The 144,179-nt window shown below is 41.0% G+C and overlaps 1 protein-coding gene across 6 annotated transcripts; it reads right to left on the reverse strand.

The window, feature by feature from the left end:
* Positions 1–44,270: 44,270 nt before the first annotated feature.
* On the reverse strand, positions 44,271–118,319 carry PRELID2 (PRELI domain containing 2). 6 transcript variants are annotated; one of them, XM_027607010.2, is made up of 8 exons: positions 118,125–118,271; positions 107,177–107,263; positions 106,787–106,844; positions 104,377–104,450; positions 95,616–95,776; positions 77,770–77,875; positions 52,012–52,081; positions 44,271–48,338 (listed from the first exon to the last, which is right to left on the reverse strand). In XM_027607010.2, exons 1-7 carry the CDS (start codon positions 118,197–118,199, stop codon positions 52,022–52,024), a joined length of 621 nt encoding a protein of 206 aa, XP_027462811.1. In that variant the 5' UTR covers positions 118,200–118,271; the 3' UTR covers positions 44,271–48,338; positions 52,012–52,021. The 6 variants fall into 6 exon arrangements, with proteins under 6 accessions (XP_027462811.1, XP_027462813.1, XP_027462812.1 ...); XM_027607012.2 differs by having other exon boundaries at positions 118,173–118,270; XM_027607011.2 differs by lacking the exon at positions 118,125–118,271 and adding an exon at positions 117,551–117,744.
* Positions 118,320–144,179: the final 25,860 nt, after the last annotated feature.

Consider the following 144,179-nt stretch of genomic DNA (forward strand, 5'->3'; position numbering starts at 1 on the left):
GGACAACAAAATGTGAATTTCATAAAAGTTTTACAGGCCACAAAATTGTATTCTTCTGATTTTTTTTCAGTCATTAAGAGATATGAAAATATATTCTTAGCTGTGAGCTCTACACACATACTAATGCACACAGCTTTGAAAATATTACTTTCCCAGAGCACCTAGGAGGCTCAGTCAGTAAGTGTCTGACTCTTGATTTCAGCTCAGGACATGGTCTCAGGGTTGTGAAATCAAGCCCCCATCAGGCTCTGCACTGGGTGTGGAGACTGCTTGAGATTCTCTCTCTCTCTCTCTCTCTCTCTCTCTCTCTCTCCCTCCCCCTTTGCCCCTCACCTGTGCACATACTCACTCACTTGTTCTTTAAAAAAGAAAAAAAAATTACTTCACAGTATTAGTATACATGAAAGTGCTGGGTTTCAGGGGCACCTGGGTGTCTCAGTCTTTAAGCATCTGCCTTCGGCTCGGGTCATGATCCCAGGGTCCTGGGATCGAGCCCCGCATTGGTCTCCCTGCTCAGAGGCAAGCCTGCTTCTTCCTCTCCCAGTCTCCCTGCTTGTGTTCCCTCTCTTGCTAGGTCTCTGTCAAAATAAATAAATAAAATCTTTAAAAAAAAATAATAAAATAAAGGTGCTGGGTTTCAGGGATACTTATTTTCTTTTTGATCACATGTATTTTCTATTTTCCTAGCATAGGCATGTATTAAATTAGTTTTAGTTACATTTAAAAAAAAAAAAAGGAAAGCAAGGTCATGAAAGGTCATTCAAAGACAAGGAGAAGGAAGAAAAATGTCAGGGTTGGAATGTGCAAGCCTTCCTGTGCCCCCGAATGCTAACATTTTCCTGGCGGCTAGGCCAGACTTAAGTCTCACTGAAAACCAGGATTACACCATGTGGGAACGCAGGAAATCCTGTCTGAAATGAGCTTCCCACATCAACACAGAGACACCTTACCAAGTATACAGCCTCAACTATTCTAGCCTCCAGTTCCAGAAGTTATATTAAAAACCCACAGCCTAGAATCATACTGTTTCCAATTGTGGTGGATCCAGATGATCAGCGAGTAGTTGCTTTTCCTTTTAGAAGGTTGCTCAAGGGAGCATCCACCCAAACTAACCAAGACCCACATAGCAGCCTTTCCCGACTCTCCCTCAGCCAGGGCCAGAAGGAACTTATGTGTGCTGTGAGTCGCCATCCAGGGATTACCTCCTGCATGCCAGGCACGATGCTAGGGGCTAGGGACTACTCAAAAGATGCACTCCCTCCACCAATAGCAGCACAGCATGTTCTCCACATCTTCTTGTTAGGGCTCAGTTTAATATAAGGGGGTTAAAAATCGCACTAACAATAATGGTGCAATATTCCTGGAACCCAGGGTCTCATTTTAAAACTTCACTTGACCTTTGATATATAATGACCCCAGTTGGAACGAAGAGGCTCAGAAAGGCAAAGTGATTCACCCCAGCCAGCAAGTGGTCAAGTCAGGATTCAAACACAGATCTTCAAGTCACTAGGCATCCATGGTCAAGGGCTGAGCACAAATGCAGAATTTCAGGCCCCACAGACCTGATGGTGAATCTGCATTTTCACAATCCCCAGGTGTCATGTGCCCAATAAAGCCACTGCCCTAGGAAACTACTTCTTCAGATTTCACGGAGAGGAAAGAAACAGGCTGTTCTGAGTGCCTATGGGCCAGGCATTGTGCCACTTGAATAGATTTTTCTTTTAAACACAGAATGACCCCCATTTCATACCTATTCATGTTAATACATAGGTGATGAACCAGAGGCTCAAAGAAGTACCTTGTCCACAATCACAGCCTGTGAGAAGCAGGGCCAGGATTTGACCCCCAGGACCCAACACCTCTCCATCTGCCCTTCCTGCTTTCATGTCAGGGGCTCAAGGGAGGTGGAGGACCACACAGCCGACTTGGAAGATGGTTCAGGTGACCTTTGGGAATGGAGTTTACAACTCCTGTTGGAAATAGAGTCATTTCTATTTTATACATTTAAATTTTTAAGAGGCTACATTAGGGCAAAAGAAGTATAGGGTACTTAATTTTGTCCATCAGAAATTTTTTTAACCTCTTCTAATTAAGGAAGTATAGTATCCTTATGAGGTTTGTCCAAAAGATGCTGAAATGGCAGCCTTTGGAATGGTCAAATTCCTCATCTGTAATAAAAGTGGAAACAGAAATTAGTCTCAGGGCAACTATTAAACTTTGGGTCAGCTAAAGAGAAATGGCTCTGAATGAATCCCGAGAAATGTTGGATCTTTTCAAAACAAGGAAAGACTGAATTATTTTCTAATCAAGTCTGGGGGGTGGGGAAGAAAAAGGACTTGCAGGATGGTTTATATCGGGTGTTGTCCTAACTCAAATCTTAACGGGTATCGCAAACTACCTGGAAGGAATGGGGAAAACTATCACAGGCAAGCAGAAGAGAGAACTCGTGTACCCTGCACATCTTTGTTCTGTTCAAGGTTTGACTCCTTTCACCTCAAAATATGCCTGGCCCATCATAAACATTCAGTCAATTGTTGACAATTAAATGAGTAAGTGGTATCAGGCAATGATTACTAAATACATCCAACATTGCCCCAGGAAATCCAAGGCATTTCATAGGGGTGTCTCTAGAGAATGCTGGGGGACCCTGGGGTGGATACAACAGGCATGCAGGAGCTCCTCCCCACATCTAACTACAACAACACCTCTTTTTAGGTACCTGGCTTTTAATTAAGATTTACCTTGAAGAGTCTCCTCGCTACAAAGTCACTAAAATGCTGGAAATCCGGGTACAAGAAAACAAGATGAATGAAGAAAGAAAAGGATTCTAACTCTTGACTATTAGTTATGGAACCCTGAGCAAGTGGCTTCACTTCCCTGGGCCCCAGGTTCATCCTTCATAAAATAGTTGGAGTCTGGTTACATTATTTTTAAGGTCCTTCTAGTTCTAATGTAGTTTTATTTCATCATTTTAATTACCATCCAATTTCATTTTTTCTTTTTTCTTTTGCTTTATTTTCTTTACAACAAGGCTTTATTTTTTGTAGGTAGACTTATTTTCAAAGACATATAAATTAAATTAAACTAAAATATCCCTCCCAACTATTCCGTGAATTTGCATTGCTTTTAACAAAAGCTAGCAAAGATGTTTTCCTGGGGAGAAGAGAATTTAAAGTCAAGCTGTAGGGAGAGCTGGAGCCTTCAAAAGCAAGTAATGCTTAATCTGTTCTATTTCTGAAGCACAAAATAAAACCAAACAAAAAAGAGAAATAAGCTACCGCTTCACCAGTGCCAAGTTTCCTCATGCATAAATAGAGATCCATCCAGAAAAACAGCCTTCTCAGTCGGGTGGGACAAATCCTTGCATACTTTTGTGCAAAATTCCCCAAACTGGAATCAAGGACACGGTTTACAGCTGCCACCATGTATGGCCAGAAAACCACACAGAAGTTATGACTTGCCAGGAGTTCTGCTGGGACAAGTGAAAGAAAAAGCTGCTCCATCTCTTGACCCCATGGAATAAACTTGGGTGACAGTTCTTGAGCTGATTCCAAGACCATACGGAGCAAAACTTGTGTAAGAGAGGTCTGATATTAGACCCCCAGTCACCATTTTTGTGTGTATGTGTCTTTTCTTGGCCCACCAATGCTCTTCCCACCCCATCCCATCTACCATGAATGTGAGTGGTTAGTGCTACTTCCCCATGGACCTACCCCTAGTCCTGACCACCAATCTCAAGTAGATACCAAGTCAGGTACCAGCACCAAGTCCGGCCATACATTCTTGTACTTTAATTATCTCCGTAGCACTTGTCCTTGATTCTTTTCTTCTTTGTTGTTCCTTTAAGTTGCACAATGATGTTAAAACGCAAAACCCAAGAACTTCCCCATTGTCCACTATAGTTTACGTCAAACACTGCTTCACACACAGTGAGCTCTCAATACATATGCATGAATGAATGGATGGTCTTGACTCACCCCTTGCAGAGCCACATTGACTTGGGTGGGGGCCCCACCTCAGAGTGCTTGGGAACCTCCTTCTCATCTTCAAGGGCAAGTCAAGACTTCACCTCTCTCTACATTTCTTTTTAATATTACACTGCTAAAACATTAAAGATATTTTGAAAACATGAAAAGGCAATCCATAATACCATTATCACAGCAAAGCACTTCTGTTCACACATATATTATTTCCTTTCAGTTTTTATTCATAAGCAGATACAGTTTTTACAAAATTACAGCCAAAGAATATACACTATTTTACTGGGTTGCTTTTTATACTTACTATTATAAACATTTTCTGGGCTACTGAGTATTTTTATAATATTAACGACCGCTAACATTTCAGAGTTTATTTGCCAGGCATTGTTCAAAGCCCTAGTATTATCTTGTTTTACCTGCACAATAACTTAAAGGTGGGTAGTATTATTTCCACTTTGTAGATTCCCCTTCTAGACAAGGCCCTTACACATACACACTGTAGTTATCAACCAATTTCAGTAGGAGATTCTTTTTAAGAACGACTGGCTATGACTTCTATCCATCAATGGAATGTGTCAGTCAACAATGATGCATCTCATCTGTAGAGATTATACCTCTTTTAAAAATAATTACTCAGAAATACATAAGATAGGTTTAAAGTACCTAAGCCAAGTAGAAAAAAATGCAGATATATAAATAAAAGCATGTAAGAGGAATAAAGGATCCCATTAAGACTTATTTTGTCATGTACAGCTAAGGAAGACCACATGCTGTTTTATTCCGTTCACACAAAACCACAATGGCAGAAACGTTATTAGTGGTTGCCAGAGGTAGGGAGAAGAGGAGAAATGAAGAGTGATGACTAGCAGCTGTGGGGTTTCTTTTGAGAGTGATAAACATGTTCTGGAAGTGGACACTTGTGAGGATTGTATAATTTGTGAACACACCTACAAAGCACCAAATCGTACATTTGGAAATGGTGGGGATTTCTTGCTATAGGAGAAATATTACAATGAAGAACCTATTTAAGAAGTAACTGAATAAAAAAATGGTATAATATATAAATACATAATTAAAAATCAAGAAAATGGATAAAAGGATACACAGAGATGGTTCACGGCGGAGGAAGGAACCTCAGGCAATGACAAAGTAGAAATTTCTTCCCCTCTCGTTCTACGTCATTCGAATCATCAGATGGGAAAAACCCACACTTAAAATAATTACTCCTTTAATTTAAAATAATCCATTGTGTAACGAAAACTAACAAGATTTTCAAAATTCAAATCAAGTACCTAAAACAAACATTGTTTGATTTTTGTTAGTTAGCTCACCTAGGTATTAAGATCAACAGAAATTAAACAGGTAGGAGGAATTCAGGTTCATGTGTCTCCTCCTTATATCATTCGGCTGCGGAGGCTGAGCATTTCCCCCGTAGCTTTAACATAATACTATATTAAAATACTACCATAGGTGGTGCCAATAATCACACTGAAGAGTAAGGGTAAGAAATACTGAAGTTCATGGACAGTCAAGAACAAATCTAACACTGGTATAATTTCCTACTTTCATCTCACCCAAAAATACAAAATAAAAAGGACAAAATCCATGAGAGAGAAAGTGGACAAACTGGAGGCTTTCTGTGTCAATTATCTATCATCATCTACTTCGAAAAACCAACATAAGCTAGAGACAAACTATTAGAATAAAAGAGTTCAGGTGTGCTGCTAATTATGATTGACCTACAAAGATCAATCAAATTACTCAACATCGGTAATAACCAGTTAGAAAATATAGTAAGAGAACAAAAATAGAAGATATTTAGGAATTAAATTGGGCAGTAAATCACAATACCTCTTTAGAAAATAATTTTAAAATCTAATGAAGGACAAAGATGGTCAGAATGCATGGAAATTTCAATAGTTTACATGTAAATTTTGCCATCACTCATCTGTAAATCCCCAAATTTCAAATTCAACATTTGAGAAATAGTATTTACCTTAAAATTCACATGGAAAAAGGTGCATAGGTCCACGTATAGCTCAATCAACTTTAAAATAAAAAATTGAAAAGCTGGCAAGCAGATGCTAAAACACACTATAAAGCCATAATAATAAAATAAACCAATGGAGCAGAATAAATATCTTAGAAACCTTTATGTGTATATGAAAACCTCATATGTGACAAAAGGCAAGTAAGTAAGAGAAGGGTTATTTACAAGAAGGTGTTGGGAAAATTTGTTCACTACATGGGGAAAAAGAAAAAAGAATCAAACCATAAAAACATTCTAACGCTATATAAATAGGGAGACTGGATAGGCTTGAGATATAAAAGCAACAGAACTATAGTGTTAACTGAAAAAAACTTTCATGAGCTTCATAGACAAAACAAATAAAATTAAAACACATACAGGGAGCCTGGCTGGCTCAGTCGATGGAGCATGTGACTCTTGGTCTCGTGGTCAGGAGTTTTTTTTTTATTTTTATTATTATTTTTATTCTTATGTTAATCACCATACATTACATCATTAGTTTTTGATGTAGTGCTCCATGATTCATTGTTTGTGCATAACACCCAGTGCTACACGCAGAACGTGCCCTCTTTAATACTCATCACCAGGATAACCCATCCCCCACTCCCATCCCCTCTAGAACCCTCAGTTTGTTGTTCAGACTCTATCATCTATCACAGTTCGTCTCTCCCTCCAATTTACTCCCCTTCATTCTTCCTCTCCTGCTATCTTTTTCTTTTTGTAACATATATTGCATTATTTGTTTCAGAGGTACAGATCTGTGATTCAGCAGTCTCGCACAATTCACAGCGCTCACCATAGCACATACCCTCCCCAATGTCTTTCACCCAGCCACCCCATCCCTCCCACCACCCCCACCACTCCAGCAACACTCAGTTTGTTTCCTGAGATTAAGAATTCCTCATATAAGTGAGGTCATATGATACATCTTCTTTCTCTGATTGACTTATTTCACTCAGCATAACACCCTCCAGTTCCATCCACATCATTACAAATGGCAAGATCCCATTCCTATTGATGGATGCATAATATTCCATTGTGTATATATACCACCCCTTCTTTATCCATTCATCTGTCGATGGACATCTTGGCTCTTTCCACACTTGGCTATTGTGGACATTGCTGCTATAAATATAAACATAAATATAAATATAAATATAAATATAAATATAAATATAAATATAAATATATAAAAAAACCCTTCGGATCCCTACATTTGTATCTTTCTGGAAAATACCCAGTAGTCCAATTGCTGGACCGTATGATGGCTCTATTTTCAAATTTTTGAGGAACCTCCATAAATTTTTCCAGAGTAGCTGCACCAGCTTGCATTCCCACCAACAGTGTAGGAGGGTACCCCTTTCTCCACATCCCCGCCAACATCTATCGTTTCCTGACTTGTTAATTTTAGCCATTCTGACTGGTGTGAGGTGGTATCTCATTGAGGTTTTCTATTGGATTTCCCTGATGCCGAGCGATGTTGAGCACTTTTTCATGGGTCTGTTGGCCATTTGGATGTCTTCTTTGGAAAAATGTCTGTTCATGTCTTCTGCCCATTTCTTGATTGGATTATTTGTTCTTTGGGTGTTGAGTTTGATAAGTTCTTTATAGATTTTGGATACTAGCCCTTTATCTGATATGTCATTGGCAAGCATTTTCTCCCATTCTGTCGGTTGTCTTTTGGTTTTGTGGACTGTTTCTTTTGCTGTGCAAAAGCTTTTTATCTTGATGAAATGCCAATAGCTCATTTTTACCCTTACTTCCCTTGCCTTTGGCGATGTTTCTAGGAAGAAGTTGCTGCGGCTGAGGTCGAAGAGGTTGCTGCCTGTGTTCTCCTTTAGGATGTTGATGGACTCCTGTCTCACATTGAGGTCTTTCAACCATTTGGAGTCTATTTTTGTGTGTGGTGTAAGGAAGTGGTCCAGTTTTATTCTTCTGCATGTGGCTGTCCAATTTTCCGAACACCATTTGTTGAAGAGACTGTCTTTTTGCCATGGGACATTCTTTCTTGCTTTGTCAAAGATGAGTTGACCATAGAGTTGAGGGTCCATTTCTGGGCTCTCAATTCTGTTCCATTGATTGATATGTCTGTTTTTGTGCCAGTACCATACTGTCTCGATGATGACAGCTTTGTAATAGAGCTGCAAGTCCGGAATTGTGATGCCGCCAGCTTTGCTTTTCTTTTTCAACATTCCTCTGGCTATGCGGGGTCTCTTCTGGTTCCATACAAATTTGGGGATTATTTGTTCCATTTCTTTGGAAAAAGTGGATGGTATTTTGATGGGGATTGCTTTGAATGTGTAGATTACTCTAGGTAGCAGTGACATCTTCACAATGTTTGTTCTTCCAATCCATGAGCATGGAACGTTTTTCCATTTCTTTATGTCTTCCTCAATTTCTTTCATGAGTATTTTCTAGTTTTCTGAGCACAGATCCTTTGCCTCTTTGGTTAGATTTATTGCTAGGTATCTTATGGTTTTGGGTGCAATTGTAAATGGGATCGACTCCTTCATTTGTCTCTCTTCCGTCTTGCTGTTGGTGTATAGGAATGCCACTGATTTCTGTGCATTGATTTTATATCCTGCTACTTTACTGAATTCCTGTATGAGTTCTAGCAGTTTTGGGGTGGAGTCTTTTGGGTTTTCCACATACATTATCATATCATCTGCAAAGAGTGAGAGTTTGACTTCCTCTTTGCTCATTTGGATGCCTTTGTTTTCTTTTTGTTGTCTGATTGCTGTGGCTAGGACTTCTAATACTATGTTGAATAGCAGTGGTGATAGTGGATATCCCTGCCGCGTTCCTGACCTTAGGGGGAAAGCTCTCAGCTTTTCCACATTGAGAATGATATTCGTTGTAGGTTTTTCATAGATGGCTTTTATGATATTGAGGTATGTACCCTCTATCCCTATACTCTGTAGAGTTTTGATCAAGAAAGGAAGCTGTACTTTGTCAAATACTTTTCCTTCATCTATTGAGAGGATCATATGATTCTTGTTCTTTCTTTTGTTCATATATTGTATCACGTTGATTGATTTGCGGATGTTGAACCAACCTTGCAGCCCAGGGATAAATCTCACTTGGTCGTGGTGAATAATCCTTTGAATGTACTGTTGGATCCTATTGGCTTGTATTTTGGTGAGAAATTTTGCATCCATGTTCATCAAGGATATTGGTCGGTTATTCTTTTTGATGGGGTCTTTGTCTGGTTTGGGGATCAAGGTAATGGTGGCCTCATAAAATGAGTCTGGAAGTTTTCCTTCCAATTCTATTTTTTGGAACAGTTTCAGGAAAATGGGTATTAATTCTTCTTGAAGTGTTTGGAGGAATTCCCCTGGGAAGCCATCTGGCCCTGAGCTTTTGTTTGTTGGGAGATTTTGGATGACTGCTTCAATTTCCTTAATGGTTATAGGTCTGTTCAGGTTTTCTATTTCTTCCTGATTCAGTTTTGGTTGTTGATACATCTCTAGGAATGCATCCATTTCTTCCAGGTTATCTAATTTGCGGGCATAGAGTTGCTCATAATATGTTCTTAGAATTGTTTGTATTTCCTTGGTGTTGGTTGTGATCTCTCCTCTTTCATTCATGATTTTGTTGATTTGGGTTATTTTTCTTTTTGATCAGTCTGGCCAGGGGTTTATCAATCTTGTTAATTCTTTCAAGGAACCAGCTCCTAGGTTCGTTGGTCTGTTCTACTGTTCTTTTGGTTTCTAGTTCATTGATTTCTGCTCTGATCTTTATTATTTCTCTTCTCCTGCTGGGTTTAGGCTTTATTTGCTGTTTTTTCTCTAGCTCCTTTAGGTGTAAGGTTAGGTTGTGTATTTGAGACCTTTCTTGTTTCTTGAGAAAGGCTTGTATTGCTATATACTTTCCTCTCAGGACTGCTTTGCTGTATCCCAAAGATTCTGAACAGTTGTGTTTTCATTTTCATTGGTTTCCATGAATTTTTTTAATTCTTCTTTAATTTCCTGGTTGACCCATTCATTCTTTAGTAGGATGCTCTTTAGCCTCCATGTATGTGAGTTCTTTCCAACTTTCCTCTTGTGATTGAGTTCTAGTTTCAAAGCATTGTGGTCTGAAAATATGCAGGGAATAATCCCAATCTTTTGGTACCAGTTGAGACCTGATTTGTGACCTAGGATGTGATCAATTCTGGAGAATGTTCCATGGGCACTAGAGAAGAATGTGTATTCCGTTGTTTTGGGATAGAATGTTCTGAATACGTCTGTGAAGTCCATTTGGTCCAGTGTGTCATTTAAAGTCTTTATTTCCTTGTTGATCTTTTGCTTAGATGATCTGTCCATTACAGTCAGGGGGGTGTTAAAGTCCCCCACTATTAGTGTATTGTTGTCAATGTGTTTCTTTGCTTTTCTTATTAATTGCCTTATATAATTGGCTGCTCCCATGTTAGGGGCATAGATATTTACAATTGTTCGATCTTCTTGTTGGATAGACCCTTTAAGTAGGATATAGTGTCCTTCCTCATCTCTTATTACAGTCTTTGTTTTAAAATCTAATTTGTCTGAGATAAGGATTGCCACCCCAGCTTTCTTTTGGTGTCCATTAGCATGGTAAATGGTTTTCCACCCCCTCACTTTCAATATGGGGGTGTCTTTGGGTCTAAAATGAGTCTCTTGCAGACAGCATATGGATGGGTCTTATTTTTTAATCCAGTCTGATAGCCTGTGTCTTTTGATTGGGGCACACAGCCTATTTACATTCAGGGTAGCTATTGAAAGATATGAATTTAGTGCCATTGTATCGCCTGTAAGGTGACTGTGACTGTATATTGTCTGTGTTCCTTTCTGATCTATGCTGCTTTTAGGCTCTCTCTTTGCTTAGAGGACCCCTTTCAATATTTCTTGGAGGGCTGGTTTCATGTTTGCAAATTCCTTTAGTTTTTGTTTGTCCTGGAAGCTTTTTATCTCTCCTTCTATTTTCAATGACAGCCTAGCTGGATATAGTATTCCTGGCTGCATATTTTTCTCATTTATTGCTCTGAAGATATCATGCCAATCCTTTCTGGCCTGCCAGGTCTCTGTGGATAGGTCTGTTGCCCGTCTAATGTTTCTACCATTATAGGTTACATATCTCTTCTCCCAAGCTGCTTTCTGGATTTTCTCTTTGTCTCTGAGACTCATATGTTTTACTATTAGATGTTGGGTTGTTGACTTATTTTTATTGATTTTGAGAGGGGTTCTCTGTGCCTCCTCTATTTTGATGCCTGTTTCCTTCCCCACATTAGGGAAGTTCTCTGCTATAATTTGCTCCAATATACCTTCTGCCCCTCTCTTTCTTCTTCTCTGGAATCCCAATTATTCTAATAATTCATCTTATGGCATCGCTTATATCTCAAATTCTGCCCTCCTGATCCAGTAGTTTACCCCTTTTCTCAGCTTCTTTATTTTCCATCATTTGGTCTTCTATATCGCTGATTCTCTCTTCTGCCTCATTTATCCTAGCAGCTAGTGCCCCCATTTTTTATTGCACCTCATTAATAGCCTTTTTGACTTCGACTTGGTTAAATTTTAGTTCTTTTAGTTCTCCAGGGAGGCTTTCTCTAATAACTTCCATGCATTTTTTCAAACCCAGCTAGTATCTAAAAATAATGATTCTGAACTCTAGGTCCGACATCATACTAATATCTCTATTGAGTAGGTCCCTGGCAGACGGTAGTACCTCTTGCTCTTTTTGTTGAGGTGATTTTATTGTCTTGTCATTTTGTCCAGAGGAGAACAGATGAATGAGAGAACAAAATGCTAACAGGTTAAAAACATCCCCGGAAAATATACTCTAAACAAATCAGAAAAGACCTGAAACCAGGGGAAAAGAAAGGGAAACAAAAGAGAAAAAAAAAAGGGAAAAGAAAAAGATAAAACCAAAAACAGAACAAAACAAAACAAAACAAAAAACAGTATGATCCAATATGACAAGGCTAGTGCATAGCTTAGTGCCACACACTAGATTTTGGGTGTTTTTTGGTCTGTTAGAAGAAAGCGCTTCCTAAAATTTTAAAGAAAGACATATATGTACAAAATAAGGGTTGATACAATGAAGGGATGGAATATGACTGTAAAGATGAAAATTATAAAATTTTAAAAAGGAATTGATAAGGTGCTTGAAAAAAGAAAAAAGATGATTAAAAAAGAGAAAGAAAGAAAAAGGGGAGAGAATGTGATCAGGCAGGAGACTAGAACAAAGCCATACACTAGAGATTTAGGGTATATTTTGATATGTTAGAAGAAACTATCTCAAAATTTTAAAAGAGAATTTATATATATATATATATATATATATATATATATATATATATATATATGCCAAAAATAGGGGTAACTACTATGAAGGGATAGAATGACTCTAAAAATGAAAAATAAAAAAATTTTTTAAAAAGGGATTGATAAGATGTTGGGTGAAAAAGGGAAAAAAATTAAAAAAAAAAAACCAGTTAAAAAAATTAACTTTGAAAGACTAAAGAATCATGGGAAAAAGCCATGAATTCTATGTGCAGTATTCCCCTAGCGCTGGAGTTCTGTGGTTCTCATTGATGGGTAAACTTGGTCTTGGCTGGCTGTTCGTGCTGATCTTCTGGGGGAGGGGCCTGTTGCCGTGGTTCCCAAATGTCTTTGCCGGAGGCGGAATTGCCCCGCCCTTGGCGGGTCCGGGCTAAGTCATCTGTTCGGGTTTGCTCTCAGGAGCTTTTCTTCCCTGCAAGCTCTTGGTACAGATTTGGAGGACGAGAGTGAAAATGGTGGCCTCCCAATCTCTGCCCGGAGGAGCTGAGAACTCGGGGCCCCACTCCTCAGTGAGCCCCCAGAGAAAAGCAGTCACTCCCGTCTCCCTGCTCTCCGGCCTCACTCCGTGCTCACTGGCCTGTGACCATTTCTATCTCTGGCACCCGACCCCGTGTGGAGTCTCCAAACCCCGCAGATCCCTGAGGTGCACACTCCCACTGCTCCTCCCAGGGGAGGAAGGGGAGTCTCCCCGGCTCTGCCGCTTGTTGGGTCCCTGCTGGAGGAGCAGTGGCCCGACTGGGTCGCGGATCATGGTTTATGGCAACCCCGAGCTGAGAGCCCGCGCCTTGGCTGGTCTCTGCAGCCGGCTTTCCTGCTCCGATACCTGGGAGCTCTGCCGCACTCAAGCAGCCCCGGTCTTTCTGTGATCCCAAGGGTCCTGAGACCACACTGTCCCGCGAGGGTTCCACCCCCCGCTTAGCCACTGCAGCGACGTCCCTCAGGGGGACTCCGCTGATGGGACTCTGCAGATGTAGACTCCAAGACAGTCTACATCTATACAAGTTTGGAAGTATAAAACTGAAACTTGAAACATTTAAACTGGTGAAAATTCTCCCACACCACCCCCAAAACAACAGCAAAGCAGAAGAAACTATATAGCACAATACTCCACACCAAATCCAGTATTTTCAAGCAAGCATATGGGACTATGAAAAACACCTGAATTAGATTATCAAAATCTAAGGAACCAGAATGGACATAAAACAGGAAGAAATAAAGTAAAAGTGGATGAGATGAAATGGAAGAAAAAGGAAAAAGTCATCTCAGGAACGAAATTAAAATTTTTAATTTAAAAAATTAAATTGAAGTTGCCCTATGAAATTTAGAATCGAATGAACATTTAATAAGTGGAAAGGAAACAGACAACCAACCAAGATAATAAGTATAAAATAAAAACATAAGAAAAAGTCAAAAAGAAAGTAGTTTAAATGGAAGATGAGCAAAGGAGATCCAATTACATATAAAAACAAAACAATGCAGGGTCACCTGGCCAGCTCAGTCGGTGAAGCCAGCAAGTCTTGATTTCGGGATTGTGATTTGGAGCCCTACATTTGGTTTTGAGATTACTTAAAAATAATATCTTAAAAACAACAACAACAATATGGGCACCTGGGTGGCTCAATAAGTTAAGCATCTGACTCTTGATTTCAGCTCAGGGTTATGAGATCGAGCCCCCCTATTGGGTTCCATGCAGCAGGGAGTCTGCTAAAGATTCCATCCCTCTGCCCCTCTGCTCCTTTCCCCCAACCACTTGCACACATACTCTCTCTCTCTCTTAAAAAAATAATAAATTTAAAAAAGTTTTTAAAAACACAATGCAATAGAACTAATATTTTAAAATATACCCATGAAAAGATTCAGGAAATTATAGAAACTCTAAATCCACATACTAAACAGGACCACCAGGTACCTGGGAAAATTAGCCCAGAATAATCAACCCGCAGATATATCCTAACAAAACTATTAGACTTGAGAGATGAAGAAAATGCCCTGAAGCCTCCACTCAGGCAAAAAGAACTAGAAATTTTAAAAGAGCAAGAAAATTCACCTGGGATCACACTTCCCAAGAGCAACATACAAACTAAGGCAGGAAGCAAGCAACATTTGCAAGAACTCAAGGGGGAAACACGCAAAACAAGGATTTTATATCCAGCTAAGCTGTTCTTCAATAACAAGGCCATAAATACACAGTAACTTAAAAAACATTTTTCCACACCCAAGAACTTGGGGAACACTGGATTCATGAGTCCTTGAAGAATATGCTAAGGGATGAATTTCATCCAACCAAGTTATGACTAAGGAAGTTTAGGAAAAAGCAATGACAGGAAGGATTTAATACTTCTAATTTTAGATTTAAGGCTAAAACAAAAATGGAGACAAGAGTAGAATAATATAAAATGCCATATATTTCGACAAAGGAAATATAAGGTGAAGAAAAAGTGACAGAGAAGAAAGAAGGAAAGTAGAAAAGCAAATGAATTCACTGAGGTTGCATGGAAGTACTTCTCAAACTTCTTGTCCTCTGAAATCCTTTACACTTCTCAAAGTTTTGAGAACTTCAGAATGTTTTTGCTTATTAAATTTTTTTAAATTTAAATTCAATCAGCCAATGTATAGTACATCATTAGTTTTTTATATAATGTTCAATTATTCATTAGTTGAATATAATATATGTAGCAATATTTTCCATATTAGCAGTTAAACCTGCAAAGTAATTTATTTACTTAAAAATAACAATAATAGGGGAGTCTCCGTTTCGTAGCCCCCAGTTCCATTTTAGATAGAAATCCTTTCACACTACTTATTAGATTTTTTTAAATGAAGGTTGAGCCCTAATTAAAAAAATAAATAAATAAAAACAGGAACCACGGAGTTGGTCAGCATAGTGGCGGCATAAATCGTCCCACCTTTTTTGTCCGTCGTTACACCAACTAAAATTCGGCATCCACCGGTGAACAAAAGTGCCTCTGGGCAAGCTGTGAGATTTAGAGCCCAGCAGCAAGGGCCCTGGCGGGTGGGTGGGCGGGATCCTCTCGCCGGCCTGTGCACTGGATTAGAGGCACTGGGGCCTGGCCATCCCCCCTTTTCTCCCCACAGGACCAGCAAGAGCCTGTGAAGAGCTGGGCGTGCTGACTTGGGACACAGCCATGGAGGACTAAGCCCTTGTGCAAGTCCTGGTCTCCTGAGGACCTGAGGAGAGATGCCCCACTCCACTGGAGCACAACAAGAACGACTTTGGACACAGTGAAAGAGGGCTTCCACGACCACATGGCAGAAGGATGGTGAGCCAGTGATCTCCTGGAATAAACTTAGCCAAGTTCAACAGGGGGCGAAGCAAGATGGCGGAGGAGTAGGAGACCCAGATTTCATCTGGTCTCAGGAATTCAGCTGAATAGGGATCAAACCATTCTGAACACCTACAAACTCAACAGGAGATCGAAGAGAAGAATAGCAACAACTCTCTGAACAGAGAAGCGACCACTTTCTGGAAGGTAGGACGTGCAGAGAAGGTGAATCCAAGGTGATATTCGGGAGGATAGACGGCGGGGGAGGGGGGCCTCCGTCGGCCACTTCTGGCAAGTGATAGAGCCGCGGAGCACAAAATCGGACCTTTTAGAAGTCGGCTCCGCTGAGGGACGTCGCTCCAGTGGCTAAGCGGGGGGTGGAATCCTCCCGGGACAGTGTGGTCTCAGGACCCTCGGGGTCACAGAAAGACCGGGGGTGCCTGAGTGCGCCAGAGCTCCCAGGTACCGGAGCGGGGGAGCCGGCTGCAGAGACGGAGCCGAGGAGCGGGCTCTCAGCTCGGGGTTGCCATAAACTGTGATCCGCGGCCCAGTCGGGCCACTGCTCCTCCAGCAAGGACCCAACAAGCGGCAAAGCCGGGGAGACTCCCCTTCCTCCCCCAGGAGGAGCGGCGCGGGAGTGCACCGCAGGGATCTGCTGGGTTTGGAGACTCCACATGGGGTCAGGTGCCAGAGATACAAACGGTCGGTCACATGCCAGGTGAGCACGGAGTGCGGCCGGAGACCGGGGACACGGGAGTGACTGCTTTTCTCTGGGTGCGCACTGAGGAGCGGGGCCCCGAGTTCTCAGCTCCTCCGGGTGGAGATTGGGAGGCCGCCATTTTTGCCCTGGTCCTCCAAAGCTGTACTGAGAGCTTGCAGGGAACAAAAGCTCCTGAGAGCAAACCCGAGCAGCTTGCTTAGACTGGACCGACAAGGGCGGGGCAATTCCACCTCAGGCAAAGACGTTTGGGAACCACGGCAACAGGCCCCTCCCCCAGAAGATCAGCACGAACAGCCAGCAAGCCAAGACCAAGTTTATCGATCAAGGAGAATGGGAGAACTCCAGCGCTAGGGGAATACTGCACATAGAATTCATGGCTTTTTTTACCATGATTCATTAGTTCATCAAAGTTAATTTTTTTAACTGTTTTTTTTTTTAATTTTTCTTTTTCCCTTTTTCAACCAACATCTTATCAATCCCTTTTTTAAAAAAAACATTTTTTATTTTTCATTTTTAGAGTGATATTTTATCCCTCCATAGTAGTTACCCCTATTTTTGGCATATATATATATATAAGTTGTTCTCTCTTTATAATTTTGAGATACAGTTTCTTCTAACATATCAAAATATACCCTAAATCACTAGTGTATGGCTTTGTTCTAGTCTCCTGCCTGACCACATTCTCTCCCTTTTTTCTTTTTTTTTAAATATTCTTCTTTCTTTTTTCAAACAACTTATTTTATCAATTCCTTTTATAAAATCTTTTATAATTTTCAACTTTACACTCATCTTCCATCCCTTCATTGTATCGACCCTTATTTTGTACATATATGTCTTTCTTCCTTTAAAATTTTAGGAGGCACTTTTTTCTAACAGACCAAAATACGCCCAAAATCTAGTGTGTAGCACTGATCTATGCACTAGCCTGATCATATTTGATCATATTCTGCTTTTTTTCTATTGTTCTGTTTTTGTTTTTATCTTTTTTTGTCTTTTTTTTTCTCTTTCTTTTTTCTTTCTTTCCCTTTCTTTTCCCCTGGTTTCAGGTCTTTTCTGATTTGTATACAGTATATTTGCTGGGGACGTTGTTAACCTGTTAGCATTTTGTTCTTTCATTCATCTATTCTCCTCTGGACAAAATGACAAGATGAAAAAAATCACCTCAGCAAAAAGAACAAGAGGTAGTACCGTCAGCCAGGGACCTACTCAATACGGACATTAGTACGATGTCTGACCTAGAGTTCAGAATCATGACTTTAAAGATACTAGCTGGGCTTCAAAAAAGCGTGGAAGTTGTTAGAGAAACCCTTTCTGGAGAAATAAAAGAACTAAAATCTAACCAAGTAGAAATCAAAAAGGCTATTGATGAGGTGCGATCAAAAATGGGGGCACTAACTGCTAGGATAAATGAGGCAGAAGAGAGAATCAGCCGTATAGAAGACCAAATGATGGACAATAAAGAGGCTGAGAAAAAGAGAGAAACAACTACAGGATCACGAGGGCAGAATTCGAGAGATAAGTGATACGATAAGACAAAACAACATTAGAATAATTGGGATCCCAGAAGAAGAAGAAAGAGAGAGGGGGGCAGAAGGTATACTGGAGCAAATAATAGCAGAGAACTTCTCTAATGTGAGGAAGGAAACAGGCATCAAAATCCAGGAGGCACAGAGAACCCCTCTCAAAATCAATATTAATAGGTCAACACTCTGACATCTAATAGTAAAACTTACGAGTCTCAGAGACAAAGAGAAAATCCTGAAAGCAGCTCGGGAGAAGAGATATGTAACCTACAATGGTAGAAATATTCGACTGGCAACAGACCTATCCACAGAGACGTGGCAGGCCAGAAAGGACTGGCAAGATATCTTCAGAGCACTAAACGAGAAAAATATGCAGCCAAGAATACTATATCCAGCTAGGCTGTCATTGAAAATTGAAGGAGAGATCAAAAGCTTCCAGGACAAACAAAAACTAAAGGAATTTGCAAACCCGAAACCAGCCCTCCAAGAAATATTGAAAGGGGTCCTCTAAGCAAAGAGGAGCCTAAAAGCAGCATAGATCAGAAAGGAACAGAGACTATACAGTAAGAGTCACCTTACAGGCAATACAATGGCACTAAATTCATACCTTTCAATAGTTACCCTGAATGTAAATGGGCTAAATGCCCCAATCAAAAGACACAGGCTATCAGATTGGATTAAAAAACAAGACCCATCCATATGCTGACTGCAAGAGATTCATTTTAGACCCAGAGACACCCCCATATTGAAAGTGAGGGGGTGGAAAACAATTTACCATGCTAATGGACACCAAAAGAAAGCTGGGGTGGCAATCCTTATTTCAGACAAACTAGATTTTAAAACAAAGACTGCAATAAGAGATGAGGAAGGACACTATATCCTACTTTAAAGGGTCTATCCAACAGAAGATCGAACAATTGTAAATATCTATGCCCCTAACATGGGAGAGCCATTATATAAGCCAATTAATAACAAAAGCAAGGAAACACATTGACAACAATACAATAGTAGTGGGGCACTTTAACACCCCCCTGACTGAAATGGACAGATCATCTACGCAAAAGATCAACAGGGAAATGAAGACTTTAAATGACACACTGGACCAAATGGACTTCACAGACATATTCAGAACATTCCATCCCAAAGCAACGGAATACACATTCTTCTCTAGTGCCCATGGAACATTCTCCAGAATTGATCACATCCTAGGTCACAAATCAGGTCTCAACCGGTACCAAAAGATTGGGATCATTCCCTGCATATTTTCAGAACAGAATGCTTTGAAACTAGAACTCAATCACAAGAGGAAAGTTGGAAAGAACTCAAATACATGGAGGCTAAAGAGCATCCTACTAAAGAATGAATGGGTCAACCAGGAAATTAAAGAAGAATTTAAAAAATTCATGGAAACCAATGAAAATGAAAACACAACTGTTCAGAATCTTTGGGATACAGCAAAGCAGTCCTGAGAGGAAAGTATATAGCAATACAAGCCTTTCTCAAGAAACAAGAAAGGTCTCAAATACACAACCTAACCCTACACCTAAAGGAGCTGGAGAAAGAACAAGAAATAAAGCCTAAACCCAGTAGGAGAAGAGAAATAATAAAGATCAGAGCAGAAATCAATGAACTAGAAACCAAAAGAACAGTAGAACAAATCAACGTAACTAGGAGCTGGTTCTTTGAAAGAATTAACAAGATTGATAAACCCCTGGCCACACTTATCAAAAAGAAAAGAGAAATGACCCAAATCAACAAAATCATGAATGAGAGAGATCACAACCAACACCAAAGAAATACAAACAATTCTAAGAACATATTATGAGCAACTCTATGCCAGCAAATTAGATAACCTGGAAGAAATGGGTGCATTCCTAGAGATGTATCAACTACCAAAATTGAACCAGGAAGAAATAGAAACCTAAACAGACATATAGCCACTAAGGAAATTGAAGCAGTCATCAAAAATCTCCCAACAAACAAAAGCCCGGGGCCAGATGGCTTCCCAGGGGAATTCTATCAGACATTTAAAGAAGAATTAATACCTATTCTCCTGAAACTGTTCCAAAAAATAGAAATGGAAGGAAAACTTCCAAATTCATTTTATGAGGCCACCATTACCTTGATCCCAAAACCAGACAAAGACCCCATCAAAAAGGAGAATTACAGACCAATATCCTTGATGAACATGGATTAAAAATTCTCACCAAAATACTAGCCAATAGAATCCAACAGTACATTAAAAGGATTATTCACCACGACCAAGTGGGATTTATCCCTGGGCTGCAAGGATGGTTCAACATTCGCAAATCAATCAACGTGATACAATACATTAACAAAAGAAAGAACAAGAATCATATGATCCTCTCGATAGATGCAGAAAAAGCATTTGACAAAGTACAGCATCCTTTCTTGATCAAAACTCTACAGAGTATAGGGATAGAGGGTACATACCTCAATATCATAAAAGCCATCTATGAAAAACCTACAGCGAATATCATTCTCAATGAGGAAAAGCTGAGAGCTTTCCCCCTAAGTTCAGGAACGCGGCAGGGATGTCCACTATCACCACTGCTATTCAACATAGTATTAGAAGTCCTAGCCGCAGCAATCAGACAACAAAAAGAAATCAAAGGCATCCAAATCGGCAAAGAGGAAGTCAAACTCTCACTCTTTGCAGATGATAGGATACTGTATGTGGACAATCCAAAAGACTCCACCCCAAAACTGCTAGAACTGATACAGGAATTCAGTAAAGTGGCAGGATATAAAATCAATGCACAGGAATCAGTGGCATTCCTATACACCAACAACAAGACAGAAGAGAGACAAATGAAGGAGTCAATCCTATTTACAATTGCACCCAAAACCATAAGATACCTAGCAATAAATCTAAACAAAGAGGCAAAGGATCGGTGCTCAGAAAACTATATAATACTCATGAAAGAAATCGAAGAAGACACAAAGAAATGGAAAAATGTTCCATGCTCATGGATTGGGAGAACTAATATTGTGAAGATGTCAATGCTACTTAGAGCAATCTACACATTCAGTGCAATCCCCAACAAAATACCATCCACCTTTCTCAAAGAAATGGAACAAATAATCCTAAAATTGGTATGGAACCAGAAGAGACCCCGCATAGCCAGAGGAATGTTGAAAAAGAAAAGCAAAGCTGGCGGCATCACAATTCCGGACTTGCAGCTCTATTACAAAGCTGTCATCATCAAGACAGTATGGTACTGGCACAAAAACAGACACATAGATCAATGGAACAGAATCGAGAGCCCAGAAATGGACCCTCAACTCTATGGTCAACTCATCTTTGACAAAGCAAGAAAGAATGTCCAATGGCAAAAAGACTGTCTCTTCAACAAATGATGTTGGGAAAATTGGACAGCCACATGCAGAAGAATGAAACTGGACCATTTCCTTACACCACACACAAAAATAGACTCCAAATGGTTGAAAGACTTAAACGTAAGACAGGAGTCCATCAAAATCCTAGAGGAGAACACAGGTAGCAACCTCTTCGACCTCAGCCGCAGCAACTTCTTCCTAGAAACATTGCCAAAGGCAAGGGAAGCAAGGGCAAAAATGAGCTATTGTGATTTCATCAAGATAAAAAGCTTTTGCACAGCAAAAGAAACAGTCCACAAAACCAAAAGACAACCGACAGAATGGGAGAAAATGCTTGCCAATGACATATCAGATAAAGGGCTAGTATCCAAAATCTATAAAGAACTTATCAAACTCAACACCCAAAGAACAAATAATCCAATCAAGAAATTGGCAGATGACATGAAGAGACATTTTTCCAAAGAAGACATCCAAATGGCCAACAGACACATGAAAAAGTGCTCAACATCGCTCGGCATCAGGGAAATCCAAATCAAAACCTCAATGAGATACCACCTCATACCAGTCAGAATGGCTAAAATTAACAAGTCAGGAAACGATAGATGTTGGCGGGGATGTGGAGAAAGGGGAACCCTCCTACACTGTTGGTGGGAATGCAAGCTGGTGCAGCCACTGTGGAAAACAGTATGGAGGTTCCTCAAAAAGTTGAAAATAGAGCTGCCCTAGGACCTAGCAATTGCACTACTGGGTATTTACCCCAAAGATACAAATGTAGGGATCCGAAGGGGTACATGCACCCCAATGTTTATAGCAGCAATGTCCACAATAGCCAAACTGTGGAAAGAGCCAAGATGTCCATTGACAGATGAATGGATCAAGAAGATGTGGTATATATACACAATGGAATATTAGGCAGCCATCAAAAGGAATGAGATCTTGCCATTTGCAACGATGTGGATGGAACCGGAGGGTGTTATGCTGAGTGAAATAAGTCAATCAGAGGAAGACATGTATCATATGACCTCACTGATATGAGGAATTCTTAATCTCAGGAAACAAACTGAGGGTTGCTGGAGTGGTGGGGGGTGGGAGGGATGGGGTGGTTGGGTGATAGACATTGGGGAGGGTATGTGCTATGGTGAGCGCTGTGAATTTTGCAAGACTGTTGAATCACAGATTTGTACTTCTGCAACAAATAATGCAACATATGTTAAGAAAAAAGGACAAGAAGATAGCAGGAGGGGAAGAATGATGGGGAGTATGTCAGAGGGGGAGACGAACCATGGGAGACGATGGGCTCCAAAAAAAACTGAGGGTTCTAGAGGGGTGGAGGGTGGGGGGATGGGTTAGCCTAGTGATGGGTATTCAAGAGGGCACGTTCTGCGTGGAGCACTGGGTGTTATGCACAAACAATGAATCATGGAACACTACATCGAAAACTAATGATGTAATATATGGTGATTAACATAACAATAAAAAATTTTTTTAAAAAGTAAAAACAAAACAAAACAAAACAAAAAACTATAATAAACCTGTCACATGGTAATATCAATAACATTTTATGAAAAATTATACTTTTCCCCCAAAATACAGTGAGAACAGTGGCATCATCTATATTTTTGCAAATCCCTTTAAGGTCTGGCTTATTAGAAGATAACTGGATTTCCATAGAGCTTCACACATTTCATTAGCCTTCAGGGTGATAACATCATCACGTATCATGTAGCCTCTGGAAAGCGTTCATGTGAACTCATGAGAAAATGTGAGCAGGAAAGCAAAATGATGTCTTAGTATTATTATGAAAATGGTTGGACTCACAGACTTCCTGAAAAGGTTTCAGAGGCCTCAGGGGACAACAGTTTGAGAACATTCATTGGGCACATAAAAGGAGGAGTCAGAGGATATATTAGAACAGACAAATTAGGGGCGCCTCACTGGCTCAGTAAGTAAAACACGTGACTCTTGATCTCAGGGTTGTGATTCCCATCCCCACTTTCGGTGTAGAAGTTACTTAAAAATTAAAATGTTAAAAAAAAAAAAGAAAGAAGGAAACTGACAAATCAGGTAATGAAGGTTAAGGAAACAGTGGAGAAAGGCATTTAAAAAGGTGTAAATACAAGGTTATCACTGAAACACCTAATCCTAATCCCAAAAGAAAATTTAAAAATTAAAAAGCAAAGCAAATGTTTCAGGTAGAGAAACAAAATATAATAAAATCATAAGGTAATTATAATTGAAATAAAATGAGAGAGTAGAGAATGTAACAAGCATATCAGTAAATGTGAATTGGCTTAACTCATCTTTCCAAATAAAAATATTTCCAAAACGACTCACAGAAAAATATCACATCTGTGATATATACAAGAGTTACACCTGAAAAGCAGTGAATCAAAAAAACTAACCGCAAATGGATAAAGACAGAACAGGCAAAGGAAATCAGCAAGAAAACAGTGTTTGCAATGCTGACATCAAAGTAGAATGCAAGCCAAAGACTAATTAGTGAAACAAAAAGACCACCATTAATACTACAAGCTGCAATTCAAAACAGAGATATAACATTTAGAAATACTGATACACCAAATAACACAGCAACCATCTTTATAAAGCAGAAATTACAGGAGAAGCAAATACAAATACAAAAAGCACACTGATTATGTACTTGAAACCACTCTCATTATAACATAGAACAAGGGGACAAAAAATTAGTAGGGCTATCGAAAGCCTAAATAAAAAACAGATCTTATAGGGCACCTAGGTGGCTCAGTCGGGGTTAAGCTTCTGCCTTCAACTCGGGTCATATCCTGGGGTCCTGGGATCGAGCCCCACATCAGGCCCCCTACGCCATGGGAAGCCTTCTTCTCCCTCTCCCACTCCCCTTGCTTTTGTTCCCTCTCTCGCTGTGTCTCTCTCTGTCAAATAAATAAATAAAATCTTTTTTTTAAAGTGAAAATTAATATAGTAGAAAAGAGAAATACATGAAATCTAATTAATAAATCAAAATCCTGGTTCTTTGAAGAGCATTAATGAAGTGGGCATATCACTAGCTAGCCTAATCAAGAGAAAAAGGAAAGAAAGCACAAATACATAAAGAAATAATAAGAAATGGCCACTGAGATAAAACTTTAAAATCATGAGATTACTTTGCATATCTCTATGCAAATAAATTTAAAACCCATATCAAATGAATAATTGTTAAAGAAATACAGTTTACTGAAATTCTTTAAGTACAGTTAGAAAGCTTAAATGTGCTAATTTTCATAGAAAAAAAATACAGAAATGTATCAAATCTATATAACCCAAAAAGTGCACCAGGTTTAGAAGGTTTCACAATGAAATTTTACCAAACTATCAATAACTAGATAGTCCCAATGTAACAAAACTTGTCCCTAAGCAGAACATAAAGGACAACTTTTGAAATCATTTTATGAAGCAAATAAAATATTGATAGCCAAATATGACCATCCAAATTCTTTTAAGATTTGTCTATTTGAGAGAGAGGGAGAGAGCAAAGGCAGGGGCAGTAACAGGCAGAGGGAGAGAGAGAAGCAGACTCCCCACTGAGCAGGGAGCCCAACTCGGAGCCTCGATCCCAGGACCCTGGGACTATGACCTGAGCAGAAGGCAGACGCTTAACTGACTGAGCCACCCAGCCGCTCTGACATAGTCCAAATTCTTAAAAATAAAATTACCAACTAATATAATCCGTGACTATTGATTCAAAAATATTCAATATTTATTGTCAAATAGAATTGATCACCATACTCTGAAAATAATATGCAATAACCAAGCAGGATTTGTTCTAGGCACTCAAAGTACACTCAATATGGGAATTCTATTAGCAGAAAATACCATAAATCCAAAGAGAAAAATCATGTTATGATCTTTATAAATGATGAAAACTTCTTTTTAAAAATTCAACACGTGGGGCGCCTGGGTGGCTCAGTCGTTAAGTGTCTGCCTTCAGCTCAGGTCGTGATCCCAGGGTCCTGGGATCGAGCCTCACATCGGGCTCCCTGCTCTGCAGGGAAGCCTGCTTCTCCCTCTCCCACTCCCCCTGCTTGTGTTCCCTCTCTCGCTATGTCTCTCTCTCTCTGTCAAATAAATAAATAAAATCTTTTTAAAAAATAAATAAATAAATAAATAAATAAATAAAAATTCAACATGCATATCCAAACACACACACACACACACACACACACACACACACACACACACACACACACACACACACACCATGATTCCAAAACTACATCTTCCTTAGTGTAAAAACACTACAGATATGTGCAAGATGTGTACTTCCAAGAGGGCCTTAATGGTCACCATAACCATGAATTCACCTCTTTGTATAGACCTCTCCCACGCTGAATAGTGCTCATCTGTGGACCCAATACACAAACCACAGAAATGATGTTGCATGACATCCAAGGCTTAGTTATGAAAAACAATTGTAGTGTCCACCTTGTTCTCGCTCTTGGATCATTTGTCCAGTGAAAGCCAGCTGCCGTGTTTTGAGGACGTTCAAACAGCCCTGCAGAGAGGACCACACAATGAAAAACTGTGGCCTTCCAACAGCCAGCACTGACTTGCCAGCCACATGAGTGAGCCATCATAGAAGCAACAGCTTAGCCTCAGCTATCCGCAGCCCCAGCCACCATCCTGACAACCCCTTCATGAGACACCCGAAAGCCAGAATCACTCAGCTAGGTCACCCCTGAATTCCTGACCCACAGAAAATGTGTGAGCTACTACCTGGTTACTATCGCATTCAGCCACCAAGTGTAGAGGTAATTTGTTATGCAGCAAGAGTTAACTCGTACAACCCGTATAAGAAAAGCTTAAAAACACCACTGAAAGACACAGAATCAGATGTGAAAAAGACAGTTCAGCATCATAAAAAGATGACTCCTCCCTTACACTAATCTATAAACTTAAGGCAATAACAATAAAAATACCAATAAGGTATTCTTTATGAAGCTAGGTAAGTTGCAACAAAAGTTCATAAGGAAAATAAACAGGCATGAAGAGCTAGCTCTTGCACAGCTATGAAAAGAGACTAACCCCATCAGATATTCAAACAGTCTATAAAGGGGGGCGCCCGGTGGCTCAGTCGTTAAGTGTCTGCCTTCGGCTCAGGTCATGATCCCAGGGTCCTGGGATCGAGCCCCACATCAGGCTTCTTGCTCAGTAGGAGTCTGCTTCTCCCTGTCCTCCCCCTTGTACTCTCTCGCTCTCTCTCTCTCAAATAAATAAATAAAATCTTTTTAAAAAAGCCTATAAAGGTTCTATCATTAAAATGGTGTAGTCGTACCAGCACATGAACAAGCAGGCAGACCGGTGCAAAAGCATCGAGCAGAATGCCCACAGATGGACCCAAGCACCTGTGGAAATGTTACATATGATAAAGGTGACTCGCAACCTCTTTAAAAAAGATGAACTTTTTTAAAAAATGGGACTGACACAACCAGAGAATCTTTTGGAAAAGATGCAATTAAATGCATTCCTCACATCACACGTAAAAATAAACTCCACATGGATCCAGAGATATAAAATGTAAAATTTACTTATGCAGATATACAGGTAAAAAATAAAGCCATACAAGTCCTAGAAGACAACACGGTTGAATTTATCTATAACATGAACATAAGAAAAGTTTCTAATGAAGACTTAAAATCCAGTTGAAAAACTTAAAAGATAAATGTGACTATATAAAAATCAAAAAAAATTTTTTCATGGAAGAAAACCATAGCCAAAGTAACATGACAAATGACAAGCTGGGGAAGAATATTTGCATCACAATAGATCACAGATAAAACAGTATTATCCTGAATATACTTGAAAACTCATAAAGGGGGAAAATGACCAAAACCTCAATAGAACGATGAATTAAAGGCACGAACAAGTCATTAAAAAAAATGTACAATGGCCCTTAGTCACATGAAACTATTTTGATTTTACTCATAATAAGAGAAAAGCAAATAAAATTACACTGAGATACCATTGCTCTTCTCTCAGGTTAGCAAAAACTTTAGAAGCTTGGCACCACATTGTGCTTGGAAAGGCTGTGAGGCACTCTTCCATTGCTGGTGGGAAGGCGGATGATAGAACCCTTGCAGTGGGGAATTTGGCAATCTCTAACAAAATTACATATGCATTTCCTTTTCATTTAGCAATCCCAGTTCTTGGAATTTACCCTGAAGATACACCTCTAACAGTAAGAAAATGCATGTGCGTTAGGTTTTCCAATGTAACATTATTTGTAAATGCAAACTATTGGTAATGACCTAAATCTCTCTACATGGGGGATTGGTAAAATCAATTATGATGCATATACACAATGGGGTGCTTTATAATAAAGAATAAAAAAAGATCTCTAGGGCGCCTGGGTGGCTCAGATGGTTAAGCATCTGCCTTCGGCTCAGGTCATGATCCCAGGGTGCTGGGATCGAGTCCCGCATTGGGCTCCCTGCTAGGCGGGGAGCCTGCTTCTCCCTCTGCCTCTCCCTCTCTCTCTCTCTCTCTCTCTCTGACTCTCATGAATAAATAAATAAAAATAAAAACATTTAAAAAAGATCTCTATGAGCTAATATGAAGTGAGTTCAGCACATATTGATGTGACAAATGCAAAATGCAGATATATTTATATTCCCTTATTTTCCCATAGACACGAAGTGTCAATATAAAAGCAGCTAGTTACAAAGGAAAAAATGGTCATTGGCAGACTCAGCTTAATTAAGTGACCAAAGTTAACACCGTCAGTAATGTTATAAACTGATATCATGTGCCTCCTGACATGATGCCCTGAGAACACAACAACGGCTTTGAAGTATTTCTGGGAAAAAAAAAATCATAATCATGAAAAAAAATCACACCAACACATACTTCAGAACAATGTACAGAATAAAATGATAAGGGTATGAAAAATAAAGAATCCTGAGAGACAGACAGAAAGAAAGAAAGAAAGATTCAAGAAAGAAAGAAAGAAAGAAAAAGAAAATAAGACGTAACAGGTAGAATCCTGGATTGGAGGAGGAAAATAACTATAAAACTCAATATCAAGACAATTGGCAAAATTTGAACTTGCATAGTGGATAAGATAGTAATATTGAATCTATGTTAAATTCCCAGATTCCATGCTTGTACTCTGGTTATAGCTTGTTCCTGTTCTTAGAAAACGCACACTGAAATAACTAGGAGCAAAGAAATACAATGTTGGCAATTTATTCCCAAACAGTTCTTTAAAAAATATAAATTACAGGCATGTGTGTGTGGAGGGGGGGAGAAAGAGAGAATGGTAAGTAAATGGAATAAAATATTAAAATTAGTGAGCCTGAATAAATAATATACTGGAATTCTTATGTATTAGTTTTGCAGCTTTTCTGCAAGTTTGAAGTTCAAAGTAGTTTTTTAAATGTGCATTTCTGTTTAACAAGTCATAACATGGACAAGGTTCACCAGTGGTTGAAAGTATGGGAAAAGAAATTTGGAATGTCTAAAATTTGCAAGGATTTGACTGATTGTAAAAGGAATTCCTGCAAAGGAACAAGAAAAAACAGTGATCCCAATAGAATAAAAGACAAAGCCTATGAACAATTTACAGAAGAGAAAACCCCCAAATCTACCAAACATATAAAAAAAAAAGTGCTCAGAGTCACTGGTAGTTTGAGAAATGCAAATTTAAAAAAACAATGAAAAAAATTAAAAAAACAATGAAATATCACTTAACTCTATTTCATAAACATTAGAACTCCAAATAAGTCTAAGGGTTGGTAGAAATATGGGGATGTAGGAATCCTTATGCCTTGCTAACAGATATATATATATATTTCCATATAGATATGTATATATACACATTTCCGTATATATATGTGTGTGTGTATATATATATATATATATATATATTTATATGGAAATATAAACCAGTATAGCCATTCCATATAACAATCTGGCACTACTTAATCAAATTAAATATATGTACACTGTTAAAGAAAAACTTCACTGGACACTCATTAAAAATGTCAAGGAAGACTTTAAAACTATTGCAATAAGGGAGAGAGACTGAACTCAACTCTGCTGAAACCAAAGGCAGGAGAATGTTTAAATGCTGGGATGAGCTAATGGAAAACTAATGGAGGACATTCACAGTAAGGTCGGCCCATGTGATCAGAACATCTACGTCCGATAATTGTCACTTTTCAGAGTTAGGCTCCTGCCCTCCCACAGAGACTGGGATATGGAGACTATCTCCTTCTTTGATTACATTTCATAGTTCCTTAAGAAATACATTTCTGGGGTGTAGAATATTTATAATACAACGGCAAGCTTTCTGAAGTAAATCTACTGAGAAAAGAAAAGTCAGGGGCCTATAATCAGGAAGAAACTTTTCTAAAGTTTAGTAAAGCTGAGGGGGATGTTAAGGCAGTCTTAGTCAACATCCACCAGCATCTCCACTCCTGGTGATGGAGGCATGGAAAGATGAGAGAGATAGAAAGAGGGAGAGAGAGAGGGACAGGCAAGTAGATATGTAATAGTATGTCTACTACAGGATGTATTTAGGACCAGGGAGTTGGAGCCCCTGGGTAGGTCAAATAGGGTGGGTACACATTATGCAGATGACACGTCAGTAATTCCTCACCATATCCCTTCAGCCTGATTTTTGCATCAGCTGTAGATTTTCACCCTGACAGCTTCCTACCCTACTACATGTCTATCAGCTTTTCCAAATTTAGGCTTTCTCCCAGACAGTGGGAGCTTGGTCCACCCATACACATTGTACACTGATTCTTAAGGCTTCTGTCTGCAAGTGACTCATGTCTCTGCCAGTAGCATTCCACTGGCCAAACTAATTCACTCGGTCATGTCCAGCTGCAATGAATGAAAGAAAAGTTCAATCCCACCATATATATGCACAAAAGGGAGAGAGCAGGCAATATTTAATGAGCTGCACTAACACCAGCACTCTGTCATAATGCCAAACTTAAAAATGGTTTTCACTATTCGTGAGAGACATAAAGATCCATGGCAAGGAATCATTGGTGATTTTACTGACGCATGAATTTGAATCATGCATGTTAATGAGGATGAAGACAGTTGGAGAAAGCACCAAAGCAAGTTTCTTCTCTAAGAATGAACCAACTTAACTGCCCAACATCCACATCATATCCTATCACATTGCAACTTCGCTGTTCTCTGTTGTTGCAAATGCACTCACGCTTATAAAGTAAACTTAAGTTCCATAAGGGAAATTATCTGCTATAAATTTGAGGACTATCAGAGTTCTTGGGACATTTAGTTTTGAACATCAGGGTCCATTCACTGATTCATCAATCGCATCTCTTGATCATGGCAAATGTTCATATCAACTACTTTCTCAGTCACAGTGCCTCTCAATTCATAAGACTCACAGGGACTAAAGATATATACTGACTGGAATTCAATGAGTCCTATGTATCAGACACAGTCATACAACAAAGTGGTTTGGGAACTCTGGACTTCTTTACCCCAAGCTGTTAGTGTGACAATAGGAAAGAGCAACAGATGTGTGGAGCAGAGACTCACTAGCTGAATAATCTTAGGCATGACATTGACCCATTCTCAGCCTCAGTGTCTTTATCAGAAAATGAGGCTATATTCCAACGGATCATTTCCCTCTTCCTTGCCTCATTTTGTTCCTTGTACTCCTCACTCCTATTAAAATTATGCTATGAGAAACTCAAATTAGGAAAGAGAAGAGTTTATTTGTCTCAATTCTGAAGAATCTAAACACCCAAGTGTCCTTCTGTAAAAGGAGATGAGGTCAAAAGGATCTACTTTTCACCTTTCAGCAGGGACCACAATAGAGCACTCCATGCCCTAATTCCAGAAGGCAACCAGAACCCTGAGGAACAGCAAGGATAGACAGAGATCAAAGACTAGAAGCCTCTGAATGATCTCTTAATGTAGACTGAAAGGGGGTTCAATGAGGAAAGTAAAAACCTCTCGTACATCACCTCCTGTATTTTCATACCTGAATGCCAATCTGGACATTTCATGAACAACCAATGGTTATAATAATAACTCTATGACCAAAGGCAGCTGAAATCAATAGGTTTTCAAATTATAAAATGTTATATACAGATTGAGGGATTAGATTTATGACCTCAAGGATTATAGTGTATGTCAGAGTAGAATTCCTCAGAGATCATCTGGGTAGGGACAGATTTGAAGTCCTTTAATTTTGCGGGATCGAGAACCATTACTTAGAGTTTTTATGCCCTGACCCTCTTCCCATCTGCTTTATCAGGGACTCTCTAACTCAGTTTTGAGGAATGAGTTATTCCACACAAGCACAAAGGCATGCCAGTGAGAGAAAATGTTTCCAACTAAAATAATCCTTAGAGCTGGGAGAGTTCTTCTGGATCACTTGGGGAAGTGCTGTCCAGTAGAACTTTCTGGGATGATGGGCATGATCTGTATTTCTGCTGTGCTATACAGTAAAGCAGCCAATAGCCACAGATGGCTATTGAGCACTTGAAATGCAGTTAGTGTGACTGGGAAATCTACCTTTCAATTTTATATAATCTTAATTTAAATTTGAATTTAAATAGTCACATGAGGCTAGTGGCTACTGTAGTGAATAGCACAGATTAAAGAGAAGGTTCTGGACCCACAGACCTCCTAGTGTCCAAGAATAGCCTTCAAAAGACACACAAATTGACCTAAGCTGTATATGAAATATCGAGTATGCAAAACAATACTATTTATCTTCCAATAACACAGAGTTACTCAAGATTAAGTATTAAAGAAATTAGGGTGGGTATCTACAGGGGTGGGGATAAGAGGTGAAGGTGAAAGTAAAATAATATAACATAACATAATAAAAATAAAAGCATGGATCTGCACAGACTAAAAAATGATAATGGACCAAGAACTGAAGAGTATAATAACTCTTTGTGCCCAAGATACAAAAAAGAAAGAAAAAATTGTCGGTACGGGTATTTTTCAAGGTCAGACTCAGCTTTCATCAAATTCTCAAAGACGTGTAAGATTCCACCAAAACGTCAAAAATCCTTGAGCTAGGGGTGAAAAACCTCAGAACAGAGGATGGAAATAGAATGTGGGTTGGTTTAATAACATAATAGACAATTTTTATCTGACACAGTTGAGATTGGCAGCTGACTAGTTAACCAAGAAAGTGAGAAATTTTATCTTAAAGTGAGAAGACATAAAAAAAATAGTGCTCACACATTTACAATCTTTTATTTCAATTTATAATAAATGAAAATACATGTATTTGCCTTTCCCAGTCTCCTGGTGGGGAGCCAAGGACTCTTCTTTGTGAATGAGTGCACTGACTAGATTTCTACACTCTATTTCTTCCATAAATCAAAACCATAAAGCGTTTTCTGGTTTCCAGTGAGTTTCTCTAAGTGGAGCAAGAACATAAAGACACTTCTGAAGCAATCTAAGTGTGGAATCCTTCTAGACTTTCACAATTTTGCCAAAATGTTAGCGCTAACCCACATGTAATTCAAAACCAATTATTTTCACTGTAACTTAATGACTCTTTCCAAAGCAAAAAACTGGATTTCATAAAAATATCCTCTCCCTCTTCTCTCAAATGTCAACAGATGCGGTAGGCAAAATAATTGCCACCCAAAGATGTCCATGCTCTAATCCTCAGACTCTGAATATCTTACTTTGCAGGACAAAAGGGACTTTGGAAATGTGATTAAATTAGTGATCTTGAAATGGGAAGATTATGCTGGATTATTTGGTGAGCCCAATATAAGCATAAAGGTCCTTGTGAAAGAGAGAGATGGAGAGCCAGACAGAAATTTGAAAATACTATACTACTGACTGAAGATGGAGAAAGGAGCCAGCCACAAGTCAAGGAATGTAGGTGGCATCTAGAAGCTAGATGAAAAGAAAGGGAACAGATTCTCCCTTAGAGCCTCGGGAAGAAATGCAGCATCTTGACTCTAGTCCAGTGAAACCCATTTCAGACTGACCCCCAGTAAGATAATAAATTTGTATTGTTTTAAGCCACCAGGTTTGTCCTTATTTATTAAAGCAGCAATAGGAGACCAATACACAGTTTACATAACAGTTAAATGATTATAAATGAGCATAAAGTGATTTAGGATGCAAACAACCCTTGCAAAATGTAATTCAATGAGTGAGACCAGGAGCGTACAAACATGAGTGAGGTACACCAGCAATGATTATTCAAGATGATGTGGGCATCAATTAGCACGGTCTATGGGAAAATGGTGATCATTCAGCAATCCAGCCAACCAAGCTCTTAATCCTCAGAGAGAATATCTATTTTACTGGCTCTTTTTGAAGTGGTCATTATATGTCAGGCAGTGTGCTAATCACTTTACAACAATTCCAAAAATATACTAATTTCAATTATTTTTCACCAATGAGGAAGCTTAAATTCAGACTTTAAACGACTTGCCTCAGACTTCATAGCTAGTAAATGGCAGACTTACTAGCCAACACTTGCTCTGTGATCCATCTGATTCAAAAGTGTAGGCTCTTAAGGCCCCTTCCAAACCTGAGTTTCTAGAATTCCCAGATGCTAACTCAAACACCTCATTTAATAGATGAAAAAATTGTAATTAGTCTAACCAATTCTAGCTCTATCACCATAGTAAAGATCACAGTGAGAAACAGAATAACCAAACACAATAATTTGAAAAGAGGTGTATAAAGGACTTTTCACAAAACATGTTTTACACATACTCAGAAACATCAAGTGAGGGGCACCTGGGTGGCTGAGTCAGTTAAGCGTTGGACTCCTGGTTTTGGCTCAGGTCATGATCTCAGGGTTGTGGCATCAAGCCCGGTGTTGGGCTGTGCACTCAGCACGGAGTCTGCCTGAGATTCCCTTTCCCTCTGCCCCTTCCACCCCCCCACCTCCCCCACCCCCGCTCTCTCAAGAAAGGAAGGAAGGAAGAGTTTACTCCATCTCAAGGAAAGACGGCAAATAAGATCACATGACAAGAACTTGACATGGTATAAGTAATATAGTTTGTAATCAGGAAATATACATCAAGAGCTATATAGACATTTTCTTCAGTGTATCTAGCATTACACAGCATTACTATGAAATTACATTTGAGGTTTGATAAATATGTGGCCACACAAGGACTACAGTTCAGCCACTTACTCCCTGTGTCACTTAACCCACAGTGAGCCTTTGATTTCTCATCTGTAAATCGTCTCCTACCATCTTCACAGGGTTGCCTCAAAAATTAAATGAGATAATGGATATGGAAGTGCTTAGTAAATAAACCAAAATGTCCCCTACAGATAAGAGAGATAAAGATCAGCATAACCAACTATGTCATGAAATGAAAGCAGTCTACTAAGGGCTCCCTCTGAAGTGAGTAGAATTTTAGCTCATCAGAAAAATGCTGGATTTTGTTTAAAACCTTGCTGATGTTACAGGCTTGTCACCCAGGACCTCTCATCACCGCCTCTGATATCTGGGAAATGCAAATTAAGTATCATTTTAAAATAAAACAAGATGACAAATTAAAGTCCAGACAGGTTCCTCTGCAATTACAACCTAACACTGAAACTGGTTCTTGTTAAAATGGTTTCATTAAATCCAACTGTTCAATTCCCTTTTGTGATGTATGATATTTAACTGTTGCTATATAGTCAGGCCACACATGCATTATAAAATTAATATGCCAAAATCATAGGCACTTTGGCCTTTCTTTTTTTTTTTAAGTTTTATTCAAGTTCTTTCAGGTATAAACAATACAGTGATGACTGGGGCTGCCCAGACCTCTTTTTTGAGGAAAGTGTTTTTGTTTGAATGTATCAACTGATGAGTCAGAATAGATGCCAAGTGAATTGTGAAAAGGATTATCTTAATTTTATATTCTAATACTCCTGAGCAAAATATTTGTTAAATAAGCACAGAAAGGAGAGTGTGGAAGGTGGATGAGCAACCGACGCAAAGAGGCAATTCACAAAATATATGTAAATGTTCGATAATAATATGAAAAAAATTTCAACTATAAGCTCCATGAGAACGTGGGCTTTGTTTGGTGAACTGTTCTATCTCCACAGCCTCCCACAGAGGTTGGAATATAGTAGATACTCAATATTTATTGACAGGATAAATGAACTTTCCTGGTATTCAAATAAGTACAAAATAAAACTGTAAATTGTCATTATTTATCTAACAGATAACCAAAATTTATTTTGTGTTTCATGATGAAACATGATGTTGACAGAGCACAGAAAGAGAAAATTTCAGTATGATTCTATTTTGGAAATTATTTGGGAGGTGGAGAGAGAGAGAAAAGAGAATGAATGAGGGAGAAAGAAGGAAAAAAGGCAGAGATTGAGGGTCTTTAAATTCATCCATTCCAGCTGCCTCATTTTGCAAATGACAATGTCACTCACGCATTTGTTCAAGATTGGACCCAACTCCTGCCCTCAAGAAGTTTACAATCAAATGGAGGAGATAGACACTGAACAAAGTTATTGCAAAGAGAAATGCAAAGTGCTATGGAGGAGTGTAATGGGACACCCAGCCTAGTGTGCAGAGTGAGGAGAGTTTCCTGTAAGTGACACTTCAGTGAAGACTTAAAAGAAAGATGGAAGTAAGTAGAGAAAGGAGACCAAAGACTTTGGACTTTAAAAAGTCAGTTGTGGTACAACTAAAACTCCTAGACAGTATATTTGAAACAAAACAAGATAACTAAGAAAAGTGAAGCCAAGAAGGCAGCCCATCTAAGGAACTTGAGATCCAAAGAACAAAACTGCAATGAGTTTGCTGGCTTTTCGTTTTGCTTCACATATGTGAGACTGAGTGCTGGAGAAACCAGCAACCTAGAACTAATGCCTCTTTTTTGAGAAAAATACAACATCCTGCTCTCTCTAGGCAAAGGACCAGGAAAGGGGCCACCCAGCGAGATAGAAAACATTTAAAAGACAGTCACTGTACTCCATGCCATAAAAAATACTACAGCTGCTACCCCAACCCATGCCAGCAAAGACCAACTGAGGAGCCCAGACTTCCACTCTCACTTGACTTTAACAGAGGTTCCCAATTCCCCTGCCAGGGTGATGTGAGAGAAGACTGAGTAGGGAGCTAGGACTTTCATCCCCACCAAGTGGTAATGAATACCCCCCATCCCCTCAGTGGAGACTATGTGAGGGGCCTGAACTTCTACCTCTACCTGTCAGGAAGGAGTTACTCCCCTCCCTCTCTGCGGAGGTGGTGTCAGCAGAGACCCAGTGGAGAGTTAGGGTATTCATCAATACCACAGTATCAGTGGAGACCAGGTGGGGAGCAGTCATGAAGTACTCTTACCCTTCCTAGCCAGGAAGATATCAGTGGGGATTAGTAGAGCCAGAATCCCCAAACCCACCACAGTGTAACAGGGAAAGTCTCCCCTCCCTCAGATGTCTATGGAGACTAGGCAGGGAACTTTTACCCCATGTGTCATTTAATAAGGCAGTACCCACCCTTTCCCCTGCTGGAGTGGTATCACAATAAGCCAGCTAAATAGACTGTCTAAACCAGATCCAGCATTTCATAACATAATACCCCAAATGCCCAGAATTCAATAAAAAATCATTCATCATATCACAAACCAGAAAGATCTCCAAACAAAAACAAAAGATAATCAGAAGATGCCAACACCAAGATGAAAGAGACATTAGAATTATCTGGCAAATATTTTTAAGTAATCATAAAAGTGCTTCAGTGAACAACTACAAACATGTATGACACAAATAACAAAAAGTCTATGAAAAGACTAGAAATAAGAACCAATTAGAAATTTTAGAACTGTAAAACATAATAATCAAAGTAAAAAGCTTCATGGATTAGGTCAAAAGGAGAATGGAGGAGACAGAAGAAGAAAGAAGAAAGAAGAAAGAAGAAGAAGAACTTGTAAACTGAAAGACACAGTAATAGAAATTACTCTATCTGAACAACAGAGAAAAAATAAAGTGAAGAACAAAAATAAACAGAGCTTCAGGGACCTAAGTGGCAATAACAAAACTTCTAACATTCATGTCATTATAGTTCCAGAGGAGAGGAGAAAGAGACTGGGAAGTACTAAAAAGAGTACTTGAAGAAATGACTGAAAACTTTACAAATTTTGCAAAAGACATAAATTGACAGGTTGAAGAAATTGAGCAAACACCAAACAGGTCAACCCAAAGAAATCCACATTAAAACACAATGCAGCCAAACTTTAGAAAATTAAAGGCAAAAAGAAAAAAATTCTTGAAAACAGTAGGAGGGACATGACAATCTACCTGTAGGGGAAAAATAGTGGTATTCTCCAAGCAAAAGCCATGGAGGCCACAGGAAGTGGTACAAACATTTTTCAAGTGCTAGAAGAAAAGAACTGTCAACCCTGAATCTTATCTATCTGATGAAAATATCCTTAAGGAATTAAGTAAGTGGAAATCAAGACATTTTCAGATGATGAAAACCTGAAAAACTTCGTTTCCAGCAATTCTATCCTAAAAGAATGGCTAAAGTAGTTCTCTAAACAGAAAAACAATGATAAAAGAAGAAAATTCAGGATATCAGGAAGGAAAAAAGAACACAGTAAATAAAATATGGGTAAATGCAGTAAATTTTCCTTCTCCTATTGAGTCTTTTAAATTACATTTGATGGTTAAGCAAAAAACTATAACACTGTCTGATATGGTTCTCACCCCATGTAGAAGAAATATTTCAGGCAATTAATTATAAACATGAAGAGGCAGGAATGTAAAGGGAGGTAAGGTTTCTACACTTCACTCAAACTGGTAAAATGATGACACCAGTAGACTATGATAAGATATATATAAATACACACACACACACACACGGAAGGAAAAAAAAAAAAACAGAACAAAGGAAGAAAAAAACAGAACAAACAGAAATCAAAAAAATAAAATGGAAGACTTAAGCCCTAACATATCAATAATTATATTAAATGTAAATGGTCTAAATCACTAATTAAAAGTCAGAGATTGGCATAGTGCTTTAAAAAACATGACCAAACTGTATGCAAGAAACTCACTTCAAATGTAACCATACAGGCAAATTAAAAGAAAAATAATTGAAAAATATATATCATACTAAATATTAATAAAAAGAAATATAGGAATTCCTATTAAAGGCACACCAGCTAAAGGAGACTTTAAAATTACCAGTGATGAAGAGTGATATATATATAAAATGACAAAAGGGTTAAGCTAAAATGAAAATATCTCAAACCTAAATTTGTACATACTAAACAAAAGAGCTACAAAATATGTGAAGCAAAAATCAAAAGAAATAAAAGGAGATGTAGACAAATCTACAATTGTAGATGGAAACCTCAACATCTTTCTCTCAACAATTTATAACACAAGACAGAATATATGTATACAGAAGAATTTGACACTACCATCAACAGGATCCGACCAACATTTGTAGAATGCTACACCCAAGAGCAGAATATCCATTCTTTTTCAAGTGCCCATGAAACATATACCAAGATAGATTATACATCCTGGGCCAGAAAACAAGACTCACCATATTTAAAGAAATGAAATTATACAGGTGTGTTCTCCAACCAGAATGGAATCAAACTGAAATCAATAGCAGAAAGCTGGAAAATCTCCAAACAATTGGAAACTAAACAACACATTCCTAAATAATCCATGGGTAAAAGATAAAATCCCAAGGGATATTTTAAAAATACATTGAATGGAATTAAAATGAAAATACACCATATCAAATTTTATGGAACACAGTTAAAGCAGTGCTAGGAGGGAAATTTATAGCACTAAATATATACATTAGAAAAGTGAAAAAGTCTCAGAACAATAATCTAACCCCCCACCTGAAGACCTAGAAAAAGAACAAAAAAATTAATCCAGAGTGCCTGGGTGGCTCAGTCGTTAAGCGTCTGCCTTCAGCTCAGGTCATGGTCCTGATGCTGATCCTCAGGTCAGGATCCCAGGATCCTGACATCGAGTGCCCCATCAGGCTCCTTGTTCAGTGAGAAGCCTGCTTCTCCCTCTCCCACTCCCCCTGCTTGTGTTCCCTCTCTTGCTGTGTCTCTCTCTGTCAAATAAATAAATAAAATCTCTTAAAAAAATTAATCCAAATCAAGCAGAAGACAGAAATAAAAAGCAGAAATCCATAAAACACACCAGTAAAGCAACAGAGAAAAATCAATGAATTGGAAATCTGGTTCTTTGAAAAGATCAATAAAACTGACAAACATCTAGCAACTGGCAAAGAAAAAAGAGAAGACACAAATTCTAGTATCAGGAATAAAACAGAACCTATCATTAAAGACCAAGCAGACATCAAAAGGTTAATATGAAAATACTATGAACAATCCTACACATGTAAATTTGACAATTTAGATAAAACAGACCAATTCCTCAAAAACACAAACTACCACAACTCACCCAAAATGAAATGGGACATTTGACTGCCCCCCAACTATTAAAGAAATACCACAATTTGTGATTTAAAATCTCCCTCGAACAGAAACCTTAAGCTCTAGATGGTTTCACTGGAGAATTCTACCAAACATTTAAAGAACACCAACTCAACACAATCTCTGGTTCCAGAGACTGTGGAGTGTTTACTATGTGCCAGGCACCGTTCCAACAGTTTTTACATGTCTTGAGCTCATTTAATCCTTTCAACAACCCTAAAAAAGAGGCCCTATTATTACTCCCTCCCATATGAACAAAACAAAGCCCTGAGCATTTAGGTACACACCTAGGGTATGACATAACCAGGACTCCAATTTACATTTCTGGGATAAATCTGAACAAATCAATGCTCAGATTTCTTGTATATTAATCCTAATCTATCACCTAATATATAGTCAAATTTCACTTTTTCGAAGGGAAACTCAGATCTGACCAGGACACATTCTTTCAACAAAGAATTTGGGGTACTACTATAGTTGGCATTCTCAATAGAAATGTGTTTTGTAAATAAAAGTAAAGGTTATTCCTGCTGGCAACTGCCATACAATTTCCATCTAGATGATAGTTAAAACATATCTGAGAGAATACAACCAGAAAAGAGGTTTATTATTGGTAATGGTAAAAGCTTCGCTATAGGAGAACCAGCCGCACCACTCTAATTACAAGAATCAAGAATCAAAACACCGCTTCATTAATTTTTTCCTTGTGTTTGTTATTTTACTCCATCAAGACTAATTATACCCCTTCCCATGGATTTTAACAAGCACTGTAGACAGAGTGCTTAGAAAAGCTGCGGTCTATAGGTGTATCTGCTGTCTCCATTTAGGAAAAAACGTATGTCAAAAACATATACTGACAAACAAAATTTTCCCAACTAGTGTTTTCTCTTAACAAAAGAGGAAACATGACTACCTCCCAAAAAATGAGAGAAAAATAACTTAAACTTTAATATTTAATAAATACTCTTCATACTTACGTACCTCCTTCTCAACAACGAAGAGTTGTGCATTAACTCAGCCCTCAAAATAACCCATGATGTCCCTGATGGCAAGGCTTGCCCAAGTTTATAGGATATTTGCCCTATTTTGTATCACAAGATATTGGCAGAAGGCCATGCTGCTGGGATGCAAGGCCATCTCTGAGGAACATGGGAATTCTGGGGGTTCCGGGGGACTGGGGTGTCCTATATCAGGGCTTCCCAGACTTTTCTGGAGAGGAATCTGACTCCCACTAGCAGAAGACAGCCCTGGAGCATTTGGGATGTGCTAATTGCCAAGTGCTTGCAGCAGGCTGAAGCACATGTAATGGCCACTCTTTGGTATTTCCAGTAGATTCAACCTCATATAACACCTGCCATGTTCTAGGCAGCACACTAAGCAGCGCTCCAAGCAAAAGGACTTTATGGCTTCTGTTTTTTTCTAAATTAAGGTTCCATTCCAGTTTTACAACCTACAAAGTTATATGTTTAATAGAAAAACAATGTGTCCCACAAATCCTGGAGAAAAAGAAATGCTTTAAGAGAAGCATTCTGCCCATCTCCCTTCATGATAGATGGCTTCATACATCCCTCACAGAGATGACTATATATTCCCAAGGGTACAAATACCCTATTTCAAAAATTGCAGGTGACACTCCCCAGGAAGAGTTTTCCGAGGCAAATGGGGGGGGGGCCAAAATAAATGCCTGGCTGACACTCTACTCCTCCCCAACTCTCCTCTGCAAAATCCTTGCCTTACTAAGGCCCCAAAACATTGTTAGCACTTAATTTTTTCCAGAAGAAATAGTTCTCATAGCACTTGATAGAACAATTAACACCTAAGGAAACAAGTTATAAAGCTAGCTTCTGACTTCGCACATACAAAAAGACTACTTTACATACTGGAATACTTCCAATTGTAATCTGATGCTTCGTGTAATCCAATTTAAAACTGTAATTAAAAATTGTAGCCATGTAGTGCCTCAAATGTGACTCCAACTTTTCCAGTCTCTAGATCCAATCACGAAGATCCAGGAGAAAGCTGCATTAGACTTTTTTTTTTCTTCTATGTCTATGAATACATACAGAGAAAGGAAGACATGAACTGAGCCTCTAAACCTCCATGGTATATCCTGCAATTCTCTGAAATGTCATTTGTGCAAGAAAGTACCAGACAACCAAGATTTCCTCATGGTCACCCTAACCTACTCAGTGACAGGTATAACCTTGATAGGTTTTCTCCCTTTCTCTCTCCCTCTTCTGGCCCCTGTTTCCAGTTTCCAGTTTCCTGTTTCCAGTTACAAAGACTAGACTCTGGGCTAATTCATTCATTAAATTCTTTCTGGGTGCTTTATGTAAGCCTCCTGTCCTAGAGACCAGGGAAATTTTTTTTTTTTTTTGACAGATTGACAAGAATGACTTTGGTTTTGATGAGATTAATGACTACATCTCTAAACACAAAAAACAGAGGAGGTTCAGTCCGGAAAGTTATTTGCCCTAAACCTCTAAAGAAAATTGACAATGTGGTCACTTCCAAGTCGGCACAATTGATGGACTTTTGAATTTAGGGGGACATCTAAACTCACAATAAGAAAACAAAACATACAAGTGAACAGTTCACATTTTCTCCTTCGTTGTCAGATCTAAAAGTTCAGCCTGGCACCAACACAAAGAAGGAATGATTCCATCAGCAGCTTAACAGATGGCAGGCACGAAATGGCTGCAACCTTCTCCAAGAATGCTGGCAAATAGCTCCATGGAGTTTAATTTACCAGGATGGGGGCTGCTATTTTCTGCCTGGCACCTCCTGCACAGCAGGCCTGGCCACAGCTTGGGGAGCTGCATCTTAGGGTCCAGCAGTGCAAGGTCTCAGGTTAACCCTTCGAGACAAGCAAGGGTCTTGAGTTATTATGGCATCCTTCTTCTGCACTGGATTCTGTTCCAACAAATGCAACTCAAACTTTTGATCATTAACAAAGCCAACTGCACTGGTGGAGTGTTTTTAGGATCACTTTTCTTCTACTAGCATTTAAGAGACACCACAGCACTTTTTTCTTGGACAGTAAATTACATTTTTCTGAAGGCCTAGAGGCAAAATTCACCAAAAGGGAGAGGTCTCATATTGCCAACTCCCTCCTCCAGCTAGCTATGTAAGGGATCCCACTTATGGAATAAGAGACATTATTTCTGAAGGTGGTAGGAATTTCCACGCATGGCTTCAGGATCAGCTGGGGAGCTTTACACAATCCAGATGCCAGGGCTGTGACCTAGAATCTCTGGAAATGGGACACAAGCATCAGTGTGTTTTAAAGCTACCCGGGGGTTCCGATCAGCCATCAGGGTATGCAAGAAATACTGCATTTAAAGTTTTAAAGGTTGCATTTTACATTTCTAGAAATTGTTGCGATAAGTTAATAAAATTTCTATTCTGAGCCCCCATCACACTGAGCTTGTCATTGTTAGGATTCCACCTCTCTACCTGCCCCAGTCTCTCCAATGCTTGTGTGAAAGTTCTCTGGAGTTTGCAGGATTACTCCACACTAGTTAGCATGCCTCACCCAGACATCAGGGAAACACTACCCTGCAGCCATGAATTCAGGAATGCCCTTGGACCAGGCTGTGATAGTCAGAACAGTCTGAAAGTAAAAGATGTTTATGCTTGAATATCCTGTACCCAGCAAACATTATGTGATGCAAAGTTCCTTTGTGGCTCAGAGGAGGAGGTGGTCTCCTGCAGGGCAGCTCCGCCCTTGTACATATAAGGCTGATCCTAGAGAAAACTGGTTATCTTCCAAAAGGTATGATGTGCCCCCTCACTAATTCAGACAGGATCATCCACAACCGTGCAATCTGCTGGTGAGGCTTCAGGGCCACCAAGCTATCCGTTTATATGTTGGTGTCTCCACTGCGTGTCCTTGGCTGATTTTTTTCGCCCTTAAATAAGCAACCATTGTTTGATTTACTCAGGAGGTACATGCGTCTGGTCTTACCATCAACTGGTGCCCACCGCTGCCATCTGTCCATAGAATGTCAGTGCAGGCCTCCTAGAAACCCCTGGATCAAGTCAAAACTTGAAGGGTTTGCCTGCCTTTTGCTTGAACACAATAGATGCTCCGTAAATGCTGGTTGAACTAAGGACCCGGGCTCTAATAAAAGCAAAGCATTGACAGGGCGTGGACAGGGCATTTTGGAAAAAAGGCACAGAAAGCCACGCCAATTCATCCAAGTGCAAAGCAGACAAGTGAAAGGATCTCATGGAACTCCCATGGAAACAAAGTACAGAAAGCAGAGCTGAGCCTCACAACTCAAGCAGCGGCTGTGTGTCCCTCCCTCTGGGGGATCACGTGACTCCACGCTGCAGTGTCTGTGTCGCGCTTCATTTCTTCTCTCTTGGCCCACCCAGGACCTTTGCCCCATTAGCCCATGGCCCCTTCAGGTCGCCCAAAGAGGAGCCTCTGCTTATTTCTGGGAGAAAGGTTAACGGCTCACCTTGAGGGAAGCAGGGAGCGAACATCCTATGGTGGGTGTTAACACCCGCATGGGGGGGCTGCTGTACAGGACGAGGATCATCCCTACCGACGATAAACACAAACTCTGCTGGGTGACATGATACCCCCAAGAAACTAAAGATCATGCATAAGTACTAATCGTAACACCTTTATTTCAGAATGTCTACAGGATTGAATTTCACACCTATACAACTAATTGATAGGGTACACGGTGAACCAGAAATACTTTTATCCTGCACAAAAACGTGGCCTGAGAAATGTTCATTTGAATTTACTTACATTGCACATTATACAACTGTACATATAAAAACACGAACACATTTGGGGGAGACAACGGCTTCTAGATCAAAAGACATCATCTGTAGCAACATCTCACTTACCTTGAGGTCAAAGATTTGACAAGTGTAGTCGAGAAATCAGGAAGCTATAGGAAAATAGAAAAATCCCATCACCAGATCAATGCAGCAACATAAATTCGTTTTACTTATTCTCAGGAAAGCCCCTCAAAGCCTCACTCAGATCCTGTTTAGTGTTGAGACCTACAGTAGGCAGTGACATGAGTTCCCAACCCTGGACAGAACGAGAGGAAGTTTCCTAGAGGCAGGCGAAGGTATCCACGGCAGAGCTCAAAGAGCAGAGCCATTCGGTGGAGGGGCTTTAACAAACCCAAAGGGGGCCTGAAGCAATGAAAAACATAAAGGATGACCTTCAAATTTTTTCATTATTTTTAGTAGATTGTTCACAAAAGCAGGGACATGTACACTAAGAGTTACAATGTAAATGGCTCAAATAAAGCAAAAAAGACGTGTAACTGAAAAGAACAACCTTGACTTGTCGACACCGTGTACCCTACAATGTCTGACAAATGGGATATCATTACCACACATATACTGCTTATAAAATACACAATTTATATAAAAAGAATACAGCACCCTTTTTGTCCACATATGATTGAACCCATAAAAGCCCCTTCATGGTAAAAGCACCTCAATCATGTAGGGATAGCCTCAGTCAGCTTATCTCTGCATTAAGAACTTTATATCGTGTCCTGAGCAGTCAATTCTATTGATCAGTGAGCCCAAATGACTGCAAAATCTTTTTACATGATAGGAGACACAGAGGGCAACGACACGGTCCCTTGAAATCAGTGTTTCTCAAAATACGATCTGTGGAGCAGCACAACTGAATCTCCTGGTGAATTCGCTTTAAAATGTAGATCCCCCAGTCCCAAGTGAAGTTCCTTGAATCATAATCTCTGGGGGAAGGTCTGAGAGCCTACAGTTTAGCACTCTTCCCCGAGGATTTCTGGTACAAGTAGAAGTGTGGGAATCACTCTACAAAATCATCGCCTTGAAGTGTAGGCTCAGGGGTGCCCGGCTGGCTCAGTTGGTTAAGGGTCTGACTCTTGATTTCAGCTCAGGTCTTGATCTCAGGGCTGTGAGTTCAAACCCCATGCTGGGCTCCACGCTATGTGTGGAGCCTACTAAAAAAAAAAAAAAAAAAAAAAAATGAAGTGTAGGCTCAGCCACCCAGTCAGGAGGTAACTGGCCAGGCCTATGAATTAACCCCTTCCCACACTTGTTCCTAATATGCCTGGTAAGGCGGTACTACTACCGGTTTTGACATTTCTAATTAGTCTTATCACAGGAAAAGGATTCTGACATATAATAAAAATAAACTCTAACAAGCTCTAATTAATTTTAAAAAGAGCATAAGATTTCTAAGCCATATATGTGGAGTTCAAAGCAATGGATGCCTGCAGAGTGTTTAAAAAAAATACTGAGTATCCAGAGGATTTCTTGGGAATGAGAAGAAAATACATCTCAAAGCAGTCTTGTAGGAGAGGCAGAATGCAGCTTACATCCAGAATGGGGAAATGCAAATCTATTAAAAATTGGCTGGGGTGTTTAAGCTAGGCCTTAACACTCTTGAGGGAGAGACTGAAAACTACTGACAAACACATTTTGTATGGCCGGCAAAATGTTTTAAACAATTCTGAATTATTGCCAACCTATAAAAACTGGGAGAATTCTTTTCTTTAAAAAAATCTGTCTTTTTCTACCAAACTGGTGGAATCACTAGAAAGGCCAGCCACACGGCCACAGTGTGGAGGACCTGGGCAGCAGCTACCCACCTTTACAAAGGTGTGCATCCTGTCTCCCAGCGGCCACCTGCCCGGTGCCCAAAGCCATTTGCACTGGCCACCCCGGCTCCAGGCAATTAGGGCAAAAATTCAGCCTCTCCGTGCTTCACTCTTTCTAGTTCTAACAAAAATGCTTGCTACAAAGATCCTTTCCTACTTTAGAAGTGTTGAGAAAGAAATCAGATAATGTCTGAAAATCACCTAGAATTCACTATAGCGTTCTCATCCCTAGCTGCCTATTGGAACCACCTAGGGAGCTTTAGAAAATATGGACACCGGGTTCCACCCCCAGAGATTCTGCTGTATTGCTCTGGGAAGTAACCCCGGGCAGCAGCGGATGGTGCATAAAGCTCCCCAGGTGGTTCTAATGAACACCCAAGGCTGAGAACTTCTGCCTTCAGAGGATGCACGGTGTTGAGTGTGAAGCAGTAAGTTCATTCCAATGTCAACCTCCAAATATGGATTTCTAACCCCTCACCTTTGTGATACTTTACATCACCTTTTATTTTGTGAAATGGGACATTATTCCGAAAGCCTACCAAATGCCATTTACAAACTGGGAAAGGAAGTCAAAGCGTGTTCTGGTTTCTACCATTCCTTTTCCCTCCAACACACCTGAAGGATGAAACTCTAAAAAAATGAGAATTATCCTAAAGGGACAAAACTCAAGCAGCTCAAACAGCTCAAACACAGTAAGAAGCAGCTCACACTGGCAGGCTTGAATGAACAAATAAAATTGTTTTGAAATTCATCACTGCACTAAGTGGAAAAATATTCAAATATTTTAAAAAAAAGAACGATTTCCCCAAGTCTTTCCAGTAATGGCCCAATTTTTATCTTAAGCAGATAAATTCCAAATTATTGCCTCTCTTCAAGCTTTCTGTTAGGTAGTGTGCATTTATATTTTGGCTTCTAATCATGGGAAATGCAAACTACTGTCACCTAATTTTCAAACAGTAATACTACCCTACAATGCATCTGAAAAGTACATTTTCAAAATGGGTTCACATAATAACGACTTCTACTCTGCAAGAGGTCACATACTGCACTTGATAGACATGATCTCAAATCGGTCCAACAACCTCACGAAGTTAATCCCATAACCCCATTGGACAATTAAAAAGAAAGAGCTTCAGAAAGATTAAAAATTATGTACACGATCGATCACTGAGCTAGTGGGCGGCAACACTTGCACTCAAACACAGGTCTGTCAAATTCCCACACCTGTGCTTTTCGCACTAAACTCCCCCCCTTGCCCTTCCATGTTTAATCATCATGAGACAGAGGCATGTGCGCCCAGTTCTCCCGCCTTGCCAGTGAAAAACAGAGAGGCTAACGATCTGCTCCCCATCTCACGATGCCAGAGTTACACGCTGCCTCCCCGCTCCCCACGCCATGTTCTTTCAGAAGACCAGATGAGCCAGCTGACATGTTACATTACAGAATCTATACCAATGGCCCTTAGGTAGTACTTATGGGCAGCAGAATCTATACCGATGGCCCTTAGGTAGTACTTATGGGCAGATATCAAATGCTCCCGATTTCTGAGAATCAAACATTGATCTAAACATGTCTTAGCTTCAACCCAGGCCTGGTACATTCCTTTCTGTTGTAGGCCACCCATGCATCAGGCATCAGGTTCAGCTCCTTTATCTGTCCCAGAATCTTCTCATGAATCCTATGAGCAATGATGCTGATGACATAGGCACAAGTACCACTCGCCAGGGCTCTAGCCTGCCCTTGGCTTCCCTGACACCGTCACCAGGCAATCAGCAAGACATCCTGAAGAAGGGCAGACGTCACCTTCTGTGGGTTTTTTCCTTTATTTGTAAATCATAAAGACACTGTGCCATAAAAATCCATCTGGAAGGTCTCATATCCAAGAGGGCCGCTATCTGAGGCAGGCTCCCAGGGGAGGATATCGTTTCACGTCCTGGCAGGAAGCCCTCCTCTTCTTTAAGCTGCCGACACTGTATCCTGAAGCTTGTATTTGGAAAACTGTACGCATCGGTGATGTGTTACGGCCAAGAAGTGATTCTCGAGCAAAAGTAGCACAACACAGCCCCCCTGCAACAGAAAGCAAACAGGCTTTATCACCGAATAAACATGTCTCGCCAATCAGTACTTATTTGCCTCTTTTCTGAAGCAACTCTTAAAAGTCACTTGAATGCTATCACTATGGATAATTCTTGAAGAAACTGCATTTCTGCCTCCTAATGATCTTTGAACAAAGCTGGCATCTTATTTTATTAAGTCCAGTGACCCAGAGGAGCTGGTTCAAAGGGGAGTTATGACAGAGCCAAAGCTGAGGGCTTCATCACTCCAGTGTGAAAGAACTCTGCCGAGTTATCAAACCTCACCAAGCCCAGTCTCGCAACTGCCAGTGGCAAGAACAAACAGATGTCAGGGCTATTTGTTTTATTCAAAAATGACAGGAAATCAAAAATTATCAAATGGATGTGTCAGCTGCAACACCACAAGCATATTGGTTGGTGAGATTTATGTACCTCTATTCTGGCTCATGACAAAATCACCTTCTAAGCTTTCTAATATTCAAATGCCCACATAGATACACAGGCCAGAGAGAGTTCTGGGGAGTATCTTGAGGACTGCGCACCATATACAAGGTGGTCACAATCTATGTGAATTTAAATTATGCACATCTGAAATGGAGTATGATATAAAAATAGTAAATGTCTCCCTATGCAAATTCATCCAAATCCCACAGAATTTTTTTTTAATTAAGAACTGCAAAATTCTCAAACTGGCGAATTGACTCCACTGTACACAGCACCTAGACCTCCACCACATCACAGAGCTGCTTTATCCGCTAAACAAAAACACCTACTTTTCTAGTCCCTTGTGCACGTGCACTGGAACTTCATGAACAATGGTAATGACGACGGTTGCTGCTATTTTAACTTCATTGTTGTGATAATTTCAATGCTTTTTTAGCCCTTAAAATAGAATCATCCGGGTGGTGAGGTTAGAGCTAATACAGAGAAAATAAACTGTCACACTATTAACCTTGAAATACATACCCAATGCCATCTCAAAAAGGCTAAACACCCACCATAAGGCTCCTTGATCATAACTTAGGACGGGGCATATGCTCAAACCTAGGGGACAGAAAGCTTTTCCTTAAAAGACCAGACAGGAAATATTTTAAGCCTTGCAGGAGAGGAGCACTCTATCACAGCCATTCACTCCGGTGTTGCAGCCGTAAGAAAGCCAGAGACATAGCTGTGTTCCAATAAAACTTTATTTACAAAAGCAGATAGCAGGTTGGATTTGGCCTGAGGGCAACAACTGACTGACCCTTCCTCTACAGCCTTAGACCTGATATCTACCCCCTTCCTTTAAATGTGACATTTTATTGCTCAAAAAAACATTCTCCCATTTTCCGTAGAGCCAATTTTGAGAAAAGAAGTTCCATTAAAACAGGCATATTTCAAGCTTGCCAAAACTCTAATAATAGTGAGGGAAAAAAAAAAGGGAAGCAATATCTGGCAAAAACACGGCAGCAACATCAAAGCCTTAAAATGTCCTATATCACCTTTTTTACGAAGCTTACATATCTATGTATTTGTCAAAACTCACCAAACTGTACACTTAAAATTGGTCAATTTAATTGTACATAAATAATACTTCAATAAAGTGGATATTGAAAAAGTGCTTAAAGCCTCGGCAACAGGCTCTCCTTTGGATTAGATTTATGTGGTAGAAGTATATATCCGTTACTTCACATTTGCCCCCCTGGGTCATGAATTAAGAGAGCTTGAATTATGTAAATCCTTCAAAACCTTTGTTGCATTAAATGCCCTGAATACAACTGTCCCACACTAAACTCCTGGTAGTACCCAGACCTCAACCACTTCACTTGAAAGAGGAGAATAAGTAGCTTTTAGAAACAATGCAAAGCCGCGAGTTCATGGCTTAGCTTTCAACCACAGTAAAAACAAAACAAATAAACAAACAAAAAGAGCATGGGTAATTTATGACAATAGGTGAGGCCTGTTGAATTTCCTCATTTCACTTAAAATCAAAGACACAAGTTGGTGTGAGTGTCATCTCTGTTCTTTTCAGTTGTCTTTCCTCCAGTGTGGAGCATGTCAGCATTTAAGCAGAAAAAAAAAAAAAAAGTTAAACAGGACGTGGGTGAGATGCTAAAATCAGGGAAAAGCAATACAAGAAAATCATTCCTCTGATTAATCTAAAGACAACAAAATATACGACAACAATTTGAGAACTCCAGTTATAAGCTTCCTCAGTGCCCTTGTATTTCATCATCTGTCTCCACTCAGAGACAAGACATTGTTTAAAGCAACTGTTCTCAGTGTGGGCCCTGGACCAGCAGCATCAGCATCACCTGGGACCCTGCTAGAAATACAAATCCTCGGACGGCACCGCAGACCTACTGACTCAGAAACTCTGAGAGTGGGACCCACCCATCTATGTTTAACAAATCCTCCAGACGATTCTGATATTCAAGGACGTTCCAAATCATCAATTTGAAGTTTGAAAACCAATGTCTACTTATAAGTGGAGTCCTGTCACATTCTCTCATTTAACCTGGAGCTGACCTTAGGAATAAGATGGGATCCGCACTCAAGTGTGTGAGGTCTAGAGCTACTTGGTGAGCCTCACAAAAATGCCTCAAGAATTTTGTTCAAAGAACAGAGTAGATGCAGGAACACAGCATATTTAGATTTCATTTCAACATTTTTGAGCACCTGCCATGTGCTGTGCTTGTGCTAAATGAAATTATCTTATTTAGCCTCCCCAGTCATGAATAAACGTACTCACAGGCCTGGCTAGTGTGTGTTCAATGCCGAAGAACTTGTACATAAATGTTCATTTTGCTTCTTCTTTGGTTAATCGTTCTCAAACTGTATTGTATATCACAATTAGAGTCCAAAGTTGCTTCTCAGATGTTAAAAATCCAAGTCCAATAAATTTGGTAAGAGGCAAATCCATTACACTCATTTATTTTAGGCTCTGGTTCTCTCTTAAATAACTTTGTTCTGTCCTTTCTACTATAGAGACCATTGTCCTTCGTGTAGACAGTAAAAACTTAAGGAAAAAAAAAATTAATGCTAAAACCCCCCTGCTACCTGTGACCCCGACAGCATTTGTCCTCAACTAGAGGTGGTGAGTGCCTTTCTGCCATGCTCTACGGACCACACACAGTGCTTGTCACGCACGGCACCCTCACCCAGAGCCCACGAGTATTCTCAAGATGTCAGAACCCTTCTCTATAGCGTTTCAGGTATAGCCACTCCCAACCAGTGGAAGTATTGATAACCAATAAAATATATTTATTTCACTGGCCAATCAAAACATGCCCCTTTCTTGTTTCTCTTTCTGCTTCAAATACAGCTTTTAAACCCTTCCTTTTATTGTTCCCAGAATAAAACTAAGTTTCTGTTAATCCTGAACCACACTCTACAAATCTGTGGCACCTTGAGGGTTGCAATCATGCTGGATTGTGCTAAGCAGTTTAAACAATTTGAATGCAGTTGTAACCCAGCACGTGGTACCAAAATGCTCTGAAAATCAAAGAAACAAAGTAAATGAAGGTGCTAAAGAGATAACAAAACACCTGTGAGACAGTATCCTCTGCCTGTAACTGGGAAATGTACAGCATGAGTAGCCCAGGGAGGCTAATGCATAATACAGGACTTAAAAGCATGAAAACATGGCTGGAGTAAATAATTCTGATTTTGCTTTTGGTACTCACTGATGATTCTTTATTCGGCTGAGGGGGCACCACACTGTTCCTTCAGCAGCATCTCCATTATTCTAATTCCCTAGAGAGAGAAGAAAGAACCCATCAGAACGCCACAGTTCGTGGACAAACACTTTTACATTCATCACGACCCTTTCCCTTCAAGAAATCCAAGTCGCGGCACTATACTTATTTCAGAAAAGTAAGCTCATAGTCATACCTTACATTTTTATAGTATTTTCCTCACCAATTTCACATCTATTTTCTCTATGTGGGCTCAGAATTAGTCAAGGGAAGCAGGCACAGGAGAGTTTAGAATCTCCATTTTTAACAACAGAAAACAGGCCAAGAGAAGGTAAGTCACTTCTTGAAAGTGGCCCAGCTGCTAAGGGGCATTGCCAGAGCTGGAATAATAATGGCAATAATGAGTACTTACTGAGCACTTACAAATGCGCTACACTGGCTACCCAGGTTTGCGTGAGCGTGGTCCTGGGTAGTGGGTGCAGGGTGCACCACGGAGACCCCTCCAGCACCTGGGCACCCCTTCCCCACCTGCCAGCACTGGGGGCACAGCCACCCTCAGCCAAAGGTAGCTGCCTTACCTGAGGTCATGTCCCCTCTCCAGGGGCCGCCCACATCCAAGGACCAGTGGATATGGGGGCTTAAAGGCCCAGCCTCCTTCCCCCCCCCAGACAACTGAAGGACACCCCAGGTCTAGAGGTCCCCATGGGATCAGCTGAGACCTTCACTGCTCCATCACCACAGTTCAAAGTCCCCTCCTGCCTGATTCTGTTTCCCCCACTCCCTTGCAAGGGCAGTCACCCTCTGCACAAAAGTCTTTGTCTCTGAGTCTGTGTCCCAAGAGCCAGCCTGGGACACCTAGTTTAATACACACCAAACCCCTGAACAAGTACGATTCTTACTCCCATTTTACAGATGAGGAAACTGTAACTCCAAGAGGTTCAAGCAATTTTTCCAAAATCATACATCTGTTGAGTAACAATGCAGGGAAAGAACAGAGCCACTCTATTCTGGCTTCAAAGGGTCCCCTGCCCCTTCTCACGTGCTCAACTCCATGACTGCACATCCCCACCTGTCCATGCACCCACCTTGCCAATCAAAATCTGCCCCGGAGGAAGGAGGACAGCAGATATTTCCTCTTTCCTCCTTCAAGAACAAGTTCTGCAGACCAGGGGATAAACCTTCACATAGAAAGACAGGATGATGATGTAATTATGAGCTAGAGTTTTAAGGAAGTCAGAGCTGGATCTGGGACTGGGGTTGGCGGTGGGGGGGGGGGGGGAGAATGGGAGACACTGTGTTCAGGGACTAGAAAGTAGTTTACAGGGAATAGGAATGATCTAAGCTAACTTAAAACATAGGTCCCCAGACTGCTCACAGAAACTCTGAATATACAGGATGACCTCAAGCAGGCCCCAGAACTGCGCACTTTAGCAAGCACCCAGGTGATACCCGTGATGGGGCAGGTGTGGTAAACACTGAGGGAGCTACAAGAGAAAAAACTGGGGCTTCCTACTAAGGGTTTATTTTGTGCCACAGCAAGGGAGTGAGCCTCCAGAGAAGACCATAAAATATATTTAGTGCGAGAGTACACCAAACAAAATGTAACATATTCTCGAGGTTTCAGATGCTCCTTCAGATGGTGGCTAGCCATCGCCACAAATACTGCCCCTGTCCTACAAGGAAGAAGCATCAATGAAAGGGTCCTGACAGAATGCTGAGCAGCACAGAGTGGGGACGAACTACAGCTGCAAACTCTAAGACCAGGGGCATGGCTGCCGGAGTCGGGACGCCCAGCTTCTGGTCACGGTAGTGCCAAGTTATTCTGCGGTACTTTAGCTGAGTCACTTTTTACAAAGAAGTAACTGAGACTGGGGAGCTAAGGGGACAGCAAGGCCAAAGGGGGAGCGCAGCTGCACACCAGAACCAGGAGGGGAACCCACAGAAGCACATAGGGATCCCCACGTCTTACTGAGAGCCGCGCCGTCCGCATTTCTGGGGCTGGGGCATGGAACCTGTAAATTTGTAATATACCTCATGTAGTTCTGAAGCCCAACTGGTTCATTTACTAGAATTTGTGAATAGCAGCCTGACACTACCTCGAAGATCCCTCTCAGCCCTGCCAGTCTGAGAATGCATTTCGGAAGATAGGGTACACACTGCCCTCTGGTACTCTTAGAGCTACTCTCCTTTCCAAGAATTAGGGGGAGGAGGAGGGGAGTGGGGATGAAACCACCAGTGCAATGAAATTTAACCTCATTCTTACCCCTAAGATCTAACTGCTCTCATTTCTGCTCTCATCAACAAATCCACTCAACAAATATTATGCACCTACTGTGTGCACTGGAGATTAAATGGTGAACAAACAAGATAAAGCCCCTGCCAACACTGAGCTTACAATCTAGTAGTTTTCATTCCCCTTGTTTCCATTTATTTGTTTGTTTCAACAAAACCCTGAACAATAACTAAATGCCTTCCTTCTATTTTCAGGAAGAATAAGGACAGCCATGTTGATTCCGCTGCAACCTCCTTTTCGCATAAATCTGGTGGTATGTCTTTAAAAACAGGAAAGCACGCTCCCTCCTTAGGAAGTGAGCACCGGTGAACTCTCCCCAGTCGCCTAAGAAGAATGCCACCACTTATGGAGCTGAACACTAACTGACATAAGTGAAGACTTTGAGGTTTGCCTTGGGAATTGAAAGACATTATTTATTGAATCAATTATGTTCACAATGTGACAGTTGATTTTTCTTTCCCCCTTTTCCCCCCTCTCTCATACCAATTTAGTCTTTTTAAGGAGAACAGTTAGAAATAGAAGGTGGAGAACAGAGGCAGAGAGAGAGAGACCTATAAAGTGAATTAAAAAAAAAAAAAACCCTAACAGGGCGGCGAAACCATTATTTAGTACCTCTCTTTAGTATGGAGGGACCAAATAAAAACCCAATCGATAGAGTCCTTTCAAATAAAGTTCCAATGCTTAAAAATCAACCCCTAGGAGATCAGGCTTAAAGAGGCTAAATTTACACCACTTATCACACAATGATGTCTGAAGTGCAGAGCAAACATTAAGTGAATCCACCTTTATAGATATGGCTTAAAAGCTTTTTGGACTGACAAACCATAAAGCAGCTTGATTTTATTATTCCTTTCCCCTCTGAGATTTTTTCTATAACAAGGCTATCTTTCTCTATTTGCCAATGTACAGAGAAGTGAGCCCTCTCACGGTCTCATTTCCCTAATACCAACACTGTGTGGGCCAAGCGCATCCCCACAAAGGCGTCCCAGAGTCTCACAGATTGAAAACACTTCACAGATCCCCCACGCTAAGAGTCTCTGAGAAATAGCTGATTATTGTGGGAAACAAAAAGCTTGTCTGAAGGGGAGCTGGAAAAAACTGGAGCTAAAGGTGGCTCGGTCCAGACAGTATATTTATTCTGTTCTCCAAATGATGCTTCCTTAAGAAGCCCTGACTGACCTAGGAGGTCCCAAAGAGAGTGGTATTAGACCTTATAAAAATTGCAGAGTTCTAAAGCAGTTCTCAAAAGACACATCTATGGGGCACTCTTAACAAAACAAGAACAGCTCACTTAATTATCACAAAGATAAAAGATGGGTGCAGAATTTGGCACACAAAAGGTACTGGATGTTGTTGGATTACAAGACTGATAAACTGATTACTTTCGAATGCCAGGCTGAAAGAGTCTGAATTTTAACATTACAGTAGCATTCTGCCCAGGAGTTAGGATTCTTCAAAGAGCAGTGGAAAAGGCCAGGATAACAAGGGCTGCCCAGGAGATGAAAGAACAAAACAAGGAAAGAATAAAGAATGGAAGTATTAAAAAAAAAAAAAAAAAAGGTGGAAAAGAATGATGTGAAAAGAATTTGACAGCAGAGGCAGGACCTAAAATGGGTCCCCAAGAATCTGGATTAGCCATGGGGATGTTTACAAAGTGCAGTAATGTCAAATGCTGAAGTTCACATTAGAAAACCACTCACTTTCGATAAAAACATTTACATCAAGTTGACCTCACGTCTTTTTCTATTTTTTTCATTCAGTTGGTTTACACAAAACTTTCCTCAAATCTTTTCACTTCCTCTGTGTAGAATCCTAACAGTATGAATTTAAAAGGAAGGATGAGAATATGTCACTCCCTGCTTCAACCCTTTCAGAGTGTCCCATTGCTCTTATAAGACATGCACACTCACTATCACGGCTCCAGGGATTTCCCACTAAGGTTGGTGCCCTGCAAAGACACAAGCCTGCTTTCCATTCAGGCAGCATGCTCAGTTCCTTTCTCTTTCACGCACTGTTCCCTCCAGCAGGAACATCCCCAGATCTTCCAGTGGCCGGATACCTCCTTGCCATACTGAGATCTCAACTCAGCCAGCACCTCCTCAGAGACTCCCGACGGCCCTAGCTAAAACAGCCTGGCCACAGCCTGGATCACACAGCTTGGTCCTACTGTCTTTATAGCACTCATCATGATAAAAAATGATCGTGCTTTTTCAAATATTTTGTACTGTCAGCCATCCCCTCCCCCCAATAGAAAGGAAGCTCTAGGAGAAGGGAGAAACACCTGGCCAGTGGGCATCGTCTGTGGGGAAAAAGGGAGGAATCCGCATCCAGTTTTCTCAGTAAAAGAGAAACACTGCTCAAGGCTTCTCCAGGAAGACATCTTTTGCCCAGTAAAGGATCTTTTAATCTGATGTAGGTTAATTCATTTACATTTAGGTGTTCCTCACCCATAAAGCTAGGATAACACCAAACAATAGTCAAAATTATTGGCATATACTCTATGCCAAGCACTGTGCTGAGTGGTTTACCTGCCATTGGCTTAGTTTACTCTCCTATCTGCCTTAGAGGATTATCTTTTTTCTTTTGGATGAGATCTGAGGTTCAGAAAAATTAAGCATCTGCACAAAAATCCCACAATAACTAACAAGCAAAGAGTCTTGATTTGACCCAAAGCAATCAGGACCGAGAGTCCAGGATCCAGGATGTTTCCACACAAGGGGGCAGAAGGCATAAATGAGATTGTATATGTGAAAATGCCTATTATAATGCTAGGTACACAGCAGGAGCTTGTTCTTCCCTTCCCTTCCCAGCTTGTTCAAAAAGCCTGATAAATAAATTAGACATTGCAGCCCTGCTCCCAAACTAAATGGCACAATTCTTAATATATGAATCAATATTTAATCACCTCTACAAATTACTTTAAATACAATGCTTTTCAAGTAGGAATATCTGATAGGATGTATGACCTCACTATAACTTTCCCATAGTAGCTAATAAACTCTTGCATAAGATTCATTTTTATTTTGATAAGTAACCCAAAATCTTTAGGTGTAACTGCAGAACATTAACAGATATAATAATTCAGATGTCTGTGCTTCACATTATAAAACTCCCTCTCTCCTTAAAGAGAATATTTAATCTCACAACTGGTTGTGGAAAAGAATATACCCCCAAATAATAAAAACTAAGAATTGGCAAGGACACTATAATGTCTAGTCCAGAGAGCAAAGTCTTTGCAAGGAACTGTGGGTGATGTGCCTGAGTCAGAGAGGTGTCCCAGGATGAAAGATGACCAAGCCATTTCCCTCTTGCCAGTTCTCAAATAAACTCTGACGTGGCATGAACAGTTTAGTAGCTAAAAGGCATATGGGCATTGGTGTTTGCCTATTTTATAAAATTCCTTCCCCAACCCTCCAGGGTAACCCCATTAATATATTTTCATTTTTAGTTTTTTAAAACGACCTATATATAATTTTATTTTTCCTGACTTGGACTATATGGCTTTTTCACCACTAACCAACAGGCCAGCCTCCAACCTAGTGCCACATGCCATCCATGACATTTCTGACAAACGATCTTCTGTTGCCTGCTTAGAAACCTCCACAGAGGGGAGGCTTTCTACCTCTATTCCATCTGTCAGTCCTCATTATACGGCAGTCTTCCCAACACTAAGGTGACACTGCCTCAGTGCCTGGCACACTGAAGGGGTCCAGTACCAACTCTTTTAACAAACAAACTAAAACACAAGGCTCCTATCACTTCCCTTTATTGGCACTTATTCACTATTCATCAAATTTAAGCACAGTCATAATTCCGCCTTGCTTCTTCCCTGTTCTGAGAGATAAAATGATTGCCAGCAGGCTTGTTTTCTCTAACAGAAGAAATAAATCCACTAGATGCCCAGATAATTCTCCTTTTACTTTGAGCTCTCCCCTTCTTTCCTTCTTTTTACCCACATTCATATTATTTTCTGTACGTCAACAATTTTCTTTACATGTAAGGCCAGCCTACTGCGTCTTCACATCTCATGTGTCCTTTGAGGGAAATACAATTTTCAAAAGCCATATTTCAGTCAAAAACCCATCACACCAAATCTCACCAATACTGAAACTATCTCAGTTAATCCTCTCAGGAGTCCCCTGAGCTAAGACACGTTTACTCTCACCATTTCCAGGTAAGGAAATTGGGCCTCAAAGAGGAGAGTAACTTGCTCAGGGTCACAGAGTGAGTTAAGTGACCAACCTGAAATTTAAACCTGGATTTCTCCAACTCTTACCACAATGGGTATTTACCTCAATGAGTTTGTTTCTGGACGCATACAATGGGTGGACGGAGGTGAGCAAGCATGCCTGCTTGCAGGATTGCTGTGAGGATTCACTGAGGCAACATATAAAGCTACTGGCACATGACAGACTTTTGTCAGGCATTCCCACCCTTTCTCCCTGGGGCCTGAAAAGCGACTACTGATTTCTTTGCAGACCCAAATCTGACTACGGGTCCCTCACAGTGGGACTCCCATGACCAGGCACCCCAACCCACCCCCGCCACCCCACCCCCATTCAGTGGATGGTCAGTGACCCAGAAGATATGTCAGCAAGGGCTCACCTCATGCCTGGATCAGATTTCTCCAAGCATTTGGGCATTTTACCTGATCTTCACATCACCTCTAAGAGCTACTAAAACTTCCATTTGACAACACTGAGCCCCACAGAGTAAGCCAGCTTTCTCTAGGTCACAGGGTCTTCAGCAAAAGGAACAGAACTAGAATCCAAATCACAGGAAAGAACTGTTTATAGAAAGACTATGGCCCTACTAGGCTGTGCCGAGCACATCATAGGCCTGTTCTCATTTAAGCCTCACACTCAACGTACGAGTCAGTGACATGAAGAAAATGAGCCTCACAGCTATGTAAGTGCAGAATCCAGATTCACACCCTGGTTTTTGTGACTGAGCCCACAAGACATCACCTCCTTAAAAAGGTACATTTTCAGGCTTCTCTTAGTCAAATCCCCAAAAAATGACATGTTGCCTTAGGCATAGTCCTTCCTGCCATCCCAAAGTTATTTCCATCTACATCTGGGTGATTTTAATTTATCTATTTAGGGGAGGCGGGCTGAAACGAAGCTACATGTAATTCTTGAAACTTCCTTAAGGATAAAAGCACCTCATCTCATCTCCAAACGCACTTCATTTTCTGTTGATACCAAGTGAAGCTCTCCCATGCACTAGGAAGAAGGACGACAGGCACGTGGCACAGGTAACATTCCCATTTTCACACAATATCTGCCAATTAGAATTCCTTGGTTTTATTGAAAAACTAGTAAGGCTGTTACTTCCCACAAAAAGGCTTTCATTATTCCTTGGGGCTAAAACCCCAGGGAGGCTGAATGAGGTATGAGGTTAGAGCTGTGAGCTGGAGGGCCGTAATGAACCTTAGCTACGTAACTAGGAGGGCTCATCTGCACTCCCCATCCTGCATGCCACCGGTGCAGTATACGGCAGAACCATGACGTCCATGGCAAGTAGAAGCATTTAATATTACAAATTAACACAAACAACCAGAACAAAAGCTACAAATAAATGACTAAATCATAAAATCACTATGTGCAAATAATAGTCTAAAGATAACCTACCTGCTGTTTTTAAGAGTCATTTATTTGCAAAGGGGGGAAAAAAACCATGTAGTGCTCACAGATGCAAATATTCTTTAAAGTCCCCAGCCATTATCCCCATTATTATCAAATAATAAACTGATAAGGGGAAAGAGAGAGTGAAGAAATGGTTGTAATAGCACATGTGATACTCTTTAAAAATTGCTCTATTTCAATTGCTAACTAAATGGAAGCATTATTGGTTAATCCCTAGGATCTTATCCTTTGTATTGTTTGGTCCCAGATATTCCTTCATGAATTAATAACTCCCACAAGAACGACGTTATAAATCTCCCAGCTGCCTTGAATGTTTAACAATGTGATAAAACTCTTCCCTTCAATAAAAAAAAAGCTCCGTTTTATAAAAAAAAAAAATACATTTGCACATCCTTCACTTGGTGAACTGCAAAGGTGAGACTCCTTTTAAAGAACAAGCACCTGTAAGCAATTCTGGCTCTCATTCTGAGACTGAAGCAAAACCCTCCAAGCTCAGGGACACCTGAATCACACTTTGTTTGGAATTTGGCCAAGAAATTCAGGTTCCCTGGGAAATCATTTGTTAGACTGGCTGACATGGAAAGGGACGAGCTGCTGGAAAAGTAAAGTAGGAGGGATATGTAATCTAGGCATCAGGTGAAGAGACTTAAGGGTCTGACTGCCTCATGTGAAAATGGGTTCTACCACTCACCACCTGTGTGACTTGGGGCACGTCGACTGTCTCCTAAATCTGTAAAATGGTCATAACAGTCCTTACCGCAGAGCAGTGTTACGCAAATTGGAGGTAACACACGTAAGTACTGAGGATGATGCCTAGGGCATAGAAAGTGCTCAACAAATATGACCTGTTATTACCTTTCCTATTACCCCAATGACTAAAAAGTTTCGCTGCCTTTAAGAATATTTTAAAAAATAGAATAGAAACAGGGGCACCTGGGTGGCTCAGTCGGTGAAGGGTCTGGAGCCCCAGGTCAGGCTTCCAACTCAGCAGGGAGTCCGCTTCTCCCTCTTCTTGAAACCCCCCCCTCCCCGCACCGCTCATGCTCGCTCTCTCTCTCTCCCTAATAAATAAACAAAAAATCCTTAAAAACTAGGATAGAAACAAAGTCTTTGCACGTTCGGAAAATCATTCAATAATATGCACATGTGTTCACTAATTCAGTAACTATTTACTGAGCACTGACTATGCGCTAGGTGCTGAGGATAAAGTGCTGAGCCCCACATTGAAGCCTCCTGTACACTAAGGCAAACGAAGAATCATGAAAACCGCCACATCCTGATACCAGTACTTCAGGGAATCTTTTCTATGGTAATGACACGAAATATCAAAGATTCTAGTATAAAGATGTTTCACATGGTCTCGCTTCTAATGGGAAGCTTGGAAACGACTTCAGCGTTCAATCCTAAAGAAACAGGGCAATCAATTATTATATAACAACTTAACGAAGTATTATGCAGTCATTAAAATGTTGGCTTTGCAGTTCCTCCAGTTGCTGTGATATGCATTTATGATATAATATTACCTGAAAAGAGCAAGACATGAAATTGTACTTACACTGCAATTATGACTGTCTAAAATCTGCACATAAAAGACTGAAAAGAACATGCCAATTTGAGCTATAATGGCAGGATAACAGTTATCATTTCTGGAGTATTTAATATATGCCAAGATATTTTAAGCACTTCATTATACTATTCCTTTTTATTCTCCTGCTCAGAAGGTAAGTACTATCATTCACATTTCACCAGAGGCTCTATCTGTACGCACCCTATGAGAGAGGGCCCAGAGATTTTAAGTTCGGATTCCAGTGACTTCAAAGACAGATTATCATAACCTCTAAATAACTGTCTGCAGCCTTAATAGGAAAAATAAGTTTTTGCTTATAACTTCCTTGCATTTTTCGTTTTAAATAATAACAACTGATTATCTGCTGTGTGCCAAGTCCTGTCCTGAGCATTTCATGCATATAACTCATTTACTTCTCATAAGTACTTGACAAAGTAGATTCCAATACTATCCTCACTTTACAGATGAGGAAAATGAGACTCAGAAATTAAGGTCAATTACTCAAGGTCACACAGCTGATCAGTACAGGGCATTCTGCTGGTTTTCAAAGATATCTAGGGCAAAAGAACTTATATGGCTCTGCTGAAAATAAATATTTTAAAACATGTGCAGGTAGCACCTATACAAAAACATTTTAAACAAAACCTTAATTTTTTTTATACAGACTGAAAGAGTCTTTTTGGGAGAAGTGCAGCCATTTTTTAAATTATGAAATACTCAAACATATCAAGAAGCGAAGAAAAAAACACTTTAAAAAATGTTAGTATCTTGAAAAGTAAAAAAGCAACATCCCCACCAGAGGCTATCAACTGAGTGCTTTTTTTAATTATAGCCTTTAAATTCTTCTTTAATTGGTGTCAGTATGAAAGGAGTTAATTAACTCTCAAAAACCCACCATTTTCCTTTTCTAACAAAATTCGGAGAAAAACAGAAACATAGTTTAGCTAGACTCTAAGGAAGAAAGCTAGACAAGAAATAAGGAGTCAAGGTGACTCAGTCAGTTAAGTGTCTGATGACTCTTGATTTTGACTCAGGTCATGATCTCAGGGTTGTAAGATCAAGCCCCTGTTGGACTCCCCGATGAGCCTGGAGCCTGCTTAATATTCTCTCTCTCTCTCCCTCTCCCTGCTCTGCCCCTCCCACCCCCCACAAGGAAGGAAGGAAGAAAAGAAGGGAGGAAGGGAGGGAGGGAGGGAGGGAAGGGTCAAATCCCAGGCAGCAAGTGGGATCCCGAAGAAGAAAAATCTTCTCCCAAAAAGGCAAAGAAATATCACTCCAACAAACCTGGGTTCACAAGCCACAGGCTTCTTTCCTCATTACGTGGCAGGCTCTCCAGCCTTCTCCCCGTCTCCTGCTGGGGCTCTGCCTGGTACCACAAGTCCCACAGAGGGTGGGCACAACTAAAGGGGTCATTCAGCAAGAGATGAAATTCTCCCACAGACTGGGGACACAGAATAAGAAATCCCACCTACAGAGAAGGAAAAATGATCAAGGGGAACAGCAGGACACCTCGGAGAACTCACAGAGCATTTAATTAGTATGCTGCAGGGCTTAAGCACACAACTGAAGTTTAACTATTGGAGGTACCTTTAAGAAATTAAATTACCTTTGCAATTCAAGTTGCTCTACCCAGAATTCTGTATTAACTCCTGACCTGAGAAGCCTCAATGACATTTTTCTGGCCTTGTTGGTCAAACTAAGAATCTTAATTTAGCACAAAGAACCCAGCTGAATTCAAGTCCAGTCCTACAACAGATCTGATCCACAAAAGATTTGTGCCTCAAATGCATTTAATCCACGCAATCTGCAGACACAGCCCCAATTTTTCCAGTATTTCAATGCCACTGGCCAGCGCTGTTTCAGTTTTCAATTCTGTGTCTGCCTTAGGTTTATATGAGGTATGTGAAGATTTATGGTGGCCACAAACACCTATTTTCTTGTTGTCTCTGTTTTTGAATTTAGCACAACAGAGTGGGAAAGGGAGCTCAGAAAAGTAACAGATTGGTCGGAAAGTCTATCCAGAACAGTGGGGAGAACATGGCTCCCAAATCTCCAAAGATTCCTGGGTGGGTGTGAGAGAAAAGGAGTGTTAGGACAGCAAGCAAGTATCACAGTAAGTGTTATGGAGATGACATTTTCTCTATGTTCTGACAAGTGTTGACTTTAAGAAGGTCATGTGACTCCAAGGTCATACCCCAAGCTGATGGAGACCAGTCATGCATTTGTCCTGTCTCCTCAGTCAAGCTCTTTGGGGGAAAGGATTCTGCCCTCAAGGCCAGGGAGTCAGAGTATGGCAGTTAAGAGGATGGGCTCTGAGGTCAGACCCCCTGGAATTCCAGCTCTGCCACCTGCTGGCTGATGACCCTGTGCAAGTAAAGTAACTTGTGCCTCCGCTCCCTCATCTGTAAAATGGACTCTCTCTCACAGTCACTGGGAGAACCCAGTGCTCATAAAATAGTGCAGTGCTTGGCTCATGGCAAACACTCAATAGATGACAGTTAATATTAATACTGTATCTGGTTTTCTCCAAATTTCCAGAACAGTCTGTTTTCAGAAAGCATGGATTAAAAATAAGGCAACATGTCTATTATGGGGTACCAATAGCTCAAAGACCCCTACAACTCCTACAAATCTTTGTAATAAGCACTTTATTTAACTCACCTGAACAGGACTATAAAATGAAACTGTAACATCCCTACCACATGCTTACCATCCCCCCCTTGCTAACTAGTATTTTATGAAAGCATGTTTATCATTTTTAAATATTTTATTGCCACCACCTCAACCCTTGACCATCTACTTATTACATGAATTATCTCTGATGGTCCTGGATCCCCACTTAACTTAAACTCTTGGATTTTTATGCAGGCTTAAAGACAATCTGTCAGAAAAAAAATTTAAATCTTGATATTTACACACTGAGGGAAAGGAGGAACGGCTCCAAAAAAAAAAAAAAAAAATCACATCATGTCAGAATTAAAACCAACCCTCCTAGTCCAATCCCTGATTTACAAAAGATGATACTGAAGTTCAGAGCAACCAGTCCAAGCAATGTGGCCACTGAGTGCGGCCAAGGCAGGGCCTCTACCCGATTTCCTGATTCTTGGCCCCTGCATTAAATGCTGCATGAAATAAGTCAAGCAGAGAAAGTCAATTATCATATGGTTTCACTTACTTGTGGAACATAAGGTATAGCATGGAGGACATTAGGAGAAGGAAGGGAAAAATGAAGGGGGGGGATCAGAGGGGGAGACAAACCATGAGAGACTATGGACACCGGGAAACAAACTGAGGGTTCTGGAGGGGAGAGGGGTGGGGGGATGGGTTAGCCCAGTGATGGGTATTAAGGAGGGCACGTATTGCATGGAGCACTGGGTGTTACAAGAAAACAATGAATCATGGAACACTACATCAAAAACTAATGATGTACTGTATGGTGACTAACATAATAAAATTAAATTAAATTAAAAAAATAAATGCTGCATGATGTGCGGAGACGTGACTTCCGATCACTATGCAAATAATGCCAGTGACATATCTAGGGCTCAAGAAACCACTTTCTACATGTATCATATGACCTCGCTGATATGAGGAATTCTTAATCTCAGGAAACAAACTGAGGGTTGCTGGAGTGGTGGGGGGTGGGAGGGATGGGGTGGCTGGGTGATGGACATTGGGGAGGGTATGTGCTATGGTGAGCGCTGTGAATTGTGCGAGACTGCTGAATCACAGATCTGTACCTCTGAAACAAATAATGCAATATGTGTTAAGAAAAAAAAAAAAGAAGAAGATAGCAGGAGGGGAAGAATGAAGGGGAGTAAATCGGAGGGGGAGACGAACCATGAGAGACGATGGACTCTGAAAAACAAACTGAGGGTTCTAGAGGGGAGGGGGGTGGGGGGATGAGTTAGCCTGGTGATGGGTATTAAAGAGGGCACGTTCTGCGTGGAGCACTGGGTGTTATGCACAAACAATGAATCATGGAACATTACATCAAAAACTAATGATGTAATGTATGGTGATTAACATAACAATAAAAAAACACTTTCTGCCATTTCAGCTAAAAGCCTAACTTCTCAGGTTCATCGAGTTTCACAGAAGGCAATGCCCTACAGTTGCAGCTGGCTGATTGCAGGGTTTCCCCCAAAGTTTTACCACTGGGCAGTCTCTTACAACCCTGATGAATTCAAATGAGCCATCACAGGATTCTGGATTCTTAAGGCTCACAGTCAAGGTAAAGGCATTGACTTAAACTCAGGGAAAGGACCAAAGACTGTTATCACTCACAGCATTCTCATTTTCACCGAGAGGTTTTCACTACAAAGGCTACATTGCTTGGGACTAAAACTCTAGAGATAGCAGGACAAGCTGAGCTGACGGGGAGGGGATAGGTAAGCAGAGGGCTGTTACCATCATTTAACTGATCTAGCAATAAAAAAAATCTTGAAAAGATTCACGTAACCAAGAAGGAAATACAAGTCTCCAACATGCAGTCAGCAGATTATTATACTGATGTTCGTATGTCATACTGGTGACTTTTATTTATTCTTTTGAATGACACTTTTATTTGCTGTCTTCCTCTTATCTTAGAATTACTGGGTTTTGAAATGTCCATTCTTTTTTAGGTAGTGACTACCATGCACGTGTGTCTACTAGACATTCACAGATGAGGAACTGAGCAGCTCCAGGCAACCAGTCCAAGGCAACACCATTAGCGTGGAGGAGGACTGGGTCAAACAACTAGTTAACGACAGAAACATTAACTTTCAATGTCCTTGGAATAGGCCTCAGAAGACTGGAGCTAACAATTTCATTTCCTCTTCACAATAATCCTATGAGGGTAGAATAATGAACCCTGCTTTCCTAATGACAAATGAAGTTCTAAGAGGTTAGGTCCTTCATTCAAGTCACACAGCAAGAAAACTGGTACTACCCAGTTGGCTTCTGGTGGAAGCTACAAATTGGCAAAAATTCTTTTGTAAAGAAATTTAGTGATTCACATCAAAGGTCTTAAAAATGTGCACACTCTTTAACCCAGGAAGTGATGAGATATATACACAAGCATTTGTATTCATGGATTTACCACAATATTATCTATAATGGTGAAAAAAAAATGGAAACCAACAAGAAAAGCAATTCTGCCAATGGACTATTATGAAGGCATCAAAACTCATGTTTTCAAGGAGGGCTAACTAAACAGAATAATCCCATAAATGAAAAAGATGGGCTAACTAAACAGAATAATCCCAGTTTTGTTAGGGGCGCTTGGGTGGCTCAGTCGGTTAAGCGTCTGCCTTCGGCTCAGGTCATGATCCCAGGGTCCTGGCATCGAGCCCCGCATCGGGCTCCCTGCTCCGCAGGAAGCCTGCTTCTCCCTCTCCCACTCCCCCTGCTTGTGTTCCCTCTCTCACTGTTTCTCTCTCTCTCTCTCTCTCTCTGTGAATTAAATAAATAAATACAATCTTAAAAAAAAAAATCCCAATTTTGTCTTTCAAAAAAATACCATACAGACATACATATGTATGCCAACATACACAAAGACACATAGAAGGAACTAAATCAAAATGTTAAATGTGGATAAAATGAGTATTAAAATTATGGATTTAAACAAATGATAAAAAATAATTTTTAAAAAACCATAAACGGTTGCAATCAAATTTTTGTCCAGGCAAGTATTTAAGAAGGTATTGACATATAAAAATATCTTTCTTATCAGAGAACTCTTAATGCTTGTAATTCTTGAAGTTTCTTTATGTGCCAGCCATACTTCATATATGTGCCCTCAATCTTTAAAATATCCCTATGAAGTACACCACTATCACTCCAATTTAGAGACGAGAAAATTGAGGGTCCAAGATGTGAAATGTGACATCTAGGAAGTGAAAAAACCAGAGCATGGACCAAAGGGCACTTCTCTAAAGCTTCACATTCAATCCTTATGTTAAACACACAATCAAAACCTTGTTTCATGCTAAATAATCTTTCTAAAGGCAGAATATACCAGGTTCAGGAATTGAAATCTAGTACATGATTATTAGGATATCTATAATCTGCTTCAAAATATGTCAGCACATACAGTATCCAATCATGGTGCCTGTGTTAGAGTTCACATCATACACCAGGGACAGTCAGTTGTCCCAATGCAGGCTTCAGGCTCTACAGGTTGGGCTATGAGCATTCTAATCAGCAAACCTACTCTCCAGAAACTTCAGTTACCTTTATCCTTGAAAACAAACAGCAGGGGCTTTGATAATTGGAATAAGGAATGTTAAAATTGTGAATTTCCACTGGTAAAGTCAGCGCCTTCCTAGTGAATGTGCCACATGGACTCTCATTAATTTAATTAGTGGAACTTAGGATACAGGGGCCAGCTCAAATTTCCACGGATATACCCATCCTTGCACAATGAAGGTCTAAGATTCGATCCAGCAAGCCCTATGCCAGCCAACTTTAGGGATGGCACCCAAAGTTTATGCCTAGATGGTCCTATGACCACCCACTGGAGCAGAAGATTTGGCTGCCTGATGCTATCTCTAAAAGAGCTGAACCCTGCCTTTGGAAGAGTGTCAGCTCTGCTTTCAGTTGAGTTAGCTGCTGATGCAATTCATGGTCAGAGCACCCAAAAGGACAGAGATTTAATCAAACTGATAAAACAGGTAAACTATTTTGTGCCTACTTATAAACAAAGGGTTAACAAAATGTCTGTACATGTTGCGAGAACTTTTTTATAAGCTGGTAGTAAGGTTGTGAGGGTGCAGCTGATGCTTACCAACTTCTAATTATTATCAATTCCCAATATATGTCAAAAAGAATTTAACAGCTGTGCATGCAACTTGGCATACCAATCAGCTGAGGTCAGTATGGTGGGCAGTACTGACATTGGTCCTAGTGATTCCTGCCTCTTGGTATTTATGCCCTGTGTAATCCCCTTCCCTTGAGGGTGGTCTACATCTAATGAACACAATACAAAAAAAGAAATGGATGTCACTTCTATGATTAGGTAACAAAAACTACGGCTTCTGCCTTGCTAGCAATCTCCTGCCTCCTCTCTTGCTTGCTGCCATGTTGTGAGAGCCCCATATGGCAAGGAACCAAGGAAGGCTGGTAGAATCCTACCAGCAACCATGTGAATGCATTTGGAACTGAATCTTGCCCACAGAGCCTTCCAATGAGATCACAGCCCCAGCCAAAACCTTGATTATATCCAAAACCCTGAAGCAGAAGACCCAACTAAGTCATGCCCAGACTCCTGACCCACAGAAACTGAGAGACAGTAAATGTGTGTTGTAAGCTGTGGAGTGCCGGGATGATGTGTTATACAGCCATAGATGACTAATATCGTTTACAAAAATGATGCAACCAAATAGCAGCCAGGTTTTTTCAAATGCCCATTTGGACTACTACAAAGACAGTGTCTCAGTGTAGGTATGCGTGTGTGTGTGTGTGTGTGTGTGTGTGTGTTGTGTACAGTGTGTGTGTGTACATATACACATACACACACATTTATATATACTGGTATATACCCAAGAATAGTACCTTCTGTCTCAGAGAATTATATTCCACTATTAAAATGGATTTTTATAAACACCCTAAGGAAACAGCATGTTCAGATATCTTTAGCCGTAGCATGTATAGGCCAGACCTTCTTTAAAGTGATGTTCAAACTGTTTGACCTGCCCACAATGTTTCGGTGACAGGTACTTCACAGGCTGTTGAGTTCAGCCTCGCTCCACTTCAGCTTCCCGGTCAACACAAGAATAATGGGGCCTTGCCAGGAGAGGGGCTACGATAACAAATTATTTTACTACACATTGAAAATGTATTTCACAAACTTAAGGGGAAAAAAAAAAAAAAAAGAACCTCTCCATGAGTGCATCACAAGAGCTCTGCATTTCCACAGCATGTGCCATGTCTCCAAGCACAGAGACAACAGGGCTAAAACAGAACACTTGCATGACAAGAGTGTTATCACCCATATCATCTCCTAAGCCTCTCCCAGAAGAGTAAAATGGGAAATCTGCCAGAACCACGTGGGAGTCCACCAAAAAGTTCTTTTGGTTTTGGTTTGGAATTTTGGGGGTCGGGGGCCAGGGGACTGGTGACTGAATAGGGGGGAGATGGAGACAGTTACAACCAGTGTGGTATGAAGCATACTTTCTCAGTGGGAACCATATCAACACAAGGTGACAATTTATTTTGGGGAGTGAAACATATCTTATGCTTTTTATGTATAAAGCAAAGGCATAATATAAGTATATAAACAGATAATCAGTATCTCCATGGTATTAATAGTTCATGGGGATGGGGACAAATAGGAAAAAAAAAAAAAAGTCTAAAAAGGTTCACTGGGTGTGGCTGGGTGATAATGAAGAAAAGGTTGAAAACCAAGACCCAGGGCCTACCTTCCCGTAACTGGGGAGCACCTGCAGAGCCACACGTGCCCAGGCAATATCCTGATCTCTCTGCTGTGTCATTCTCCTAGGATCCCTGAGGTGGGACTTGACTGGCCTGGGCTCAGCACAGCCCCGCTTCACAGCTGCTGGCCATTCCCCTAGGCTGCAGAAATGTGTATGAAGCCTTTCATGTGTCTCAGACTTCCCTCAATCCCTATTTTCTGTCAGATCCTTCCCTCTGTTTTCTTCACCTATTTTTTAAACGTGCTTGCTTACCTCAAGGCCAGTTAAAATATGTACTTAAGTGGTATCCAGTGTGCTACTTGTCTATGGCACTTTTCAACACTTCCAACCCATCATGGATCAAAACTGTCCACGAGAACCTGAAATTACGACCGAGAGACAGAGACTATGGCGCAGTCAAGAGACAACTGAATGGCTCTCAGACTGAGGAGAGCACCACATGCCACACTTGCTGGTGTCACCAGCCAAGAGTAGAGTCTATTTAGCACCACTCTTCTGGACGGACTTGAGAAAACTACACAGTAATGGTACAGTCCATTGCTGCCATGGACAAAGAGAGCTAGCTATCTCAAAAACAAATTTTTAAGCAGTTCCTCAAAAATTAAAATGGAATTACCACAAAATCCAGAAAAAGAATTGAGAGCAGACTTGAACAGGTATTTATAGACCCATATTCATGGCAGCATTATTCACAATAGCCAAAAGGTGGAAGAAACCCAAGTGTCCACTGACGGATGAATAAACAAATAATATGTGGTACAAATACATAATGCAATACCACTCAGCCCTAAAAAGAAATACTGACACACACTATGACACTGATAAACCTTGAAAACATTATGCTAAATGAAATAAGCCAGACACAAAAAGCACAAATACTGTATGATTCCACTTACATGAAGTACCTCAAGAAGTAAAATTCACAAGAGACAAAAAATAAAATGGTAGTTGCCAGGAGCTGGGAGGAGAGAGGAATGGGGAGTTAATATTTAATGGCTATCTGAGTTATTATTAGGAAGATGAAAAAGTTCTGGATTTGGATGGTGCTGATAGTTACACAACACTGAATGTACTTAATGCACAGCAGATTGCATTTAAAAATAGTCCAACTGGTAAATTTTATGTAACGTATTACTTTATCACAATAAAAAATCTTTACTATAGTTTTTAATATTTAGAGTGGGGGGAATCAGGCGATCTTTACTGTAGGTTTTCCTCTACTTCTTGATTTATGATTTTAGCAAGTCAAGTAGCATCTGGAAAACTCATGCTTCCTCTTCTCTAACGCTCCGCTTCCCAAACTTCAGATCACCGCATGTACTCAACAGCTTGTCCTCTGTTGTGTCCCCAGGAGTCAGACCCAGAAAGTCTGTGTGCAGTGCTTGAATCTGGATTTGATCAGCGGCTCGGGATCCATGATTCCCTGAACTTTCCAACTGATGGATGACATTTTCTATCTCGTCTTATATGTCACCAGCCACACCATTCCCAACATCACCTTCACGGGTATGTTTTTTTCTTATTGAGGTATAACTGGCATACGTTATACTAGTCTCAGGTGTACCACATAATGATTCGATATTTGTATGTACTGTGAAACGATCACCACAGTAAGTCTAGTTAGTGTTCATCACCATACATAATTACAGAATTCATTTTTGTTGTGATGAGAGTTTTTAAGATTTACTCTATTAGCAACTTGCAAATATGCAATACAGTATTATTAACCATAGTCACTGCGCTGGACTCTACACCCCTGCCCATCGTATTTATTTTATAACCACCCCTGGCAACCACTAATTTTTCTCTGTATCTATGAACTTGGTTTTTGCTTTTGTTTTATATTCCACAAGTCAGTGAGATTATATGGTATCTGTATTTCTCTGACTTATTTATTTAGCATAATAGCCTCAAGGTCCTATCCATGTTGTTGCAAATGGCAAGATTTCATTCTTTTTTAGGGCTAAATAATATTCCTCTGTGTGTGTGTGTGTGTGTGTGTGTGTGTGTGTATGTCCCACATCTTCTTTATCCACTCATCCGTCAGTGGATATTTAGGTTGTTTCTGTATCTTGGCTAATGTAAATAATTCATTATGTACACGGGGGCATATCTATCTTTTGAGTTAGTGTTCTCATTTCCTTTGGATAAATACCCAGAAGTGGAATTGCTAGATCATAGGATAGTTCTATTTTTAATTTTTTGAGGAACCTCCATACTGTTTTCCACAGTAGCTACATCAACTTACATTCCTACCAGCAGTGCTCGAGGGTTCTCTTTTCTCCCACCATCAACAACTGATTATTTCTTTTTTATTGATACCAGTCATTCTGACAGGTGTGAGGTGGTATCTCATTGTGATTTCGATTTGCATTTCCCCGATGATTTGTGATATTCAACATTTTTTCAGGTACCTGCTAGCCATCTGTATGAATTCTTTGGAAAAATGTCTATTTGGTTCCTCTGCCCATTTTTTTTAACATTTGTTTAGGGTTTTTGCTCTTGTTTTTCGTGTATGGTATAAGAAAGTGGTTCAGTTTCATTCTTTCGCATGTAGCTGTCCAGTTTTCCGAGCACTATTTGTTGAAGAGACTGTCCTTTCCCTACTGTATATTCATGGTTACTCTGTTATAAATTAATTGACTGAATAAGCATGGGTTGATTTCTGGGCTTTCTATTCGGTCCCTTTGATCTACGTGTCTGTTTTTAGGCAATACCATAATGGTTTGATGACTACAACTTTGTAATATAGTTTGACATAAGGGAGCACAATGCCTCCAGCTTCTTTCTCAAGATTGCTTTGGCTATTTGAGGTCTTCTCTGCTTCCATACAGATTTTAGGACTGTTTATTCTATTTCTGTGAAAAATGCCACTGAAATTTTCTTTTGTAATATAAAGATATTTTCAAGACAGATAGCACAAAAACAAACCCATAGTCCAGAGGAAAGCAGAAAAAAAGGATATAACATTAACAGCTGAACATACCCTCAACCTGCCTGGCACTCTGGAATTTAGGTCAGGTAGAGTCTGGATAAAACCAGTCGGGGGGGTGGGAGGGGCTCCGACCAGAAGGGAGGATGCTCTCTAGCCACTGAAAACCAGTATCATAGCCCTTATTCCCCTGGTCCAGTCCAAGCTCTCCCATTGCAACTGAATTCCTTGCTTCTGCATTCCTCCATCCTTACTGTAAATACCACATCCCCTTGCTCTGGCTCTCGCAAGCACACCACATCTGCTGCCGCACATGCAGGGGCTTGAGTGCAGAGCACGTGGATGTGGCAGTGGGTATACTCATTAACAGTACACACTGGAGCCAGTGAGGTTAGGGTTCAAATCCCAAGTTTACCACTCACTAATTCTGTGACCTTGAGAAAACTGCTTTATCGCTTGGGACCTCAGGTTCCCAATGCATAATACAGGAATAAGAGTTCCTATGTCACAGAGTTGTTTAGAAAAGTAATTGGGGGGGGGGCGCGCCTGGGTATCTCAGTTGGTTAAAATGTCTGACTCTTGATTTTGGTTCAGGTCATGATCTCAGCGTCCTGGGATGGAGCCCCACATGGGGCTCAGCAGGGAGTCTGCTTCGGTTCTCTCTCTCCCACTGCCCCTCTGCCTGCTCGCACTCATTCTCTCTCTCTCTCCTTCTCTCTCTCAAATAAGTAAATAAATCTTAAAAAAAAAAAAAGGAAGAAAAGTAATTTAGGTAATGTGCTTGGCATCTAGTAACCTCTTATAAGTATAGTTGTTATTTTAATATTCTTCTCAGCACTGACCATAGTGCTATGCATCAGACACCAAGTGGGGCTCAATAAATTCTCATTATCAGCAGATGTTTATTCATTGCCTGTCAAGCTTTCCACTCCAAGCTTTTAGATACCCGTGAAATAAAGCTGTAGAAGGCACAGATTCCACTCTTGTGAATTCTCCTTCCTACTTGTGTCTCCAGCATCCCACCCAGTGCCTGGCGCATAGTGGATACCCAAAGTGTTTGTGGAACTAAACTTCTGAGTTTAAAATCTGTGTGTTCAGATGAATTTGAAGAGAAACAAACAAACAAAAAAAAACCTAGTTGTTGATTTGGCTACCAGAGGGCAATCCCCATTCACCTGCCCACATACTTCCATTCTAAGACGAAAGTGAGATCCAAGTGATATATGAAAAGTCAGCATTTGTGTCAGAAAGGCCCCCGAATTGCAAGTCACCTCCGAGTGGTAAAGGGAGGAGAGAAAAGCAATTGCACACCCTCTGGAGGCACAGAAACACAAGTGACCTCACCTTGGGGGCCCGTATCTAGGGCTAGCTTCTAACTGACAAACACAGAGATACAAACTTTGTGAGTGCCTCATTGTGCTTTTTCTGGATAAAAATAGATATCAGATCCCACCTTCACCATCACTGAACAGCCTCAAGGATAAAGTCCTAAAGTAAAAATAAAGTCACCTAAAACACTCTCATGGTAACTTCCACAAAAGCCATTTATGCAGGCTCAGCTGTGAAGGTTTATCACGAAGTCAGGCTGATACCGGAAAACATCAGCACTCGGATAAAAGGTAAAAGACAATTTAGCCCGAGTGGCTCCTAAAATTGAAAAGCTAACTCATTAAACTAAGCCTCTTAAAAAAAAAAAAAAAAAAAAAAAGGAGGAAAGTCAGAAAAGGCAAAACCTAGCAGGAAAAGCATATTCTTACTTCTGAGCAAAAGTGAGAAAAAAAGAGAAATTAGTTGGGTTCCTCACTTTAAAAATTTGAAGTCACCTGATGATTTCCAGATCATATTCATCAGAAACCAACTGAGACGTAGCTGCGCACTCTATCTCCTTTCTACTCATTTCCACATAAATGTAGGAGCACTGCCCAAGCTACTATGGGTTGCGCAGAACTGGGATTAAGATTAATAAAATCCCCTCTCAGGGCGCCTGGGTGGCTCAGTCGTTAAGCGTCTGCCTTCGGCTCAGGTCATGGTCCCAGGGTCCTGGGATCGAACCCCACATCAGGCTCCCCGCTCCTCGGGGAGCCTCCTTCTCCCTCTCCTGCTCCCCCTGCTTGTGTTCCCTCTCTCGCCGTCTCTCTCTCCGTGTCGAAGAAACAAATAAAATCTTTAAAAAAAATTAAATAAATAAAAAAATAAAGCCCCCTCTCTGCCATCAAGAACACAGAATCTACTGTGAGACCATGCCAGAAGCCTTTGGGAATAATGGCACATCCCACCACCCCTTTCCCTGGGATGTGACATCCCAACCCTGACCCACACACTCACAGCCCAAGTCGAGCCTTATTCGTAAAACTTGACTTCTACCCACCAGGCCATGCTTGACCCATGAAAGGACAACAAGAGTCCCTCCCAAAGAATTTGGAAATGAATGAAATAAGCAGACAGCCTCTTTTTGGCCAGAACTCTATATAACATACACACCTGGACTATGGAGGTCCACATCATACTCTACAGTCTGTGGAGCAGAGAAAAGAGAATAAAACAGATGCATACTCTTACGGACAAGTGCTAAAGAAGGAATACTATGGGATCCTGGCAGCTCTCCGTCCCAGGGCAGACCATTCTGAAGCCTGACCATCTCACCCCCCTTGTACCCTTACAGTGAGCTAGCCTAAAGTAGTTTCTGTTACTTGCAACCAAAGAGTCGTAATAACTACAGAAGGAGTAAGACCATAACATAAACGCATCTAATACAAAGCATGGTGCTAAGGAGGCAAACATTCTGCTTCATTTATTGGAACACAACTTGCAGAGTAAAGGGGCAAGGAGTAAGACTTGTTGTAAAAGATGGGGATGTGAGTCCAGACTCCACTCTTTGCTAGTCCCATGACCTTGAGTAAATCCATTTAGCCTATGCTTAACACAGTGCCTAACACAAAGCACGTGCTCAGCACGTATATGTCAGAAAAAGGAAGGCAGACTAGCAGCCACCCACATATTAGGTGCACTTACTCCTTCAAGACATTTCTCATTAATACAATGGGACTAATAGTGTCTACTTTATGCATCTCACAGGATCAGAATATACATACCTGTGTATGGTTAAAAGTCATTGATAGGTTCAGACTGATGGACAGGTCAAATATAGACCCACCTGACTTAATCAAAGAATATTTATGTATCTAAAGCGGGGGTTGGCAAACTATGTAGCCCACAGGCCAAATCCAGTCCACCACCTGTGTTTGTACAGTCCACAAGATAAGAACGGTTTTTACAAATGAATATTTGCAATCTGATGGTAGGGAACACTAACTTTGAGTCACAATTTAGCTAATTGTTATGTTCCCCCACAAAACAGAATCCCATTTTTCTGATTTGAAGAACTATACTACAAATAAAATTCAATTATTATTATATTTTAATTTTGTCAATACAAAATTTATGGAAATTTGTTTCTCTCTTGTTATAAAGTACCAACATAATATCTCCAGTTTGCCTTTTGGCCACAAAGCCTAACATATTTACCATCTGAAATATGAAGAAGTTTGAAAAAGTTTGTTGATCTTGATCAAAACAATGTACAAGAAAACTCACTCAGGGATATGGCAATGAAATTATTCTTCTCATCAGCCCCATTAATTTTAGCCCCATCAGTTTTGCAGAACATGCATACTTTGCAATAGAGCAGAAAAACCTGCAGTCATGTCTGTGTAAAAGTCACATCAGACCTTCCAGAAGCTCAACTACCCACTTCACACCCAGCTTAAATAGCCTGGGCCAGTCTATGCACCTCTAGGCCAGGAACACATTGACCCTGACAGTATGTTTATGGAGTACAGTACAGTATCAAACACTCACTCATCACCCTCAGCCTCCCAGACTAACACATCGTGGTCCAGGTTCATTCCTGAACCTAGATCTGCAAAGGGAGAACAAAGTTACCCAGAAAATCTCTGGGGTCCTAACAATATTCCTTCAGACCAGCCATTAAACCTATTATTAAACCTATTGTTCCACAAATAATAGCCATTAAACCTAGTACTCTACAAAACAAAACAAGGTAACATATGCATTAGTCCTGAGTAAATCATGGAAGTAAGTGATTATGCTCCTCATCACAATTAATAATAATAACAAAAAGTAAAATATTATAAATAAAGTTAATAAAAATGAATTTGTCAATACTGCAAAACACCTGTAATAAGTATATAATCATGCAAAAGGAATAGACTAAAGAAGTTTTGAAAATAATGCTATGAAGGCAAGAAAATAGCACATATACAGCTCTACATAAGGATAGATGTAAAAATAGAATAGTACTACTTAAAACAGGGTATAGACCTTAGAACCGCAATGTGGCCTCTGAAACACCTTCATGGAAGCCTGAGCTCCCACAAGTATGGAGTTTGAAAACCATAAGAATTGACCACCAGGAGCTCATAAAAACAGTTACTTCAAAGGTTTGTAAGGATTAAATGAGATGATAAATAAAAAATTATTTTTACATTGAGTGGTACAAGTAAGTGCTCAATAAATATTAGCTATTATCTTTTTTTAAGGAAATAGTTGTCATCATTCTGTATATACTGAAAATATAATTATTCATTCTGATTATATCTCTTACTTAGACTCTAAGAATTTTCCATATTATTACATATTCTTCACTGTCATTTTTTTAATTTAATGCATCACAAATGGTACTTAAGTTTTACTTTGACTTAAATGTACGTAATAATTAGCAAACATAATTATTTTTGCATCTATTTATTTTTGCTTATTAACTGTATTTTTTTTTCATGATGTCTGCTCATGAGCCTTATCCAATAACCCAATGGGAATCTCCATGGTTTCTTAAAATGAATGTTGGTTCAAAGCAGAAACAAGCTTACCTTCTGGGCACCCTGTCTTAAGAACGTGCTGGCAAAAGTTTCCAATATGTAGTTGAGAAAGCCAGCCCCTGTGATTGAAATCCTGCCTCTCTGAATGAACTCTGTCCTGTAAAAAAAACAAAAAACAAAAAAAATGCATCTTTGATGGTATTCTATGTTTGGATATTAAACTACAGATTTCCAACAGCATAATTACCACTTACGATCAACACAAAACAATGTCCATAACAATGCAATAACTGCCTATTACAACAAAAGTTTTGTTAAAAAGAGACTTAGAATTTATATATACAATTATTTTATTCAGATTAAAGAATATTTGTTTCACGTTGTTAAAGAGTAAATTTTAAAAGTTCTCATCACACACAAAAATATTTTTAACTATGAGAGGTGATCAACGTGTTAACTAACCTTATTACAGTAACATTTTGTAATACAAACATATAAAATTATGTTGTACACTTTAAACTTACACTATATGTCAGTTATATCTCAATAAAGCTCAGGGAAAAAAGAAAATATATAGCTGCATTATTCTAATTATAGCAACTGCAGAATAAAGGATTTCTAGTCACACCTAAGACATAATTCCATGATAAAAGTGTGACAGTCAAGAGGTCTGTACTCTCTCTTCAAAATGTTGTTCTACTTGACCCACAATAAATAAACTTAACTGATTCCAATTAAAATATATGTATTGTTATGAATATATATATACACACACACATATATATACACTCATTTCATGCCGCAAAATGGCTTCTTAAAATTGAGTCTGAGAATATGAGAATAATCATAGTATCATCCTTTCACAACTACTGTCAGAAGTATATCAGTTAATACACATAATGGGAACATGAAATATTCATGAGAAACAATGAGCATTCATTAAATATTAGCCATTATTACTACAGAGAGACAGGCAGTAGAGACAGACTGGAAAGCCAGAAGCCTAGGATGACTTCTTTAATCTTTGATTGGAGAGGGTGGTGAGATTAGATGTGCCACTATGCTATTTAAAGTTCTATGAACAGGGACGCCTGGGTGGTTCAGTCAGTTAAGCATCTGCCTTCGGCTCAGGTCATGATCCTGGAGTCTGGGGATTCAGGCACACATCAGGTTCCCTGCTCAGCGGGGAGCCTGCTTCTCCCTCTGCCCTGCCCCCTGCTCGCACTCTCTCTCTCTCAAATAAATAAATAGAACCTTTAAAAAAATAAAGTTCTACCAATATTATCTCCATTTCATAAAATGGATTAGATAACACTTTTTTTTAAGATTTTATTTATTTATTTGTCAGAGAGAGAGAGCACAAGCAGGGGGAGCAGCAGAGGGAGAGGGAGAAGGAGGCTCCCCACCGAGCAGGGAGCCCGATGTGGGACTCGAGCCCAGGACCCTGGGATTATGACCTGAGCTGAAGGCAGACGCCCAACCGACGGAGCCACCCAGGCATCCCGGATTAGACAACACTTGAGAGTAACATCAAAAGATGGCAGAATAGAAACCTCCAGATCCTCACTCTCCCATGAGGATTCCAAGTTAACAGTACATGGACCGACTTGCCTTTGGGAGAACTCCAGAAACCAGTTAAGAGTTTGCAGCTCCCCAAGTGAGTCCAAAGTCAAGAGAAGCCACATCAAAGTGGGAAAGAAAGTTTGCTGCATTTACCCATCTTAGCTCCCATCCACCGAGCAAAGCTCAGTGCAATTGGGGAAAAACTCCCCACTTCTAGCTTCTCCCCCAGGAGGCAAAGAGAAGAATGGAATATCCAGTATTCTGGCTTTACAAGGGGGCTGCCCAAGGGACAGGTTTCTATCTCACCTGACTCAGAATGCTGAAAGGAATGGCAGGATACTTTGAGGGCTGCTGAGAACAAAGGCGAATGTGGTGGCTTGTTACAGCACCAGAGTCTGCAGTGCCCCAGACAGACACCAGGGACAGATAGACACCAGGGACAGCAAGAGACCATGGCAACTTGAGAACAGGGGCAGACCTCTACCTAGAAAATTTCACACACAAACCTACAGAAGAATCATCCCCAGAAAAAGTTTGAAAGACCCCCAGAATCTCTACCCACGCTGATTACTAAGGTCTTCCTCTGCATGAAACCAGTCCGTTAAGACTGGGGGAGGTGGCTGTTTTTTCAAATGCCTGAGTTTCAGCAAAAGATCACGAAGTGTACAAAGAAACAAAGAAACATGGCTCACTCAAAGGAGCAAAATAAATCTCTAGAAACCAAGCCTAAAGAAACAGAGATCTATGACTTATCTGACAAATAATTCAAAATGATCATCTTAAAAATGCTCAGTAAAGGGGTGCCTGAGTGGCTAGGTTGGTTAAGCGTCTGCCTTAGGCTTAGGTTGTGAACCCAGGGTCCTGGGATAGAGCTCTGCATCAGGCTCCCTGTTCAGCGGGGAGTCTGCTTCTCCCTCTCCTTCTGCCTGCTGCTCCCCCTGCTTGTGTTCTCTCTCTCTCTGTCAAATAAATAAATAAAAATTAAAAAAAAATTCCAGTAAACTAAAAAAGAAAACAGAGAGACAATGAAACAAAATCAGGAAAATGATGAACAAAATGAGAATATCAACAAACAGTAACTATTAAAAAAAAATCAGAAGATGAAGTATACAATAATTGAATTGAAAAATGTCCTAGAGGGATTCAACAGCAGACTTAAACAAGCAGAAGAATCAGCAAACTTGGACACAAATCATGTGAAATTACGGAGTTAAGAGGAGCAAAAAGAAAAAAGAAAGAAAAGTGAGACAGCCTAAGGGACTTAAGGGACATCACCAAATGTATCAATTGTACACATTATGGGAGTGCCAGAAGCAAAGGAGAGAAAGGGGCATAGCCTATTTGAAGAAACAATGGCTACAAACTTGCCAAATCTGAGAAAGGAAATGGACATCCAAATTCAAGAAGCTCAATGAATACCAAAAACGATAAATCTAAAGAGACCTACATCAAGACACATTATAATCAAACCACCAAGCAAGAATCTTGAAAGCAGCAAGAAAAAAGCAATTTATCACATACAAGGGAGCTCCAATGATTTTCAGAGAAACCTCGTAGGCCAGAGTAGAACAATATATTCAAATATTCAAAGTACTGAAGGGAGGAAAAAAAAAAAAAAAACACGAAACACTACAAACCAAGAATACCTATCTGACAAAACTATTCAAAAATAAAGGAGAAATTAAGACTTTCCCAGATAAAAAATGAGGGATAAATTTGGATTACATTTAAACTTGCCTTGTTAATTCACGTGTTCCACACGCTAACTGGCTACTGTACGCTAAGCGCCTTACTCAGGGCTAGAGACACACAGAGGAGAAAGTCTCTGGCCTCCAGGATCCCGCTGACTAGTGGGAAGGACAAATAGGCAAGTGGTTGAGTGTCACACCGGCTAATAGAGCCAGGGCATTCCAATAAGGAAAACCACAAGGCCCCAAGCAAGAGAACATGAAGAAACAGAGAATGTCTGAGAAGCCACAAGTTATCTGAAAATACCCAGTACTTAGTAAGGAGCTTAATAAATTCTGTTCATAGGAATGACCAGAGCATAAGGTGGGCACAGGAGATATTAGGAGAGGACGCTTAAGGACAAATGGAGACCAGATTGCAAATGGTCTTCTCATGCTGAGGAGTTTAGACTTTATCGTGCAGGCAGCAAGGACTCTCCCTCTGAGGCCACCAAGTAACAGGTAGAGATGAACAGTTACGTGTGCACCACTGACTAAATAGCTCAGTGCCACTCTTTAATGCTTTTAGACCATCTCCTATCCCCCATTTGCAACAAAGTACCCACACTCAGCGAGTTCAGTAAGCATTTATGTGAATAAATACATTAATATTACATTTCTTTACAACCAAAAATATTCAGCAAAGAAAATATTTCCTCTACTCTCTTCTACCTTCTATCTGTATGGAAAGGAGATGGGAGCCATGTCTCCTGTATGTGTATTTGGGGGTGTGTGTGCATATCTATATCTATATATAGATATAGATGTGAGCACATTTGCTCACACTAAGAAAGATACTCTGAGAAAAATATAGATCCAAAAAGCTGTGATTCTGGTAAAAAATAGTTATCATAACTCTTATTAGACCTTCTAATTCTCTAGTAGCAGTAGCCTCTACATGCCAATCATGCACTCCATAAAAGGAAGTCTTCTCTCTCTCTCTCTCTCTCTCACACACACACACACACACACACGCACATGCAGAGTTATCCTAGCCAATCTGACATAAATAGTCTAAGCAAATAGTCAGTCTAGGCAAAGCAGCTTCTACCTCTTAGATTTAAGCCTATTTAAAATGATTTGTTCATGTAAAGTGACACCAATCTTTCCTGTCTTTATTCCAGATTAGTCAGAGTAGAATTTTACAATGATTTTAATATTTAAAAATGAAAAGTTGAGCAGTCTTACACTCTTGGGAGAGATAAACTCTTCAGTCCTCAAGGCAAGTGTAGGTGAGGGATTAATAAAAGTCTCTATCACATCATATTCTAACCAATATTTCTTTCTGCTACTTTTGGGAGACGTAAGTGCTCAGAAAAGCTCTCTCATGGCTTGCCCACATATCAGAGAATAACAGGGCAGTAAAGCGGGGTCATACCCTCACCATCATTGAAATGAGTTTAGCCTAGTATATTTTAAGACTGCTAGAGAAGAAAATGTTGCACTTTCCCTCAATAATTCATTGACAAAGCACATTAGACATTTTCTTCTTACTACACATAGCCAACCTAAATCCCTCATGCTAGATAAGCCTTCTTTTAAGTTCCTTGGCAAAACATAGCAGGTTACACAACAATATACAGTTTAATTTCAGCTCTTAAAAAAAGAAGCAAGAAAGAAAAGATGGACTGATGGATGGAAAGATGAATGGAGAGAGCTGAAATATGAAAAGAACCTCTGGATGTTAGAATTATAGGTGTTTTTTCATCTTCTGCCTTTTACTAATTTTCTATAATATGTATTACTTGGTAATCACCAAAACTAATAACCATGAGGACCTAAGGATCATTTCTATATAAATAAAAAGTTAACTCTTCAAAAGGCTCTGTGCTCCCCAAGAACCATTCTCAGTAAACGTACATGCTAACTCTGACTTACCATTCACTTAAAATCTCATTAAATCACCTCTCGGCTTTCCTTTCCCCACACTATGTAACCTCTGTTTTCTGTGCCTTTTTTCCTAAGACTTTTTTTTTTAAGATTTCATTTATTTATTTGAGAGAGAGAGAGAATGAGAGATAGAGAGCACGAGAGGGAAGAGGGTCAGAGAGAAGCAGACTCCCTGCTGAGCAGGGAGCCCGACGTGGGACTCGATCCCGCGACTCCAGGATCATGACCTGAGCCGAAGGCAGTCGCTTAACCAACTGAGCCACCCAGGCGCCCTGTCCTAAGACTTTCTACTGCCCTCAAGCTTGAAGTGTTTGATGTTTCACTCAAGAGACATAAAGATGATTCAAGTTTTCCAACATCTATCTTTTATCTCTGCGAAGCCTAAAGGAAGGACTGATCACATTTATGATGTTACATACCCAGGGTCACTTTTACTCTTCAAAAACTCTGTAGCAACAGTGTGTATTGTGTATCAGACACTGTATTATCTTTTGAGGTTGTTACTCTTAACACATTTTCTCTCTTTTACACATGAGGAAATTGTGGCAAAAAGAAGTTAAATAACTTGCCCAGGGTCATATAGTTTGGTGGATGTAGATTCGTTATCTACTGCTTCAAAACCCCAGTCCTGCTCCTATGTCAGTTAATGACACAGCCATCCTCCTAGTCCATGATATTAGAGACCTCAGCAACATGTTCTATTATTCCCTTCCTAATCAACCCAAACATTCAATCACCAGACTGTTTATTTTACTTTCTAACAGCCCCTCCACAGCCCATGTCATTCTCTTCCCTGCCACTGCTCCGGCCACTGCCTGGGGTCAGCACAGCAATTTTCCCTTTCTAGGACCACAGCTGCCTCTCAGTGGGATCCTGGTCTCCAGCGTGTGTTCTCTACAATCCATGCTGCCTGAAGTCAGTTTCCTAAGCACCTGCTGATCTTGTCACAGACTGCCTACAAAGTCGCAGAGAATAAACCCTGAATGCTCAGTTGAGAGTCGTCCATATTGCTGCATGTAACTTGTCCGTTCGTTTTCACTGGCGCATAGTGTTCCATTGTTTGAAAACACTCCAAATTATTTATCCATTCTAGTGAAGATGAACATATTATAATGCATCCAGGGATGTAGGTCCAAAAGTGTCTCTAACATATAGATTAGTTGAATGTCTGGGTCACAGGATATGTGCAGTTTCAACATTAGTAGATGATGTCAAATGTTCTTCTAAATTGTTGTACCTGTGGGGTTTTTTTTCTTTACTGCTTCAATGCCAGTTGCAATGGCTAGCACATGGTAGAAAAATCAATACTGCATTAAGAACAAAAGCGTGGAGAGAAGGAAAGGGAGAGAGGAGAAGGAAGCAAAAGAACAAGAGAATTTATAGTACATCTCAATACTTTTGTCAGGGCAACTGAACAAAGTATCTCAAGATTTCTACCTGCTAAGGTCAATAGGGGGCAGCGTCCACCTGGTCAAAGATAAGGCACCAGAGTGATCTGGAAAATGATGGTAGAAGAGGAGGCTCACACACTGTGGTGCCTGTTATCAGAGTCACATCTCTTGCTCTGTCCCCAGGTAGGCATCATTCAACACAGAACACAATGGAATCGTGACAGAGAATGCACACCTCAAACCCAGGAACATCTTTGTGAAAGTGAATGCCAGTTTATACAATCAGTCTCCTGCTTTTAGGTCATTTAAAAATGTGTCTCCTTCTGGATTTGGGAAAATAAAAAAGCTCAGGGGAATATGGATAAATTAATTCCCAGAGCACGCAGCCACTAGCTCTGAATCCTCAAAACGGCAGTTTCCGGGAAAGCAAAAGCTCTTAATGAGATCCTGTCCTTGAATTATTGACTGGTTAGGTATGGCAAATTTTGCCTAATTGTTTTCATGATGGGAATTTAATTAAAGTGTCTTGGGGGGGGGAGTTTCCACAGATGTTCTGGTTGTGATGACATCTCAGTTCTAATCATGGTGACCCTGGCATTCTCCTGTAACCACACAGAGGGATAGCCCAAAAGAAAGGCAGGGTCTGCAGGTCAGATTGCCCGCTCCTGGTCCCGGGGTCTAACAGTGTTGCAGAGATTGCCGGGCTCCTACGTGATTCCACCACCCAGAACACGTGGTCTTGCCCACACCATCTCACCAAACCCATTCATGTCATAATGCTTCCTCAGGGAACCAATCCAACTGACAGAGTTCTCAGTAAGTGCTAAGCAGTCTTAGCCTTAACACACACACACACACACACACACACACACACACACACACACACACAGGGAGAGAGAAAGAGAACACAGATTAAGGGTGTAGTTCTTGCATTCACATCTCAATCTCTAACACAGAATGGAGTCCTGCCAACATAGGCAAGTACCTATTGCTGTGTGAGGTTCAGTCTCCTCAGTCAAAAAGGATTAATAATACCTATCACACAGGTTGTTCCAAAGGTGAATAAGGTAATATGTGTAAAGTACTGAAGGTAATACAGGTAAGCATTCAATACATGTTAGTTAATAATACTAACCTACTATACTATTACTACCACTAATAATAATGCCATCTACTACTCCCCCATTGACACAAACACTGTGCCTGAGAAGTTAAATGCTCATAGCACAAATCCAACTCTCATCAACTCCCAAACCTTTATACCTCTAGTAAATTCTAGGTGACCCTCAACCACCCTAAACCACTTGGCAATGAAACCCTCCCCACCCGTCCCGGCATTCAAAGCCCTCGGAGCTCCAGAGCCCTCTCACCTCAGCAGCCTCCTGCTCACCCTGCCATCACACATCACACTCGCACACTCTGCACGACAGCCATGGAAAACCAAACACCCCACTAGCCTCTCTGGCCCCCACTCCTGGGGCTCCCCCTCTGAGCTGCCCTCCTCTAACAAGTCGTAAATTATTAATAGTGAGCTGCAGCAGGGAATTCCATAATGCTAAGGAATTATCAAGTGGGGGAATCTCAGGAGCTCAACAGCCTAGCGCAGATACATATTATAGGCCAAGGTGGCTCACTCTCTTAAAACATGGTGCTTAAGAACTGATAATCAGTTCTGGGTGCCTCAGTCAGCTAAGCAACTGCTTTTGGCTCAGGAGTCCTGCATCGGGCTCCATGCTCCGTGGGGAGCCTGCTTCTCCCTCTGCCTCTGCCTCTCTTCCTGTCTCTCATGAATAAATAAAATCTTTGAAAAAAAAAAAGAACTGATAATCAATTACAATAGATAACACTTTTTTTTTTTTAAGTAGGCTCCACACCCAATGTGGAACCCAACACAGGGCTTGAACTCACGACCCTGAGATCAAGACCTGAGCTGAGATCAACAGTCAGATGCTTAACCAACTGAGCCACCCAGGTACCCCAGATAGCCTACCATGGTATTGTGTTAAGTCCTTTGTATACACACATTTAATTCTCACAACAATCTTATGAAGTAATATTAACCCCATTTTACAGGTTAAAAAACTGAGGTTCAAAGAGGCAAATGTGCTAAGGTCTCACAAAATTAAGTGACAGGGCTACTATTTAAATCCACACAGTTAACCTCAGATCCCATATCCCTTCCCCCAATCCTACTACCTAGAAAAAATGTCTATTTAGGGCAAGCTTTATTGACATCCTGAGTGGTGGGCAAAGTTTCAAAATCTACAACAGTTTGTGAACTGGTCCATTCAGGGTCTTGCCTTGGGGTATCGGGTCCCCCAGGGCACACATCCCATTTGGTGCTGGCTTCAAGGACACGCCACCTATGCTGTTGCACAGTTTGCTACACACTTGGTTAAATGATCTGATGTCCCTGTTCCTGAAATTCTCAACCACCTGAACAAGAGACTTTGTATTTTCATTTTGCACTGGGCTCTGCAAATTATGTAGCTGTTCCTCATCCCATTTCCAACGTAGGTCTATACAACACTGCCAACCGCCATGCCCTCGGGGAGTTTTCTGAGATGCGTAGAAATGCGTGCTCCAGTTTAGCAATACCTAACCGAATAAGAACCTCAAACACATGCAAGCCCTTAGACTCATATATCTACTTCTAAAAATGTGTCCTAAGCAAATAATCTTAGTTGAGGGCTTAGAGCAGCCTATAAAGATATTCATCACACCATTATTTAGAAGAGCAAATAATGAGAAATAATGCAAATGCCCACTACGGACATTTAATAAAACACACTAGAATAATTTTATCCAATGAATACATCTAAACAGCCACAGAAAATCATTTTAAAATGACATATTTAATAAGGAAAGACAGTCACAAATGTAATGTTAAATTAACGTGAAAGAATAGCATATACATAATAGCATATGAGTCCACGTTTGTAAAAACAATTTTTCTGCAGAATGAGTAAATAAATTGTAGCAACTGCAGTATGCTCCTAGGATGGAATGCTACACAGCACTGAGACAAGCACGGACACACCCAAATGAGGCTCCAGACACAATATTTAACAACAGAAAACGGATATAGTAGAGTGCATACGCTGATTCCGTTCCACACGAAGATCCACAATCGGTAAAATTAATCTAGAAGGATGGAGGTCAGAATATGGGTTCTCTTTGGGGCCACTGGCTAGAAAGAGAACATACCTGAAGAGGGCATGAACATACTCTGTTTTTTCTTACATACATGTTGTAACCGTCCTATGGTAAATAGGCAATACTTGTAGGGAAAAAAAAGAGGAAAGATTATTTGAACATATGATAACAAAGGATATTTGGAGTAAGATTCATCCAAACTAGAACTACGTAAGGGTCAGGTTTTCTGATCTTCAGACAGAAGGCTGTGGAGTCATCCCAGAGCAGAGGGGAGAATCAAGAACAAGCCACGAATTACCACCTCAATTCCTCTCAATGCTCCAACCCTCCTGAGGTCAGACATATGAAATGGGGCTGTCTCCACCTCCAGCACAGGAACTATCCCAAAATGAAGCTGTAAATGCAGACCAGGAAACTCAACTCCACCTGGCTTTTTTACTTTCCATTTCTGCTTATTTCCAATATTATCCTTGATTGGAAAGATGACACCCAAGCTCCCAGGTGTCAATTCTCAACCTGATGTAGACGACAGATCCTTAAACGAGGCAGATGGGCATCAGATTCCTGGTCTGCTGTCTCAAGACCTTCAGGTTGTTCTGCATGATATCAATGCATGGTGATAAAGTATTATAGTTTTTAATACTCAACATATTTACTTACTACAAATGTAAGAAACTAACAAAAAAGAAAGAAAGAAAGAAAGAAAGAAAGAAAGTTTACCCAGCATCTCTGATCCATAAGAGCGGAGACTGCAACACAATTTCGACACCAGTCAGACTCACTGAAGTCTCCCTTCTTCCTTCCTTACTTCCACTGAAAATTCCTTTCTTACATAAATTCAAGAAGGCCCTCAACTGAATTCTGTTAAACTTTTCAGGAGGGTGCTTCTGCCAAAAAGTGTTTACTGTTTGCTTGAAGAGCCAGATTATCAACTGGTCGCGCTTTATGAGATTAACAGGAACTTTGCGAAAAACGGAGTTTCAAAGAAGAGCCAGCAGTATGTTTGCTCACCACTGGGACCACAGGATACAGACTAGATATCAGGCCCCCAAATCTATGTGCTCAAAAGATTCACCTGAAGAATCCCAAGGGCCAGCCCAGGCCTACAAAACTAGAGCCAACACAACAAATCTCCCTGTTTAACCTTGCCCCTGAATCCTGCACTAATACACAACCCAAACAAAAGGGCAAGGAAGATGAAAACAAAAAGTCAACAGGCCTTGACCAAGATATTTCAAAAGTTCTTGCTTGTACACGGCACAGAATGCTCCCCTAACTAAACATCCTGTTTCCAGTTCAATTATCACCACTATTTTCAATAAAACAGCGTACTCCACGAAATTGAAAACAGCATTTATTCACCATTAGTTCCAACAACTTCCATGTGTGCAGTGCCTTATACTCTCCAAGTATAGAGCATTCCCATTTATTATCTTAGTAAATCTTAACATTACTTTATGAGGGAGTTCAGGCCAGCTTCGTGCCTTTTCCTAGAGTCAAACCGTATATAAGTGTCCCAGCAGCAAAAACCAGGAGCAAGGTCTCTGTATTACTGGTGATTTCAAGATTTCCTCTACGTTGACTTTCCTACCAAATCATCTTGGACTGTCCCAGTTTGCACTTGCCCCTTCTGCCAATTCCACCCCTTTTCACTTCCCTCATCCCCTTTTCAGCCCATAAGAAGCACGATCTGCCATTCGGTCAACAAACAGCACAGAGCATCCTCTGTAAGCATCTGAGCACTGTGCTACATACTGAGGATACAGCAGGATGGGAAAACAGAGAAGACTCTGATTATATGAACACAAACATAAAAAGCAAATGATTATCTTTTGGAGGGCAGTCCTATTGCACCAAAAATAAGACTCCTGCCCAGATAACCTATTTACACAGAAAAGGCCTTGTTGCTCAGTTTTCTGTAATTGGCAATGCATTCTGCTAATTGATCACCCACTGGTGCCCTGGAAATTAAGGTTGAATATTAAGTACAGGGTATCATGTTTTGGGATGAATACAGTGTTATTTATCTGGGCTATTTGATAATTACACCCTCTAGCCCTTTATGGGCTTAGAAATAACGCCTAAGTAAAATTAACAAAGCTGGAATATTTTAATATTCCAGTGATAGCAAGTTTGAAGGTCAACCAAAAAGGCTGGTGCCCAACACAAGGAAGTCACCAAACTGTCAAATTTGCTACTTAAGAAAAAAAAAAAAGACTTCAAAGCAAGGAAAAAAATGGATACACAAACAAAAAAAATGCCCAACCATCAGCCCCTCGAAAGATGCAAATTTTAATATTTGTGATTCACCAGATGAAGACTCAAGGCATGGGATGTTTTGATCCAGAAACTGAAAAATAGAAAATAAAAAATGCTGCACATCTTATTAGAATGAAGAATATTCATACGTGTAACTTCATTATAATGAAAATTTATTGAACGAAAAACAGCTGCTCATCCCATTAATTTAATCTGGGTATAAAGTTTAATTTTGGCTTTTGTTTCTTTTACTACATTCCAGAGAAATTTATTTGATATTTTATAAATAGGTCAATACATCCAATGTTATTAACCTGTACTCCACTAGGCTGCACATTTTAAATCTCAGAAATAAGGTTTATAAGCATTAATGAATAAGCAAAATTTGTTCCACATGGATGGGTAAAGACACGGGCCACTAAGATACTCAACACTGAGCATGGGAAAATGATCTTGCTAACCTAAAGCAAAAGAAACCCAGCTCGGCAACATCGTGAATAGAGTGGAAGTCTCCACTGATGGTGATAACTAAAACCTTGCTTCAAGATAACAGGAAAGTTCCTACTGACCACAAAATCCATAGTTATGGTGAAAGAGCAAAGCCCCCAAAAATACTTATCTTTTTAGAATTGCTTGGATAAACTAAATATCCATCATTAAAGCCAAACCAAATTTGTGTCAATCACATGCCTACATAGTACAGTAAAAATCTATTTTAAGGAAAAAGACCAGGGGCGCCTGGGTGGCTCAGTCAGTTAAGCGTCTGCCTCCAGCTCAGGACATGATCCCAGGGTCCTGGGAAAAATAGGACCAAACACAAAATAGTAAGAAATTAATAAATTTGTCTTGGAATGTAAGATTTCAGAAAGCAGAAACCATGATTGTCTGATTGAGGAGCTTACAGCCTCAGAGCTGGTGTGCTTGAGAGAATGTGAAATTATAATGTAACTCTTGCCCAAGAAGGTGCCACAAGTGCAGAGACATCAGTGGTAAGCCAAAGCTGGATCTATGTAAAAAAACACAGATTCTAAGGAACGCTTTTGGAGTCCATCTCTGAATTGAGCCGACAGACCATGCATAGGGACAGAATGACATCTGGTTTCCCATCACATACCCACAACTGCTAACCAACATACAGCTTGAGGGTCTAATTTTAGACTCAACAGCTGTGACAGCTTTTTCTCTTTAAAAAAAGGCGGGAGGAGGGTTGTCCATATTTCATCTTCTGGGTAGAGTGGCCAGCCATCATTGTCACATTCCCTGACAAAGGAGGGGAAAGAAATAATGTCCCTTCTTTGATGTCCCACCAAGATTACCCACTCATTTAGAATGTCTGCCTAAAATACCTTGCTTAAATCCATGTCAAGAGATAAGAAAACAAGTTTCCTAGAGTCTGGACTATATCTTTCAGCACATAATCCCCCGCTCAGAAACCTTTATGTGGCTGCTGACTGCTGAAGGGACAAGACCTCTCCACCATAACCTGGGATCCAGAACACTCTACGGCTTGATGTAAATCCACCCTTTATCCATGTCCCTACTTCTACCTCACCACTTTGCTCAAGGTGACGTCCAAGACACCTGGACTCACACCCTGGCTCAGCAACCTCTTCTCACTCTGGGTAAGTTATTTAACCTGAGTTTTAAAACACTGCAGGGGAAGGATCTAGCTTTGACCTTGATGTGGGAGGCGCCAATAAATATTGGCCTGATATATCAAAAACCTAAAAGGAGAGTGTTTGGGAGAGGACAAGAACATAACAGATCAAAGAAAGAAAAAAAAAGTGTAATTGGTCAAACCTTTTTATAGAGCAATCTGATAATATGTATCAAAATATAACTCTGACCCAGAAATCCAACTCGCTCCATCTACCTTAAAAGGTTATTGAATAACTACAGAAATACATAATAATAGGAATTTCATCACAGCGTTATTTGTAACAGCAAAAAATTACAGAAACAATCTAAATGCCAATTAGGAATGAACTAAGAAAATTATATAAACAGACACTATCGCTAGGTAATGAAAACTTGTCTTTTTCCCCCAGAACTGTTTAATATTTTTTATAAGACACATGTATCATATTTTCCAGAATCAAGGTATTGGAAAAATAATTTTTAAAAAAGACACAAAGGGAAAAGGTCCTGAAGGATGTTTTCCTTGGATTCTCAGGGCCAATTATCACTTTACATTTCACTGATAAAGGTCCGGTTCAGGCTAGCCAAATAGCCCAGATCTCTGAGAAAACTTAGGCTAAAACAAGGTGGATGAAAGACTTTTGTGTTTTCTGTATAAAATCAGACAATTCTGTCATTTTACTACTTCTACGTACAAAAATCCCAAACACCCATGTTCCGTGTGAAGCTCCTGCCAAGCGAGAGGCTGAGGAAAAGCACCTAGTAGGTGGTTCCAGGCAAACCCGCTCAGAAGCTAATAAGACGTGGCTTTCACACTCCTTGGGTGGGTGGCTGGAGCATCTGAGAATTACCACCACAGGACCGAAATTATGGGGAGCAGTAACGATTCGTATAAGTGATGGGGCTCCAGAACGGATTTTAAATTTGGGGGTTTTAGTTATTTGAGCTTGAGAGTCTTACTATTTCCATTAAAATGACAAGTGAATCAGAGATTCAAATCATACAGAAAAACGAAAAACAGTACATTATCCTCTAAAATCAGAGCTCACGGCAGTAATCACTATTAACACTTGATGCTTGTTATATTTTGCTTTTGTCTTTAAGCCTATCTCAAAAGGAATTTATCGTTTCTCACCCATTAAATTGACAAAAAAATTTTTAAAGTATGTTAACAGGAACTGCTGGCTTAGGGAAATGAACTCTTTTAAGGTGTACAACTCAATGTTTTTGCTATATTCAGAGTTGGGAAACCATCAACATGAGTTCCGGAACATTTTCATCACCCCAAAAAGAAACTCCATGCCCATTAGCAGTCACTGCCCCCTCTCTCCCTCCTTGCCCATGGCAACCACTAATCTATTTTCCGTCCTTATGGACATACCAATTCTGCACATTTCCAATAAATTGATTCATACGCTACGTGGCCTTTTGTAACTGGCTTCTTCCACGTAGCATAATGTTGTCAAGCTTCCCCCACATTATAGCATGTGTCCTTCATTCTTATGGCTGAATAATATTCCATTTATAAGTATACCACATTTGGTTATATATTCATCACTAGACAGACATTTGGTTTCCACATTCTGCCTATTAGGAACAACAGTGCTATAAACATTCCTGCACAAGTTTTTGTTTTCACAAAATACGTATGTTTTCAATATAGTATAAACTGCTGAGTCCAGAGGTAACTCTCTGTTTAATTTTCTGAGGCCCTGAAACCCTGGTTTGCATAGCAGCTGCACCATTCACATTGCCGTCAGTGGTGTGGAAGCGTTCCCATTGCTCCCCACCCTTTCCAACACTTGTTACCATGCACCTTTTTTACTCTAACCATCCTAGGAGGTTTGAAGTGGTAGCTCATCATGATTTTGATTTGCACTTCTGGATGCAGAATGATGCTGACCATCTTTTCACGCACTTAATGGCCAGCTACCCATCTTTTTTGGAGAAGTATCTACTCAAATCTTTTGCCCATGTTTTAATTAGGCTTTTTTTTTAAATTCAAGTATAATTAACATGCAGTGTTATATTAGTTTCCGTGTACAATATGGGTTCAATAATTCTATACATTATTCAGGGCTCATCAAAATAAGTGTACTCTCACATACTATGGATATACATATAAGCAGATATATGGTTTATAAGTATTCTCTCCCATTCTCTACATTGTCTTTTGACCTTCCTGACAGTGTCCCTGAAATAGAAAAATTTTCAGTTTTGATGAAACCAATTTCACCTATTTTGTCTTTTGTTGCTTGGGCTTTTGGTGTCATATCTAAGAAATCACTATCTAATCCAAGATTGAAAAGATTTTACCTGTTTTCTTCTAAAAGTTTTATAGGTCTTGGGGTGCCTGGGTGGCTCAGTTGATTAAGTGTCTGCCTTCAGCTCAGGTCATGATCCCAGGGTCCTGGGATTGAGCCACGCATCAGGCTTCCTGCTCAGTGGGGAGTCTGCTTCTCCCTCTACCCTTCCCCACTGCTTGTGATCTCTCTCTCTCTCACACAAATAAATAAGTAAAATCTCTTTAAAAAAAAGTTTTATAGGTCTTAACTCATTTAGGTCTTTGATGCATCTTCAATTAATTTTGTATTTGGTATGAGGTAAGGGTCTAACTTCATTCTTCTGTTTGTAGACATCCAGTTGTGACCGCACCATTTGTTGAAAAGAATATTCTTTCTTCATTGAATAGTCTTGGCATATAGCTTTTTAAAGTCTTCCTTTTAAATGTTCTATAGCTTGATAGTGGCAGTGTTTACACAACTATGTCAAAACTCCTAAAACCGTACAATAAGAATAAATTCTGCCATAAGAAATTAATATACTCAATAAACCTGACAATTAAAACTTCTCCTTTAGAGAAACATTCATATATTGCATACATAAGGGTCATAGGCTTCACAAATACTATACTACTGTTTGGGGGCCTGGGTGGCTCAGATGGTTAAGCGTCTGCCTTCGGCTCAGGTCATGATCCCAGGGTCCTGGGGTCGAGTCTCGCATTGGGCTCCCTGCTCCTTGGGAGCCTGCTTCTCCCTCTGCCTCTCTCTCTCTCTGTCTCTCATGAATAAATAAATAAAATCTTTAAAAAAAAATACTATACTACTGTTTGTAATAAAGATAAACTGGAAACTATCTGAACCTCTACCAAAAAAAAGCTAAACAGGGGCGCCTGGGTGGCTCAGTCAATTAAGTGTCTGCCTTGGGTTCAAGTCATGATCCCAGGATTCTGGGATCAAATCCTGCATCAGGCTCCCTGCTCAGCGGGGAGTCTGCTTCTCTCTCTGTCCCTCTCCCAGCTTGTGCACTTGCACACGCGTGCACTTTCTCTCTTCCAAATAAATAAAATCTTAAAAAAAAAAAAAAAAAGCTAGGGGCGCCTGGGTGGCTCACTTGGTTAAGCGACTGCCTTCGGCTCAGGTCATGATCCTGGAGTCCCGGGATCGAGTCCCGCATCGGGCTCCCCGCTCAGCAGGGCATCTGCATCTCCCTCTGACCCTCCTCCCTCTCATGCTATCTCTCATTCTCTCTCTCTCAAATAAATGAATAAAATCTTTAAAAAAAAAAGCTAAAAAGATGTAGTATAATCATAGGATTGAATCCCACACAACAGTATAAAGGAATAAGCTAGGTTTTATATATATTAAATAGATAAACTTTTATTAAGAAAAAAAGATAAGTATATAATGACTGACACAGAATGAAAGCATATATGTGAAAAGATACAAAACCATGCCATATAGACTCTGTGAATACACATGTAAATACCTAATGGTATCTCTTAAAAGTCTGGAAGAATCCTCAGCACATTGGTAACACTCACTGCTTCTGGAGAGAGCAAAAAGACACCAAGACTGGACAGGGTGATGAGAACAGAGTTGAGCTCTGTTATTTTTCCCCCAAAGGGAAATCTATTCATTAACTACTTGTAGGATTAAAAATTAATAATGTGGGGCACCTGGGTGGCTCAGTCAGTTAAGCGTCCAACTCTTGATTTCAGCTCAGGTCATGATCCCAGGGTCGTGAGACTGAGCCCACACGCAAGGCATAGAGCCTGCTTGAGATTCTCTCTCTCCCTTTCCTTCTGCCCCTCCCCGCCACTTGCCCACATGTGCACTCTCTCTCTCACTCTAAAATAAAAAAATTAATAGTGTGTACCTTATGTGAGTTATAAACAGATGTTATGAATATGGAATTATAGCCTTTTAATATATGCAGTCATCTGTGTATCCCTGCACCCAACCTAAACACACACACACACAGCTGATCTTACCAATTTGGATTTTCCATACTTTCCCGGAAGACAGACTCTTCCTTCATGGATGCATACTGTGTCCACGTAAGGCAGTGACTCCGTATAGCCATGTTTCTTTCCTGAGGATTGAGCCATGATTCCTCTTCCAACTGGATACTAGGTACCTTTAAAATGTTCACCTGTCCAAGAGAGAGTGGATGGCTTTCTCAATTTAGGCAGAGCGAGCTACATAAAGACTAAGTCCAGAGTTGCTTTTAGTCTTGGATAATTAATAGGACAAGTGATGCTCATATAGAAATGAAGGCTCACCAATGGCTGTGAATCCTTGATAATCAAACACACTATGACCTTACTAAATGCTGGTGAGGACATGCAAATGGCCCAGGATTTCTGCAGGCTGTGCAGTCCCTGGCCTGATTTCCCTAACTGCTAAACACTAAGCAAATTATCAACCTCCGTCTTGTCTCCTCTAGCGCTGGTTATGGCCTTCTTAAATTGATGGATTCTAATTGGGCCCACTTATGGGCTCGCATACAGGACAATATCAGATAAAATATTTTCTTCATTTTAAACTCTGTCCAATACCTCAAAATGTATGGTTTCCAAGGTGGGGGAGACATGGGAAACTACAAAGGCAGCATTGTACAAGTCAGAGGTGTCCTTAAATTATTTAAGAATTGAGATACAAGACAAAGTTGAAGGCCTTTTTAAATAATAGATTCAAAGCGTGTATATAGGGCAAAGGCGGGGTATACACCCTGTAGAAAAAGCCAATGATAATTTGCTGCATACAAGGGCAACACATACGGAAAATAAAAAAGTTCTTTTCCATTGTCACATAAGCTTTCTTTCCTTCAAAGAATGTGACAGTCTTGTCAGTCTTGACAGTCTACACAGACCAGTGTAACCTGCAAGCTAATTGGCTTCTCCATCACAAACAGAATCACTTCCAGGTTGAAACCACCATCTGAGACATCGTAAGAAGTTCACATCAAGATGCTCTCCTCTTATTTCCTAATGATTCTAAAAGGACTCATGTCAATAATCCCACTATGATTTAAGCAATGTTATTAAAACTTCCCATTTACCTTTGCCAACAATCACCAGAGTGCTTAAGAATTTCAAAGAGAGAAAACAATTTCATATCATGAAGATTTCATCATCCCCACCGTTTACAGAAACACACAAGAAAGACTTACAGAGAACACTGAGAACATTATACTCCCTGAAATAACTATACTCTCTGACAGTGAAATAGAAATTGAAGCTTTTATCTTCCTTGCTAAAGATGAGACTAAATATTTACCAAGTGCCCATTTCTGATCTTTCTTATCTAACAGTCATATCTATCCATGGACAGATGAGAAAAGCTGGTCACTTCATGCAAAATGTCCAAGGTCTCTTTACAATAATTACAGACCATCTCTATGTCAACTAAGAGCCCTCCACAAATGAGAAGAAGAAATAGACACGAAAAAAACTATCTCTGGTGGCATCTGCCAAAAGTGAGCTTAGATATGAGAGTGCTTTCACCCACTGAGGGGCTATGAGGTACAACTGGGAAAGTTCTAACACTCCTGTACATCAGAAAATGCTGTCTCTTTCCACCCCCACTGGTTATTTTTTTATTGTTATGTTAATCACCATACATTACATCATTAGTTTTTGATGTAGTGTTCCATGATTCATTGTTTGTGTATAACACCCAGTGCTCCACGCAGACTGTGCCCTCCTTAATACCCATCACCAGGCTAACCCATCCCCCCACCCTCCTCCCCTCTAGAACGCTCAGTTTCTTTTTCAGAGTCCATCGTCTCTCATGGTTCGTCTCCCCCTCCGACTTACTCCCCTTCATTCTTCCCCTCCTGCTATCTTCTTCGTTTTCTTTTTTCTTAACATATGTTGCATTATTTGTTTCAGAAGTACAAATCTGTGATTCAACAGTCTTGCACATTTCACAGCGCTCACCATAGCACATACCCTCCCCAATGTCTATCACCCAGCCACCCCATCCCTCCCACCCCCCACCACTCCAGCAACCCTCAGTTTCTTTCCTGAGATTAAGAATTTCTCTTATCAGTGAGGTAAGATGATACATGTCTTTCTCTGATTGCTTATTTCACTCAGCATAACACCCTCCAGTTCTACCCACGTCGTTGCAAATGGCAAGATCTGATTCCTTTTGATAGCTGCATTAATATTCCATTGTGTATATATACCACTTCTTTATCCATTCATCTGTCGATGGACATCTTCGCTCTTTCCACAGTTTGGCTATTGTGGACATTGCTGCTATAAACATTGGGGTGCACGTACCCCTTCGGATCCCTACATTTGTATCTTTGGGGTAAATACCCAGTACTGCAATTGCTGGATCGTATGGTAGCTCTATTTTCAACTGTTTGAGGAACCTCCATACTGTTTTCCAGAGTGGCTGCACCAACTTGCATTCCCAGCAACAGTGTAGGAGGGTTCCCCTTTCTCCACATCCCCGCCAACATCCGTCGTTTCCCGACTTGTTAATTTTAGCCATTCTGACGGGTGTGAGGTGGTATCTCATTGACGTTTTGATTTGGATTTCCCTGAAGCCGAGTGATGCTGAGCACTTTTTCATGTGTCTGTTGGCCATTTGGATGTCTTCTTTCGAAAAATGTCTCTTCATGTCGTCTGCCCATTTCTTGATTGGATCATTTGTTCTTTGGGTGTTGAGCTTGATAAGTTCTTTATAGATTTTGGATACTAGCCCTTTATCTGATATGTCATTGGCAAGCATTTTCTCCCATTCTGTCATTTGTCTTTTGGTTTTGTGGACTGTTTCTTTTGCTATGCAAAAGCTTTTTATCTTGATGAAATCCCAATACCTCATTTTTGCCCTTGCTTCCCTTGCCTTTGGCGATGTTTCTAGGAAGAAGTTGCTGCGGCTGAGGTCGAAGAGGTTGCTACCTGTGTTCTCCTTTAGGATTTTGATGGACTCCTGTCTCACGTTTAGGTATTTCAACCATTTGGAGTCTATTTTTGTGTGTGGTGTAAGGAAATGGTCCAGTTTCATTCTTCTGCATGTGGCTGTCCAATTCTCCCAACACCATTTGTTGAAGAGACGGTCTTTTTTCCATTGGACATTCTTTCCTGCTTTGTCAAAGATGAGTTGACCATCGAGTTGAGGGTCCATTTCTGGGCTCTCGATTCTGTTCCATTGATCGATGTGTCTGTTTTTGTGCCAGTACCATACTGTCTTGATGATGACAGCTTTGTAATAGAGCTGGAAGTCCGGAATTGTGATGCCGCCAGCTTTGCTTTTCTTTTTCAATAGTCCTCTGGCTATGCGGGGTCTCTTCTGGTTCCATACAAATTTTAGGAATATTTGTTCCATTTCCTTGAAAAAAGTGGATGGCATTTTGATGGGAATTGCATTGAATGTGTAGATTGCTCTAGGTAGCATTGACATCTTCACAATGTTTGTTCTTCCAATCCATGAGCATGGAACGTTTTTCCATTTCTTTGTGTCTTCTTCAATTTCTTCCATGAGTATTTTATAGTTTTCTGAGTACAGATCCTTTGCCTCTTTGGTTAAATTTATTCCTAGGTATCTTATGGTTTTGGGTGCAATTGTAAATGGGATCGACTCCTTCATTTGTCTCCCTTCTGTCTTGTTGTTGGTGTATAGGAATGCCACTGATTCCTGTGCATTGATTTTATATCCTGCTACTTTACTGAATTCTTGTATGAGTTCTAGCAGTTTTGGGGTGGAGTCTTTTGGGTTTTCCACATACAGTATCCTATCATCTGCAAAGAGTGAGAGTTTGACTTCCTCTTTGCCGATTCGGATGCCTTTGATTTCTTTTTGTTGTCTGATTGCTGTGGCTAGGACTTCTAGTACTATGTTGAATAGCAGTGGTGAGAGTGGACATCCCTGCCGTGTTCCTGACCTTAGGGGGAAAGCTCTCAGCTTTTCCCGTTGAGAATGATGTTTGCTATCCGTTTTTCATAGATGGCCTTCATGATATTGAGGTATGTACCCTCTATCCCTATACTCTGAAGAGTTTTGATCAAGAAAGGATGCTGTACTTTGTCAAATGCTTTTTCTGCATCTATTGAGAGGATCATATGATTCTTGTTCTTTCTTTTGTTAATGTATTGTATCACGTTGATTGATTTGCAGATGTTGAACCAGCCTTGCAGCCCAGGGAGAAATCCACTTGGTCATGGTGAATAATCCTTTGAATATACTGTTGGATCCTATTGGCTAGTATTTTGGTGAGAATTTTTGCATCCATGTTCATTAAGGATATTGGTCTGTAATTCTCCTTTATCATAGTCTTTGTCTGGTTTTGGGATCAAGGTAATGCTGGCCTCATAAAATGAGTTTGGAAGTTCTCCTTCCATTTCTTTTTTTTTTTTTTTTTTTTTTTTGGAACCATTTCAGGACAATAGGTATTAATTCTTCTTTAAATGTCTGATAGAATTCCCCTGGGAAGCCATCTGGCCCTGGGCTTTTGTTTGTTGGGCGATTTTGGATGACTGCTTCAATTTCCTTAGTGGTTATAGGTCTGTTCAGGTTTTCTATTTCTCCCTGGTTCAATTTTGGTAGTTGATACATCTCTAGGAATGCATCCATTTCTTCCAGGTTATCTAATTTGCTGGCATAGAGTTGCTCATAATATGTTCTTATAATTGTTTGTATGTCTTTGGTGTTGGTTGTGATCTCTCCTCTTTCATTCATGACTTTGTTGATTTGGGTCATTTCTCTTTTCTTTTTGATCAGTCTGGCCAGGGGGTTATCAATCTTGTTAATTCTTTCAAAGAACGAGCTCCTAGTTTCGTTGATCTGTTCTCCTGTTCTTTTGGTTTCTAGTTCATTGATTTCTGCTCTGATCTTTATGATTTCTCTTCTCCTGCTGGGTTTAGGCTTTCTTTGCTGTTCTTTCTCCAGCTCCTTTAGTGTAGGGTTAGGTTGTGTATTTGAGACCTTTCTTGTTTCTTGAGAAAGGCTTGTATTGCTATATACTTTCCTCTCAGGACTGCCTTTGCTGTATCCCAAAGATTTTGAACAGTTGTGTTTTCATTTTCATTGGTTTCCATGAGTTTTTTTAATTCTTCTTTAATTTCCTGGTTGACCCATTCCTTCTTTAGTAGGATGCTCTTTAGCCTCCATGTATGTGAGTTCTTTCCGACTTTCCTCTTGTGATTGAGTTCTAGTTTCAAAGCACTGTGGTCTGAAAATATGCAGGGAATGATCCCAATCTTTTGGTACCGGTTGAGAACTGATTTGTGACCTAGGATGTGATCAATTCTGGAGAATGTTCCATGGGCACTGGAGAAGAATGTGTATTCCGTTGTTTTGGGATGGAATGTTCTGAATTTGTCTGTGAAGTCCATTTGGTCCAGTGTGTCATTTAAAGTCTTTATTTCCTTGTTGATCTTTTGCTGAGATGATCTGTCCATTTCAGTCAGGGGGGTGTTAAAGTCCCCCACTATTACTGTATTGTTGTCAATGTGTTTCTTTGCTTTTCTTATTAATTGCCTTATATAATTGGCTGCTCCCATGTTAGGGGCATAGATATTTACAATTGTTCGATCTTCTTGTTGGATAGACCCTTTAAGTAGGATATAGTGTCCTTCCTCATCTCTTATTACAGTCTTTGTTTTAAAATCTAATTTGTCTGATATAAGAATTGCCACCCCAGCTTTCTTTGGGTGTCCATTAGCATGGTAAATGGTTTTCCACCCCCTCACATTCAATCTGGGGGTGTCTTTGTGTCTAAAATGAGTCTCTTGCAGACAGCATATGGATGGGTCTTGTTTTTTAATCCAGTCTGATAGCCTGTGTCTTTTGATTGGGGCATTTAGCCCATTTACATTCAGGGTAACTATTGAAAAGTATGACTTTAGTGCCACTGTATTGCCTCTAAGGTGACTGTGACTGTATATTGTCTGTGTTCCTTTCTGATCTATGCTGCTTTTAGGCTCTCTCTTTGCTTAGAGGACCCCTTTCAATATTTCTTGGAGGGCTGGTTTCATGTTTGCAAATTCCTTTAGTTTTTGTTTGTCCTGGAAGCTTTTGATCTCTCCTTCAATTTTCAATGACAGCCTAGCTGGATATAGTATTCTTGGCTGCATATTTTTCTTGTTTAGTGCTCTGAAGATATCTTGCCAGTCCTTTCTGGCCTGCCACGTCTCTATGGATAGGTCTGTTGCCATTCTGTTTCTACCATTGTAGGTTAGATATCTGTTCTCCCGAGCTGCTTTCAGGATTTTCTCTTTGTCTCTGAGACTCGTAAGTTTTACTATTAGATGTTGGGGTGTTGACCTATTTTTATTGATTTTGAGAGGGGTTCTCTGTGCCTCCTGGATTTTGATGCCTGTTTCCTTCCTCACATTAGGGAAGTTCTCTGCTATAATTTGCTCCAATATACCTTCTGCCCCTCTCTCTCTTTCTTCTTCTGGGATCCCAATTATTCTAATGTTGTTTTGTCTTATCGTATCGCTTATCTCTCGAATTCTGCCCTCGTGATCCTGTAGTTGTTTCTCTCTCTTTTTCTCAGCCTCTTTATTTTCCATCATTTGGTCTTCTATATCGCTGATTCTCTCTTCTGCCTCATTTATCCTAGCAGTTAGTGCCCCCATTTTTGATTGCACCTCATCAATAGCCTTTTTGATTTCGACTTGGTTAGATTTTAGTTCTTTTATTTCTCCAGAAAGGGTTTCTCTAATATCTTCCATGCTTTTTTCAAGCCCAGCTAGTATCTTTAAAGTCATGATTCTGAACTCTAGGTCCGACATCGTACTAACGTCCGTATTGAGTAAGTCCCTGGCTGACGGTACTATCTCTTGTTCTTTTTGCTGCGGTGATTTTTTTCATCTTGTCATTTTGTCCAGAGGAGAATAGATGAATGAGAGAACAAAATGCTAACAGGTTAACAATGTCCCCAGCAAATATACTCTATACAAATCAGAAAATACCTGAAACCAGGGGAAAAGAAAGGGAAAGAAAGGAAAAAGAAAGATAAAAGAAAGAAAAAAAAAAACAAAAAGAAAAAGATAAAAACAAAAACAGAACAATACAAAAAAAACAGAATATGATCAAATATGATCAGGCTAGTGCATAGATCAGTGCCACAGACTAGATTTTGGGTGTATTTTGGTCTGTCAGAAAAAAGTGCCTCCTAAAATTTTAAAGGAAGAAAGACTTATATATGTACAAATAAGGGTTGATACAATGAAGGGATGGAAGATGACTGTAAAGATGAAAATAATAAAAGATTTTATAAAAGGAAGTGATAAGATAAGACGTTGTTTGAAAAAAGAAAGAAGATTTAAAAAAAAAAAGGAAAAAAAAAGGGAGAGAATGTGATCAGGCAGGAGACTAGAACAAAGCCATACACTAGTGATTTAGGGTATATTTTGATCTGTTAGAAGAAACTGTGTCTCATAACTTTAAAGAGGGAACAACTTATATATATATATATGCCAAAAATAAGGGTAACTACTATGAAGGGATAAAATATGACTCTAAAAATGAAAAATAAAAAATGTTTTTTTTAAAAAAAGGGACTGATAAGATGTTGGTTGAAAAAGGGAAAAAGAAAAATTAAAAAACAGTTAAAAAATTAACTTTGAAAAACTAATGAATCATGGTAAAAAAAGCCATGAATTCTATGTGCAGTATCCCCCTCGTACTGGAGTTCTCCCGTTCTCCTTGATCGGTAAACTTGGTCTTGGCTTGCTGGCTGTTCGTGCTGATCTTCTGGGGGAGGGGCCTGTTGCCGTGGTTTCCAAATGTCTTTGCCGGAGGTGGAATTGCCCCGCCCTTGTAGGTCCAGGCTAAGCAAGCTGCTGGGGTTTGCTCTCAGGAGCTTTTGTTCCCTGCAAGCTCTGGTACAGCTTTGGAGGACGAGAGTGAAAATGGTGGCCTCCCAATCTCCACTCGGAGGAGCTGAGAACTCAGGGCCCCGCTCCTCAGTGCGCCCCCAGAGTAAAGCAGTCAGTCACTCCCATCTCCCTGGTCTCCGGCCGCACTCCGTGCTCACCGGGCCTGTGACCGAGCGTTTCTATCTCTGGCACCCGACCCCATGTGGAGTCTCCAAACCCAGCAGATCCCTGCGGTGCACTCCCGCGCTGCTCCTCCCGGGGGAGGGAGGGGAGTCTCCCCGGATCTGCCGCTTGTTGGGTCCCTGCTGCAAGAGCAGTGGCCCGACTGTCGGCGATCACAGTTTATGGCAACCCCGAGCTGAGAGCCCGCGCCTCGGCTCCGTCTCTGCAGCCGGCTTTCCCGCTTCGATACCTGGGAGCTCTGCCGCACTCAGGCACCCCCGGTCTTTCTGTAACCCCGAGGGTCCTGAGACCACACTGTCCCACGAGGGTTCCACCCCCCGCTTAGCCACTGGAGCGACGTCCCTCAGAGGAGCCAACTTCTAAAAGTTCCGAATTTGTGCTCCGCAGCTCTATCACTTGCCAAAAGCGGCTGACGGAGGCCCCCTCCCCCACTGTCTATCCTCCCGAATATCGCCTGGGATTCACTTCTCCGCACGTCCTACCTTCCAGAGTAGGTAGTTGTTTCTTCTCTGTTCAGAGAGTTGTTGCTACTCTCTTCTTTGGTCTCCTGTTGAGTTTGTAGGTGTTCAGAATGGTTTGATCCCTATTCAGCTGAATTCCTGAGACCAGACGAAATCCAGGTCTCCTACTCCTCCGCCATCTTGCTCCGCCCCCTCAGAAAATGCTGTCTCTTTCCAGGACTACATGAAAATCACCCAAATCTGATTAAATCTTAAAATGAATTTACCTTCCTTAAAATTTCTGGAACCACATTCTGACAGACTGCAATCCTCTTTCTATAGATGATCCCTGTTGAGACATCTAGAAACAGAAAATTTTTACACTCAAAAAGTTTTTAAGGAAATGTATTCTTGTCCTATGTCAATAAAACTTTTCATGTCGATGTCAATTTTCTATATGTAGAATTCCTAGAGAAAAATGTTTAACTCAAAACTCAGTGTCCCTGACCACTTTTCTGAGCTAAATCATTCCAAATACACTCATCTGTGATCAAGGAATAAGGGTGAGACAGCTAACTCACACCGCACATTCTAAAATCAAGGATAAAGAATCACGAACCACTCACTGCTCTGGACAATCAATGTCATCACTCCAACAACAAGGGCCAATGAGCCTTGTCTTCAACTCCAATAAAAAGAATGTTTTAACAAAAAAATGGAGACTCGATTCTGCCACTTTCTGCACCAACCATGTTTTCAAGCACAGGCTTCTGGCTACAAAATTTAAATCTATAATTAATTATATTAGCCATACGCTTTACTCACAGGGAAGCAGCTTCCCTGTGACTGGCACTACTCTGTTTTGGAGAGAGAATAGCACCAATAATGTAAAAAACACAAAATAAATGTGAATTAAGAAACAGGGAGACCAGGTCAGAAAAAAAAAATAACTGAGTTGTTGTCCTTTGCCCTGTAAATTAATGTGACTCAGCCAAGCTCCTATAGGGTTTCTCAAACTCTGGCTAGAGTAGCCTTGAACGCTGGTGCAAACACCCAGACTGCCCAGAAGCCACTGCCAGGTTGAGAAGCGGGCTCATCTCCTTGCCCACTGGCATTCCTTTAGCCATCCCATCCAAAGTCTGCAGCACACATACTTAAAATGGATTAGCCAATCTTGTAGGCAAAGATGCCCCCGTCAATGGTAGAAATTATAATTAATGTTTCTATACCACTTTGGGATGTGCACATTGTTCTCTCATTTGATCTTCACAAGCAGGATTATTATTATTTTCTTCTTCTAATTATTATTATCTTCTAAGCAGGATTATTATTTTCCCATTTAATAAAGGAAGAAACTGAGCCTTCAGGAAGTTAGGTCATGCAGGTAATAATCAGGGCTTGAAATCAGATTTCTTTTTTTTTTTTTAAAGATTTTATTTATTTATTCATGAGAGACAGAGAGAGAGAGAGAGAGGCAGAGGGAGAAGCAGGCTCTCAAGGAGCAGGGAGGGGAGCCCGATGCGGGACTCGATCCCAGGACTCCGGGATCATGACCTGAGCCGAAGGCAGATGCTTAACCATCTGAGCCACCCAGGCGCCCGAAATCAGATTTCTCTGATGCCAAATAACACATCTCTCCCACACTGAGTGCAGATACATGGGAAAAAAAAAAGTTTTTTAAACTATTTTTTATAGACTTATGGACATGAAGAAAAGACCCTCACAAGCGAAACAGTTTTGTGCCCACCAAGCACAGAGAAGACTTCAGAGTCACGTCATGAACAGTGGCCTATCATATGTTTTCTCGGAAGGCTCAAGAGCATGTCAGAAGTGGGCCTGGGTGTTTCCAAAGTGTTTCCTCTGCTGTTTATACACTGATTCCGTCCATCACTAGAGCTTCCTGCATGGCCCGGTTCCCAGGCAAGGACAGTGGAAATGCTTACAGTGAGATGTGAATGACAGTGAGCAGGGCAGACTCCTACATTCTAATTCGGGGGTGAGTAAACACTTCCTGTAAAGGGCCAGATGGTACATATTTTAGGTCTTGTGGGCCAGTCTTGTCACAACAACTCAACTCTGCTGTTGTTGCAAGGAAGAAGCCATAGACAATATATAAACAAGTGGGCATGGCTGTATGCCAATAAAACTTTATTCACAACATCAAGCAGGACAAGCATAGTTTGTCAACCCCTGCTCTGGTCAATATGGAACCACGCTGTCAAGTACAGTTATGATTCCATAATCTAATCACTATAGTCACATTTTATATATGTGCTACTAATCACAACTATTTTGCCATCTATAAAATGATGTATAAATATATGATAGGGATATAGCCATATGACCTTGGGCAATTTATTTAACCTCTCCATACCTTGGTCTCTTCATACATTAAATGGGAGTAATAATAATACGTACACCATACATTAGTCTAAAGATGAAATGAGTTAGTAAAGTGAGAGTGCTTGGCACATACAAAGTGCTCAGAAATGTTAGCTGTTACTGCTGTCGCCAGTTATTAATTGAGAGAATGACAAGAGCATATTGAGCAAGCCCTCTGCTGCTGTACGTGCTGGGTACTCTTTCCTGTCACTTCAAAAACAGAAATATACCAGGCTACACACACACAACACCTTTAAGAAAATCAGTATCACTTAATGATCATCACCGAAGTGAGGTATAATTCAGAGATCTTACCTCTTTTTTCCTCCACAATTTTTACAGAGATGACATTTTTATCCATGGGGTTGGGATACTAAATGAAAACACATAAAGAAGAATTACCATTTGTCTTTTACCAAAGTGAATTCTTTCCCAGCGACCACGGTTTTTTGCAGGAACAGTACATATTTTCCAAGAACCTCTAAGGCCCATTTGCAATCAAGGCTCTTCACTTTACTACTTGGGCCTAGACGAGTGCTATCATCAACTGAACCCGTATAAATCCAGGGAAAACCCTGAGAGCCCACCTAGCCCTGGGCGGAGAAGGGAGGATGAGGTGAAACTAGGTTAATTACGGAACCAGTCTTACATAAATGAAGAGTGCCCTCTGTGCCAGGCCCTGTGCTACAGGCTCTCTTTACTTACACGATCTTGTTCAAATCCCAAAACAGCCTCTCTCTCTGCTGTGACTGGGTCATGTATTATCATTGTCTCATCCGTCAGAAATGGAAACTGAATAAAGATCAGAGAGTCTAGGATCACCCAGCTAGTCAGTGGGAGAGCCGTGAAATTCAACCAGGCCTAAAACAAAGTGAACCTTTCCCTACGATCATATACCATCACCTGACAGCTGGGCTGGTATCACAGGAGAACAATTACAGAAGTAGTCTACTCCAGGGGCTCAATAAATCGTTTATCTATTAATTCCCCTGAAAGACAATTTGGATATAACAAGGCTGGAAAAAAAGCTACCATTTTTGTCGGGGCAGTTTACATACATTATTTCAATTTAACTCTCAAATGAACACCATGAGGTATATGCTTTTTCCCTTTCACATGTGTAAAATAAGGCCCAGATAAACTAAGTAGTTTGCTCAAAATCACCCAGCTAAAGAGCACCGAGACTGTAATTTACCCACAGCTATTCTCTATTACCTTTTAAACCTGCCCACCAACTTACCCTTAAATCTCCTCAGAATTACCCAAATCCAGTCCTTTCTATGGCTCCAGATGCAAAGAAAGAGACTTCGGGAGTGGAAGTGACTTCCTCAAAGCCATAGGACAAGGCAGCCCCTAATCCAACCCTGCTGAGCACCCCTTGGGCTCTTCATCTAGAAGCTTACACTGCTTCATCATGTGACCAAACCTGAAAAGGAAATTACAGGAAGTCCCATCCAAGACATCATGAAGGACCAACGGGGGATGAAAGCAGTGAAGAAGCTGAGAGGCAAGGGAAGAGGGGCCCTCCACTCGGTGAATTTGAGCTTCAAGTCTTTGGAACCCCAGGAAGTGGTATATGCAATTCAATGAGTGTGGGTCTCCCCATCTCACACCAGCTACCTATATGCATCCGTGTGTGTGTGTGTGTGTGTATGTGACAGAGAGAGAGAGAGAGAGAGAGAGAGAGAGAGAGAGGTTGGCTAACTGGTTGATCTTCAAAGAAAAGGGTCCACTACTTTCACACATATTAAAGATATTTGTGGCCTCGAAAGACACTGAAAGACACTCACAGGCTCTGTGAGAACAGGAATATGATCTACTTCAGTCACTCTATCTCTACCACTAACACAGTGTTTGGCACATAGTGGGCACTCAATAAATTTTTGCTGAATGAGTGATTAGGGAGATGAACCTCACAGACCTCAGGGGTCAATTTGGAAAATAAACCTCACTTTGCTTGGGGACCTATTTGTGAAGAGAACACAGATGATCAGTAATCAGCAGCCTCGACACCTCATCATGCTCCATGCCAAAAACTCTGACATTCACACTTCCGTCCTGGCAACTGCAATCTTAAGAACTAATCACAAAGTGGATTTTTAAGTATTCATTCATTCATTCATTTCTGCTCCAGAAAAAAATGCTGAAAATTATGATGACTGCTTTCTTGAAGTTTAACTTTCAGATAATGTCCACTAGAGAAGGTCAGATTTAGCTACTCTGCTTCTTGGCAAGGGACCTCACTTACAGAGCACCCTTGAAGCAAGGAAAATATCTCAGGCTCGCCCAGATCCCCTGAATTGCGTGTGTGTTTGTGTGCGTGAATAAAAACTTTACTAAGGTAAAATGAAAGTCTGAAATTATTTCCTTCACTAGTCCTAGTTTGCTCATTTTGTATTCATCAATACATCCTGACTGAATATTACAAATATACTGTAAGTTGTAGGAAGATTACTGAACTAAATTATGGAAGAGATCTGAAATATAATCACCAGAGGAGGATAGTGATAAAAGCTTTCAAGTTCTGATTACTTCACCAAGTTGTCAGTGAAATTCCTAAAGAATATAAACTCAGAAATTTCACACTTTTACATAATTTTAAGACTTGCTTATTAAGCCAAAGGGCATTGACTGAAACAACAGTGAAAATTCTCTATTCATTCTTCATTTAAGAGGTTTTTAAGTACCTACCATGCCAGGCACAGTTCCAGGTACTGAGGATGTAGTAAAGAAACAAACAAACCTGTAGTCTCTTACAGAGTTTACGTATTAATTGGGGGAAAAAACAAAAAAAAATAAACGTATCAGGAGAAAAATAAACACATCAGACTCAGGGATAATAGGGAAGTGGGAAATCGTGGAGAGGGGTCATTGTAAAATACCTAAGGGTCACCCTTGTAAATAACAATGAAGTAAAATGAAGGTTTCAGCCAAACACAAGAGATCCTGAACAATTCACTTTAGCAAAATCATCTGCATGATTCAAGTCATTTTCCCACCCAACTACTTTGGAGAGTTGAACAGACATGAGCCTGTTTCCACATGAGAATGGGAAAAGAAATGAGAGGTTTATTTACAATAGCTAAATCCCATAATGTGAAAGGCATATATTCTAACTTTTTTAAAATTAAAGATTTACTGTGCTGAGGCTCCCCCTACCTGGCATTACTTGAAATGATCTGACGCCATCTCGTGGTAACTTGAATATTCATGATTGAATTCAGGAACCTTCTGAAGTCAGGTAATAAGGGGTTGAGAGAGGGAAGGCTCTCAGAGAGACGGTCATCACCAGGAATGCCAATTTGAAAAGACAGGAGGCAGTGGACAGGTTTCTCTGGACACCTTTTCAAACACGGTGTGACATTAGAACGGATCAAGCTAGGTCAGGATCAAAACCATCAAAGACTTAGTGAGCATCCACTGATCTAATGCACCAGGTATTAGAGGTCATCTCATGCATTATTTCATTTAGTACTTCCCCAAAGGAGAAGGCCTACTAACTACTATTAAGACAAGGAGTTTGCGCTAGAAACAGAAATGGCGTAAAGCCTGCACACAAGCAGGGTCACACAGATTTCCCAATCCCCACTCCACACTAGCAACTCTCATGGAAGCAAAGTGGTCTAAACACCCAGATGTCTGCCAAAAATGCTTGCCATCCCAGAACCTGGCTGGCTCAGTGGATCACAAACCGTAGTGGCATAACAATTGCCAAATGGAGCTGTGTACATTCACCCTGCGTGCCATATATTCTGGGGGACTTATGGGGTTTTCCAAAGTATATTTCACTTCATTTTGAACTTACTTATGATTTTACTTCCTTTATAGAATGTCTAAAAGAAATCCTTTTTCCTTCCCCAAGATATAAATCTATTGCAAATATCAGAGTCTAACCAGGGTAAAATGTAGACTCCTCTACAATGTCATATACCTTGCTTTCATTTACCTTTTACATATTAAAAGGTAAGAGGCCTAAATAAATAAATAAAAGGTAAGAAGCTCCAAAGAGCAAAACACTGGGTAAAAAAGAAAATATACATTAAGACAAACAAAGAGCTTTGAAAAGTGAGAGGCCAAGAAATTGAGTCCATCTAATTACAGGAATAAGAGTTAATATACTTGGGGGAGCAGCTTCATGAAGATACAGTCATTTACCTTTCTCATTTACGAGGGAATGTGTCAAATTTCTCTTCCTTATGGTTTCCTTAACATTTTTTTTTCCTCTAGGTTTCTTACAGTCAGAATACAGTATATGCTTTACATAACATGCAAAATGTGTGTTCATTGACTATTCGTGTCATCAGTAAGGCTTCCAGTCAGTGGCGGACTACTCGGAGTTAAGTTTTGGGGGAGTCACAAGTTACACAGATGCAGAGTTTAAATTGTGTGGGGGCCAGGGCCCCTATAAACACCATGTTATTTAGGGTCAAATGATTTCTCAGTGAAAAGCAAAGAAATAAAAAGCAAAATGAGAATGAATACAGAGTGTTGAAAACAGAATGAGTTTTAGAATCCAAGAGACCTCAGTCTGAAGCCCATCTGTGGGAGTCTTGGGGAAATTACTTTAATCTCAGGCTGCATTAATTTCTTCATCTGTACAATTAGGGGAAAAAAATCCATCACAAAGAGTTGCCAAAGAGACTAAAAGGAATAATGTTATGTAAAGTATAACACCTGGGCACCGGGCAGGTTCTCAATAAACGGTACCGGTTTTTTGCTACTAAAGAATGAAATCAACAGTTTTAAAACTTAGTTTCAGGACTTTCAGTGTCTATCTTGCAATTCACTGTGGTGTGGCACTGAGTATACTCCTAGTATCCTTCTGCAAGCCAAACAGATTTAAGTGATGACTTAAAAATTATCAGAAGATATTTCTTCTTTTCCAGACTAGTAAAACTTCACAAGCTAATGCTTTACCGATTTGGGGTCTATGTGACAAGAACTCCTGACACATTCCTCCCTACTAGCATTAGGGAAGGCATCATGTGAGAGAAGGAGGACTAGAGAGAACATTTACTTTTTTAAAAAGGCAATAAACTCTAAGTACTCTAAAAGCTGTCACAGATTTATAATTAAGATACAGGCTGCCTGGCTGGCTCAGTCGTGTGACTCTGGATCTGGTGGTCATGAGTTCGAGCCCCACAGTGGGGTAGAGATTACTTAAAAATAAAATCTTATAAAAAAAAAAAAAAACTACGATCCTTGCCCCACACACTATGTCTGCAATATGCCCCTGAGAAAGCACTCACGATAAAAATTAATGTATTTCCCTCTGTCCCCTTGACAGTGAGCTCCTTGAGGGCTCAGGCAATGTTTTATTTACCTCCTCGTCTCCGGAGGGCAAAATGAAACACAGACTTATTATAAATATCCATTAGTAGACATATGAAAGCTTTACTATTACTGCTTTGATAGTTAAAAACTGCCCTACCTTCTATAAACTAATTAAGCCACAACCACCACTAGATAAGTTTCCGAGCACACTTTCCCAACGTTTAAATAACATTTAAAAAATAAGTCATAATTCAAATGTGCACCATTATTCATGCTCTTTCTTCTCTTTATTACTCCAGGTTGGTGAAGATTTCTGCAGACTGCTTCTCTCAGCTTTTTATTTTCAGGTTCATGGAATAAATGTGAGAAATTATTATTGTCAGGAACACTATCAAAATTTTTAACAAGTATTCAAAGCACCTACTGTGTGCCGACATGAAGTTAAGTGTGTTACATGCAACTATGTGCGTTAGCCACTTAATTTCCCCCAACAATGCCAGAAGACAGTTACTATTATCATATTCTGCAGATGAGGACCCTGAGGCAGAGAAAAAGAACTGACTTGCCCAAACTCACACAGCTAGAAGCGCTCCGTCCCCCCGGCTGATATCAGAGCCTGTGCTCTTCCCGTTTGCACCATTCTGCTTCATGTCGTACCTAATCTTCTTCTAGCAGGATTGAGGATAGGAAGATAAAAAAAGACTATTACAGTGTAAGTAAAAAGATAAATAACTGTTATGTTAAACTAGCCCTATCATTTGTCAAATCATTTATTTTAGAAATATGGGTTCACCCCAAATAGTTTAGGAGCTTTTCAGGAAGAGATGTTCCCCACAAGTAAGCGGCAGATTTGCAAGGGAGAAAAGATAGGATCAGAAATGGAAACATTAATTACCCAGTCAACTTTCTACTCTAAATGGAAATAGCCACTCATAAATCGCCTTTATGAGTTTAAGGGTAAACACTCAAACCATTTTGTTCAGCACGTCAGGCTCCTGGCTAGAATAAATAAAAGTCCGAGGCCACTGTGTTGAAGCAGAAAGAAATTATTTTAATCTGTCCATTTTATTACAGTGCCATAAGTAAGGACATGTTACTGAACCCCACACTAACTTCAGTCTCAAATTACACAAGGCTAAACTCCAGAGTGGTGTACTTCATTCACTCACTCCACAAGGATTTGTTGAGCACCTACTATATTCCAGGATCTCTTTGGGTACTTGGGCTGCATCAGGAACAAATGAAAGATCTCTGCCCATGAAGCTTACACCCAATTCACAATGACTCCTTTGCCTACAGCACAGAAAGAAAATTAACCTGAACAACTCTATAGTAAGAAAAACTCTAACTTCTTTGGCCTTAAACTGAGAATAAACAAGAAAATCCAGTCAACACAAGGGCCCTCTGAGTCCTTTTCAATGACTATAAATTTTAGGTAGAAAAACTGAAGGAGTGTTTGAATCCAGCTCATGAATGCAAGCCCAGTAAACAGATCCATGTGGGCTTGAATAGATGAGTGAGCTTCTAGCCTGCAGCCAGGCAACCCTGTCTGCTCTTTGTGGGTGGTTTTAAGTAAAAGGAAGGAAAGAGCTGTAAGTGATAAGAGCTAGAAAGCTAAGAGTCATACAAAGAAAGCAGCCTAAATGCACTGTCAGGTGCAGTGACAATACAGTGCATGGAAACTACAGTTTAGCATCTGATGAATAAACCATTTTGGGTCTCACAGCATTCCTCCATGAAGGGTTCATTGAGAAACACTGTATTCCATGAACAAAGAGTTCTGTGGTGTGTTTTCAAGGTGCCACTTAGCTTTGAAAGCATGTAGCTAATATTTTGCCTGTGGTATCCAACAGGCAGGTGTAAGAAGAGCAAACATTCCTCAGGTTTTAAAAATAGTAGTATATAATAACTTGGAAGGCAAGTCCTAACATACCAAAAGACGTAGATCAGTAGACTCTATTTAAAATAGAACATCCTCAGTGCTGAAACAGCTTCAAACATACCATTGTGCAAAATCAGATTAAATGCTTTCAGAGATCCTCATATGACTGTCCCTTCTGCCAAGTGCCTTCCTTTGAAAAAAATACATAAAGACTAAAAGAAAAATAAAAGTATATTTAGCCACAAAGATCATTCTTACTACCTTATACTTATAAAAAGCTCATGCTTGCAAACTCTTACACATTTGATCCTCACAACAATCCTGGGAGATGAGGTACATGGCATTATTGTTTCACAGACACGAAATGAAGACAGTAGAGTTGTCATGTACAGTTGTGCATGTTGCTCACTGCACAAGGTCTTCTGGTCAAGGAGGCTAGGGGGCACAGGGCTACCCAGCCACCTAGTGGAAGGAGTGCTGAGACAGAGCAGCGACCAGACTTGGGTCCCCACACCCAGGAACTGGCTAACAAACCACAATAACCCAGTTTTCTAGCCCTGCGAGCAGATGTTGCTTGCCATCAGAAACTAAAGACAGATGCCAGGAGCCACAAGCTCCAAACAAGAACCCCTCACCCAGATTTCAACCAGTCTGATCCCCTTCAGACACTGTGCAAACCCTCCAGCGCCTAAAAGGAATGCTTGGCTGTGAAAACCGAACCAATCTAAGCCAAGATGGACCCCACTGATGACCCTTTTTCAGCCTAAGCCTCCTTAAAACTCTCTGAGACCTCTCCTTGGGGAGCCAGACTGCAGAATCTTTATTCTATCTCCCCTGTACTGAAACATTAAGCCCTGATAAAGCCTTGCCTGGAACTTCCGCTCAGCCTGCATTTCTAGGGCTTAGACAGCTCAAGAGCCTGACTGGGTAACAGCCCCTCTTGCTAATTTGCATAAATAGCCCCATTTCCTTTCCACTAGCCCCACTGACTGTGAGCTTGTGGAGTCCACCATCTAGATGAGGCCTCTTTCTACTTTGCACATGGGCACAGTACAGACTGGCGAAAACCATGTCCCAAGGCCACCCAAAAACTGCTTTGAATGGGGAAAGCACAATGATCAGAAACCAGATCTATTGACTTCCAGTTCATGGCTTTAAGAAATGTAAGGTGAAATGCTCACAGCAAGTGGATTTACTGACATCTCATAATTTATTGAGTCACACAGCCCCTCTGAGGCATTGCTTTGTGAATAAAAATAACGGAAGTGTGGTGTCACCCATAGTGTTTGCATTGTCCCACTGCTAGGCCTTTTCTGAAAATATTCTTTCCCTAGCCCTGCCTTCCAAAATATCCTATTTACTATGTGTCAGGCACTTGACTAAGTGTTTTACAAGAATTCTAACACATTGTAACTGAATGCAGCCCTATAAATGACCTCAGCTGTAACATATGCACACAAAACCAGTCAGCTGAGCCCAGTCAACCCACAGGATTGTGAGACCCAAAAGTCTACCATTGGTTTAATCCACTAAATCACAGGGGCGATTTGTTACAGAGCAAGAGAAAACTGAAACACTGTATTTTCTCACCTTAGCACACATCCCGCACTATACCCTTACATCAGGCACAAAGGGTGCAAGATGAATAAACTGTAAGAGAAGACTAAAGAAAACTGAGATTGGATAAAGAGCACAGCAAAGATGATTCTGGAACGTTTTATTCCCTCAATAATCGTCTGAGTGCCTATTATGTGGCAGGCAGCACAGCCTGGGGACTAGGGGTTGAGACTTTGGATGTGCTGAAATCCTGGATCTCCCAACTGCTGGCTGTGGGAACTTGGAAAAGTTGTTTAAACTTCTCTGAACCTCAGTTTCTCTAGGTAGTGAAATGGAAATCGGTCCTAAGTCCTTCCCGCAGCTGCTGGACAGAATAAACAGGATAATGTATGAAAGCACTCTCCCTCCTCCTCCCTTCTTCCCTAAGAAACTCCTATTCACACTTCAGCCATCATTTGACAAAGGCCACTTTTTCAAGAAAGGATTTCCTAATGGCCACCTTGGGGGACTTTAGCAGGCCTTCCCTGCTATATTTGGTCCCAGCAATATGAACTTTCTCTGCGTAAATACACATCATCAATTTTAAGTATGTGTTCATTAGTTGTTCATTTCTTAACACCAGTCTCCCCCACTAGAGACCATCAGCTCCGTGAGAAGAGGGTCTATCTGCTGGGCCCTAGCCCCGAGCCTGGCACACAGAAGAAAAGTATCTCTAAACACCTCTTGAATGAAAGAAAAGCATTTAGCCCAGAAGCATGACCACATGCCAAGTACCCTCGAAAAGAGAGCTGGGCATTGTGCTGTGTGCTTCTGCAGGAATGAGTCCTGCCCCCAAGAAGCTTAGGGTCTCATGAGGGAAAAAGGTATGTGCAGAAGTAACTACCCAACACTGCAGAAGATAGTCAGGGATGCCTAGGTCAAGTGCTCCTCCAGTTCTGACAAGACGGAGATCAGCTCTTGATAAGGATAATCCAGAAAGGCATTCCAAGGGAGCAGTGACATGAGAGAATCCACCCTCCAGACTGCCAGACCTAATAAAAAATGGAGTGTTAAATGTAGTGAAAAGAAGGGGCACATGCACCCCAATGTTCACAGCAGCAATGTCCGCAATAGCCAAACTGTGGAAAGAGCCGAGATGCCCTTCAACAGATGAATGGATAAAGAAGATGTGGTCCATATATACAATGGAATACTACTCAGCCATCAGAAAGGATGAATACCCAACTTCTGCATCAACATGGATGGGACTGGAGGAGATTACGCTAAGTGAAATAAGTCAAGCAGAGAAAGTCAATTACCATATGGTTTCACTTATTTGTGGAACATAAGGAACAGCATGGAGGACATTAGGAGAAGGAAGGGAAAAATGAAGGGGGGGGGAATCAGAGGGAGAGATGAAGAGACTATGGACTCCAACAAACAAACTGAGGGTTCTAGAGGGGAGTGGGGTGGGGGGGATGGGTTAGCCCGGTGATGGGTATTAAGGAGGGCACGTAGTGCATGGAGCACTGGGTGTTAGACGAAAACAATGAATCGTGGATCACTACGTCAAAAACTAATGATGTACTGTATGGTGACTAACATAATAAAATTAAATCAAATTAAATTTTTAAAAAGTTTTTTTTAAAAAACAGAGTGTTGACTGTTTCTCCTTTGGGCCCAGAAGTCTGGCCTAAGGCAAAGTGTCCACCAGATCCACAATTCATTCTTTCATTCATTTATTCATTCATCATTTACCAGTTTTTACTGAGCACCTACTAGGTGGTAGGCACCATTCTAGCTACTGAAGATCAATGAAAAATATCAACAAACTGACATTCTCCTGAAAAAGAAGGAAAAAAAAGCCTCTATGGCAACACCATGTTAACCAGCGTCCTAACCAATCCTTGTGACTGGGTGCCCAACCGCATCACCTCCTCTAATGGGGGTCCGGTCTTATCACTTAAAAAACTGACTTCCTCTCCCAGCATCTCTGTTTTGCTTCTGGGTTATATATGGAGCACATTGTCTGGTGGCCGCTGCCCAGGCAAACGACAATTCTTGCAAATCTTGCTTTAAAAAGTGAAAGCTGAAGGGGAACCTAAAATACCTTCTGATATAAGGCTCTTATCTTAGATGCAGAAAGCGAGGACTGAAGAGAAGATGACCCTTGACCAAATGAAGTAACTAAAGGCAGAGATAGACTACAGTTCAGGAGTCTCAGCTCCCAGGCCTGGGTGCTCTCGATTTCTCAAAGAAATTTCCGAATCTTCTACCACGAGCATAGCCTTAGGAGGCGCCCCTGGGATAGAGGACCACTGAATATCGAGCCTCGGGTGCAGGTATAGTAATACAAACAACTTTAACATTTCAGTCTAAGCACTTACGTGAACTATCTCACTTGATTCCTCAAAACCAGCCCTTGGCGTTAGTACTTTCATTTCCCCCATTTCACAGATCAAAAAACGAAGGCACAAACGAAGCCACCTGCCCCAAGTCCCGCAGCCGTTTCATAAAAAAGAAAGTAGCGAGGTGGTAGAGCGACAACGCTGAGTAAACTAGGGTGATCGCTTCCACGGTTCCCACTGGCTTTTATGGCGGGGGTCCACGATGTACTAGAAAGATCGACAAGTCATGTGCAACTTCAACCAGGCTCCAGAACTAGTATTCCCCACAACTGTGGGGCAGGGTGTGAACGTGCTGCCGCGCACGGTGCCTTCCCCTCATCCCAGGGAGGGGTAGGAAGCCTTCGAGGAAATCCACTTCCACCCCCGCCCCCGCACATCCCGAGGCCAAACCCGCAGCTGGGGCGCGAGAGCGCGGGCGCGGACCCCGCGGGGGCAGGGGAAGGGACCGGGGCAGGCGGCGGGCGGCGGGCGCCGCGGAGCTCGGACAGCTGGGCGGGGGGTCGGGGCGGCCCGGGGGAACGCAAGCGCGGCCCGGGCCGGAGCGGGCGGGTACCTTGCGGAGGAAGCTGGCGACCACCTGCTCGAAGGGGTACTTGTATACCTGGCGCACGTCCACCGTGACCCCCATCCCCGCACGCCAGGGGCCGGGTTGTGCCGCGGCCGCAGGCGTCCAAACCCGCCGGGCCAAAGGGGCGTGGGAGGTTTTTTCCCCCCCTTTTCAAACTTTCGAAACTTTATTGTCCTCCCGAAGGACAGACAGGCGGTCGCGCCCCGCCCCCTTCCGCCCCCGCGGTGTGTGGGCGGCGGGAGGCCCGGGCGCGGCTCCGGAGGTCTGGGCACTGCGGGCGCCTGGTGGGAGGGGCCCGCCCGGAGGGGCCCGGCCCGCGCTCTGCCGCCTGGACCCCCGGACGCGTGCTCTTCTGTCGTCACCTCGCCTGAGCTTCGAACTCAGCAGCCCTAAGAAAAGTGATCATAAATACGGAAACTACCCGCCCTCCAAGTTTGGGTTGTAATATAACCCTCCTCCGTGTTGCTGCGTCCCATGTGACAAAGGTCAGCAACTGCATGACACAGACGACCTGGGCCGCCGCCTCAAAAAGCTGTAAGTTGGGCCTCTAGGAAAAATTGCCTATATGCCCTGGGAGTGTTCAGGAAATAATCATGGCTTAGCATATCCGACCCTGTAAGGAAATTCCTGTGCCCCTCAAAGTTGAAACACCATGGAGCAAGGAACAAAGGGGCAGGAAAATAATTTGAATACTTTTCACTGGACTGTACAGATTTTGCAAGAACGAGCAAGTGAATCCATTTATTCAATTAGTTATTCAACGTATCACTTACTGAGAGTTACTCTGTGCCAAGCACTGTGGTAGGCACGGCACATTCAGTAGCAAATAAAGCATGGTCCCTGCTGGCAGGTACCATGGGTCAGCCAGGTGATTTGACATCCAATAAACAAAATAGGAACACAAACAGGATAATGGATTAAAGGTATGGGGGTGGGGCCTGATTTTAGCTAGAATGAATGAGGCAGGTCTCAGAGGTGGTGACTTCCACATTTATAATTTTATAATCTTGCTTGCTACTGACACACAAAGTCATCCTGGGATTGCAAAACCATACACTGGGGTAAATCCAGCTCCCCATTACTCAGGGCTTCACTCCTGCCGCTGCAAGAGACTAGAGACAAATATACACCCATCCTAACAGGCCTCATTTTAAATTCATAACCACTAACCTCAAGGGGCCTTTTAATGGTGCTAGACAAAAAAACAAAAAAAACCCCTACATTTCTCTCACCCACTAACTGTCCCATAGTCTTCTCACCTCAAACCCCCAACACTTCCTTTCCAGCCTTATTCTCAGACGACTTCCTTGCTTCCTTTTTTACTTAGTGATTAGGAAACCTCTCTCTACCATATCTGTCTACTCATCTGTCCAAATGCCCTGCCTTCTCTCCTGTTCCTGTGAACTGTCATGCTTAATTTAAGGCCATCTCACCACTGGTCCACTGAATAGAGCAGTGGACTCGCAAATGGTTAACAAACAGCTATCCTTCTAAAAAACCACCAAAACAAGTCCCTGATGTCTAATGATTGCAGTCTCTGTTGTGTCAGTACTCCCACCATAGCCAATTTCAAACTACCAAAGTGATGTCACTAACCATGGAGGGGGAAAGACGTGCAAAAATGCACCACTGTGGGCGCCTGGGTGGCTCAGTCATGAAGCGTCTGCCTTCGGCTCAGGTATAATCCCAGGGTCCTGGGATTGAGTCCCGCATCGGGCTCCCTGCTCAGCGGGAAGCCTGCTTCTCCCTCTGCTGCTTCTCCTGCTTGTGCGCTCTCTCTTTGTCTGTCTCTGACAAATAAATAAATAAAATCTTTTAAAAAAATGCGCCACTGTAGTAGACGTGACTGCAAGAACGTAGTTAATGGAGCTAATGCAACCTTGAGAAGAAACAAAGCTGGAGGTATCACAAATTCTAGATTTCAAGATATACTACAAAGCTATCGTAATCAAAACAGTATGGTACATGCACTCTTGGTAGGAATGTAAATTGGTGCAGCCACTGTGGAAAACAGTGAAGGTTACTCAAAAAGTTAAAAATAGAACTACCATGACTCAATAATTCAACACTATTAAGTATTTACCCAAAGAAAATGAAAACACTAACTCAAAAAGATATATGCCCTCCTATGTTTATTGTAACATTATTTATAATAACCATTATATGGAAACAACCTAAGTGCTCATCAATAGACAAATGGATAAGGAAGATATTGTGTGTATAGACACACACATATATATACATATATGTATACATATATAACAAAGGGTAGTTGGAAGAAAGGCAAGCAGGGACAAGGGCCTCTCCCCCACCCTAAGAGGAAACTACCCTTAGAAGGAAAAAGACCCCATCCTGTTATTCTAGTCTCTACTCAATGCCCCAGCTTGAAGTCCTCCTACTGGGAGGACTTACAGCTTGTCTATAACAGAAAGGAAGGGAATGGCCTTGGGTGTCCTAACCCAGGCCCAGAGGGCCAGCTCAAAAGCCAGTGGGATTTTTTTTTTTTAAGATTTTATATATTCATTTGAGGAGGGGAAAGCGGGGAGCCCGATGTGAGGCTTAATCCCTGGACCCCGGGATCATGACCTGAGCCAAAAGCAGACACACTTAACCGACTGAGCCACCCAGGCACCCCGGCCAGTTGGGAATTTAAACAAAGAGCTTGATCTGGCGGCCTGTAGCTGGCCGGCATGCTTTATGGCAGTGGTGGCCACCACCCTCTTGGTCCCAGAACACCACCCTAGAAAGAGCCCTCCACCCTTTCCCATGGAAACAACTCCCTGATAGGTAGATGAGCATGTGGACAAAAACCTGATTGGATGACAGGTGCGTGGAGGGTTAATCAGATTAAAACAGCCCACACCAGAGAGCCCATAAAACCCCTAGGCTTAAACGTCAAACAAGCAACCCTGTCGGGTCCCCTCCCTCTTCAGGAGCTTTGTACTATAGCTCAATAAACTTGGCTTTGCTGCCCACCACTCTTTGTCTGGTTTACCTCTTTATTCTCTGAAGCGGCGTGACCAAAAACCACAGGTACTAAAGGAAAAGAAATCCTGCAACATATATGTAATGGAATATTCCACAGCCATAAAAAAAGACGAGATTGTGGCATTTGAGACAACATGGATGGAACTAGAGAGCATTACGCTAAGTAAAACAGGTCAGACGGAGAAAGACAAATACCATATGATTTCACTCATATGTGGGATGTAAAAAATAATGAATAAACAAATAAAAAGCAGAAGCAGACCTATAAATACAGAAAACCAATTGATGGTTGCCAGAGCAAAGGGGGGTGGTTGGATGGGCAAAATGGGTGAAGGGGAATGGGAGATAATAGGCTTCCAGTGAATTAGTCACCGTCATGAAGCGGGAGAGCTAGGTCCTTGTCTGACGGAGTTGAAGAGTGAATCTCGTGGGCCCCTGGGTGGCTCAGTTGGTTAAGCAACTGCCTTCGGCTCAGGTCATGATCCTGGAGTCCCGGGATCGAGTCCCACATCGGGCTCCCTGCTCAGCAGGGAGTCTGCTTCTCCCTCTGACCCTCTTCCCTCTCGTGCTATCTCTCATTCTCTCTCTCTCAAATAAATAAAATCTTAAAAAAAAACTATTTAAAAAAAAGAAGAATGAATCTCGTTGACAACGGAGAGTGAGTAAAGCGATAGAAGTTTAAGTGAAGACACAGAAAAAGCTCTCAAGAGTAAAAGTCCCGACAGGGTTGCCACTGAGGGCCTTTAGGGTTGGTCTTTTATAGAAAGCTAAACAGGGAACTTAAATCCTTTTAATACTTCTATTGATATCACCATTGAGCAAGGACTAGTGATAACACCTTCAATGACTTATTTCCTTTTTTTTAGGGTCTGGTTATTCTTTGTTGGTCACAGGTGATTATCATAAAAAGACACCTGCCCCACACGCCTAGGGTAGGGTGGTGCAATTTGTCCCCTTATCTCTGGTTTCCCCACACATCCACGTTTTGGGGATTTCTGTGAGCCTGATCACATAGCCCCCTATCTCTCCCTCCCTACCTAGCCCCACCTGTCCCTTACTCAGTAATAAAAGGCACAGCACAGGGAATACAGTCAATGATACTGGAAAAGCGATGTATGGTGGCAAAAGATAGCTACGCTTGTAAGGAGCACAGCATAACACATGGAGAAGCTGAATCACAATGTTGTACACATGAAACTAATGTAACACTGTGTGTCAACTATACTCAAATTAAAAAAATCTTTCTTTAAAAGAATACAGGGGTGCCTGGATGGTGCAGTCAGTTAAGCAAGGGACTCTTGGTTTCGGCTCAGGTCATGATCTCATGGGTCATGAGATCGAGCCCCACATAGGGCTCCGAAGCCATCGGGGAGTCAGCTTGAAGATTCTCTCCCTCTGCCCATCTTCCCACTTGTTCTCTCTCTCTCCCTCTAAAATAAATAAACCTTAAAAAAAAAAGAACACAGTTAATGGTTAATGTAGTAATTAAAAAGGGGTGAATTTTGAATACCTATTACCTTTTTTTAGAAAAAGATTTTATTTATTTATTTGACAGAGAGAAAGTATAAGCAGGGGGAGTAGCAGGGAGAGGGAGAACTAAGCTCTCCGCTGAGCAGAGAGCCTGACATGGGGCTCAAACCCAAGAGCCTGGGATCATGACCTGAGCCAAAGGCAGACGCTTAACCAGCTGAGCCACCCAGGGGCCCCAACCTATTACCTTTTTAAATATAGTTTATTTAATTGTAAGTTTATATAATTTAATATTTAATAATGTCTGTTTAACAACCCACCAACAGGATTCAGAGCACAGTAGTCCAAAATATGGCACCATGGCATATTGAATATTTTTAAGCTGAAGGAGTTTGAGAAAATGGCAGAAGCGGGAAGTTCTCTGACCTTCCCCTCCCCTTCTTGCCTGAAGCAGGTCATAAGACTGTCTTCTAAGGAGTGCTCTCTGCATACCAGAAGGAAAGTAGCAACCTTATCTCCAAGACGGGAATTTTCAAAAGAATCCAAACAAATATACCTTGCCAAGTTTCCCAACATTGATTACACTTACCTTATATTCTTTGCCTGTTAGATTTCTATACTACCACCCACTCTTCATCAAACCTTGTATTAAAATCCTCAGGTACAACCATTTCTTCAGGTCCTCATTTCTGTATGAAGGAGTCCATGTCCCACAGAACTTAGAGTACGTAAATGCGTATGCTTTCTTGTCTTTGTCAGTTTAATTTTCAGACCCAGCCAGGGATCCTAAGATGGTCAAGGAAAACTTTTACCTGCCCTACACAACTGTACGGCAGCACCAGAAAGTTCCTTGTCCAAGGACATTTATCCATCCATGCCTGCCCTTTCTTACATCGTCAGTTTTGCCTCTACGGGGTCATTCCAACCAGCACACACTATAGGGTATGTTGTGATTTCTTCCATCTTAAAAAAAATCCACTCTTAACCCCATACCATCCTCCAGCTCTAGTCTAATTCTCTGCTCCATTTTTGCTCCTCAGAGGAGTTGCCTACAATCTCTTGAACCCATTCCAATCAATTTGGGCCCCTGCCAGTTCACTGAAACTACTATTGTCAAGGTCGCCAATGACGAAATGGCTATATTTACTAGTTAATTCTTAATCCTCACCTTCTACACCTAAGAGTGGCATTTCCTTGAAATACTTATGAATGGTGGAACGGAGGGTTGGATGTCAAAGCCCTTAAATGTTGATTGTATGTAGAGAGCAACTCTACCATACATAAGAAAAACAAATAAACACCAGCCTCCCTCGGGAACTACAGAGACCCACAAAGGAGAGATAACTGACTTGCGGAGTTGATGGTGACCCTTATCTGCCTCTGTTACCAGAGAATAGCTGGAGACAGGGTGTGACACAGGAGACCCCTGCCAGGCTGGGTCCTGCACCCCCACGCCACTCTGACAACTGGTTTCTTCCAGAATGTATCCTTGGGCTTGCCAACTCCTGATTAGCTGCCCATAAAAGGCCAAGGTTGCTTCCTGAAAGATTAAAGGACCCAGAACCTGTTGGCTTTAGCTGGGCTCATTGGCTGTAAGAACAAAGGCCACCTGCCTACTCCAAGGACATCCAGGTAACTCTGAAGGTGGAAATGTGTGTCAGGCTTGACAAGGGAAGCTTTAACTGCCAAGGAATCTTGTGGCTCAGAATCCCAGCCAGCTTGCACAACAGTCTCACTTGCTATGTCCCCAAGGAAGTGAGAAGGAACTGCAAACAAATTCCCATTGCTTTTGAAATTGGGTGGCTTAACTAGTCAGGGACTCGAGTTTGGAAATTTGAAAACCTCACAAGTTCTTCATTTGGTCTCTGAGATACCAAACTCATCTTTGTGTCTTCAAGGCAAGGCACAGTGGCTTGAACATAGTAGACACCCAGTCCACTTTGAGGGAATGGACGGATGACTGACTCTTTATAAATGCCTTGAGGCTGAAGTGGACGGGGGCTTCAGCCAGGACCCTCTCTCCTCACTCTCTCCCCTCTTTGCTTTCCTCACCCTCTTCATGCTGGTTCACCACGCTCTTCTGACCATCCTGACCATCTCTCCATCATTGATCTTTTTCACCCAATCTTACAATTGTCTGTTTATGGAAATTCTGCACTGAACTACAAGGGTCTCCAGACTGGAAAGAACAGTGTGTCACTCACTCTTCCCTATCCAAGCCCGGGGCCTGCTGCTATGTGCCTCCTTGATTCCTTTGCTGCTACCGTACTCACAATACTTTTGACACCAGCTGTGGAGGTTTTCCCCACACCACGCAATTCTGTGACACCAGCTGGGTGTCCTACAATTTCACTCTGTCTGGAGATAGTACCAGATCCCACACGTTCAGGGCTCAGTCCTACAAGACTGCCGCTCCCCCACACCACCTCAGGTGCCAATCAAAAGGCCAGGTTGCTTCCTGTGCTGACTGATGCACTATAAATCATAGGTTCCCATGACCTCCTCCTCAAGTTGACTTGCTAGAGCAGAACTCAGGGAAACCATTTACCTACTGTTTACCTGTTTATCTTTTTTTTTTAATTTTTTTATTGTTATGTTAATCACCATATATTACATCATTAGTTTTTGGTGCAGTGTTCCATGATTCATTGTTTGTTCATAACACCCAGTGCTCCATGCAGAATGTGCCCTCTTTAATACCCATCACCAGGCTAACCCATCCCCCTACCCTCCTCCCCTCTAGAACCCTCAGTTTGTTTTTCAGAGTCCATCATCTCTCATGGTTCCTCTCCCCCTCTGACTTACTCCCTTCATTCTTCCTCTCCTGTTATCTTCTTCTTTTTCTTTTTTCTTAAAATATGTTGCGTTCTTTCAGAAGTACAGATCTGTGATTCAACAGTCTTGCACAATTCACAGCGCTCACCGTAGCACATACCCTCCCCAATGTCTATCACCCAGCCACCCCATCCCTCCCACCCCCCACCACTCCAGCAACCCTCAGTTTGCTCCTGAGATTAAGAATTCCTCATATCAGTGAGGTCATATGGTACATGTCTTTCTCTGATTGACTTATTTCACTCAGCATAACACCCTCCAGTTCCATCCACGTCATTGCAAATGGCAAGATCTCATTCCTTTTGATGGCTGCATAATATTCCATTGTGTATATATACCACTTCTTCTTTATCCATTCATCTGTCGATGGGCATCTTGGCTCTTTCCACAGTTTGGCTATGGTGGACATTGCTGCTATAAACATTGGGGTACACGTACCCCTTCGGGTCCCTACAGTTGTATCTTTGTGGTAAATACCCAGTAGTGCAATTGCTGGATCGAACGGTAGCTCTAATTTCAACTGTTTGAGGAACCTCCATACTGTTTTCCAGAGTGGTTGCACCAGCTTGCATTCCCACCAACAGTGTAGGAGGGTACCCCTTTCTCCACATCCCCGCCAACATCTGTCGTTCCCTGACTTGTTAATTTTAGCCATTCTGACGGGTGTGAGGTGGTATCTCATTGAGGTTTTGATTTGGATTTCCCTGATGCCGAGCGATGTGGAGCACTTTTTCATGTGCCTGTTGGCCATTTGGATGTCTTCTTTGGAGAAATGTCTGTTCATGTCTTCTGCCCATTTCTTGATTGGATTATTTGTTCTTTGGGTGTTGAGTTTGATAAGTTCTTTATAGATTTTGGATACTAGCCCTTTATCTGATATGTCATTTGCAAATATTTTCTCCCATTCTGTCGGTTGTCTTTTGGTTTTGTGGACTGTTTCTTTTGCTGTGCAAAAGCTTTTTATCTTGATGAAATCCCAATAGTTCATTTTTGCCCTGGCTTCCCGTGCCTTTGGCGATGTTTCTAGGAAGAAGTTGCTGCGGCTAAGGTCGAAAAGGTTGCTACCTGTGTTCTCCTTTAGGATTTGGATGGACTCCTGTCTCACGTTTAGGTCTTTCAACCATTTGGAGTCTATTTTTGTGTGTGGTGTAAGGAAATGGTCCAGTTTCATTCTTCTGCATGTGGCTGTCCAATTTTCCCAACACCATTTGTTGAAGAGACTGTCTTTTTGCCATTGGACATTCTTTCCTGCTTTGTCAAAAATAAGTTGACCATAGAGTTGAGGGTCCATTTCTGGGCTCTCGATTCTGTTCCATTGATCTATGTGTCTGTTTTTGTGCCAGTACCATACTGTCTTGATGATGACAGCTTTGTAATAGAGCTGGAAGTCCGGAATTGTGATGCCGCCAGCTTTGCTTTTCTTTTTCAGTATTCCTCTGGCTATTCTGGGTCTCTTCTGGTTCCATACAAATTTTAGGATTATTTGTTCCATTTCTTTGAAAAAAGTGGATGGTATTTTGATGGGGATTGCATTGAATGTGTAGATTGCTCTAGGTAGCATTGACATCTTCACAATGTTGATTCTCCCAATCCATGAGCATGGAACGTTTTTCCATTTCTTTGTGTCTTCTTCAATTTCTTTCCTGAGTATTTTATAGTTTTCTGAGTACAGATCCTTTGCCTCTTTGGTTAGATTTATTCCTAGGTATCTAATGGTTTTGGGTGCAATTGTAAATGGGATCGACTCCTTGATTTGTCTCTCTTCTGTCTTGTTGTTGGTGTATAGGAATGCCACTGATTTCTGTGCATTGATTTTATATCCTGCTACTTTACTGAATTCCTGTATGAGTTCTAGCAGTTTTGGGGTGGAGTCTTTTGGGTTTTCCACATACAGTATCATATCATCTGCAAAGAGTGAGAGTTTGACTTCCTCTTTGCCGATTTGGATGCCTTTGATTTCTTTTTGTTGTCTGATTGCTGTGGCTAGGACTTCTAATACTATGTTGAATAGCAGTGGTGAGAGTGGACATCCCTGCCGCGTTCCTGACCTTAGGGGAAAAGCTCTCAGCCTTTCCCCATTGAGAATGATATTCGCTGTAGGTTTTTCGTAGATGGCTTTTATGATATTGAGGTATGTACCCTCTATCCCTATACTCTGAAGAGTTTTGATCAAGAAAGGATGTTGTACTTTGTCAAATGCTTTTTCTGCATCTATTGAGAGGATCATATGATTCTTGCTCTTTCTTTTGTTAATGTATTGTATCACGTTGATTGATTTGCGGATGTTGAACCAGCCTTGCAGCCCAGGAATAAATCCCACTTGGTCCTGGTGAATAATCCTTTTAATGTACTGTTGGATCCTATTGGCTAGTATTTTGGTGAGAATTTTTGCATCCATGTTCATCAAGGATATTGGTCTGTAATTCTCTTTTTTGATGGGGTGTTTGTCTGGTTTTGGGATCAAGGTAATGGTGGCCTCATAAAATGAGTTTGGAAGTTTCCCTTCCATTTCTATTTTTTGGAACAGTTTCAGGAGAATAGGTATTAATTCTTCTTGAAATGTCTGATAGAATTCCCCTGGGAAGCCATCTGGCCCTGGGCTTTTGTTTCTTGGGAGATTTTTGATGACTGTTTCAATTTCCTTAGTGGTTATAGGTCTGTTCAGGTTTTCTGTTTACCTGTTTATCTTAAGAGGATATGATAAAGGGGCGCCTGGGTGGCTCAGTCGTTAAGCGTCTGCCTTCAGCTCAGGTCATGATCCCAGGGTCCTGGGATCGAGCCCCACATCGGGCTCCCTGCTCGGCAGGAAGCTTGCTTCTCCCTCTCCCACTCCCCCTGCTTGTGTTCCTGCTCTCACTGTCTGTATCTCTGTCAAATAAATAAATAAAATCTTAAAAAAAAAAAGAGGTTATGATAAAGGATACAGATGCACATGCAGATGGGAGAGATGCATAGGACAAGGTCCATAGGGGGGAAAGAACATAGAGCTTCCAGGAGCCCTCCAGGTGTGCCACTCTCCAGCACCTGCATGTGTTCACCAGCCTGGAAGCTCTCCCCAACCCCTACTTGTGGGATTTTTATGGAGGCATCATGTAGGTATGATTAATCATTAACTCCGTTTCCAGCCCTTCTGCACTCTCTGGAGAATGGGGTATGGGGCTGAACATTCCAAGCTTCTAATCATGGCTTGGTGTTTCTGGTGACCACCCCCATCCAGGAGCCCCCCACAGTCACTTCATTAGAACAAAAGACACTCCTATTACCCAGGAAATTTCAAAAGCTTAGAAGCCCAGTTCAAGAACAAAATATTAGAACAAAAGATGCTCCTTGTACTTTTATTGCTTAAGACACTACAAGGGTTTTAGGAACTCTGTGACAGGAAAGAAGTGAAGGGGAAAGTAGAGAGTGGGTAGAGGGAGCGAGGAAGGACCAATATTTTCTATTATCTCACAAGTACCCAGCAAAATATCTGGCACATAGTATATGTTGAATAAATTCACGAATATACTTCACAGAGAATATGACCTTGAGCAAGTTCTTTCCTGTACCTGAAGCTCAACAAAGTGACCAAGAGGGCCAAGACTATTTCTAAATTCCCTTATAGCTCCCCGAGATTTCAGATGCAAGCTAGAGACTCAGGCAGGCAACACAGATAGAGTTACCGGAACCAGGGTACAAAGCAGGAATTTGCTGGGAGAACAAGGCAAAATCTGAGAACAAGTTCACAGTATCAGGATAAGCATCAGTGAGCCAGACTTTTCTTCCCTCAGTTAAAGATGAAAATGATCAACAGTTTTAGGAAGTTCAAGAACTTTAATCGGCCAGGGAGGAAATATTTCAGGGCAAGGAGCTCCTAGGTCATCATACCAACCCACATGTTACAGAGGACTTAGGTCTATCACATTCCAGTGCCTAGAGAGAGAAATAAGTAAAACTATTACACAAGTAAGGATACCAAAGAGAAAAAAATAAAGTAGGGAAGAAGGATGATAAGTGGGGGTGGCACAGAGGGGAAGACCTCCCTGACAAGCTGACATTTAAGAAGAGAGGGAGCAAGTCATGCCCGTGTTTGGGGAACCATCATTCCAAGCAGAGGGGTGGCCAGTTACAAGGCCCTGAGACAGCAGTTCTTTGCCTGCTGTGTTTGAGGAATGGGAGGAGGCTAGTGTGGCTGGAGCAGAGTCCTGGAAGATAAGATCGAAAAGCAACAGGAATCTAGGCACACGGAGTCTTCTAGGCCCCTGTGAAAATGTTACCTTTATCTCTGTTATGAGATACAGAAATGTTTGAGCTGGGCAGAGACATGATCAGAACTCTGTTTTCACAGAACCATTCTGGCCAGTAACGGTGAAGTGACCTTGGGGAGGCAAGGGGAAGACAGAAACCAACTAGGAGGCCGTTGTAATAATGTGGACCAGAGGTGATGAGTGATCATGGAGGTGCTAAGGGAGCAGTGTTTAGATTCTGGATCTTTTGTGAAGGGAGAGATGGCAAAGCATGCTGAAAGATGAAAAGTGGGGTGTGAGAGGAGCCAAGGACGTCTCAGCGCCATACCGAACACCACCGAGGGGAAAGCCCACCAAACTGGAAAAGGAAATAAAGCCAGATGTATTCACATCCCAGGGCTGCCCAAACAAAGTACCAGAAACTGGGAGGCTTACACAGAAATTTGTCATCTCCCGGTTCTGGAGGCTAGAAGTCTGAAATCAAGGTGTTGGCAGAGTTGTGCTTTCTGAGAGCTAAGGGAGAATCTGTTCCAGGCCTCTCTCCTAGCCTCTGATGGCCTCCGGCATCCCTTCGCTTATAGATGGTGTGCTACCTGTCTTCACAGCATCAGCGCTCTATGCTTGTCTGTCTCTGTGTCCAAATTTCCCCTTCTCATAAGGATACCAATCACTGGATTAAGACTTACCCTAATGACCTCATCTGTTATGTGCCGAATTATGACCCCCTCAAAATTTGTATGGTAAGCCCTAACCCTCATACCTCAGAATGTGACTGTATTTGGAGATGAAGCCTTTAAAGAGATAATTAAGGTAAAATGAGGTCATATGGGCGGGCCCTCATCCAATATGACTAGGGTCCCTATAAGAAGGGAAGATGAGACGTAGACCTGAACAGAGGGAAGACCACGTGAAGACAGAGGGTAAAGACACCCGTCTGTAAGCCAGAGAGGCCTCAGAAGATACACACCTCCTCCCTTTTAACATCGGGAGATGTAGTATATATGATTTTGTATACTTTTGTCATGTTCTCTAACAAATTGAGAGCATTAGCGTCAAAAATATGATTTTAATGATATTAATCATATTCCATTATATGAATGAACCACCATCTTAAATTATGTCTTTTATATTATTTTTTATAACTACTGCTCACAAAAATCCTTGTAGATAAATTTTTATCACCACATTTTATTGCTTTTTTTAAAATAGAGTCCTAGAAGGGTAGTTCTTGGGTAAAAAGAGAGGACCATTTTGAAGGACCATTTCAACCCTGTCGACACCTTGATCTTAGGCTTCTAGCCACCAGAACGTTTTGCAAATAAAGTTTGGTTGTATAAGCCATCCAGTCTGTGGTACTTTTGAAGTGGGAGAGCTAGGTACTTGTCTCACAGAGCCGAAGAATGAATCTCATGGACAAAGGGGAGTGAGTAAACTGATAAGAGTTTTATTAAGCAAGGATACAGGAAAAAAGCTCTCAAGAGTGAGGGATCCTGACAGGGTTGCCACCGAGGGCTTTTGGGTTTGGTCTTTTAGGCCAACTTTAAAAGACTGATCTCTCGCCAGCTAACCAGGGAACTTCAATCTTTTTGACTTTTTTACTGGCAGCACCATGGATTAAGGACTAGTGATAACATCTTTAATGGCTTACTTCTTTTTAGGGTCTGGTTATTTTCTGTTGACCACAGGAGACTGACATAAATAAGATTTCCCCCTCAGACACCTAGGGCACGGTGGTGTGGTGTGTTCCCTTATCTCTGGTTTCCTTACTCCTCCACATTTTGGGGATTTCTGTGAGTCTGATCCCAGAGCTCCTATCTATCTCTCCCTACCTAGCCCGACCTGTCCCTTACTTACTTTGTTATGGCAGCCCTAACAAACTAATACACCATCTTAACTTAATCATCTTCTAAAATCCTCTTTCCAAATGAGGTCACATTCCCAGGTCCTGGGGGTCAGGACTTAAACATCTTCTGGAGGACATACTTCACCCCACAGCACCAGACACAAAACAAGCAGAGATGAAAGATGAAGACAAAGTCTGGTGGCACCAGATCTTCAGTTCTGGCCTGGGAGCACCACCAGATGCCTTGGTTCTTGCATCTCCTTCTGGAATTTTCTGAGCTTCTCCAGGATCTTCCAGTCAATCTCCTTTTGTGCATAACTTTATTTGAGTTGAGCTTTCTATCACTTTCAACACAGACTGCTAACTAATCTGATGTGGAAGACAAATTTAGCCATTATGAGTTCATATGCTGGAAGAAAAAGAGAAAAGAAAAGAAAGGAAAGGAAAGGAAAAGGAAGAGAAGAGAAGAGGAAGGAAAAAGAGAAAGAAAAAGAAAAAAAGAGAAGAAAAAGGAACACCTTCACTGTCAGGTCTTTTTCCATCTCCAAATCAACCCAACTCCTGAGACCTCTGAAAGGTGAGCTGCCTAAGACATTTATAAGTTCAATTCTCTATTTTTACTCTTTTCATCTTCATTGTTTAGAAATCCAGTAAGATTTTTATTCATTTTGTTTGTTTGGCAAAATTGCATCCTTTAAGGGCAATTCACCTTATAGTGTTAGTATAAAAGGGAAAATCTTCTCTGTGATAGCAGTAGCAATTAGTTAATTAGTTAATTAATTAATTAATGGCATGCATTTTAAAAGAGTCTATCTAAGATATTTTCTGTCTGAGAAGACCAACTTTAAAAGACTGATCTCTCGCCAAAATGAAGACCAGAAATTACTGAAGGGCAGTTATGGTCATAATATAGAGAATGATAATAAAACTAAAGGCACACAAAAAGAATTTTAGATGAAGTATAACTTAGACAGCTAAGGGGTAACATATTGCACCTCAGTGTGAATAAGTTTACCAAATCTTTTCCCTTCCCACACATTTTCCAGGGGAAGAAGGAGGTATACGCAGTAAAGTACAGAAGGATTATAATAGGTAGAGGGTGTTAAAAAGAAAAACCACAAGCCAGAAAGGGCATCACTTAGGCCAAGTCACCAAACCGGGGCTCAATACCTAACCTAATTACCTTCAACCTCCCTGGAAATGTAAATTTTAAAGGGTCATTCAGGGAATTTTCTGAGAAGAACAGTGAGGTAATCTGTCACGAGGGCCCTCTCCTAGCCCCAAAGGAAGATAAGGTGATTTGCATAATAAGACCAGCTGTGAAGACATACAAATGGCCAACAGACCCATGAAAAAAATGTTCAATGTCACTTGGCATCAGAGAAATACAAATCAAAACCACAGTGAGATACCACTTCACACCAGTCAGAATACCTAAAATTAACAAGTCAGGAAACAACAGATGTTGGCGAGGATGTGGGGAAAGGGGAACCCTCCAACACTGTTGGTGGGAATGCAAGCTGGTGCAGCCACTGTGGAAAACAGTATGGAGGTTCCTCAAAAGGTTGAAAATAGAGCTACCCTACAACCCAGCAATTGCACTACTAGGTATTTACCCAAAGGATACAAACTTCGGGATCCAAAAGGGCACACGCACCCCGATGTTTATAGCAGCAGTGTCCACAATAGCCAAACTATGGAAAGAGCCCAGATGTCCATCGACAGATGAATGGATAAAGAAGATGTGGTATATCTATACAATGGAATATTACGCAGCCATCAAAAAAATGAAATCTTGCCATTTGCAACCATGTGGATGGAACTAGAGTGTATGATGCTAAGCGAAATAAGTCAATCAGAGAAAGACAATTATCATATCATGTCACTCATTTGAGGAATTTAAGAAACAAAACAGAGGAGCATAGGAGAAGGAAGGGAAAAATAAAATAAGACGAATTAGAGAGGGAGACAAACCATGAGAGACTCTTAATCACAGGAAACAAATTTGAGGGTTGCTGGAGGGGAAGGGAGTGGTGGGGGGACGGGGTAACTGGGTGATGGACATTAAGGAGGGCACATGATGTAATGAGCCCTGGGTATTATATGACTGGTGAATCGGGGCACCTGGGTGGCTCCATCGGTTGAGCATCTGCCTTTGGCTCAGGTCAGGATCCCAGGGTCCTGGGATCGAGCCCCACATCAGGCTCCCTGCTCACTGGGGAGCCTGCTTCTCCCTCTCCCTCTGCCATTCCCCCTACTTGTGCTCTCTCTCTCTCGCTTTCTGTCAAATAAATAACTAAAATCTTTAAAAAAAAAAAAAAAAGACTGGTGACTCACTGAACTCTACCTCTGAAACTAATAATACATTATATGTTAATTAATTGAATTTAAATTAAAAAAATAAAAATTAAAAAAAAGAAAAGTAAAATAAACCCTAATAGTTAAAGGAAAAAAAAAAACCCAGCTGCTACTCTTCTCCAAATGGAAAGTGACCTGGCCTGGAACAATCCTTTTGTTTTGTTTTGTTTTGTTTTGTTTTGTTTTGTTTATAACTTCCTTACCCTACCTTCCTTCCTATAAAACCTATTTTGTACAACTCTTCAGAGCTCCCCTCTACTTATTAGATGAGATGCTGCCTGATTCATGAATCGCTTAATAAAGCCAAATAGATCTTCAGATTACTTGGTTGAATTTTATTTTAATGAGAGGAAGCATGGAGAATAGAGGTGGTGGAGAAGGAGGCAACCGTGAGGGGCCGCAAGGCAAAGGAAGAATGAGTTGAGGGACAAAAAACAAACTTAACACTACATAACTTTGCCTTGAGCTAGTTATTACATTATTTTTCTCAAAGTACTATCTGACTGATGAGATCAGAAAGAAATGAGACCGTTATCAGTCTATGACATACCATCCAAGAATAATGACAGCTCTCAAATACTAAATCCATTCCCCACTCCAAAGTGAATGCTTCCCAAAGGGCTTTATATATTCAATCTTGCGACAGTCTGAAGGAGTGGCATTTATCTTAGATTGGGTTCCCTGGAAACAGACTTTGAGGCAAGAACTTAAATACAAGAAGATTGGGGATGCTTCTGAAGTGAAGAATGCAGTGCTCCAAAATCTGGTTCCAACTGAGGCCTCAGCCAATCCTATAGGAAGCTCTAGCACTGGGTGCCCACCCCATTGAGGTAAGGGGGCTGGGTGAGCCAGTTCCCTTGCAGTGGAGGACAATTTCCAGTAAGGAGCACAGCTTTGGGATGGGGGTGGGAGGGAAAAACTCTGAAGAGGGGAACTTGGTGGAACACTACTACCATGTCAATTACCACTATTAACCACAGAGAACCTAATTAACTCATGCAAAGGGAGTAAAATCCAATCCCCCCTAATGTTTATCTGCAAAGGTGTAAACTAATAGATACAAAGTCACTGAAGGAAACTGGAATGGTATGAAGGCAGAACACACAGGAGTGTTCACATTAAAGGCACTGATGTTTCCAAAAAATGAATAAGCCAACCAAAAGAGGTACTGGTGCCTACAGCCATACCATCCTGAACGCATCTGATCTCAAAAGAGGTAATGGTGGCTTATGAGAGCATTAGAAAATGAAATCCAAGAAGTAAACATAGATATTGAAGAAATTACCCCTTGAAATAGATGATTCACATAAGGACTTTGAGTAATTCTTTCCTCAGTAGAAAAGAATATTCATTTCCTAAAATGCTTATGTCAAGATTAACCTAAGCCATCAAGCAAGTGCCTCCCATCTTTGCTCCCAGAGCAGGTTGAGCTCACCAATAGGAGCATTTCTAATTGGTGTGGCAGTGATGTCTCAGAGTAAATAAAGGGGTTCCTGATTTTAGCTTCCCAATAGCTTAAGTGACTATTGTGGGTGATATCACGCAGTGGTTGTGTATACTTGGCCACCCCATGTCTACCCCTAAGACATGGATGCTCTCTCTTAGAGATGAGATAAAACAGTTGCCACGCATGCAAGTTAAAGAGTTAATTCCAGGGATGTGACAAACTCACATAAACCCTAACATGGTCCTTACATATGACCAGGCGTAACAGACTTGGTTTTTTTCCTGTAGTTATTACCATTGTGTTACATATAGTGACCAGGAGGCTAGGCCAACCTGAAGTTTTTGCATAAAATAACACTTCAGTGATGCTCTCAGACTCTCCCTGGGACAAATGATTAAACAACTGTTGAAGGATGGGGAGATTGTTCTTAGTCCTCCTAAGATACTAATCAGTCCATCAACAGCTGCTTCCCTAACCTCAGAGCTGGAATAAAGAGGAAGCTTAAAGGAATCTGTGCCCAATTTCTCTGGGCACAAATCTTAAAAGATTGACTCATCTAACAGGATATATGATACCAACCAGCCAAAAGAAGCCCTGGGAATGAATGATGAATGTCATGGTTTATAATTAATCAATGAGGGGACTCCAGAAGAAAGGGCCAATCGAGACTGCCCCTCTGGAACTTCTAGGAATAGCAGGAGTTCACGGTCATGTTGCTAAGAGAGAAGGCAATTAAACCAGAAAAAAGTGGTTATGCTAGTTCCAGGAACAAGCATTTCTAGGACTTTGGAGGCTTATGGAAGGTGAATAAATAATTCTTTGGTAAGTCTATTTGTCCATTCTTTCTACTAGTATTTAGCACCTGGCACAGAACATGAACCTAAAGAAAAGTAAGATACATTTCTCCCTTCAAAGGGCAGATGGGGAATTGTTGGTAGTTTACTCGGCATTCATTCTGCCCTTCGGTCTTCAAAATAGAACCGTTTTCCTTCAAGTTTTCACCCCACCCCTAGCTCCAGAAGTGGGCCTTATTGCTCTAGGAGTGATCTTTTAGTTGATGAAACCTTATATAAGAAAAGTATAGAATAGCAATATAGTAAGTTAAGTTGGAAATATCAGTGTGAAATAGTAACCTTAATAATATGTTTTCAGGTCTCAGTGGCCCACCAACCACATCAGTGCATTCTTGCTCATCACATTCTCAAGTACACCCCCAGAGTCCAGCTCCTGGTCTTTAGAATTATTGTCTATTCAAAGGAAACAGAATCCCTTAGAAGCTGGCTAATTCCATGAATTAGGACAGAAAAAAAATTAAGAACATTTCTCCAACACCCTATTGTTGCCAAAAAGCAAGAATGTTTTTAAGAACGTCAGGAGCATTGTATAAAAGATAAAAAAGTCAACATAAAGAGCAACCCTGCTCCCTGACTATAAGGGAGGTTTTTTTTGTAAGTGAAAATTTTTTGTAAGTGAAATTTTTATTGTAAGAATAAAGCAATGGTAACACACACACACACACACACACACACACACACACACACACAAATTATAAAATGTGTGCCCAGATCAAAAAGTAGAACTTCCTCTGCTCCTCCCACAAGCTTCTTCCATGAGCCTCATTCTGATCACACCCCCTTTCCTTTCTGTATATCCTCACTTTTATAATAAAGACTTGCTTTATTTTTTAATGTTTTATCACCCAAATGTATACCCTTAGACACTAGAGTCTTGCCCCCCCAAAAAAAAAAAAGATTTGTCCCTTAAGATGAAGTTACAATCTGAGTACCAAAATCCCTGTCATCACCAGTACTGACATCGGCATGGCTTCTAGGATAGCATAAGTCTTGTGAAAGGCCATGAATTTGAAATGGCTCAAAACAGAGCTAATATGAAGTCCGCCCAAAAGGTCACTGTAATAGAAAATGGTGAATATATAAAAAAAAAAAAAACACACATTTATGTTTGTTAGTTTTAATAATCAGGAGAGTTTGATACTTCTTCTGTTAATCCTGTATGTTTATAAAGCTCAATCACATGCCTATCTCTAGCTGCTTAAGGAGAATAAACATTGGAAACCATAACCCAAGTAGTCCCAGAATAAGTAGATGCCAAGAACAGGAAGAACTATTCAGCTTGGGTGGGCACCCACAATAACCAACCAGAAAGAGGACTCCACAGTATTTATCAGTAAAATGTATTAGCCAGATGACCTACAACTATGAACACTCAATCTCTCGACTCTTAAAGAGATTAAATCTCAATGCTAATAAGGGAGATACAAGTTTTTAATGCTAAGAGATAAAATCAATTTTTGATTATGACAGGATAATCGGTTATATAACAATGGGGACGTGATAATTAAAAAAAAATTTCAGAGATACACACTAGGTTGGAAAATTAAACTTTAGGCATAAGATAAGGCCTGAAATAGTCTCACTGACATAACAGATATCATTTATCCATAGAAAAGCTTACTGTAAAAAAGGTGGTTTGGGTTAGAATCACCTTGGGAAAAACAAACAAGTCTGACCAAGAAGTAATCAGTCAATAAACCAAGTTCTACAACCTAGGCGGTGCTAATAAGGTAATCTTTTCTTCGAGATCTGCTAAGAATCTTGTGACTCAAGGAAAGGAGTAAAAATAATAATGCTGTAGCCCTCAGGGTGTATAAAAACTAGCAGAGAAAAATAACAGAAGTAAGAAAGGCATTAAACCCATGATATTGGTGCTTTAGAGTAGATTTAAGTGAAATTACAGCAATAAATTCTGTAATCTTTGTTTTATATGTTTATGAATTAAGGTTTTGAAGTGTTTAAAAGGATCAGCCATTCTAAATATATAATTGCGATTAGTTTAAATTGTTTAAACTTATATGTTTTGTTTTCTTAAGATTCTTTTTATTTATTTGACAGAGACACAGCGAGAGAGGGAACACAAACAGGGGGAGTGGGAGAGGGAGAAGCAGGCTCCCCGATGCGGGGCTCGATCCCAGGATCCCAGGATCATGACCTGAGCCGAAGGCAGACGCTTAATGACAGAGCCACCCAGGCGCCCCTAAACTTATACGTTTAAAACTGTATGATTAATACATCTGTAATCAATGTTTAAAGGCCTCAAGAAAAAAAATGTTTTCAGTTTGGGGAATTAGATTCATGAACTGAATAAATGGAGCACCAAAGAAGGAATAAACGGTTGTATTTCTCTCCATGGGAACACCCTTTGGAGATCAAAAGATCTGTCATCTTACCTTACGTCACTTATCTATTCCTGTGTTATAAATGGTCCCCAAATTCACCGGCTTGAGGGGGGATTTTTTTTATTAACATATAATGTATTATTTGCTTCAGGGGTACTGGTCTGTGATTCATCAGTCTTGCACAATTCACAGCGCTCTCCCAGTGTCCATCACCCAGCCACCCCACCCCTCCACTCTAGCAACCTTCAGTTTGTTTCCAGAGATTAAGAGTCTCTTGTGGTCTGTCTCCCTCTTAAAACAACATTTATTATCTCACGGTTTATCATCTAACAGGTCAGGGATCCCGCGGGACTCAGCTGCCTGCGTCCGGCACCAGATCTCTCCACAAGGCTGGAATTCAGATGTCATCCACCCTGAGTCTCAAGCTCAACTAGGGAAGGAGCACCTTCCAAGCTCACTCACGTGGTCGTTGGCAGGATTCGGTTTCTAGCGGGTTGCCGAACTGAGGGCCTCGGTTCCTCCCTGGCTATTGCTCTGCCCTGTGGACCTCTGTTCCTTGCCCTGTGGACCTCTGCATAAGGCAGCTCACAACATGGCAGCTGGTTTCAGCAAGTCGGCAGGCGAGAAAGGCCAAAGAAAGTATCGTAGTTTTTTATAACCTAATCTCAGAGGTGACATCCCATCATTTTTGTCACCTCCCACTGTTGAGAAGTGAGTCATTAAGTCCGCTTCACACTCAAACGGATTGTACAAAGGCAGGAATACCGGAAGGTGGGGGTCACTGGGAGTCATTTTAGAAGCTATCTGTGAAATTTTCCTTAGACATTGGCTCAGAAGAAAACAATACACTGAGGGTCCTGTGTGTGCAACCAAATGTCATGTTTCTGCAAACACCAAATCACCAAATATTTATTGAACACCTTCTATACACCAGGCATTATGGTAGATGCAGGGGATATAATGATAGATGAGGCACACTTTCTGCCCTTGAGGAGCTCATAGCTGAGTGAAGGATACCAACAACTAAAGGAGAGTTAGCCACTCTCTATTCTCTGCCCCTCCTATAATAGCTATCATTTTATTTTGCAAATATTCATATAAATCTCTGGTTCCCTGTGAGACTATAACATCCCTACAAGAAGGTACTATGTCTGTTTCATCTTCTGGCTCCCTGTTTTTTCACATGGCCTTACTCCTAGGAGTCCTTCATTAATATAACACTTTGAACCTATAAAGCAGACATGGTCAATAATCTATTAGCCATTCACACCTTAGTATGAATTAACAGCTCCAGTCTTGTGAGAAATAATCATTAGCAGGGGAAGAAGAACTTGGGAGCTGGACAGAAGCGATGTTAAGGGACTGGACAAAGAGGAAGCTTGTACCGTTAAAGAAGATAAATGCTAAGTCTAGTTTTGTTGAGGCCTGATTTAACTGCCCCATTCCTACCACCTTTCCCCACTCCTCCGCCCCAAACAATGCAGCCGTTATACTGTATTATGGTTCCAGGTCTTTTCTTCTCTGGGTTTTTCCATGTTCTTTAACACAGGCAGTAATTATATGCCATAATTCCAACACTGACAGAACTCCATTTCTCTCACATAATTGCATGAATGTGAACTCTCTGTAATTACTGTGTTTAATTAGAAAATGAGATGCAACTAATTAGGACAGGTGATAAAAACAACTGCGAACATTTCTTTCAAATTTACCTTTATCATAAAATTCACTCAGATGAAGCCCTAGTGAACCATAGAAACTTTTTTATAAATGCCACTGGCACCAGTCTAAATGAATATTATTACCAGAGTGATTCATAGATGTGGAAGCCTTAGAATAAGAACATCATTTTTCTTAGAAACTTAAGCTTAATTGATGTCTTTGGTCAGTTTAATTTGAAAAGGTAAATTATGGGTTACACAGTTAATGCTTAATGTGGACTTCAAAGAAATATTTGTAATGTGCAACTCTCTCTAAATACAAACAGACAAAAGCAGGGTTGTTCTAGTGGGAAGGTTTAGGGCAGATGGGTTGGGCCCCCCCTTATCCCACAGAATCGACAGGCAGGGAGGGGAAGATAAGAGCCCTCGCAAAGCACGGTGTCTTTCTAGAAGGGTGGGGTGTGTGAAGGGAAACCTTCTGGCCCTGCAGATCTTTGAAAGAGTAGATAGGTCTTGAGGCTAAGCCACATTTGGGGAGAGGGGCCATATAGATAAGTTCTGCTGTTTAACAGAGTTAGAAGAATAGAGGGTACCCTGGGATGGAAAGGTAGAGCAGAAAGCTGGAACTGGCAAGGATGGTTATAAGTGGCCAGCCCACCAGCAAACAGGTCTTGCTAAATTCAGCTGAGTTGTTATTACAGTAGTCTCTGCTCCCTGGTTACCACCCACATTTTCAGTACAGTGTGTTACTTTCACAAAAGCCTAGTAAGGCAAGATGTTTGTGAAGATCGCTGGAAGGGCTTGCATGTTTATGGTCTGGGTGGATGTGACGTGGAGAGGAACAGCACGTGTGGGGCTAAAAGATGGCCAATACACAGGATTAATTTGATTGTTAGGACAAGTAGTGGAGTGTCAAGTGCCTAGAACAGCGTCCTGCACATGGTAGAGCTGATATGTGATTGTTCACATAAATAAATAAATACATACATACATACATACATACATAAAGTCTGTAATTAAGCCCCCATGGCGAGCTCAGCTAACCTGGCCAAGCAGAGGAACAGAATCTCTAGAGTCAGTAGCAAAGGGTGACGGCAGTGTCCTCCAGAGTTTTACAACCAGATTCATTTATTATGCTGACTCAGGAGCCTAAGACTATAATCTCATTAATGATAAATACTAAGAGTATTTTCATCTTTCAATCTGGACAATCTAGTATAAATACTTGGAATATAGTAGAAATCCAGTAAGAAATTCCTCAATGGAGAAGTAAATGGGTAGATGTCTTCTGAAAATCCGTATATTAATTTTTTAAAAATTTTAAATTGACGTATACCTGACATAGTTAAAAATTTTGGATCATTTAAAAGACAGAGCATTATTTTAATTATAACATCACTAGGATATTTGTTTAAGATTTTATTTATTTTGGGGGCACCTGGGTGGTTCAGTCGTTAAGTTTCTGCCTTCAGCTCAGGTCATCATCCCAGGGTCCTGGGATGGAGCCCCGCATCAGGCTCCCTGCTCAGGAGGAAGTCTGCTTTTCCCTCTACCCCTCCCCTCTGCTCATGCATGCACGCACTCATGCTCTCTCTCTCTCCTGCAAAAATAAATAAAAATCTTTTTAAAAAAATATTTTTATTTATTTTTATTTAGAGAGAGAGTGTGTGCACTTGAGCGGGGGGAGGGGCAGAGGGAGAGGGAGAGAGACTCTCAAGCAGACTCCCTGCTGAGCATGGAGCCCCACACGGGACTCAATCTCAGAACCTTCAGATTATGACCTGAGCCGAAATCAAGAGTCGGACACCTAACTGACTGCCCCACCCAAGCACCCCAGCATCACTAAGATATTTTTTAACCATCATAATTGTTTCTAGCTCCAAAGGAATTCTTGTAGCCTTGGGAGTATCAGTTGGCCAACCTTGCTCATGACAGTAAACTTACCCATAGCTCTGCCCAAACCAGCCTCAATGTTTGTAGATCACAAATCTAGAAGTGGTTATTTTAGTGCAAATTTATCTCCACAGATGGGGTTTGCATACCATAGATCATAAGCAATATTTTTGAGTACAAAGGACAGCAGACAAGACTCTATGGTTCTACCTTCAAAATATATCCACAATCCAGCCACTTATACCATTTCCACTAGCAGCACACTGGCCCAGGCCACTGTTAGCCACCACCAGAATTACTGCCATGGCCTCCTAACTGGGCTCCCACTTGCACTTTGGCTCTGTGGTGTCTTCTCTCAACACAGGCAGCCTTCTAGAGAAACTTGTTAGGATACAATCAGACTGTGACCCTCCTCTGCTTGAAATATCTGTATCAGTTGGCATTCCATCGGGAAAGCCAGAAACCACTCTTCTGTGCTGTTGCAAAGAGAGGGAATATCTCTTACAGGGCACTGATTACAAAGCTTAGTAACGACAGCAAGCCACCACCCCCTTTAGGCTGGAGGAACAACAGGGGAAAATGGTGTTCCACTGAGCCTGCGATCAGAGCCGCTGAAGGGACTACAGTTGGAACCGAGCTTCCTGAGCCAGCAGTCCTAGCTGCCGCAGCTGCCACACAGGAGCAGCTGTCCGGATCCCCATCAGAAAGAAAGGGAAGGCTCGCCTTTCCTCTAGTCTTCCTGCTCTGCCGGTACCACCTGCTGGCAGAACTTAACAGGAAGCCAGCAGGCAAGACTTCTGGGAAGCGGAGTTTGCAGGTCTCCTGCCCCAGCAGTAAGAGCAGGGTATGGAGGGACAGGGTATGCGGTTGACAGCAAACAGACCCCATCCCGAGCAGCACTTCACTCAGTAAAACCCACGTTCTTACAAGGGCTCCGAAGGAAGCACGCCAACACACACGTGCCTTCCTTTCTGACCTCGTTTCCTGACACTTGTCATCTTGTTCACTGAGCTCCAGCCACACTGGTTTCTTTGCTGCTCTCCAAACACATCAGGCTCTCCTTCCTATGGGCCTAGCACTTGCTGTTTCCTCAGCCTGGAATAATCTTACCCCAGATATTCTCACAACTCCCTCCTCATCTCCTTTAGGCCTTTATTTAAAGGAAACCTTCTCAATGATGCTTCCCTGAAAACTAATTTAAATTTGCAACCCCTCCCAACTCTCTATGCCCCTTATTGTTTTATTTTTCATCAAAGCACTTACCCTTTTCTAACACTCTATACACCCATACATTATATATATACATACATAATTATGTATTTTAATTCTCTGTTGTGTACTTTTTGGTTGTCTCTAAATATATACTCTATATATACATATATATTAAATATATGTTTTCTGTTCTCGGCATCCCCCCACCAAAATGTAAGCTCTACGGGGGTTAGGATTTTGTCTGTTTGGTCTACTGATATATCCCCAGGGCTCAATAAATACCTGTTGTCTGAATAAACAGTTGTAATCATTAGTGTATATATTTATTATGAGATGAAAAGGATTAAAGTCTCCAAAAAGCATGAAGGAAGGAAAAGAAGCCAACATTGCTTACACTTCTTCCTCTGGGAAGCCCCTTGAACCCCACTCAGGCTACGTGAGATGTCCCTTCTATGTGCTTCAAATGCTCCTTGTAATACCCCTGTCCCAGAACTTGTCACACTATGCTGTAATTATCCGTTTGCAGATCTGTCTCCTCCACTGAAACTGTAAGCCCCATGCACTACCCAAGGGATGGTACCCATCTGGGTAACAGTGCACATCAAGGACGCGGGGCTCAAAATATTTATTGTCGAATGTTCCTGTCAAAAAAGAGAAGAATACACTTAGAGGTCTCCTGTTATCATTCCTTCCTCTGGTACTCTGGAAAAACAGAAGAGTCAAAGGCTGTGAGAAAACATACACCAAGTCAGGAAACAGCTAAGTGTAGAAGCAAAGAAAGTTGGTGAGCCATAGTTCTATCATTCTGGCTAAGAGAGAACAGGCAAAATTTATCATGGATTCCAAAAATATTTTAATCTTTTTATTAGAAGTGTTTATATTTCCTGAAAAGCATTCCACTGTTGCATTAT

Source organism: Zalophus californianus, chromosome 5 (genome assembly GCF_009762305.2).
Source record: "Zalophus californianus isolate mZalCal1 chromosome 5, mZalCal1.pri.v2, whole genome shotgun sequence".
Taxonomy (NCBI): domain Eukaryota; kingdom Metazoa; phylum Chordata; class Mammalia; order Carnivora; family Otariidae; genus Zalophus; species Zalophus californianus.

Coding starts and splice junctions, on each gene's coding strand:
- PRELID2 (XM_027607010.2), bottom strand. CDS start 118,199: ATGGGGGTCACGGTGGACGTGCGCCAGGTATACAAGTACCCCTTCGAG. Junction 107,264..118,124: donor TCGCCAGCTTCCTCCGCAAG/GTACCCGCCCGC, acceptor ATCTTTATTCAG/TTTCCATTTCTGACGGATGA. Junction 77,876..95,615: donor AGTATGGAAAATCCAAATTG/GTAAGATCAGCT, acceptor TTTTTTTTACAG/GACAGAGTTCATTCAGAGAG.